The sequence below is a fragment of the Cupressus sempervirens genome, chromosome 4, assembly GCF_028749045.1.
Source record: "Cupressus sempervirens isolate cs-2001-9-10 chromosome 4, ASM2874904v1, whole genome shotgun sequence".
In the NCBI taxonomy this organism is placed as follows: Eukaryota; Viridiplantae; Streptophyta; class Pinopsida; order Cupressales; family Cupressaceae; genus Cupressus; species Cupressus sempervirens.
This window is the reverse complement of record NC_143121.1, coordinates 800,946,209-801,090,387: the sequence shown is the minus strand read 5'-3', so window position 1 is coordinate 801,090,387 and position 144,179 is coordinate 800,946,209.

The following is a 144,179-nucleotide window of genomic DNA, read 5'->3' as shown; positions in this document are numbered from 1 at the left end:
CACATTTCTCATATTCCCTCACATACCTGTAACAATCATGGAACAGAGATGGCCAATAATATCCAGCCCTCATGATTTTCACAGCGGTTGTTCTTGCAGAGAAGTGGCTGCCATCAGGGCCATCATGGAGTTCTCTAATCATCCTTTCAGCCTGATTCACTTCAACACACCTCAATAGGGTCCCACTAAAATCCCTCCTGAATAGGATATTGTCAATCACAACATAGGGGATGTATTGTAGTCTATATTGTCTTCTTTTAGTTCTGTCCAATCCCTAAGGGTATCCATTCCCTAACAAGAAATTCTTCATGTCATTTATCCAGCTCCTTGGACCATCAGCATACCTTTCCTCCTGCTGCTCTGCTATCACCATGGCAATTTCTTCATCTGAATTTTGATCTGATAACATTTCTTTACATAATCCTCTTCCTCTTACCAATTTGGTAATCTGAATGTCAACATCATATTCCATTACCCTAGTGATCCATCCAGCTCTCTTCTCACTGACATCTTTGTTTAACAGGAAGTCTTTTACACTTGAATGGGGCACCAACAAATGGATCCTATTATGGGATAAGAGGTGTCTGAACTTCTTCAAGGCTCTAATGACTGCAAGGGCCTGCTTCTCAACAAAGCTATACTTATCTTCATATTCCTTAAGCCCTTCACTAAAGAAGGCTATGGGCTGCTCCTCATTCCTGTCATTTGTTTGGGTCAAAACGGCAGAGATACTTGACTCACCACCTAAAGTGTAGAGGATGAAATCTTTCTCAAATTTTGGATTCATGAGGGTAGGGGCCGATGCTATGGCTGCCTTGATCTTTTCAAAACTCTCCTTCCCCTCCTTGGTCCATGAGAAGACCATATCTTTCTTGAGCATGGTTGTAAGGGGTTTCACCATGGTGGCAAGATTAGGAATAAACCTGCTTACAAAATTTATCCTACCAAGGAAACTTTGTAGCCCTTTCTTGTGTTTAGGTAGAGGAAGGGCAAGTATTTCTTTTGTCCTTTCTGGATCAACGGTCAATCCATCCTTAGATACAATGTGTCCCAATAGTTTTCCTTGGTCTGTAGCAAAGACACATTTGGCTGGGTTGAGAGATACCCCAAAATTTCTACATCTTAGAAATACCTGTCTCAAATGATCAAGATGATCTTCCACATTCTTGGAATACACAGTTATATCATCAAGGTATACCAAGACAAACTTGTCAATTAATCTTCTGAAAGCTACCTCCATTGCCTTTTGAAATGTGGCACCTGCATTTGTTAACCCAAATGGCATTTTGCAATAAGCATAGGTGCCCCATTTAGTAGTAAATGTTGTCTTGTATCTATCAGACTCTTTAACCAGCACTTGGTTATAACCAGAAAACCCATCAAGAAAAGAGAATCTCCTTGACCCACTAACCTTGGACAGAATTTGCTCCATAGAAGGGAGAGGATGGTGATCTTTAAGGGAAGCCTGATTGAGATCCCTAAAGTCCACACATAATCTGATTTCTCCATTTTTCTTCCTCACAGGGACAAGGTTAGCTACCCATGATGAGTGTTTGATAGGAAAAATTATGTTAGCCTCAATCAGTTTGGATAGTTCTTTCCTCATTAAAGGTTCAATCTTGGGATTCACTGGCCTCTGCTTTTGCCTTACTGGTTTCACCCTATCAACTAAATCTATGGTATGCTGAAACAAACTAGGGTCAAACCCTTTTAAATCATCATATGTCCAAGCAAATACATCACTAAATTCTTGACATAGATGAATGAAATCTTCTTGCTCAGCTTTAGAACATACCTTCCCCATGTTAAGAGATTTTCCATTAGCAATAGTAACTGGGGCATGGTCATCCTTTTCTGCAACTAGATTCATCCCTTTGCCCCTTGTTTGATCATTAGGATTAAAGACGCCCTCCAAGGTAATGAGACCCTTGGGTAGCTTGTTGGAACTGAGATGAATGATCTGATCACCGTATTGATCTTGTAGTCTTAGTTGACTTCTCTTTGAAAATTCTGCTTCATTCTGCAAGAAGCTCACAATTTTCTCATCAGACTCGAACACTTTCCAATGAGTATTATTATCAGGAACAGCAGGCCTCACCACTACCCTTATTTGTTGTTTCTTTTCTTCCTCAAGATTCCCTGGCACATCATAAGATGCACCCACTGCTGCAAGTCTGTCAGCATGTTTATTTTCTTTCCTAGGAATGCTCTGAATGTTAAATGCATTGAAACCTTCGAGAAAATCCCAGACTCTATGTTTATAAGACTTGAGCAGGCCATTTTTGGTGATATTCTGATTTCTCACTTGGTTCACTACCAACTCACTGTCCCCATATACTTTCAAGGCTTGAATTCCCCTTTTTTGGGCAAATAGGAGACCTTGGATCAAGGATTCATACTCGGCCACATTATTGGTACAACTAAATTGGAACCTAAAGGAGAAGTAGTATCTTATTTGTGTAGGAGAGATCAACATAACACCAGCCCCTGATCCATTTTTATTCCTTGAGCCATCAAAGTACATTCTCCATACTCCATTTAAGTCGTCATTAGTCCTAACAAGGTCAGGAACTTGAACCTCCTTCTCTATTATGCAATATGTACTAAGGCCTGTCTCAAGGGTTTCCGACATAGATTCAAACTGACATGCATTTTCCCACTCATCCAAGAAGAAATCAAGAATCTCTGCTATGGAAGTAACAGGCTCGTTTACTATGTTATTTTCGTTCACTTCCAGGATAGGGCAATTCATATTGATGAAGTTGGGAGTGTAGGGTTCAGTGTGGTGAAGGGCTTGAGGTTCTGCTCTTATTGAAGTATTGGCCCCATATCTAGTCTTAAACGACATGTAAGACCAATCAGCAGATATGAATCCACCAATTTGAGCAGTGAAGTCTCTCGAAAGACAGATGGCAAAATAGGGCTTAACCTCAGCCACAGATATGTCTTGAATCATAGTACAACCAGGGCATGCATGTAGGGCCATTTCCACACTTCTAAGGATGCCTACGATTTTGACAGTACTCCCATCTAGTTGTAACACATCCCTAACAATGGGCTCATATTTCATCCCTAAAGCATCAGCAACACACCTAGGCATTACTGAGCTGCTAGCCCCTGAATCTATCATGCAATTATGGACTAATTTGCCCCCTATAATCAGAAAAACATAAAATGGAGGAGGTCTAACCTTTTTATTTGCCTCCACATCTTCTGCTGGTTGTACTAAACTAGTGGCACTCTCCACGGTAGATGACTGATCCTTGGGCTCAATCCTTTCCAATTCTTGCTGCAGCATCTTCTTCTGTATTGGTATGGTAGCAACAGCATCCCACATGGAAATGTTTACATTGGTCTTCTTCATTTGCTCTACCACACTCAATGGTGCACTAGGGATTTTGGTAGAAACTTTGGGGGCTGCACATATAAGAGGTTGAGGTGGGACAACAAAAGGATCACTTGCATCCTCATTTCTTGGACCTTGCTTTTGCTGTTGTGAGGTGTCTGTCTGCTCATTTTCTGTCTGTGTGTTAGGTATAACACTTGAAGTTGAGGCCTGTTTAGGAGAAGGAGGAGCAACATGTTCCATAGCTCTCTTCTTGCTTCTTGTGTTATGAGCAACGGAGTCCTGGTTTACATTACAATGTTCCTCCATTCGGTGATTCATAAAAGAGCAATCACCCTGCCTCTGAACATATGAGGCTTCCTTGGGATGATCTTCTTTGTGTGATTGCTTTACTGTGGACTCCTGGACAGTTAGGGCCAAATAAGATTATACTTTCTGACACAAGCATTAGGTATAAGAATAGTTACATGAGGGACAAAAATCTTGGTCTTGGGCCAAGTTATTTTGAGGGACTATAGCTCTATTCTAATTTGAGCTTGAAGCAGAAGCATGACTACTTTGCCTATTCTGATCAAAAGCTCTATTCCACTGATTAGGAGGCCTACCACCACTTGGAGCCTGATATTGCAATTGGGGAGGCTTGCCACCCTGGGCCTGCTGTCTTTCTAAGGCCACCACCTTGTTGCTCATCTTTTGTATTAGAGAAAAAATATCCTCTAGTCTCTTCCCTTGGTCCTTCAACTCCCTCCCCTGCTCTTGTAATTTTTTATCCAGGGTCTTTTCTCTTTTATCTACGTTCAATACTAGACCTTGGAGCATTTCCTTGAGTTCATCTATTCCGTTTGAGGATGTGGAAGCTTGGGGAACTGGAGTAAGGGCTTGCGATGCAGAGATTGTAGGGAGAGGGGCTATTGCTGGTTGGTGGTTGGGAACATCAGGAAAGAAAGGCATAGGAGGCCTTGGGGCCAACTTTCCTCCTTGTATTAGAATGTTCTCAGCTTTTATGGCTGTCTCATAAGCATTAGGTAATGTATCTCTTCCCATAGTTTGGATTGTAGTGGCAATATCACTATTAAAAGCTCTAAGGTAATGCAAGAAAGCATTACCAGGGGTAGGTTTCACTATAGTAGGTATTCTATCCCATGTCTTTTGGAATCTGTAATTAAAATCAGTCATACATTCATGGGGGGCTCTTTTTATTGTAGTCAGTTGCTCTAATAGTGAGAAATGGTCACTTTTATCCTCAAAATGTTTGCATAATCCTGCTCCTAGTCCATCCCAATCAGTTATGGAACCATGAGCTAAGCCTCTATACCACTGTAATGCTTTTCCTTTTAGAGATGAGGCTATAAGTCTGACAGCAACATCATCTTCCGTAATACCATGAATATTGCAGACATTCGCTACCTCTTGGATATGCTCTAAGGGGGAAATAGAAGTTTCACCAGTAAAATCAGGTATGCTTTTTAGTGCAGCTACTGGTATATCATGTCTTTGGGCTAACAACAGAGGACTTCCACCATTAAAGGTGGCAAAAGGATGAACTCTTGGTTGTGCCATATAAAAAAGTGTTCTATTGATGAGTGCTGATGGCAATCTAGGCTGAGTTCGGACAAAAGGAGGAGTAGAGATAGATCTCATAGGTATGTTGATTGTTACTCCACCTCTAACTGGTGATAATGAAGCTCTAGCCCTCCTTCTTCTAGGACGTGAAAGTGAGAGTTCTTGATATTGAAAATTACCTCTAGAAGATGCCCTTGTTTCAGCTCTAGGCATGAATTTTTGCAACTTTAGCCTGAAACCAGATTTGTTGATGCTCAGAGTCACCAAGTACTTGATGAATCAGCCTCTTGAAGGCTTGAATACTGAAGCCAGCACTACTTCTTCAGCATTAATCTCAGAAACTCTTTCTTCTTTTGACACGAGTAGACATGAAATCTTTTGATATAGGTCCCACTGGGCGTGCCAAAAACTGTTGTCACTTAGGTTTGCACCCTTGTCCAAGGCCTATGCGCGAGGACAACCTAGTGAAACATGGAAACAACCTCCAAGTTGTGGGACTTGGACTACGAGGTTGAGTCTCCAGAGAAGGCCGGCTTCCTCTTACTGTCAGGGCGCACCTATCTATTCTCAGAAGGAAAAGGGAGAAAGAGAGCATCAAAGCAAATCTACCTAGTCTAATCTAAGGTGGTGATGCACCAAAACAGAGTGTTCAGACTCATTCCTGCCCATGTATATGCTACAAAACCAGAATAACATACAAAAGTCATACACATCCAGACTTATATCGATCAGTAATCACATACAGATCAGGAGAAACCAACCGAATGACACTAGGAAAAGGAGATTTCACTTATGTATTATTCGATAGGCCAAAGATAGATACAGTATGCAAATTGTTGATCTCAACAATACACCAATGGGAGGCAAAGTGATGCACATTCACACTGATGGCTGAAAGAGATGATACAGGTTATTACATGGCTCAGAGATAAAGGGGTCTTACACTACAAGTCTGCAAGCAGTAGCAGAGGAATCAGGAAGAATCGACCCTCAGAACAGATCACGAAACTGCCTTTATATATCAGGCACAACTGAAGATTTCCGCATTACATTCACTTCTTACCTACTGGCATTAACTTCCTGTCATGAGAATCCAATCAGGGATCTGGATTGAAATCCTGGCCTGCGTACCGAGAAATCTCATTTCTTCTAAGAAGAGCCTGGAGAAGATAGAAACGGTGCCACAACATTCCTTGACATGGTAGATGGATCGACCAGATGGGTGGAGTGTCCTTATGTCCTGCATTCATTCCTGGTAGGTCAGAAATGATCACAAAGATCAGATCGCAAGATACGTGTCTTCTGAGCGCTAACTCGCTATTGCAAAATTTGCGCAATTCCTCCATGGCGAGATAGCGTCGACCCTAGATTCTCGTAGATCTGATGTTGGAGAATCGACCCCTCAATGCGCTGATCACATTAAGAAACTCGTCCCCTCGACGCATCTATGTTCTGACTTGGCACACTTGGTTGTTTCTGATTTGTTGCAGAATCTCTTTCCTGTGACTGGGCCCCATCCAAATCAGCGCCACCTCAATGATGCATCCGGTGAGACCTGACCCCACCGATACGTGTTAGTCGGGCACGATGTTGCCATGGTAAAAATCTTGTAGCTTCACTAAGGCGACATGGCGCCTACCATTGATCTCTTCAAATCTGACGGTGGAGAACTTGACCTTCCGTAACCCTCCGTTCCTATTGATTCGTTGGGCCCACCAACACGTGGCATCCCCCTATTGGTTCGTCAGTCACCCCACCCTATTTGCTTCTGACGGCATGAAATACAGCCCCGCCAGGACACATGGTGCACGAGCACCATGTCGCTGATGCTAAAGTCTGAGCAGCTCCTGATGGCGAGATAGCGCCAGCCGTAGATCTCCTCAAATTTGACGGTCAGAGTGACGTACTTCACTCACCATCCCTCCTGAACTACTGGGCCTGTTGGTTGCCGTGTCCTGACATATACACACGGCATCATCCAGTTGGTGAACCCGAGACTTGATCCGTAGGATGGCCATGTGGCAGATGGGCGCTATGTCGCCAAGATAATATCTGCGCATCTCCGCCATAGCGAGATAGCGCCATCCATTGATGTAACCAAAACTGACGGTGGAGATCGAAAACCTTGACTGTGCCAACCGTACTGATAGAGACTCCAGCTTGGTTACACACGGCAGTTCCTCACTAGCCCATTGGGACACCACTACGCAATCTTGCGACTTGGCCTCACAGGGTGACCACGTGTCGATCGGGCGCCATGTTGCTATGGGAAAATTGAGGTTAAATTTCCATAGCGCCATAGTGCCCAACTGATGACGTGTCCCTATTTGTGCATGCTTCTTTTGATTCGCTGTTGTGACACGGGCTCCGCCAACTGGGAAGATAAGGTATGCAATGGGGGCCAATATTGTTCTGAAGTTCTCGCCGTTTATTTTCTCTGGCCCGCCAAACTTTATCCTATCGTCGCAACATTTTCAGCCACGTGTCCCACCCACCGTCGTGAGTATCTCTGCCGGGCGCTATGTTGCCATGGAGATTTTTCGGTTGGTGTGTGATAGCACCATAGCGCCTAAGGCGCCGGAAAACTTTCCCGACCCGCCCTCCGTTGTAGCCTCCCGCCGGGCCCACCAAACACATGTCATTCGAGCGCGATGTCGCCAACACTACCTCCCATGCAACTTTTGATGACGAGATCATGCCGACCGTTGATCTATCTAAAATTTGACGGTCACAAAACCTTGGCGAGTCGGGGCATTAAAATAAAAACTTTTTGGCTAACTGTTGAATAGGCCGCAGATTTGAATTTGAACCTTTTGGTGGCAAAACTAGAGGTAACAGTCACCAAGCCTCGATGATTTATCATCATTGGATATAAAAAAAAGCTCGTATGTTACACAACTTCCATTGACATTGCAATCATAAAAATATTAATGTAACATACGTTATTGAAATGTCGGGATTAAATGTAAGCATTCGAGGCACAAGAAGCCAGAATGACTAGAACATTTGTCCCTTTTAATGTAACAAGTTAACATAAGCATCAAAGCATGAATGCTAGGATGACCTAAATGTTGCTTATATGACAGGCACACCAAACACACGGGAGATTCCTCTTATGCAAAGTATTCAATATTCATGCTGTCCGCAATGACCCTTGCGTTCGTCACCTTAGACAAAAGTGTGTTAAATATACTGGCAGTGACCCGTACGTTCACTTAATAGGACGAGTATCAGTATGTACTATAGCATGAAGAGTTCACTCCAACAAACAAGAAGAAGAACCAATATCATTGACATATCTGTATAAAAGGAGTCGAGGTACACACGGCCATCCAATATGGAATGGAGGTTCTTATAGTGGACACCCCTCTTATAGGAATGTATCAACGTATTGGAACTAAACTGCAAATAGAAAACATATGAAAAGATCATGCCCCCAGTCATTACTTCTCTAGTCGAAGATGACATCATCGATGTTGCTCGAGGAGATATGATAAAGAAAAATAAAGAAATAAGAGAAAATGCTCAGAAGATCCAAACAAGTATATCATTGAGATTAATGTTTTCAAGATGATGTCAAGTGTCAATGTCCAAAATATGTAAGAAATAAATCTCTTCAGTAGGGTGACAATAGTAGGTAGACGCAGTCAGAACAATTGGTGACTGTCACGAAGGAGATTCTATGAGGAAAATCTCGAAAAGAGTGACACTAGTGACAGTAGGCAGACACAGTCAGAACAACTGGTGACTGTCACGAAGGAGATTCTATGAGGAAAATCTTGAAAAGAGTGACACTGGTGACAGTAGGCAGACGCAGTCAGAACAAATGGTGACTGTCACGAAGGAGATTCTATGAGGAAAATCTCAAAAAGAGTGAAACTGGTGACAGTAGGCAGACACAGTCAGAACAACTGGTGACTGTCATGAAGGAGATTCTATGAGGAAAATCTCGAAAAGAGTGACACTGGTGACAGTAGGCAGACGCAGTCAGAACAACTGGTGACTGTCACGAAGGAGATTCTATGAGGAAAATCTCGAAAAGAGTGACACTAGAGGGGAATGCCCTCGACCTATGACAAAACTTAGTCCATGGATACATGAGTAGGACAAGCAAGAAAGAAAAAGCATGAAAGTGCCTAACAAGAGGCGCCTGTTTACCAGGTTCTCACCTTCTTGGTTTTTTTTTTTCTTTTTTAGGACTTTTTTTTTATTTTTAGGATTTTTTTTAGGACATTTAGATATGTACAGAGAGCTTGCTGAGATTGAATCAACTGAAAAACCGCTTCAGGTGGAGAGTGTTCATAGGCTCTTTAAGCACTTCTCCTTCAGTTGTAGAAAGTTGATAGGTGCCAGATCCATATACTGCAGTAATGATGTAAAGACCTAGCCAGTTTGGTTCAAACTTTCCCTTTTGCATTCGTTGTTGTTGATTCTTAGGATTCTCTCTTAGGACGAGATCACCCAACTGGAAGTCACGTGGCCTAATCCTCCTATTGTAGCTTCGTGCCATTCTTTGTTGATATGCTTGTAGATGATCACAGGCCACTTTTTGTCGTTCATCCAGCAACACAAGTTCTTGAAGCTAGGCTATCCTACAGTCATCATCTGTGATAAGGCCTTTCATAGAGATTCTCAAGGTAGGAATATCAATCTCTATTGGGAGCACAACATCTGCCCCATATACCAACGCAAAAGGAGTCGTGCCCATTGGAGTTCTAATGCTTGTTCTATATGCCCACAGGGCTGGATTGATCTGGAGATGCCAATCTTGCCCTGACTTACTGACTGTGCGATGAAGAATTTTGAGAATTGCCTTATTTGATGCCTCAGCTTGCCCATTACCCTGGGGGTAATAAATGGAAGACCAATGTTGTGTAATTTTAAATTTCTTGCACAGTTCCTTAAGGTCTTTATTTTTGAATTGTCCTCCATTATCAGTAATGATTGAGGACGGTATACCATATCTACAGATGATGTAGTTTGTGATAAAAAGCACTATAGTTTTTCCATCAACAATTGTGAGAGGGACTGCCTCTACCCATTTCGTGAAATAATCTATAGCGGTGATAATGAACTTATGTCCATTAGAAGAGGTTGGGTGAATCTGTCCTACCAAGTCAAAGGCCCATTGTTGAAATGGCCATGTTGAAGTAGAGGGAATCAACTCTCTAGCTGGAGCGTGAATGAGATTCTCGTGTAGTTGACACTGTTTGCAGGACCTAGCATATTTAATAGCTTCTTGCTCCATTTTAGGCCAGTAGTAACCAGCACGAAGGAGTTTGCGAGCTAGTGTTAGGCCATTGGAATGAGATCCACAAATGCCTTCATGAATGTCAATTAGTGCACGTTTGGACTCATTGGGTTCTAAACACCTAAGGAGTGTTCCGTTGAGACCTCTCCTATATAGATCGTCAGCAATAATGACATAATGTGAAGCGTTACGGATTAGGTAACATTTCTCATTCCGGGTCAGACCTTCTGGAATGGTTTGATTATGAAGGTAGGAATAGATGTGATGGTAGCGAGATGATTATTGTCCTATAATATAACAGATCATCTTGGAATTAGGTGTGTCATAGGCTGGGTAGTGTAACGCTTCCACCAAGAACTCATGTCGGAGATCATTTTCTGGCATTTGTAGAAGGGAAGCCAGAGTGGCCATGGCATCAGCTGCTTTATTATCTGCATGTGGAACCTATTGGAAGGTGATGTGTGCAAAATATTTCATCAAGTCATCAACCATGTGCTTATAAGGAATTATTTTTTCATCCTTTGTTTGATACACATCATTTACTTGGTTGATGACAAGCTGGGAGTCACCGAAGATATCCAATTAATCTACTCTCCATTCAGCTGCAATTTTCACACCATTGATCAAAGCTTCATATTCAGCAATGTTATTTGTACAAGGAAACTGAATCTTGTATGCTTTGGGAAATGAGTATTTCTGTGGTGTGATGAAAAGCAATCCAGCACCTGATCCTTGTTGTGTGAAGGATCCATCGAAGAACATAACCCATGTATGGTGAGTGAGTGTTAGAATTGACTCATCTAGAAAATCAATGTTTATTGGTAGGAGACTTGGTATGGGTGCCTCAGCTAGTTGGTCTGCAATTGTCTATCCCTTTATAGCTTTGCATTCAACATATTGGATGTCAAACTCACTTAGTATCATGACCCATTTAGCCAATCTTCCTATGAGAGCTGCCTTACTGAGAAAATACTTTAAGGGATCTATTTTAGCCACAAGCCATGTAGTGTGGGCAAGCATGTAGTGTCTCAACTTTTGGGAAGCAAAGACAACTGCCAAGCAATCTTTCTCAATAATACTGTAGTTTTTCTCATAAGAGACCAATGTTCGGCTCAAGTAATAAATAGCTCTTTCTTTCTTATCATTGTCTTCCTGAGCCAACAGGATTCCCAAAGATGTTTCAGTAGCTGAAATGTATAAAAGAAAAGGTTTCCCATGCATAGGAGCCATCAAGATTGGTGGATTGATAAGATATTGTTTAATCTGTGTTAAGATTTGCTCACAATCCTGGCTCCAATTGAATTTCACACCCTTATGTAAAGTCTTTGTGAAGGGTTGTGATTTATCCGCCAATTGTGAAATAAATATGCGAATAGATTGAAGCCTTCCTTGTAGTCCTCTCATCTGACTGATGTTTCGAGGTGGTGGCATGTCCATTATTTCTTGTACTTTTTTTGGATCTACTTCAATTCCCTTTGCAGAAACAATATATCCTAACAGTTTTCTTGATGTGACACCAAATGCACACTTCTTAGGATTGATCCGAAGAATAAACTTTTCCATACGATCTAGGATTGGTCCCAAATCGTGCAAATGGGTATTGCATTTAGCGCTTTCGACCAAACTATCATCAACATAGTCCTCCATAGTTCTATGCATCATGTCATGGAAGATTGTAGTAACAACCTGCTGATATGTAGCTCTAGCATTCTTTAAACCAAATGGCATTACATTCCAACAAAAGGTTCCCCATGCACATGTGAAGGCTATTTTCTCTTGATCTTATGGTGCAATTTTTATCTAATTGTATCCAAAAAAACCATCCATAAGTGAGTACATCTCATAGCTAGCTGTCATGTCCACAATAATATCAATATTAGGGAGTGGGAAGTCATCTTTAGGACATGCCAAGTAAAGATCACGAAAATCTATACAAACTCTGATAGACTTATCATGCTTAGACACAGGGACAATATTGGATATCCATTCAGCATAATCAATTGCATGAATGAAACCAGCCTTCAGAAGTTTCTCCAATTCGGCTTTGACTAGAAATGCAACATGAGGATGCATTTTGCGGAGCTTCTGTTTAACTGGTTTTATGCCTGGCATTATGGACAAGTGGTGCATAATAAGATCGGGATCCAATCCTGGCATGTCAGAATATGTCTAGGAAAAATTTATTTTCTTTCCCTTGAAAAAGGAAATGAATTGTTCCTTTTCTTCAGTTGACAATGACTGAGCCAAATGTATCACATGAGGATGTTCTTCTGTGCCTAGGTTAATCGGCTGTGTTGGCTCTATTAACACTGATGATCTCTCCTGAAAGTGACTGGGAAGGACATCAAATATCTCATCTGCGGGCGCCTCAGAGAGGTTTTCACCCTTGGATACGTCTTTTGTTTTTACTATTTTTGGATCTGACACTGCCACAATGTGGTTTTCACCATCGGACCTCTTGCAATTTTTCTTTTTAATTATGTGACTAAGATATTTGACGTCGGCCTCAGTCATGTTGACGCTCTGCTCATTGGTGGAAGACGTTACAGGTTTGATAGCGTTTAGGTAATAGGCAAGAGTATAGTCATTCGGGAACATGGGGACTTCGTTAGATGCATTGGGGTTCCAGTCTATAAGCTCGGGATGTGCGAGTGAGAGAGTAGTGGCTGGTTCAATTGCATTCACAGTATAGTTATTAAATGCGTGGACCAACAATTCGAGACCTACGGTGACCTCACCCACAGGTGTATTCAAACGTATCAGAGTACGAACATTAGTAATTGATGAATCTAAGACACTAGTTGGACCAGACCCCTATGACCTATCCCTAGACATTTCACTCACTTCGATTTGATTTTCATAGATATGCACTTGGTCAATGTCTTTATCAGTAGTCTCTTCTGAAAGATTGTCAAATTCATATTCATGAGAATCGGTGCTACATGGTGAGAGACTATAGAACTCCCCAATAGTGATAGGGACATACTCTCCTTCAGCCTCTGGATTCTTACACAAATACTCAACATGACATGACTGACTAGATTCTCCATTTTCTGAATGATATTTGAGTTGCTTAGTATTGTCCTCAGAAGAATCACTAGTATCATCCAGAGTGCTAACACATGGCACAAAGTCATCTAGCTCAGCAAAGAATTTAGCAAGATCATAAGGAATAGGATGAGGGTAAGAATCCTCATCATTAGATTCTTCCTTTTGAGTACCTGATTCAAATTGTGACTCATTTTCAGATGAACTCTCAGGTACAGGTATGAATTTATTGGATCCCAAATGGAAAGGGACCTTCTTGAACCCTAGGCCATTTGTGTCACTGTTGCTTCGAGCTTTTGCTTTGACAGCTATTAAACCATTGTTATTGCACCCAATAGGGCCAGTTCCCTTGTAGCCAAAACACTTCATAAGCTTAAGACCAGGTCCATACTTCTTAGGAGTGATTTCTCGAACTTGTTCTGTTAGGTCTACTAGAGACTCTTCTTTGTAAAGCCATGCAGCAATGGCTCTATTTTCACTTTCATCTTCTAAGGGAACTATAGCTTTGACAAAAGAACCATTAAACTTGGTATGAGGTGTCAATATGAATGGCTTCTTTGCTAGTGAGGGTCTCCCAAAATGTCGAGGGGATTCTGGAATTGATGTTAATGATAACACTGGTTCCATGTGGTACTCTCCCATACCAGTTTCTTTCAATTTAAATGACTGCTCAATTTGTTTCAGCTTATTGTTGTGACAATCAGTAGACTCACAGTTAGCAAGGACGAAAGATTCAACAGCTTTGAGCATATTGCAAGTGTAGCTAGTAGTTGCTGGAATAGTAACTTCAGAGCGATGAAATGGGAATTTAATGCATTGGTGGTATGTGGATGGCACAGCGCGCATCTCATGTATCCATGGCCGTCCTAACAGAATGTTGTAGGCTAAGGGAATGTCGAGCACTTGACAAGTGACATCCCTTTCGACAGGACCGACACGAATTGGTAAAGTCACAAGACCTAGTGACTTTCGTTCTACTTCATCGTATGCTTTAATAGTGATCTTTCATCGAGGATCGATAGAGTCCTCAAAATAACTCAATTGTCTAAGCAGAGCTGAAAAAACAATATTTAGGCCAGTGCCATTGTCAATGAGTACCCGACGAACACATGTCTGGTGGATCATAACCTCAATGTGTAGAGGTTGATTGTGTGGGTGATTCAGTGAGTTGTCATCCTCCTCGGAGAAGGTCATAAGATGAGGTGAGGTCAGGTGACCTACCATGGATTGAAATCGTTCAAGATCAAGATCCTGAGGAACGTTTGTCTTAGTGAGGGCTCTGTCTAGAATTTTCTTATGAGCGGGTGAAATTTTAAGCAGCTCAAATATAGAAATGTGAGCATTGGTTCATTTCAATTGATCTAGAACACTATAACTGGTTACAGTCAAGTTCGTTGTGTGTTTTGCACCTTTACCAGATGGACCAGCAAGGGCTTTGTCCTTGTGTTGTTCGAGATTTGAAGTAGGAGATGTAGGACCTTTGAGCATCAATTTCGCATGAGAGCGAGTAACAACATTAGCACAGTGTTGCGAAGACATATTATCCATGTTATTGAAAGTAGGGCCTCTCAAGACAAATGGTGTCTTGGGTTTATCATTATCTTGTTTCCCCTTTATGGTAATAACGCTGCAGTATTCAAAATCTACAGGTTCAACCATGTGAATGACATTGTCATCATTGGAATACATATAGTTGACCTTACTGTAGGGTTTTGGTTTCGAAGTCTCTCCTTTTTCATAAGGTGGTAAAGGCTCTTTGAACGCCTTGTGGTCCGAGTTTTTGTTATGTCCATCTACCACAAGTTCACCAGCATCAATCATGTCTTGGACTTTGTGACGTAAGTTTATACAATTGATGGTTTTATGACCCTTGTTTTGGTGATACTCACAAAATGAGGTCTCATTCCACCATGGTGGATGTGGTTGTGGATCATAGGGACAAGGGTTATCCATTGGTGAGATAAGCTTGTGTTGTAGCAATGTTTTGTAAACCATATCCAAAGGTTCTCCTAAAGGCGTATACTCTCGCTTGGGTCATGCTGCCCATGAGTTTCTCAGTTTATTCCCAGACATTTTATTGTCAGGAGGAGGCTTCTTAGCACTTTTGGCCACTTTGAAGAAGTCTGTGAGATTAAATGCCGCTTTAGCAGGTTTTGGTGTGACATTATCAACAACCCCATCATGCACAATTTCTCGATTCTTGTTGACATGCTTGATTTTATCCTTGTTGGAAGTGGAACCTTGTTTTGAGTCTCTCTGAAGAGTGAGCTCACCCTTCTTGACCATAAATTCTTCGATACAAATAGCTTTTGTAATCATGTCTTCAAAGGTACGCGGACCTTGTAGTTGGACTCTATACCCAAAATCAGGTAAGAGGTTATCAGTGAAAATGTCGAGCTTCTCCATTTCTAGGATTTTACAGGAGTAGTTGGTATAAAGCTATCTCCACCATTGGAGGAAAGTGAGAAAAGGCTCACCCACCTTTTGTTTAAGGTTGCATAGATCTCGAATATTTACAGGGTGTTGAATGTTATGAGAATATTGCTAAACAAATGAATTAGCAATTTCATCAAACGTCTTGATGCCAGGAGGTAAATGTGAAAACCACTCCAAAGCTTGACCACCTAGGCTTCTAGGGAATAAATGCATGAGGTACATTTGATTGTGTATAAACTCCATAGATAAAGCACCAAATTCCCGCAAGTGATCTTGGGGATCAGTAGTACCAAAGTACTTGTCATATTTGGGTAGTTCTACACCTCTTGGGAAAGGCGGCATGTTTATACTTTTGTCAAATGGAAATGAACAAAGAGTGTCCAATGTGTATGTCTTTTTAGGTTTCTCTTTCTCATGCATCATCTGAGCCAATTGGTCTTGCATAAGTTTTAGTTGTTTTTGGAGTTTAGTGGTCTCGATTTCTTCTTCACATGTGATAATGGTCTCCACATCGAAATGTGTGGGCAGTTTAGCTCCCTCTTGGGCGAGTTTGAGAAAGTACTTTTCTTTCTCTTTGTTGATTAGGATTCCCATGACCTTCTAAAAGTTTTTGTCTCGTCGACATCTTGCTATGTGTTTAGGAAGGATTTCCACCTCTTCTTGTTCTTCATTAGTGTCATTTTCTTTCTCTTTCTCCTTGTCATCCCTAGGTTGTTCTTGATATCGACTATGGCTACCCCGTTCAGGTTCACGATTAGGCATTATAGGAACTTGTTCAGTTTTCGTATGTTGTGTTTGAAAAGGGTCTGTAGAGAAAGGGTCATACATTGTGTTTGAGAATGCAGGACTCCTACCTGTCTCAGTATCCTTTCGGTAAAAAAGATTCCCAATTTGTTGCAAATTGGGAAATGTTCCTTGATCTTGGGATGACCTTGCAGGTGAGGAAGACCGTGAAGATGCCTCACTAGCCAAACTAGATATGGATTGCATAGAGAAAGGTAAGCTACCTCTGCTGCGATTACAACCCCTAGCATGACCATGTCTAATGTTATCAGGATAAAACACGTTGCCACTTCTAGTTGTGATAGTCATAGGCAAGGACACGAAGCTAGAACCTAGACAAGGACTGTACTAAGACTGAGTCTCAAAAAGGATAAGATAGTAACAAGAATGTTGTTCACTAAGGCACAAACGGTCTGATTTAAAGGCTAAACAGCTAGAGATTATGACCACTGCAGCACAAAGTATGGCAAGCATTAAGACGAGGATGTATGAGACGAGACTAGTCAAGGTATAAGACACAAGTTTTCAATTAAGCAAAGTGTCACTGTTCCAGGACTGTTTGCAAACAGAGAGCGATAAATGGAAGCAAAAAAAGGACAGCGTGCAGGCTGCAGATAGCTAAAATAGACCCAGATTGTAAATGCTAATTAAAAAGTTCGCGCAAAAAATCTTTACGGGTCGCATAAAGAAGTTTTACGGCCCGTGCGAAGATGTTTATGTCTCACGCAAAGATCAGTAACAATTTTTAATTTCGTGCGAGAATGCTTCTGTATCGCGCGAAGATGGGCAACAGAACTTTAATTTCGCGCGAGGGAAAAATGGCTTCGTGCGAGATCCAAATGATTTCGCACGAGAGAAAAATGATTTTGCGCGAAACAAAAATGATTTCGCGTGAACGGACAGAATAGTTTCACAACAGTGACTAATTTTGACAAAATTTTTGATTGATCCAATAACCAGGCAGATAAACAGGCATGTAGAACAGCAAGCAAGTGATTTCAAGCACGTCCGAAAACAATGAGCAAGGGAAAAAGCAACCTTGCGCATGAACAATCAAGTGACTTAGTTTGTGTTTAATCCATAAGAGAGCTATTTGTGTACATTTTCAAACAATTTTGCAATCATCGCACATGTTCCTTAGAAAAATAAAAGTTGGCTAATCTAAGGCATTTAATAATGGTTTGACTCTGCAACTTTTATGGCTCATAGGGGTGACCCCCAATCTCGGCACACCGAGGTTTTGACATAGTCTGAGAACTTAATCTTCAAGAGCTGCTAGGGAGATCTGACAACCCACAGTGAACCACACCCATGGAGATTTCTTCCACAAGGACATTTATATAGCGGTTGTCACTACCATGGCGAAAATGGCTATTACCGCTTGAGGTTTCGTCATCACAGTTTCCCCTGTAGAGGGATTGTTTGCTACGGTTAACCCTCTCTAAAGGTGACCGACTCACAATAGTATACCACAAGGGGACTTAGCTTCCAGATTCAAGGTTCTGACACCTTTTCACCTTTAGCTCAATCAAAGCAAACAGATTAATCTGACACGCTAGTCTAAGATTATCCCTTAAAGATCTATGATATCATCTTCCTGTGATCTATCAACCTCTCCAGAGAAAGGATGCCTTAATCAACAAGTCAAAGATTCATCTATCTACGATATGCTCAAAGTATCCTCCCCACCCATAAGGAATCTGTCTTAGAGAGGAGTTTCACTAGGAACCCACTCCCTCAAGATCCACGAATAGTGTTCATGGGGGCTTAATTACTATGTGTGTACAGATGTTAATTCCTGAAAGCAAATCTATCTAAAAGTAATCAAAAAGCACAAGGTGGTACACTTAACGCTTTAACTAATGTGAGGTGAGCCCAAAGATGTGGAACATTTAACCCCTCACACAAGCCAAAACGAGTCCACAACTCAGAAATTAGTGAGTTCTAAAAAGCACAAAAGGGTTGCCTTTTGGAGCCTTCAACGCTTATGTCCTGTAGACCCCTCCCCTATTTAACGTGGCGCTGAGCTTGCAACCATAGGGTGGAACGAGGGGCCGGTGGATTAGCGAGTCCAATAACCCAAGATAGTGAATCAGATCTATCACTAAAGACTAAGCCTGCTAAATGAATACTAACAGAGATTACACCCTAGTATGAGTTTATGCATGTGTTGTAAAATGGAAGTACAGAAGGAAACACACAAGCTCGACACAAAAGATGTTTGTTTTAGATCCAAATGAAATGTTATCAGCTGATGAAGATTACCTGGTGATCCTCGCAATGCGCTTAGTAGATTCTTACCTATTCCTGACAACTTTAGCATGCTTTTCCCATTATTCCTGAAACCGCTACTATGCTGTTCAAAAAAAATCAAGACAAAACACAGAAACACTAGAAACTGCTAACAGTCAATAGAAAAATCAAAAAAACACGCAAATCAATGCAAAAAATTTGCCTCTGTCAGCAGAGTTTCGCGCAAAATTCCTGATCGTCCGCGCGAAGAAGTTTTACGACCCGTGTGAAATCAAATCCAGCTCGCACGAGATTAAATTTAGCTCGTGCGAAAAAATAAAGTCTCACGCGAAGATTCGCGCGCCGAAGAACTTTCTCGCACGATGCAGAAAGAATCTTCACGCAAAGATTCTAGATCCTTGCGCAAAAATGAACAGTTTCGCATGAAGATTCGAATCTGTACGGAATAGTATAGATAGAGAACAAAAAAATGATTTAAAAAATACAAAAAGAGGCCAGAAAAATTGATTTTCCCTGCCCCACGGTGGGCGCCAAAAATGTATGCGTGAAAATGCGGCCTATGCTAACACACACACTTCAACACGGTCCTTATTTGCGAATTCATCACGGAATGAACATTGAATTGTACATCCAAAATTTTCCTTGCAAAGCGACCTGTTGCCTTCTATCTAAAGGGATTTTGCCTGTTAATATCCTCAGAATCGAGGTGTAGGCAACCAGACCCTCTAAGAATAAGGATTTGACAATGGAATTAAGCTAAGAATGAGTATACGGATTAATCTAAGAAAATGAAAGATGCAATGTAATCTAAGAACAAATGAAGCAAACTAGATTAAGCATATGCATGATTAAACTAAAATGAGATTAAACTAAAAATGAGAATGTGTGCAAGAAATGTAAGTAAATATGAGCATGAATTTCAACAGCAATTCGATAGCAAATCAATTCATCCTCCCCCAAATGAAGAGATGAGGGTCTCTTAAATAGAGTTTCTTGGAATCCATCAATGGTTGAGATCGATTCAGATCAACGGTCAGGATTGAAGATGAGTTTCAGTCATAAAGGGAGATTCCCAAGTTAAAGGGAGTTAACAAACTTAATTTGAGATAAATAAGGAGTTAACTATTTTAATTTGAGTAGAAAAAGGAGTTAACTGTGTTAACTCATTTTTGATCAATAGTGAACTGGAAATTCCCCTTTTTTGAACTAAAGAGAGATTTTGTTGAGATATTTAATTTAATAAAATGAAATATGCTCTCATAATTACTTTTTCTATTTAATTAAATAATCTTTAATTAATTAGAGACACTTTTGTTTAATTAAATAACTTTATTTAATTAATTAGGAATGTCTTCCCATTTAATTAAATAACTTTGTTTAATTATTTAGAAGTAAGTACTCTATTTAATTAAATAATTTCTTTTAATTAATTAGAAATACCTTTCCCATTTAATTAAATAATTACATTTAATTAATTAAGATAGGCGTATTTATTAAATTAAATAAATTTAATTCCATAGTATATTAGCCTTAGGATATAATTTAATTTAATTAAAGTATAAATACTTAATAATTAAATTAAATATTAATCAAGTAGGTTTAATGCAACTAATATGAGTACGTACTATAGGAATTAAATAAGAAATATGATGAATGCAGATTAGGGTTTTTCTGCATCTGACAATTAAGTCAAGTGGCGAATAGCAGAATGAGAATTGTCTATTAGAATAGGACTTTGGAATTATCAGAAATAGACTAGAATTGGTATAATGGCAGTGAGCCAATTTTGGGGTATTACAGATGTTTATTCTTGAGATGTATATATTTATGTGTACATGTGTTTCTTTTAATATTATATAGCTATAGAATGTTCATGTTCTTGAGACATGTACATGTGTACATATACATGTGTTATTTTTTTGTATTATAGTAGACTGGATGTATAATATTTAGATTATAGCTTTTAAATTTTAGATTTTATAGTTATCATTATATTTAAAATAATCAAATTAACTTCTCTAAATACCTACTTCAATAGTTAAATAGTCAAAGAAGTTCAAAATTGATCTCTATCAAACCTAATTAATTTTTTTCAAAAATAATAATAATTTATAGGATGATTGAATTGAATTAATATAGGTGCTTAAAACTACTAAATTAACCCGAATGATTTAGATTAAATAAATTTAAAACATTATATTAATTTGTAATCATTATATGAAATAAACAATTAGTAGGACTAAAGATACGTTTAAATTTGGTAAATCAATTAATAGGAATAAAGATACAAATTTGTTAAATATATTGGTAGGAAGTTGGAAAGATACATGTATTTCTTAAATTATCAATTACTAACCTGCTAAGGATAAATATTAGTTTTATGTGGATAAAATATGTGAATTAGGTAAGCCAATACATTATTTTAGAAAACTTTTACAAAATATAATATTTAAAAACATATTAATTTAAACTAATTTAAACTAAGAGTATGATTGTATCTATATAATAAATTAACATTAAAATATATAGTTTTTTAATAAACTAATGATCTAACTAGATGAACTTATTAATCTTACAATTTTAAAAGCACATTTAATTCACTTATGAAATTAATTTACTATTAAATTACATAGTTTTTTAATAAACTAATGATAATTAACAACTTATGATGGTACAATTAAAAACACATTTAATTCAAGATGAAATTCAATAGTTTGAAAAGAAGTTGATATTTAAGAATTCTAACATATTAAATTATCTTTGATACATGTATCTATAGATAATGATTGTGTAAGTGCGAACTAACTTAGCCTATTTATATATCAAGTTGTTAAATTATTAAATTCATCCATGGTACAATTAATATTATTAATTTATATAGTTGTTTAATAAACTAATGATAACTAAGAGAATGATCGTACAATTAAAAACACATTTAATTCAAGATGAAATTCAATAGTTTGAAAAGAAGTTGATATTCAAATTATTATAAAATAAATCTCAAATGTCAGTTCAACCATGATGTACACTTATAACATGTAATATCTTCTCATGATCCTCACTGTCTAGTCTCCACTTGTGATGTGTACACTAAACTTTGACTAGATGTAGACAAAGCATGGTAGCAACGACCAGGTGGCTGTATTGTAAAACCTTGTTGTTAGGTTGATAATCAACAAAGTGTATTCCATTTTAGACTATTTTGTCTTGCTTCAAATATGTTCCCTCTATCACAATAGAACCTGCACCACAAATTTAACTATTTTAAAATTTAATAAATATAAAGTTACCTAGACACACACACACACACACACACACACACACACACACACAGACACACACACATATATAAAGTTACCTATGGGGAACAATATTCCATCACTTTCTTCAAGGTCATATAACTTTGTCCTCTCTATAGTACATCGCAATAAATAATAACTGACACCTTCATAATTTCTAGGCTCAGCAATCACTACAAAGATATATGTTGCATAATAAGTATACATGTGTATGTGTGCAGTACATATATAAGATAGTTCAAATTGATAATTAAATAACAAGTTTGTTCAAATTAATTTTTATGATACTTACCTAGTTTTACCAATCCAGATATATGATTATAATCATTAGAAATCAATGGAATATCATCAAAATTTTCATCATCTTTATCAAATGTATCACTAACATCACGTGGTACCAAAATCCATGCACCTATATATCCACATGCTTGATTGATGCATTCTTCATAATCTTCATCAATGCAACTGTCACAAAAACATGAATATTCTCTTGTCTTCAGTGTCCAATTGCAATTATCTGTACTCATGATTGAATGTAACAAACGTGTGTTCTCTATCCTCTTGCAACCATGAATATTTTTTCTATTAACACCTAAAATTTCATTAAATTGAAAATATGGACAAATTAAATTTAAACTTCAACTTTGAATTGAAAAATAAAAATTAATAATAAATTTTTATAACTTAATAGCATAAAAATTAAATAGAGGTACACATCCATACCTATTATCTCCCACAAGACTTTGTATGGTACTATCGACTCATTGTTGATGATGTCCCAACCTCATCTAATGCAAAATGTGTCTTACACCATTCAACATCATCATGTGCATCATTTATACGAATTCCCTGATAATTCATTTGATACTTTCATAGAGCATGTTTGATGCAAGCTCTAACACCATCATGTTCACCTTTTCCATGACTACTCTTGAAGAAATTCCATATGTGTTTTATATTCTGATTGTGATGATATCTACATAATGCATAAAATGGTCTAGATGATTTGAACTGTGTGGTACATCCATCAGACCAAACATAATGCTTATCAGCATTTATGTTTCTTTCTTTCAAATAAGAAAAGAAGATATTGAAGCAATGTTTGACATAGTGAATGTTATGTTCTTTATCATCACTTATATAGAAATGATATTCATTTTTAATTACTCATGCTTGAATTGTACTCTAAACTCCATCCAAATCTAACTATGCATGTCTAGAACAAACATGTACCATAATAGTGACCTTCTTAAAAAGTAATAATCTAATTGAATTGCTTTCTAATGAACAAAGGAATAGTTCTTTGCAAAATCAACAACTAATACAATCGTTCCAAGTGGGAAATTATCTTTCAAATTTTGAAACTGTTGTGCTTGCCACTTTCTAAAAAATGCATGATGAATATAAGGTTGAACCAAATTCTTAAATCTGTCCATAAATGTTAGAACAAGTAACTCCTCTTCAACATATTCTAACCTTTTTGTCTCTTTTCCCAACTTTGTTTCATTCTTGACATACTTGTAACTTTTGCAATTCAATTTTTTTGTTGCATCAATATTTTCAATTTTCAAAAGAAATAGAGCTAATTCACCGCATGTTTCACATAATCCTTTGATGCAATTTATTTGAGCAGCTAGATCATCTATTTTGTCACATAGAATGGATGATATAAACTCTATCCTACTAGGATGAGCAACATGAAAACCATATGTGTCTTCTTCAAAGTTTCAAAATACTTGATAGTAGAGATCAAACTTAATATGATGATGACAACATGATGTTTCAAACACTTTGTTTGACCTCACAAAGTATGCCTTCAATTTTTCAAACAATGTTTGCCCAACTTTTGCATTAGGATGTTCATTGCAAAATGACACATATAATTCCTGCTATGTTGTGTCCAACCAATGTTTTGTATGATGTTCATATTGACCAAATGCAATCCTATGCCTGATAAGATCTCTACTATTTGATGAAGGATGAGTCTTATCAATCCAAAATGATATGAATAAATTTTTTAATGACTCTTCAATCCTATTAGAATGAGGTGCTCTACACATGATTTCCCAATTGCCCTCCATAGTACTGTCATCCATAATTAATCTTCTCTTAACATATTTTCTCATTTTTTTCTACTATAACCCATTTCAGAAAAAATTGAAGATATTTGTCTATTTTGGGTCATATTCTTATTTACAATAGACATCAACATCACTTTTCTTGCCACATACTTATCTTTAGTTTGAGAGTATTTTCCTATGTTTCTCAAACCTTGTTTAAATTTTCAATTAGATCAATTTGCATGTTAGAAAATATTCTCTTCTTTGATGTTGTGCCTACACCTAACAATTTCAATGCCTTTTGCAACTTCTTTTGTGTAAGCAAAAGTGAAAGTAACTGAGCTTGTTCAAGTGTTTTAGTGTTATCAAATTGAGTCATAATTTCTCTTATCTTCTTCTTCATTGACCTTTTCTTAGACAAACTTAATGGTTGAACACTAGCTGCAAGTCTTCTCAATTCATCCACATGCATTTTAAGTAAATGATCTAAATTTTTTTGCAGAAATAACATTCTTTACAAATTGGGCAATATTTAGGAGTTCATCCATACTAGTTCTTGCACCTAATCCCAACCCTTTTATGACTTCTATTACTGGAATTTCTACAGGGAGTGATCTTGAACCTTCTTGAACATTCATTGTTTGAGATTCTATAGGGAAAGATTCTGACCCTTCTCCAACTCCTATTATTTGAACCTCTGTAGGGAGCAATCTTGAACCTTCTTCAACATTCATTATTTGAGTTTCTATAGGGAGTGCTCCTAACCTCTCTCCCATCTCCACTTCTTCTAGTTCTGTTGAGCCTTCTTCAACATTTCCTTCACCTTGTTGATTGGTTGCAACAAATTTATAAATAAATCAAATTAGATACAAAATAAGATTGAAACATAATTAAATTCAAAATCATAAAAATAACTAATATATATAATTACATACCTTGTTTAATTCAATGATAATGTGCCACAATCTTCTAAAGATTTCTTTGTTCTACTTCATCATATCTCTTTCTTGCATATTTGTTTTGCCTTCCTTTCTTTTTTCCCTTTATAAAATCATAAAAAATAAAAATTTACTCCTTGTCTCAACATAAATTGTACGCAATAACTATATAAAAATATCATTGTATGAATTGGAAATACGACTTCACTATTTTAAGTTGACTTATTTGAAGCTGATGTTAGCATTTCTACTTTTTTATGTTTGTGTGAATACAATTAAATTTACATGTTTGCACAAACATGTCCACTTGAATTTATAACTATTAGAAAATTTTATATTGGATGTTCAAACATACGAAATATGTTTGCAGCAAGCATACAAAATAACATTTTTTTGGCCCTTTTTTCTTTTGAAATTTTTTTGGTCTTTTGACACTCATAATTGCAGATAAATGATCTCCTACTATAAGATAAAAAATGCCAAAATGTGCTACTCAGAGAAATTTTTCCAATGACTATAATTGTAATACATATTTTAATCATTAAGACTTTCAAATATGAGTTTATCTCATCATAGGTTCATTGCCGATTGAACATCAACTAACTTCAACACTTAGGAAAAATTAGTAAATTAGTCCAATTTTTTTTTGAAAAATATCTAAGAAATAGCTTATTGAGTTAGCTTTCTATTGAAAAAAAAAAGATTTAAGATAAATTGACTTCAAGTTATTTGTGTCAATGAACATATGTCTAAATTACAATTGGTGTCACTTGAAAACTTCATAAATTATACAATATTCAACCAAATCAAATCAAACCAAATGCATCCTCTAGATATTGATGTTACAAATCCAATGTTGAAAGAATTGCCTGATTATCTTTTCTGGAAAAAATGTTATGTGTGTCAAATAGTTTGTCACTCTTTAAAAATATTGAATTTTTATTATGTACCACTTTTCGGAGGAGAAGAAAAAATTGAGATAAATAAAAAAAAATTAGATTAAAAAATATGGTTACAAAGTAGGAACAGAGTACTAAAAATCACTAGTTTATGTCATCTCAAAATTATTTATGGTTTTAGAGATATAGTCACTCAAACATGAGGTTTATTTAAAAAATATTGCTTTCAGTGTGAAAATTGGTCAAAAAGTGGAACACATTATTGTGGGATCACCCTAGTAAGACTTGATCTGATAACAACTTACAACTCTATTTGCAGATTATAGATCTCCTTTTCAATCCTCCTGCTTGGCCTTCACACATTTAAGCTCTGATAGCTTGTTCACCCTTCAAGCATTAGTATCCTTAAGCCTTCTTGCTTAACATGCTAATGCAGACTTTTCTCTTAGGTCACATGATGAAGAAAAACCCTTGATTCCTTGTCTTCCTTAGGTTCTTGCATATGATAACCTTTTCTTTTGATCAACCATTCTTACTAATAGGAAATTAAGATCTTTTTCCACTCATTCTCTATCATCCAATTTAAGGTTAGGATATATTAGGTAGGATACAATGAATCTACCCCAGATTTCATATCTCTTCTAGAAATTTCTCTTTGAATCCTCTTTGAATTTTCCTAAAAATGGTTTACCTTGAATTCTATGCCACCAACCCAACAATCTTATCTTCCACCTAGTTCACATAATCCAAGAAAATAATCTTTTCAGCTCAAATCTATCAAATTCATGATCTTTTAAATAATGCAGCCACTCAGCATTATCAGGTTTCTGATGCTCGACACATACTGCATTGCTCAACATCCTTTGTGAAATTACTTGGAAAAAACTAAAGTTTACTGATGCTCAGCATCAACTAAACTTTACTTAGCATGCAATGTTTTGCTCAACATATACTAGAATAAACTTTTATTCAGCTCCAACTAATTTTCTACTTGACTTGCACTAACAGTTTCTTGGCAAACAAACTTTGTTTCACTTTCTTTTCTAAACTTTCTTAGTGTAACTAGCCTTTCTAACTTAATTAGATTATCAATACATCATGTTATCACTGTCTTAACTAATTCTTGTACTTCTTTACATAATCATAAATCAACCTTTCCTCTAGGTGTTATTGTTACATCTTTTGATCAAATTCTCTTCATCAGTCAAACAAGTGATAGTACTTAAATCATATAAGTAGTTGTCTTACTAGAAAATAGTAGGTTCGATATCAATGACAAAATAATGATGAAAACATATTGATCATACTTCTTCAACAATCTTCTTCAATCTATTCTCAATAATCTCCCTCTTTTACTATTTTCAATATATTCTCAACACTCATGCATCAATGAATAAGCTAACTTAATATATATTATAAATGTCATGATCTTTTCTAGGATGTGAAAATAAACATATTAACTATAAATTTTCACTAATAATGTCTTGTGACATGTAAAAATGATAATGATTTAACACTCTACATGCAAGAACCTATTGTTCTAGTTGTCCCATCTTAATATATTCAGTGAAAAACTTAATAGGATTCCCAAGTGTGTCCTACATGACCCAATGCCAAAAGTAAAATAAAAATTACTATTACCATTAATACATTACTCAAGGAACAACTAGAGGAAAATGCATGACACAAGAGAAGAAATTGGAGGAAATTTTAACATTTAATTACTTGGTATAGACACTTGAATATATTGAATGTAAATTATAACACAACTATTGTAGGAATGAAGGAAAAAATTTATAATTAATTCAAAAATTGAAGATTTAAGCCTAACCCTTAACTCCTAAATGCTAAATTGTAACCTTAATTCTAAATAGAAAATTTTAATAAAAAATGTTAAATCCTAAATCTTAACCAACATATATTAATGTTCAATCTAGTACAACCTAATTTTGTAAATGTTTAGTTCCATGATTTTAAATCCTAACCCTAAAAGTATATGCCAAGCCCTAATTATAATTTCCTAATTTTTAAAAAATAATCTTATATGTTAATCCTTAATCTTAATCGTAACCTTAAATGTACTAACCATAATTATCATTTAATGATCTAGGATTACAGTTTAGCATTTAACATTTAGGATTAGGGTTTAACATTTAATAGATCATGGATTGTATCCAATTTTAGATTATAATTACCTAGGCTTAGGATTTTTAAAATTTGAGATTAGAGTTTAACATTTAGGATTAAAGGGTTAGGATTTAGCATTTAGGATTATAAGGGTTTAGCATTTATGATTAAGGTTACAATTATGATTTAGCATTTACAATTAGGGTTCATGTTTAGGATTTATAATAAGGGTTCTTTATATTTAGGATTATTTATATTTAGATTTAGATATAGTATAAATAGGACTATTGGTTAGTGAATTGGGATTCAACATAATTTAGGATTGAGACTCTAAATAAAATCCTAATCCTTATATCAAGTATAACCATAACCCAAAATGTAATATAAACCCTAGCACTTTAAAACCTAAAGTTTATGCACAATCATAATGCTAACTATTTTGCTAACTCAAATCATAAACATAATATAAACACATAAATCATATGAATATGTATTTTAAGATGTGTAAATAGTTTTAAAGACATATAATTAGATTTATATGATTTAGATTTTTTAAATTAAATAGTAATTTTGTGAATTTTTATGTTGTATACATATACATAGATTATATTTCATGGATGACATATTTGGTGAGGACCTAGCCCCACCTCCACCCCTACCCCCTCCATCTCCATCTCCACCTCCACCCCACCTCTACAACCACCTAGTCCTCCCCCACCACCTACCCTAAAGGAGTTGTGTGAGAGGATGAGATGAAAACTCTATGACCTCATGCAAGACATACAAACTATTAGGTGTGAGACCCATCCCCCTCCAACTACTTTGTCTTGCAGATAGCATGCAATTCATTGTACAATCTATAGAGCACTTAGACTATGACATAGATAGGTTTATAGCATGGAGGAAAAATATGTCTGCCTTCTATTCTGGTGGCCTATCTTTTAGAGAGGTCCATGAACTGAAAATAAATAAAGGACATTTAAAAAGATATTTTAAGAACTTGAAGATTCCTAACAAGATAAGTGGCAAGAAGCCTCATATATCTATTAGATGGTGCACACACCCCCACATATTAGAGAATTTTTGGAATAGTGGTGGATGGTATTTGACTATCCACCGCACTACAATCATGGGGTGCCCATGTACTTTCAAAGAAATTAGTGGAAGAGTTTGAATTCATGGTTTGAAAGCCAATTATTTTGATAGAAAACCATTTTAGGGGGTCAGTGGAGGGATGCCTTAGGATAGGCCTAGGGAAAAACTTAGTGATAATACAAGAAATCACTGACATCCTTAGCCTCTTGTTCCTCTTAATACACCAATTTTTCTAGTGCTTCTCTATCATTGAGTAGTACCATTTGATCTTAGTTCATTGAGTTCCCTTTCAAGAAATTTAGTGGATCAATGGATGCAGGAAAGGGATATTCGTCCCCTTAGAATCATTTGTACTAGTTGAGGGTTTATATACAGAGGCCCTTTAGAGCGATGCAAATACAATACAAGATTCCCATGATGCCAAGGGTGGGCATTTAATGATGAGGTGTATGCTACTCATGGTGGTGTTAGTGATGATATTGGTGTGTTATCATTTTTTGAGCTTCTTTGTAGGGAGGGAGGTAGTCAGGAGCAATAGGTAAAAAATTAATTAAAATTTCTAAAGTACATTGTTATTTACTTTATATATATATATATATATATATATGCATAATTGTATTAACTATATTAAGGGTGAGTGCACCAAGATGGTGTACAAAAAGGGGGTATAAGTGGACACCTTTTTTCTAAAATTAGGTAAATATGAACTTGGAGGAGACAGTTGAGATTCATCCGCTCAAAATGATAATATGTGTAAAATATATAAATTTTAGTTCTTTGAATATACTTTCTAAACTACTAGAGTTTGTACAAAATGGATAAGATTAGGTGGGTCAAAACTTGCACACACAAAAAATAGTTCCTAATTTTTTTAGAAAACATAATATAGCTATTTTTGTGTGCAACACAAAAAACATATTTTAAATTTAATATTTTTTATAACTCTTTAGTAGGATCATATTTAAGATTCATATATAGAATTTGTATTTTTTTTAAAAATTTCTAAAGAATATTTTATTTTTTATGAATTATTGAATTGACTACATCCTCAAATTTTGGTACCTGTTTGTGTGCTAACCATACCTTGCACCAAAACAATTGAAAATGCAATTTAAAAAAAAAAAAAAAACTATATAGAATAAAGTGTAGAACAATAATATATATTTTATTTCAAATTTGGTTAAATATATCAAAATTTATTAAAAAATGGTACACACATGTCTGTGAGGAATGTCAAGGCATTGGTAAAAGTAATTAAAGTTTGCATTGTTAATATTTTGCAAAAATAGAAAAAATTATATGGTTAGAAAGCTAAGAAGACATGTCATATTATGGTAGTTATTTTAGAGATACCTACATCACCATTAGCAAACCTAATGAAGGAAAAGATGATAATTCATCTTAGATTATGAAAAAATGTCTAAAGGGAAAAAATTGGAGGGAAAATAGTCTCCAAGTCTTTGGGTCATTTTGCTATGCTATCACCAAGCCATAACTTGATTGGGTTTCTAGGATTCAAATAACTTGATTAGGTTATGATAATGAAAAGGTTCATTCAAAACTTGATTGAGTAATTGAAAACCTAATATCAATCCTATGTCAACAAAATTCTATTTGCCATCAATTTGAATGAAGTATAATCTAAAATAGGTAGTCATTATTTTCTATTGGTGTTTTAAATGTTATGTTTAAAATATCCCAGTGAGAATAGAATACATCTAGGGGCAGCTACTTCTCATCTACAACATACCCTTTCAGACACTAGGCCAACTATAAGGCTAGACCATTCTTCTACTTCAAGCTTTGCAAAACCTAGGTGGGTGGACCTATAGATTCGTCATATGGTACTAGTGTTTAAAACATATAGTTAAATCTAAACAAAGTAGATAACACCCTTAATTCTCCTATACTTATGTAATAACAAAGATGTGTAGTAGAAAATTGCAATTCTATGAAATCCACATGCTAAATGAGGGCATCCTTTCAGCTCTTAAACAAATAAGGAAATGGATGATTATAAATTTGATTTTAGCAGATCTCAAATATGCAACAACAAGAAATATGTTGATCTTGTGGTTGATCAATGTCTTTTTCATTGAGCAGTTCCATAAATCATGCACATACATCTATTATACCAGTGATATATTCCATCTATCCTAAACATGTGCTTTTGGCCTATTTTTATGTGATTTTTACTTCAAACATGTAGTTAAAGACTTTTTTCCACCCAAATTTGATGAAATGAAAAGGATTTCTTAAGAATGTTCTTATCTTTCCATAAATGTAAGTTTTGTCAAATTATGATTTTATTAAGTAATTATTACTTAGTTTCTAATGGAGTTACGTATAAAGTGCTGACTGACACACTACTTGAAAAATAACTATAACTTTCAAATGGTACAATATTTTGTAAATCCAAAAGATGCATCACATTCTATGTTTCTTCTACTATAAGGAAAAAAATGAAAAATTGAATTTTTTAGAGTTTTGAATTAGTTAAGGTGGTCAGACATGAGAGTTTTTTTAATTCCAAAAATACTAAATTCAAAAATTAATTAATTATTATTTATTGAGAATAAAAATACCCAAAAATATGTGTCACATCCAGGCATGAGTGTACTACTTATATCTAGAATATTATTAAAAAATATTATCATTTGATTTTGATTAAGGTGGTCAGACATACGTCTACTTCTTATTTTTGTTCTAAAATTTTTGTAATATTGTATTAAAATTCAAAATTTTGACCAATCAATTTTTATTTTTTTGAGATAAGTCCTAGTAGTTTAGAAAATAGATTCAATTTGCTAAAGATTATTTTCTCTCACCTTTTTGATATAAAGTTAATAATAAGTAGAAAATTGCATGTCAAGTTGACATAACCCATATTTTCTAATTTTTTATTGCCACTTAAGAGCATAGTTTGGTTTACCATGATCCTGCACATATCCAAGAAAATCTCTTTGATGTCAATCAAAGCTTGCTTCTACCTATGCTCCCTTTTGAGAAGTTCTTGATTTTTCTTCCTTGTTAGGGCCTCTTATAATATGCCCATATGCTCAATTGTGATTACTGCCAAATAAAATTTAGGCAATACAATCTCTTCATCTAGGCTAACATCTCCATAGGTAATTATCTCTTCTACCTTAGATCAACAGGGCTCAGCCTTGAGAATTGTAATGGTGTAGCATTTGTGCTTGGCCTCTAAAAAGTTTGACTAGGAGGAGTACTAGATTTTGGTAATGTTGTCAGTGCTTGAATAGCTAGTAGCTTCTTTGGCTTGGGTATCAAACTTGACCCTTCAGTATTGTCCTTTTCTTCTTCTATAGTTCCAGTTGCACCTTGATCTTGTGTTGGAGGTGTAGGTGTATATACTTGACCTATTTGGCCTTAAGAAAAATCATTTTCTAGTGTTTCTATCTTGTCTTCTCCAACTGTCTCATCCTTTTCTATTTTAGTTTTTGGTATATTCAATGAGACTATAGTGTCTTGTATATGTGTATAGATAGTGGAATTTATTGTCTCCTTCCTTTGATATACCACTATAGGTTGTGAAGGTTGTATACTTGTGACTTTAGGAGTGATTATAGGTGTTTCTTGTGTTTTCACTTCCCTACAATTATTGTTTTTGTTTTATGAATTTCACCTACACTCACTTGTATAGGGTTGTCACATAGTTTGTCCTAGAGAGTAGATTGGACAAGTATCCTTTTCAAATGATCCATTGTAAGTGGATTGATGTTCTAAGAAATAGTCTCTAAAACATCTTTTACTTTGATAATTTCAATATTTACACTTGTCTCCTATGGAGAGCTATCACTCAACATTTGTGTATCTTGTACACTCTATTCTATTTGTTGCTCTTCCTCAGTCGGTGCTTGGTTGTGAATATTCATATATGTGCCTCCCTTAGCTATGCTTTGTTCAATATCATCTCCTTCATCCTCTCCTACCTCAATAGGTGTTTGGTTAGCTTCTCTAGATGTTGATAGTCCATATGTTATCTTCCACATTTATTTGGACTTTTGTACAACATCCTCTCTATTGTTTTGCAATATACTGAATGACCTATATTTTGGCACAAATATTACAACATAATTCTTAATGGCTTTAAACATTTAAGCTCAACTCTATCATATTAAATTTTAGGTATGTAGTTGGCCAGTTGTAGAGGAGTCTTTTTAAATATAGCCACCTTGGCATATACTACCTCTTCAACTTGGTTCTTCTCAATCTTCCCAAGATTGTCAAACTCAAGATGAGAGAATCTTGATAAATCAAAAATTTTCTTAATGTTCTCACATAAATTGTCTAAATCTAAAGAGGGACTATGACTTACCACTTTAAATTGGTCAATTTCATCTAATTTAGTCTTCTCTTCATCAAATTCAGCTTGACCAACATCCTTCCTCCTCGATCTCTTATTTTCTTTAGCTTTCTTTTCTTTAGGGTTGGCTACTTCTTTAGCCTTTTGTGTAGTGACTCTAGTGTTAGCCCTTGTGGTAGGTGTTGTAGGTTTGGGCTGATTAGGTTTAGCAACCTTCTTTGGTTTTTTCACTACTTGAGTCTTTGATTTTCTCTTTGTCTTCTTAGTAGTTGTAGGTGTTTCACTGACTTCTTCTTCCTCAACACTTCTGCAATTTCTGGTCTTCTCCTTAACCTTGTTTCAATGCTAGGTTCTTAAGATTGTGTTTCCTCTTCTTCATCATCATCTTCCTCTTCTTTTTTTTCTTGATCACTAAAGTAGTCTTCAATTCCATAGTGACATATGATTTGGCCAAGTCATAATTTTCAAATGCTTTGGCTTCCTTATTGTCTTCTTCTGCAAGTAATGTTGTGATTACTGCAAAGACCTCATCAACATTGATTTCATATCCTAATGGCCTTAGCCATCTCACCCTGAGAATTGATGCTTGTACATATCTAAAATTAGTTTCAACTAGGAAGCAAACATCATCAAAATTTATCTTCACTAGTGAGACTAGTATCGTTGATCTTTTCTTCATAGATTGTTTGAACCTTCAAATTAACTTGACATGATAGATTCAAAGTTATCACCTGGCTGCTCAATAAATTCACCTATTTGAACTACAATAGGTCTGTTCTCCTTCCATGCAACCTTACCAATAGTAGGAAAGGTATTCTACACATAAAATAAAATACATACAAGAATATATTTGAATTTACACTATGTAGTTTTGGTCTTTCGTGTAGCTCCTCCCAAATTCTCAATCAATTATTGCAACCATAACTTAGCAAGATCATAGGTATGATACTTTTGCACAATTTTGTAACCCATATCAACTACAATGTAGGGTACACTATTTAATCTACTAGATTGATAAAACTTGTATGTTGTGACTGTTAATGCAAAAGCTATTAGGGGATCTATGATAGTATTAATTGTCATTCCCCTTTTATTCCACACAACCCCTATATTCATTTCAATTATTTCCTTTTCTTCACTTCTCATGGTCTTTGGATGATATAGGGTTGGATACCCTATTACTGTGTAAACAATCTTCTTAGTGATTTTTACTAGCCCATTCTCTAACCATACAAAACTATCATGAATTCTACTCAAAACAATTATTATCCACTCTGTCTTGAATATGTTGGGGAAATCTAGGGCACAAGTTAAACCTTTCTTCTCTACAATCTTAAACTCTTCCTTTAACGTTCCATTTTCACATTATTTCCCATATATTTCCCTAATTTCCATATCTCCTATGCTTCCAATTTTACATGCAATTTCTAACAGCTTGAATCATCAAGACTTGCAGTGGTATCATGGATAACACACTAGATGAATCCTGTTTATAAACTATATTTGAAATAGCCTTAAAAGTAGGTTGTTTGATTTCATTGCTTAGCAATTGAACATTTAAAACCTCTTTTCCCACTACACCTTTGACTACTGCAGAACTAGATGCCATTACATGAAACTAGGGTTTGTCAAATTTAAAACTACATAGCTTGGCACATGATAAATACTTTGTGAATCCTACTGGAATGATGTCAAAAAACCTTTTTAAATATCCTACAAATGCTCAGATCAAATTCTCTAGATTGTCATTACCTCTTCATGCTCTTCTTCAAAGTGGAATGATGTCAAATGAACAAAAAATTGATCAAATAGCCCTTAAAACATTGCATTTAATGCTAAGTGCTTACACATTTGTAAGCTCAACTTCAATTGAATTTTTGGCTCACTCAGCTTCTGTGTGTTTTCCATATGCTCAAAAAACACTACAAGCTCATCCTTAACTAACAATTTATTTTTTAATCTTACCAACTGCTAACATTTCACTTAGCAACTATATGAAACTTTTCAAGCTCGGTAGTAACATAAAAATTGACAAAACTTAAAGATTTATTCTTGATTCCTAACAAAGCTTTGCATCTTCATTCTTGTGTAGGTAATAATTTCAAAACTAAATCCTTAAAATTGATATATGGTATATCTTTTAAATATTAGTCCCACATACCTCTTGATTGCTTAATTTGATGAGGTGTGATCACCTAACCCATTGGGTGAAGTGGTCTCATCTACACTTGATGTGCTGCAATCTTCCTTTATCTTCCATGTCTTATTCATCTCATCTCTAGAATTTTCAATTTTTTCATTTCCTTTGCCTTTGTTGAACTCACAACTTAGTGCTTTTGCCCTTGTTGGACAATATCTACTTATGTGACTAATCTTCAAACAACTAAAACATGTGGTTTGACTCAACCACCTTTTGTAATCACTTCTAAAATGTGTTCTAATATAATTTTTAGGAATATGTCCATAATCTTGATAGTAGTGACAACTATACCTTGTATTATAATCCCAATTATAAAACTTTCCATTGTTCTTTACCTTTGTCTACTTGTTTGATGACCACTTGGGTTTGGATCTACATTAAAAATCTCTATGTCCATACTTCTGACAATGATAACAATATCATTCAAATTGTTGAGTGTGCATGGTCTAGTTCTACATTCATGTGCCTCGTGACCTTGTTTTTTTGCACTTATGGTAATGACCCATGTTCTTCTACTTAACATTCTGATTTACAATCTTGCTCCTACAAACATTAGTAGTACGACCTATCTTACCACAATTATGAAAATTAGGTTGGGAGTTCTTACCTTTGTTACTTCTTTCTTCAACACTTTTGGATGATTCTCTTTCTTCAATACTAGTGTATCGCAGTCCAGATATATCATTGTTAGATCAAGGGGATCTCATCAATTGTTCAAAGTACTTGATGGCTTCACTAAGTTTGTTGAAACTTTTAGTAAACTCATTTTCCTTTTTCAAATCATTGCTCAATTGTTCATTCTACAACTTTAGTGTTGTGATCTCAATGTCTTTACTATTTGTTTCATGATTAGCAATCATAACTTGACTCATTGTTTCCAATTGTATGTGAGAAATCCTACGTATTTTTTATGATTCCTCTTCTAGGCTGCTGGTCAAAACTCTTTTTTCATCTTCAATGATGACCTTTTCTTCCATAGCTTTCTTTTTCTATTTGGTCACCTCACATAGTAATATGGCTTGTGATTCTTGCTCTATCTTAAGATTTTTGATCTCTTTAGCTAGAGTTCTATTCTTTTCCTTTAGATCTATAACTATTGCATCAAATTCATTGGAGTTTACATTTGCAAGTAGTTAGTAGTTTCCATCTCTTGGCATTGTGTGTCACTCTCCTCAATAGAAATTTCCTTCCTTCTTCTTAATGATTTCTTTAGATCTTCTCTTGGTTTATTAAATTGATGTAGAATGAGTTGTATTTCAATCTCATGGTTCTCAATAATATTTTCCAACTTGGAGACTTCCATTTCCAAGATCTTTCCTCAAAGCTGCAAAGCTTTACTTTCAAAGAACTAGCTCTGATACCAATTGTTGGAATTACAATAGGAAAGATAAACTAAGAGGGGGGGAGGCGGGGGGGGTGAATCAGTGCTTCAAAGTTTTACCCATAAAACATTCACCATACATCCATCTCACAATTCAATAAGTAAAATGAAATACCATGATGTAAAAAAGTATGTAACCAAGTAAGCATTTACAAATGTATGACAGATGATATGATTACCTAGAAACCCTCCAATGAGAAGGTAAAATTGGGGTGGGGATGACACCCAAAAATCTTCACTATTGTAGTAATAAAGTGTATCCAATGAAGGTTACAATGTTTGATTATGCAACATGATCTACCCTATGAAAAGCTTAAAAGGACTATTAGGTCTTACATTGTTAAAGGATTTCAACACATTGTTAGAAGTGTGCCTAATTAAAGGACTTCAACTCATAATTAAGTAAGCACCTTGTTAGAGGATTTCAATACAACCTATTAAACCTACTATATTAAGAGATTTAACTCATTCACCTATTAGAATGTCTCACCAATGATCCTACAATTAGCACTTTGTTACCTGATGTTAGATTATCTCTATACTAATATGTACTTGATCCTTTTTTATCACATGTCTCTCTGTTGTTCACTATTTCCTTCCTCTATTTTCCTTCAATTGATTCTGCAATGCAACTCAAATCATAATACCTTTGTCACCATGAATGTCCTATTTGCACATGTAAAACTCTCCTTCTCCTCTTCTATCTCTTCATATCTCTTGTAGAACATTTAGGTTTTTTTCTCCTTAGGAAGACCTAGGTGAGTTAGAATTAGGTATGAATCAATGACTATGCTTCATCCATATTTCCGTTTAAACCTTCCTTTTTTTCTACTTGGATGCATGTAATAAATATGGATTCACACTTAAGATTCATCCTTATCAACAAAATATCATAAATTAATCAATAAGTTGGCTCAAAAAAGGTTTACATAGTAGTTTGTGCCAATACAAACAACTATGTCAAAATCATGTCACTCGACATCTGAAGTCCTTGGTGCTCACCACTAACTATGAATTTAATGTGATCACTCAACATACACTACTTGCTTGACACCTGAATCACTTGGCATATACTATTTTCTTGGCACTTGAATGACTTGGCACATGAGTGACTTGACACTCACTATTTACTCGACATGCTCTAACTTACATGTTGTGCTAGACATATGTTACATGTTTGACATGAACTAAGTAAATAACTTAAGTGTATAGACACTTGTCAAAACTAATCTAAAATTAACAAACCTCATACTCATGAAATATCCTTCTAAAATAACCAGCAACCCTATCAAATATATCAAGTATTTACTTGGCTCTTTGTTCCAACAACAAAACATAAAAGACATACAACATTGAGGGGATGCAAAAGGGTTTAAGTTCTTTGTCCCTAAACCACAAAAGATTCCAAATTATATAAATAGGAGATGATAATTAGAATTAAAATAAGAAGTTTCTTACTCATTGTATTCATTTCTTTGAAACTATACATTCAAGATGCATGTAAATGACCCATAAAACTATAGAATAAATCAGAACTATCTATATTATCTTCATTACTACTATTCATACAAGAGAGAAAGCTAAAGAAAAAGGTGGAATCATAGCTTTGAGTCCAACCTTGTGGTATCACAAACAAACTAGAACCAACCTTGGTATCATAGCAATGAGAAAATTTCTCCGCGACTGGAACCCTTACAATTAAAGAGAAAGAGAAAGATATAGGAAGGAAGAAGAAAATGAATCTGATATGGAAATGACATGTTTCCACTTGAAACTTCATTCCCTACTATTGTAAAGCTTCTCTCTTCTCTCTACAACCAAAATCTAAAAAGAATCTCAATATTGTATCTCAACAAACTTAAAATATCTCTTCCTAATGATGAAAAACACTTGGTCTGATAAAAACATCAAATATGCATCTAAAATGTGTAATAAATTATCTACTAAACTGATGTGTGGGTGAGAAAATCTATCCCTAATTACATCTCTACTACCTCTGGCATTCACCCAATATCAACACTTTACCAAAAATTAGATCTGAACTGCCTTAACTGAATGAGGTTAAAAACATACACCTAGTACAAAACCTTGAATAAATTGAATACATAGCTTTCTATGAAAAAGAAAATGTCAAATATGGAAATTTCATTCTCTCCTAAATCAAATGGTATATGATAGTCCCATATCTTCTTCTTAGAGAAGCCCAAAATATTCATTTGAAAATCAGGTCCTTAGTATAACTTGCAAGTTTACATTTCTTTTTTGAAAATTTAAATCTTCCCTAAAGTCAAATCTTTACAAACATAACCTCAAAATATTTTGTAAAAATTTTCCTTAGGGAAAAATTGACTCAAGATCAAGGAACTCAAGCACAAGCATATAATAGACTAGAGTATGATCAGAATAACAATATGATATTCAATTGATGTACAAGTACACTAGGAGTGCCTATATATAAAGGCCTTTGGAATTCTTCTAGAATTTCTATGAGTGAGCATATTGATAAGTCTTACAACCAAGCACATGTCCACCAAGAGTGGATTATCCTTCATTAAGCATAGGAGTAAGTGTGATGATGAGAGGATAAGCCTACAAAGGTGTAGCATGAAAAATAATGTTGTGGACACTATGTGCTTAATTAAGAGTGCAAATAATTGTGTTGTCTACATACAATTTAGTTAATTATGCAAAATCTAGTGTTGTAGACACGATGTGCTAAATTAGAGTTACTTACTTCTGTGTTTTCAACATGACAACTCATAAAAGTATGCAAACTCCTAAGTGTCGACCTAATAACTAATAAAATAATGCATTGACCTAAGTAAACTTAAGTAAAGTGTAAATAATGAATACTTATTTTCACCAACACCCCCCCTTAAGTGCAACATAGGGGAATGCACTTAAGCTCACAAATGCATGATGAGTCCCAGCTATGAGGCCATGTTAGGTACCTATGTACAAAATCAATGCTCTACATACAATGTGATGCAATGTAATCTCTCATAAAACATAGAAAGAGGGAAAACTTCATAGGAAAAATGCATCCTCCAAAAAGAGAGATAAGTACAATAAAGAAGATGAGAGAGAAGAAGACCTTAGATGAGGAAAAGATACCTCCTAGAAGAAAGAAGAGAGAAGTCAAGGGACTCCTCTTTCTGCAACATCCTACACCCTCAAGAGATCTTGCAAATGAATATACTTGACCTCAGTGAAGGGTTTGGTGAAGATATCTACCACCTACTTTGCTATAGGACAATACTATAATGCAATAATTTGCTCATGTGCCAACTCTTTGATGTAGTGCATATGAACCTTAATGTGTTTGGTCTACGTACTGATGCTGAACTAAATGTTTAGAGATCTCAATAGCACTTTGATTGTCACAATGTATGACTGTAGGTTTAAGTAGATCAAATCCAAACTCCTTCAAGATGTGCTATAACTAAAGAGACTCTATAGCTGCATTGATAACTCCTTGATACTCAGCCTTAGTTGAAGAAAGAGCAATGTTATTTTGCTTCTTACTCTACCAACAATTAGGGCCAAAACTAAGGTGAAACATGTAACCTAAAGTAGACTTGTGAGAATCTAGGTCCCCTACATATTCTTAGTCTGTATATCTAACTAGCTAAAGTCATGTACCTATTACATAATGTATCCCATGTGTATGTGTACCCTATATGTAGTGCAAGATGCACTTGGCTGCCTTCTAATGAAGCTCATGTGGCTCTTGCATGAAGTGAGAAACCATGCCAACTACAAAAGCTATATTCGGGTGTGTATGTGTCAAATAGATGAGACTCCCAACTAACTATTTGTACAATGTAGCATCAACAAGTAGAGTGGTACATTTGGCCTCTAACTTGACACTTGAAAGAAAGGGAGTAGGAGCAAGCTTGCAATCACTCACGTGAAATTGAGAAAGCAGGTCAATAACATAATTGGGTTGAGAAAGTGTAATCCTTTCTGAAGATTGTATAATCTCAATACCAAGGAAATAATGTAGTAAACCCAAGTTTTTCATAGAAAATCTATCCTACAAAGAGGTCTTGACATTGACAATGATGGATGAAGTACTTCTTGTAATGATCAAGTCATCTATATAAAGTATGAGTATCAAGTGTGAGTCATCCCTATGAAGAATGTAGACATTCAAATCATAATGACACTTGGTCAATCCTACTGAGAGTATGAAGGAATCCATCTTGGCATACCAAGCTCGAGGAGCCTACTTAAGACCATAGATAGACTTCTTTAATTTGCAAACCATAGTAGTGTCCTATATGAACCCCTATGGCTATTCCATATAAATTTTCTCGTGAAGATGACCATTCAAAAAGACACTCTTTACATTCATCTAATGTACAACCCAACCATGAGCTACAATAATAGCTAGTGTCAAGCAAATGGAGTTCATCTTAGTGATTGGTGCAAATGTCTAGGTATAGTCAATACCAAGAACTTGTAAGAAACCTTTGGCAACTAGTTTGGCCTTATGCTTATCCACACTTCCATCCACTAAAAATTTGGTTTGATAGATCCACTTATATTGAACCAACTTTCTTCCCTTAGGAAAGGGAACTAAGTCTCAAGTGTTGTTTTTCATCAAAGAGTTATATTCTTCTTCCATGGCTTTGTACCATTTAGGAATCTCTGATGCATCCTTAAATGATTGTGGATCTAAAGAAATGACAATATAAGCATGTGGAAATGATTTGTGTTGTGACCTTATACTCCAAGTATCTGAAGGATTCCCCACCAATGAACCTGTTGAATCAAGGGTTTTTTGTGCCCAACAAGGTTTAGTGGAAGAAGAAGGAATGTACTCAACTATTTTTAGACCCTGTGAAGGTGATGTCTTGCAATTCAAAGTTGAAGGAATCTCATATTCTAAGTCACTATCATCACTATTATCACTTTCCATGAAGGAGGAAGAAGGAGGAGTTGAAGAAGCCAAACTTGGAAAAGTTTCTTCAAAGTGAACACTCCTCTCAAAAAATATTTCATGTGTCTCTAGATCCATGAGTTTATATGCCTTAAGATGGTCAGGATATCCAACAAATATACAAGGTTTTCTTTGAGGTTTTAATGCCTTTCACTTTTGTGGAGGTATCCTTACCCATGTTGGACAACCAAAAAATTTAAAGTACTTTACACTTGGTTTTATGCCACACCAAGCCTCAAAAGATGTAATTCCATCTAAGGCCTTATGGGGACTTCTATTTTGGATGTAACTAGCACAACACATGGCTTCTACCCAAAAAACTTGATCTAGAGACTTATGTTGAAGCATACTAGTGGTCACCTCCTTAAGGGTTTTATACTTCCTTTCAACAACATTGTTCTATTGTGGCATGTATGCAATTGAATGTTGAAGATCAATACCCTCATGAGTGCAAAAGTCTATAATCCTGGAGTTGACGTATTCCTTGCCATTATCTATTCATAGAATCTTGATAACTTTCCCTAATTTTTTCTCAATTTGAAATTTGAACGTGATAAACTTATCAAATACTTCACTCTTATGAGCAAGAAAGAAGACTCAAGTGTAGTGTGAAAAGTCATTAATAAAGGTGAGAACATAGCGATCCTTACCAAAAGATGGTACTAGAAATGGGCCAGCTACATCACTATGAACCAATTCAAGTACAATAGTATCCTTCCAAGACTTCCCCTTGTCATATCTCTCTTTGGGATGCTTTCCTACTTCACAACCTAGACATACACTCTTTGAATACTTGACTTGAGGTAGACCAATGATCATATCCTTGCTACTAAGTTGTTGAAGGTAGCGATAATTGAGATGTCCAAATCTCTCATGCCATAGTTTACTTTCTGAATTATAATGAGTCAACAAGGAAAAGGAAGTGGACTTAGGCACAAAATGAGAAAAAGAATAAAGTCTTGTCTCATGACTAGCCTTTCCAATTGTCACCATAGTATCATCCTTGATATTTTTCACGAAAACTATATTAGGAAGGAACTATACTTTGTTGCCACATCCATAGTGAGTTATTTGGTAGATGGAAAGAAGGTTGGTGCTAAGGCTAGGAACATGAAGAAAATATTTGAAGATGCCATTTTCCAACTCAACATTCCCTTTGCCTTTAACTTCTAGTTGAGTTTCATTTCCTACATAGATGTAACATAAATATGATGGTTTCAAAAGGAAAAAAGCTCCATTGAAGCACCGATATGATGTGTAGCTCCTAAATCAAGAACCCATTCCTCTGCATTGTTTGTACTTGCTACCAAAGCTTGTCCATTTCCATTTGAATTGGTTGAAGATCTCTTATCCTTATAGGCATTTGGTACATCAATTTTTTGTTTCCTCATTAGGTTTACTAATTCATCAATCTACTTATCCTTACATGTATGTTCATCATGACCATTCTTCTTACAATAGGCACAAGTTTTCCTCTCCCTTTTGTTGGAGTTTTTCCCCTTCTAATTGTTTTTGGAAAAAGATTTGCCTTGTTGTGAGGAAGATCGTCAAGTGGAAGAAGATTGATGTGAGGAAGATTGTTGTTTGGAGGAGGATTTTTGTGTGTCATCTTGTGGCTTAGCCTTCCACTACTTTGGCTTCTTGTTGGAATTTTTACCACTTGAATTCCCTTCATTAGCTACCATGGCTTTGGTCTTGGAAGACTAGAGAATTCCCATACTCACTAAATTTTCATGTTCCAAGACCAAAATTTCTAAAAATTTCTCAAATGAAGGGTTAGTGTAGGCACTAATCATCATTAATTTTTGAGTATTATAACTAGAAACAAAAGGAGCATATTCAAGTGTAAGATGAGTCATAGTATGTTTGATCATCTTTCCATCCTTGATGGGTTCACCATAATTCTTAAGTTGTGCCCTATACATGTCTACTTGGGTTAGATAATTGTTGATGGTGTTGAAATTCCTAGGATCCAATTTGAGAAGTTTTTCCTCAATGGTGCAGGCCATGTCTTCATCAATAGTCTCATACAATGCTTCAAGTTTAGCCCAAACTTCCATTGGATTGGGAAGTTTCCTAACATGATATTTGGCAGGATCTGAGATATTCTTTAGCAAGGTTCCTAGGGCCATTTCTTGCTTGGATTTCCAATCTTCTTTTCAAGCCTCATCAACATTAGTAGAAGGTTTCTTTGTTGAACTAGTTACATAATGCAATAAATCTTTTTCAACCAATGGTTCCTTTATGTTTTCTTCCCAAGTAGCATAGTTATGTGGAGTTAACTTTGAAAAAGAACCAATAATGCAAGAGCACAATATCAAGGAGACACAAAACACAACACACACCCCATTTCTAACTCAATGAAAAAAACCCCCCAAATGAATGATTTGGGCACTTTATATGTAGTGTGTTTACAATAGGCCACTTGTCAAAATGGACAAAGTGGGTTCTAATTTTTCTATTTACAACCTCCTCTTGGAGTACTAATCTGGAACTTTATGATTTAGTTCAGAAATACAACAATTTTGAAGCAACATAATGCAAAATAGGACCTATTTTTGGAAGTTGTATTTTTGTCCACACAAACCTATAATCTAATTGCAGATCTAGAAATTAGACAAAAACATATGCACTTTCAAAAAAATGAAACCTATTTTAGAGTCTAGATGAGCTCGTATGAAGCATTTGAAGTTGCAAAATGCAAGATTAGATAGTTACAGTTTCCAAAAATGCTATTTCTAACAAATCCATGCACCAAAACTAGAAAAAAATAACACTGCTAAAAAGTTTTAAAAATTCTACAAAAAATAAAAAAAAATTGCACCTGATTTAGAGTCCAAATGATAGAGTTATGGCCTCTCAAAGTTAGACTATCAAATCAAAACTAAATCTAGAGAGGGGAATGGAGAGGAAAATGTGAGGTTAAATTTGATAGTCAAATGGCCATCACAATAGTTCAAGTTTTCCTACAAATTATGGTCAAATGAATGTCAATTTTAACACTGTGAAATGATGATGTCAGCAAAAAATAATCCCCCTAGCTGATGTGGTAGTATGGAATTGACAAGTGACATACAAATTGCCTATGTGTTAGTGTACAAAAATCGACATGTATGGCTAATGTGGCTACCGACATGTCACCTATGTGAGGTGAGTTAGATCTAACATGTCAAGGATGATTTGCACCTACGCTTGAGGTGGCAGATGAGTCAATAGACAGGTGAATTAGCACTTACTGACTAGGCTTACTCTGATGTCATGTGTGCCACATGTCATTGCATTGGTGAGGATGCCAAATAGTGGGGTTTTCATGGCACGGTGGCTAGATTTAACTTCAATGTCAAGAATTATAGTCGTTGTTGGAGAAGCAATGAATGATGACCAAGAAATGTGTTCAGTGATAGACAGAGAATCTCCAATGCAGGTGGAGAATATGCAATCAAGGCCATGTTGGATTAAAAAAATGTCACTAGAAAAGAGCATTTTTTTCCCACATGGATTGTGGGTAGAGATGAATAGGAGTTTAAAAGAAATGTCACCAACGAGTTAATCAAACGAAGCCTACTGTGAGTATTGTGTGAGCTAGACTTGTATTGGTCGATGCTCACCAAAATGTTGATACCATTCATAGTTATAAGGAATTCACAAGATTTATGAATAATATTTTGAGAATATTCTCTGTGGGGCTAAGGTTTCACCATGTAGTTCTTGAAAAAATAATTTCTCTATAGGCCAAACAGGCCAAAAAAAATTATTAAAAAAATTCTAGAAGTGGTAGATTAATGTAGAGGAAATTAAAATGATAGATCTAAAAATCAAATGAATATATTGATAATGACCATACCAAATTTGTAAATTAGACCTTCGGGTGCTAGTTTGCAAAAAATATTTGCCTCAAATTTGGCTATAGCCTAGGGTAGGCATATTTATAATCAAATTTCACCGAATCAACACTTCGGACGCATTGGCGAGGTATTCTTTGGCTCTAGACACTCCCAATGACTACAAATTCTTTAGCTATGAATTAAGTCCCTTCAAGAGATGAAGCAATGAGGTCTCCAATGGCTATGTGAAGAGAATCTCACTCAACTTTGGTACCATGTAAGAATTTTTCTTAGGGAAAAATTCACTCAAGATCAAGGAACTCAAGCACAAAAAAAGAATAGGCTAGAGCATGATCAAAATAAAAATATGATATTCAATTGTTGTACAAGTACACTGGGAGTGCCTATATATAAAGGCCTTTAGAATGCTTTTAGAATGTTTAGGAGTCAACACACTGATAAGTCTTACAACCAAGCACATGTCCACCAAGAGTGGATTATCCTCCATTAAGCATAGGAGTAAGTGTGATGATGAGAGGATAAGCCTACAAAGGTATAGGATGAAAAATAATGTTGTAGACACCATGTGCTTAATGAAGAGTGCAAATAACTATGTTTTCTAGATGACAACTAAGTTAATTATGCAACATCTAGTGTTGTAGACACTATGTGTTGAATTAGAGTTGCTTACTTCTATGTTGTCAACATAACAACTCATAAAAGTACACAATCTTCTAAGTGTCAACCTAATAAATAATAAAATAATGCATTGACCTAAGTAAACTTAAGTGAAGTGTAAATAGTGAATACTTATTTACACCAAAAAATTTAAATGACCTATACATGCATTTTTTAAGGATAATAATAAAAACTATTTTTTTCAATTTTGAATTTTCCCTCTTATCATGCCTCTGGGTCAAACTACTTTCACTTTTGTGTGTCACATTTCACCACACCATTGGTTAGGTTTTGCATTGTCACTACCACCTAGGTGCCATGTGGCACCCTCTAATTGGATCCTCCAATTTCCACCATCATCTAACACACTACCACATGTTTCCATTTCCTTGGCTCTTCTATGCATGATCACTACACCATGTCATCACCTACTAGGTGCCCCACCGCATCACTGCCATGTATCACCACCTAATTCATCATATTTTTCACACCTCTGAAGTGGGCCCACCACCATGTGTTAGCATGTTGCTATGTCACTATGGCTAACTTCCTTGCAACTTTCCTTCACAACATATTAATAGATGTCAATTTTGTGCCACATTCAAAATCTTGTGTCTGATTAAAATTGCCACCTCACTATCCCTACCAATTGGTGGCATGTCACTATGTTACTATGAGATCTCAACATTACCATGTTGCTAGAGACATAATGATGTCATGACACTTGTCAGATCTCACTATGTCACTTCCTAAGAATTTGTGACATCTATTGTGTGTCACTGTATGGATCACTATAATGCTACCACTTGGTAGATTCTGGTTGGTCCAAAATATCTACATCATTGTGGCATGTTGTCAAAATTTCTTAGCCATCACTTCTAACTAGCCATGGGCCCCACATGAGCTACTTGTGCCTTACAAAAGATGATATCTCTTAAATATAAAAACATATGAGATGCCTTCCACCACAAAAGGCACATCCAAGCTCTTCTTTGACTTTCTCAACTCTCAACACTACTAACAATTACATTGTAGAGGCCACTTTATCCTAAATCCATCATACCAAACTCCCAATATCAATTTATAAGCAAGCAAGAATATGTTGACTTAATACAAAACCAATCAAATGAGTGTTGCTAGTGAAATGTGTATAGTGTCCCTACAAATACATAGCTTGGAGACAGTCATAGAGAAAATGTAGAAAAGCACAAAAATGCCCATGTATTCAAAATGTAACCCATCACCCCTTATGTTGATCAATCTCAACAACAAAATCTTCAAACTAAAACATACTTCTGGCTAATCCAACATTTGTGTCTCTTTTACCATGCTCTCATCACCCTTTGTAATTTGCACTATTTCATGTGCTATGCTGAGATTTGGTAGGCTACATATCAATGTAGTGGAGAAGGTAATTTCAATTGTTTTAGTGTGCAGAATTACAAAGAAAGTCACCATTTGGGATTTTATTTAAACATATTTATCCATCAATCTCCCTTTTCATTTATTCATTCCAAAAAATTTAGTTCATAAAGACCTCTATTCATAGGTGACAGATAATAATAACAATTCCTCACAACATAGCTCAAATGGAGAAGGTAGGAGGCTGGGAGAGTCTAGAGTTACACAACTCATTGTAAAAATGATGAGTGCTCAAGCATTTACAGCCTAGAAATACCCCACCAACCCTTTACTCTTAAAATACATTTTAGAGCTATTCTATTTGGTCTACCATGCTCTGTAACAACCTCCACAAACATGTTGTACTCCTTAAAATAACCTACATTCTATCTCTAGATCACACTCCATTTCATTGATCACTCTCCTCCATGAAACACAAAGATTTAAATTATGGTGCAATGGAGAGGACTACCAACCATGAATTGCTCAAAACCTCCATCATTTGCTTGAGATTCAATCATTCACATTGGCTACACTCATACTCACTTTTAAAGAAAGGTGGCCATTACACACTTAAAATTTTGTGTGCAGATGAGATGCATTGTGTGGATGTGAGGCAAGATCGAAGGCTTCACTCATCTCCTCTAATTACAAATCATCTAGTAGTTCCATTTACTCTAAGTTCTTAAAAGTTATATTAGAATATCAAAATTGTTGGGAATATGAAAGAAGTAACTCAGAGGGGGGGTGAATCAGTTACCATTAAAATAAATCCTAGAACCCTTAGATGTCCACAATAAAATTTTGACTAAGAAAATTGATTGCTATTGTTACTTGGTAAACACACAAAAAATGTTGTCACTTAATAAATATAGAGTGTGAATTATTTTGGAAAAATCTTAAAACACTAACAATAATTAAGTTGCAAGAACAAGAGAAATAACATGAACACATGAGACACTAGGATTTAATGTGGAAACCCAATTTGGGAAAAACTACCAATGTAACTAGTTATTATTTTTCACTCTTCTAAAGTGAGCCTTGTTAGGAGCAAACCTTGTTAAAGGTTACAAAAAACATGTTAGGTGTAATCATGTTAGAGGATTTAATCACCTTGCTAGGAGTGGCCTTGCAAGAGGCCTTAAAAAAATTCAATGGAATTGCCACCTTGTTAGAGGTCTTACAACTGGCTATTAAACCAACTCTGTCAATAGATTCTAGATCACTGCTACAATGGTTAGAGAGAAATAATAAAATGACCTAATTGTGATGCAATTGAATTACTAAATCAACATCTCTTTTCTACTTAAACTTGATCCTTCCTGATCGAATATTACTTTCTACTCCACAAGGATACCTGCTTATCACTAAAATTCACTCCCTCTCTTTTCTTTTCAATTCAATAAAAATCAACATACTTGCACACACACTAGAAATCTCAACTTGACCTTTTATTTATACCATCCAAATTGTCAAGTTAGTCCACATAATAATAAATATTTATCATCATAGTTAGCTAGAATCAATACATAAAGTAATTAAGCTTGATAAGCCAAAATTTAAAAAATCCTTCTTAAGTTAACCCTACTCGGTAGAAACTAACTTCGGAAGAATTTATTCTATTAACCAATAGAAGCTTAGTTGACACTGTGACCTTGTAGAAATCCTTTGACAACCATGTGAGCTCAGTGAATACTAACTTTGTCCAACTTTCCCTTCATTAACTCAGTGACCTCAGTTAACACACTTTTCTACCTCAATTCCTTTGATGCTCGAGTGGGCTCGGTAGACACTATCATTTATTAAGAGTAAACCTGTAAATGCTCGGTAGACAAGGAAAACTATCTTCACTAACCAAGTGAGCTCGATAAGTATTGTTTGTCAATTGATATGACATTTGTGTAACAAAAAAGACAATACACAATTAATTAATTGTATCCAACAATCTCCCTCTTTGACATTGATGGCAACACAACATGTCATAACACAATGAAATTATCCCTCTTTGATTTTACACAACAACTTCTTCTTTATGTTGTATTATCCCTTTGCATAACTTCTTTTCAAACTTCTCCCTCTACAAAATTTTAGAAAGATAAAGATATGATAGCAAACTTCTCCCTGTTTGAAAACACATGACAAATTTGTATCAATGTACCTTGAGTACTGATTCATATGCAATATTCTCTTGATTATGTTGCATCAACTAATTGATCTTTAGCTTGGTTTTGGTTGATGCATCACTAAACTTTATTTAGTGAGCTTCAAATAGGTGAATGACCCCCAACTTACCTCTTAGATACAAGAATGCATCCTTAGGTAATGGCTTGGTGAATATGTCTGCAATTTTTTCTTTTGTATGGACTTATTCCAATCTAATTTCTTCATCCTATACCAATTCTCTGACAAAGTGATATTTTATAACAATGTTCTTTATTTTGGAATACATCACTAGGTTTTTTGATATGTTATGCACTGGTGTTATCATAATACATGACTACTGGCTCTTTTATTTCAACATTCATTCCTTCTAAAAATTGTTTAAACCAAACAATTTTAGAAAAATTCACTATTGGTGCTACATACTATGCTTCTACTGTGGATTGGGATGTGCAATTTTTTTTCTTGCTTGTCCAAGATACCAAACTTTTACCAAGAAAGAAAGCTCCACCACTTATGCTTTTTCTATCATTAAGATTTCCTATGTAATCAACATTAGTAAATTACCTTTAGGTTTAGGTTTCCTCCAAGTTTGTACCATAAACCATAGTCTTTAGTACCTTTTAGATATCTCAAGATTCTTTTGATTGCCATCATGTGATTTTCTCTGGGCTTAGCTGAGAATCTTGCCACTATCCCAACTATTAAGGCAATATCAGGCCTTCTGTGAACTACATACTATAATTTTCCAATCATTGATTTGTATAAGGTTTGATCTACATTTTTGGAGTCATCATCTTTGGTAAGCTTGAGTCTAGTACACGTGGGGGTACCAACTAGTTTTGAATCTTCCATACCAAACTTCTTGAGTATCTCTTTTATATACTTGGATTGAGTGTTATAGATACCATTTATGTTATGTTGTATCTATAATCCAAAAGAGAATTTTATTTCACCAAACATGGACATCCCAAACTCTTTGTTCATTTGTTCTAGAAATGCTTTGCATAGGTCATCATTTCCTATAAATAGAGTATCATCCACAAATATCTCTACCAACACAATTTTGATATATGGTCCTTCCTTGATGTACACACTACTATTATCATTTGTTCTCTAAAAACCACTCTGTATCAAGTAGTTATGTAGTCTTTCATACCAAGCTCTAGGAGCTTTTTTGAGACCATTAGAGCTTTGTGTAATTTACAGAACATATTCCTTTTGTTAGGATCAACAAAACCTTCTGGCTATTCAATGTAGACTTCTTCATGAAGAATTCCATTTAGGAATGCAGATTTAACATCCATCTAATATACTTTGAATTATTTGTGAGCTGCATATGCAAGCAGGGCCCTAACACCTCCTAATATTACAAAAGGGGCAAAAGTCTCACCATAATCAATTCCTTCTTCTTGATAATAGCCTTTACACACTAATCTAGCTTTATTTCTTGATACTTGTCCATCTTTATTTAGCTTATTTCTAAATACCCATTTTGTTCCAATCACATTTTTATCTTTAGGCCTATGAACAAGAGTCCAAGTTTTCTTCTTTTCTATCTATTCTATTTCTTCATTCATTGCCTTAATCCAACTTTCATTTTCTATAGCATCCTTAACACTTCTAGGTTCAAAATCAACAAGTAAACATGTACCTTCCAATTTTCTTCTTGTTATAGTACCTTCTAATTTATCTCCAATAATCTAATTAGGTGCATTATGCCTTTTGACATATTTGGCCAATACAGGTTCTTTACCCTTTGAATGAATTGCACTGTCTTCATTTTGAATTTCAACTTTATACTCGATAGGCATTGGCTTGGTAGCTTCAAAATGTGAGTTTGGTCTCTGTGACTCAGTTTGTACTTCTTGCAACTCAGTAGCTATGGAAGACTCAAGAGGTGAAGTCTCCTTATTTTTAGATATGCCTGGAAATGTATTAGGTTCAAAGTTAACAAATCTTTTTTTATCTTCTGGTTCTCTTTTTCTTTCGTCTTCAATCTTTTTTACAAACTCATCAATTCTCACATGTGCACTTTCTATGATTTTATTGTTGGAGTTGAGGAAAGCCAACTCCGAAGATGCCCAAGATCACCTGCATGCATGAACCTATCAAAGAGAAGCCAAGGAGAGGAAGAGCATGGAGCAAGGGAAAAAATCTAAACGGACATGAGAGACAATATGTGCAAACACAAGAAAAAAAAGCATTTACAATATGCACAATGCCTTATGATATGAAAATACAATGAGAGAGAGGTCACTTATAAAGACCTCATGGAAGCTTGTAGAACAAGCTGGAAGGTGGTAGAAGATAAGGATGACAACTCAACACATATCCACAAAAGGTGGAACATGCTAGAAGGGAACAAACTCCCGTGATAACCACTACATGAATTAAATACAAAATATTAAATAAATGCATTTACCTAAGTAAGCTTAAGTAATAGAATAAATAATGAATAATTAATTAATTATTTACTCTAACACCCCCCCTAAGTACAACTTAGAGAAATGCCTTAAGCTCACATTGTAGAACCAGAATCAGTGTGCAAAGAACATTAACAAATAAAGTAAACATTCACAAACCAAAAACTAAATTCACATATATGCTTAGACTAAGAAAGAAAATAAGAAGTGCAAACCTCACAAGAGAAAACACTCCATGCTTTCTTGATTCTGTAGATGTGTCCTTTTGCTGTGGATGTATGCTCAAGATGCTCAAAAGCTACTTCAATGGAGATGGGTAATGGCAAATTGGTAGCTTTGTGAGCTCTCAATTTGGCATTATAAGGGTATGGTTGATGGCTTTGGTTCTCAAAATAGCATGGTAACCTTAGCTCAAAGATTGTTGATGAAATGGCTTGGGATGGGATTCAATTTATAGGCTAAGGGGTAGAGAGATGGAGGGCTTAGATGCAAGGATGGATGAAGGCTTAAGGAGGGCTAAGATGCACTCAAAGGGGAGCACATGGATTGTGCTTGTTTAGCACCAATGGGAAGGTGACACTTGTCACAAGGAGGATGAGTGTGAGAGGGTAGGGTTAAGGGTTGGTTAAATTCATGACGAGTGGGGTTGAGTATGTAAGAGGGATGTAAGAGGAATGAGTGTGGAAGAGGGAAGAGTGTGGAAGATGGGTGTAAGAGTCATGAGTGGGTTTGTAAGAGTCTTTATGTTTTGTAAGAGCACTCATGACTTAGTGGTTGGGTTTTTTGAGGGAAGACTTTGGTTTGGTTTAGGAAAGTCTTAAACTTGTTTAAGGAATGTGACAACATTAGGGGGTGGATTAGGCTTGGGTTTAGGATTAGATTAGGGATGTTAGAGATGTGCAAGTGGATGGCATTAATGAGGGTGGGTAAGTTAGTGGCTAAGCTTGGTTAGCATGGGTGGATGGGGTGGATTAGGCTAAATGGAGGATTAGAGATAGGTTAGGGGTTTTTGAATTTGAGGATTTCATTTATCAAATAGATTTATTTAATAAATGGGGATTTTTGGAATTAGATAGAAGAATAGGATTTAATTGATAAATAATAGATTATTTGATTTATCAATTAGGACTATAGATGATTAATTAAATTAATCAACTAGGGGATGACAAAGGATTAATCAAATAGAAATTTAATTAATAATGCCTTTTTAGATAACTAAATAGGATTACTAAAATAGTGTAATCAAATTTAGGTGTCTACACACATAACTAAGATGAATGCAGAATGGGTCCCGACAACGAGGCCATGTTAGGTACCCATGTACAATGCAATAAAATGCAACCTCTGTAAAATGAGGAAAGAGAGAAAACCATGTGGGAAAAACCCTCCCCCAAAAAGAGGTAACCTAGTGAAGAATTGAAGAAGTCTCCAACTAGGGAAATGTTTCTTACAATAGGAACAAGGAGTGATCATGTAGAAGCAACATCACTGAAGCATGAAGAAGCCACAAATCTGCCAGACTGCTGATCTAAAGAACCTCCATGGAAGAAGAAGGCATGAACCAAGAATTTCTATATGGTAGATGATCCATCTCACTGAAATGCATAGGTAGCAAGCCATTGCAATCACCTTGTATATAGGATCAACCACTGAATACATAGTTCACACTATTGAACCATCAAACCATGGATGCATTAGAACAACATCATAACCCCCCCTTAATGCAAATGGGGTGTGATGATAGGAAATTGAGAACGTGGGCCAAAGTCTCCTACAAATGAACCAAGAATGAGGAGAGAGGGAAAGAGGTATAGACACTTGTAAAGACATGGTCAAACTGACTCTACATGGGGCTAATTTCGTGGAAATGACACTCACTTGACAAAGGGAGAAGGCCTAAAACAACAAACAACTATCCCCCCCATGGTGCTTTATGAAAATAGTGCATGTACAACTGACTCAAAACAACGTTCATGACCCCTAGAATGCAAAAATGGCACTTTATCTCATTGTGATACATAAAAGTGCTTCAAAATGATAGCTACAATGATCACAACTAAAAAAAAGCTGCAACAAAAGAAAGTATAGCCAAAAATAAGAGAATCCATGCTAGGAAACCGATCCTCAGGCCTAAAACACTCAAGATATCCACCATATAGCTAAAATGCCAAAACTATGATAGAAAGAGCATGGGCCAAAAACAAAGAAAAAGGACTACATTTCTGAAAAGGTGACAACCAGCTTTCCAAAAAATAAAGTTTTCAAAAGACGGGCATGGGACGCAAAAGATATACTTGCCGGAGTCAAAAAAAGAACTTCAAACTTTGACTAAAAAACAAACAATAAAAAAGCATCAAAACCTGAAAATACCTACACCAAAGTCTCCATCTTGGAACCAGCTTTTCGGTACTTCTTTCAGATCAGAAAAATACCTCTGTATGCAAAAGTTATGGCCAAAAAACCACAAGTAGGTGCAAAACAAAATTAGGAGAGGTGCATGCAAGGTCTGATGATGCAAGGATGACATCATGCTGACATAATCATTCCACAAGCTTAAAATTGATGGCTAAACGGCTGTCGTCACAAAAAGTGCCATGTGACAAGTCCATGCGGCATATTGCTAATGTGGCGGGTGACGTGGCAGGGTCCACGTGGCAAAGTGCCACATGGAACCAAGCCACATGTCACCTGCATAGTTGCTGACATGGCAAAAAAATTTGCTAAAGAAGCTATGACTGTATCGGTGGCTAATCAGAGGTGGAGGCAGAGCTCTGGGCTTTGAAACCAAGTGGAGGTGGGGAGAAGTCAAAGCACCGCCGACGGAGGTGCTGGAGGAGCTGCGCTAGGGTGGCCCACAGGCGACGATCGGGCCGCAGCTTCTCTGCAGAGGCACTGCCAGTGGCAGTGGTCGGCGATGATTTGGTGGCCGCTCGGTGGCGCTGTGGCTGCGCATTTTTAAAAATGTTTTTAAATTTTTTTTTGACCCTGCGTCCGTACGCTTTGTACAGAGAAGTCCTCAAACAAAAAATTTTTCCCTCTCGAAGCTCTGTCTCCAAATTTGACAAGTTTTATATAAATCCTGACTGCAGACAGAATTTCGGATCCAATGGTGATGTTTGTTTGGTCTCAATATGTTTCAAAAAATTGCTAATCCCCTGATTTGAAGAAAAAATGCACAAACAAACTAGGGTTTGTGACTTCAAATCACGGCTTCAAAATCCTTCAACGAAGCATTAGCAGGAAGGCTCTGATACCATGTTGGAGTTGAGGAAAGCCAACTCCAAAGATGCCCATGATCACCTACATGTGTGAGCCTATCAAAGAGAAGCCAAGGAGAGGAAGAGCATGGAGCAAGGGAAAAACTCTAAACGGACATGAGAGACAATATGTGCAAACACAAGAAAAAAATGTATTTACAATATGCACAATGCCTTATGATATGAATATACAATGAGAGAGAGGTCGCTTATAAAGACCTCATGGAAGCTTGTAGAACAAGTTGGAAGGTGGTAGAAGATAGGGATGACAACTTAGCACATATCCACAAAAGGTGGAACATGCTAGAAGGGAACAAACTCCCGTGATAACCACTACATGCATTAAATACAAAATATTAAATAAATGCATTTACCTAAGTAAGCTTAAGTAATAGAATAAATAATAAATAAATAATTAATTATTTACTCTAACATTTATGAGTAGAAAAATTCAAACATTTATATACCTTACTTCTACAAGAATATCCTAAGAATATACCTTCATCACCTTTCACATCAAACTTGCCTTTTCTAGACTCTTTCTTTCAAGATATAACATTTACTACCAAATACTTTTAGGTAACTTACATTGGGTTTGTAGCCATACCATAATTCATAGGGAGTTTTATGTGAGTCCTTCTTCAACTATACTTGGTTCAAAGTATGAGCTATAGTGCTAATGGCTTCCTTCTAGTATTTGATAGCAACATTCTTTTCAATCATTAGAGTCCTTGCACAATCCATAATGGATATGTTTCTTCTCTCAGCTATTCCATTTTGCTCAAGAGTGCTAGGGGCTGATACTTACCTTGTGATTCCTCTTTTAATGCAAAAATTATTGAGTTCATTGGAGATGAATTCACCACCTTTGTCCAATATTAATCATTTCAATCTTATTCTTGTTTCTTTTTCTACTCTTGCTAGATACCATTTGAATTTCTCAAATGCTTCTGATTGTTCTCTAATATACATAACAGTCATCATTCTAGAATAGTCACCAACAAAAGAATAAAGAATTTTTCTCCACTATAAATGTCTACTCCAACAAATCCACATAAGTCGGTATGCAAAATTTCCAAGACATCCTCAAATTGATAATTTTTCCTCTTAAAACTTGTCTTTCCCATTTTGCCAATTTGACAATTTTTGTATAAACCAACTTTTGGTTTCTTCAAACTAGGGATACCTCTAGCTTTTCTATATTTTCTTATCTTGACCATATTATCAAACTTTACATGACATATTCTTCTATGCCATAACCAACTTTCTTCCATTTGAGCAATAAAACATTAGCAATCACCAAGGTCAAGATAAAATAGGTTACCTCTTGTTTGTTTGCCTGATCCAATCAGATTCCCTTTGTCATCCAATAGTCTTTCCTTGCCATGCATAAATTATGCGTTGAATCCAATGTTGATTACTATGCTACACTTAGTAGACTATGTTTCAGTCATTCAACCCAATAGGCACTATCACATACAATTTAATTGGTTAATAATATGCAGCCTTTCCCTTCTATGAAAAAAGGTTCATTATGTCCAAACCTTACACTACCTCCATCATAGTGTTCCAAGTGTTCAATTTTTTTTTTTGTCTCCAATCATGTGATGTGAACATCCACTATCTATGATCCATGTTTCATTTTTACTAACATGATAGATAAGTGTGATCTTTTCTTCTTCTTCATTAGATTCATCTTTTACAAAATGGTACACTATTTCATCTTCACTATTATCAAAATCTTTAGCCATAAAACAAGTCTTCTTACCTCTGTCTTTGAAGGATTTGTGACTTTTGGATTCCTTCTTGCCTTTATACTTGTGGCTCTTCCTCTCATCATTTCTTTCTCTATTTGAGCACCTGGCAGCAATATGACCAATTTCTTCACATGAAAAGTAGATTAAAGAAACTTTACCTTTGTACTTTGTAGAACTTTCCTCTATTTCCTCTTCACTTTCTCACTAAATGTCCTTTGTTTTCTTGCCTTTTTCTTTGAGTGAAAGTTTAGCTTCAAATGCATCAACATTTTTAGAAGCTAGAACATAATCGTCAAAGTTGTCTAGCTTAAAAGCTATCAATCTTCCTACTAAGGCATCCAAACTTAACTTGTGATTTGGATCACACCTCTTTTATTGAATAGAAGATAATATAATTGCATAGATATGAAGCAATGTTCTAAGAATTTTACTTATAACAGTTTCTTCCTTGATTTCTTCTCCAGAAGCTTTGATTGCACTAATACTAGGTTTGATTCTTTCCACATATTTGGTAACATTTTAATCTTCTCTCATTCTCATCTAATCAAACTATCCTCTAAAGCTTTCTACTTTTGCTCTCCTTACATTTTCATCACCACCATAGATATCCTTTAGCTTGTTCCACATATCAAAAGTAGTTTTGCAGTCTTTGATCTCCTCAAATTCATCATAACTGAGAGCAGATGCAATATCATTTTTTTCTCAGCAAGATCTCTAACAGATAACATACTAGTAAGAGTTTTGTATTCTTTATCAATGTATTTGCAACCTAAATCACTAATGGTGGCTAGATGAAGTCTCATGATTCTTTGCCATGTTGAAAAGTTGTCTTTATTTAGTTTTGGAATCTCTTTCTTCTAAGACATCCTAATCTTTTTGCTGAGGTCCTCGAAACCTTTCCTGCAAGCACTAAAAGCTCTAATACCAATTGTTGGAAGCATGGAAAGAGTAACTGAGAGGTGGGGTGATTCAGTTACCACTAAAATAAATCCCAGATCCCTTAGATGTCAACAATAAATTTAGACTAAGAAAACTAATTACTGTTGTTACTCAATAAACACACAAAAAATTGTATCACTTGGTAGATACAGAGTGTGAATTTCTTTTGGCAGATCTTAAAACATTTATAGTAATTAACTCTCAAGCATAAGAGAGATACCATGAACAAATGAGAAACCAAGAATTTAACATGGAAACCCAATTTGGGAAACATTGCCAATGTAACTATTTACTATTTTCACTCTTTTGAAGTGAGCCCTATTAGGAGCCAACTCTATTAAAGGTTACAAAACACACTGTTAGGTGTGACCCTATTAGAGGATTTAATCACCCTACTAGGAGTGGCCTTGCAACAGGTCTTAAAACAATTCAATGGAATTGCCACCTTGTTAGAGGTTTTACTACTAGTTGTTAAACTAGTTCTATCAAGAGATTTTAGATCACTGCTACAATGGTTAGAGAGAAAAAATGAAACAACCTAACTGTGATGCAACTAAATTGCTGAATCCAAATATCTTTTCTTCTTAAACTTGATCCTTCATGATCAAATATTACTTTTCTGCTCCACAAGGATACCTATTTATCCTTCAAGTTTGCTCCCTCTCTTTTCTTTTCAATTCAATTAACACACTTGCACACATACTAGAAATCTCAACTTGACCTTTTATTTATACCTTCCAAATTGTCAAGTTGGCCCAAATAATAACCAATATTCATCATCATAGTTAGCTAGAATCAATACATAAAGTAATTAAGCTTCATAAGACAAAATAAGAAAAATCCTTCATAAGCTGACTCTACTCAGTAGAAAGTAACTTTGGAATGATTTCCCGTGTTAACTAATAGAAGCTCGGTTAACACTACAAACTTGCAAAAAATTTTTGGAAATTGAGCGAACTTGGTGAATACTAACTCTATCTAACTTTCCCATCATTAATGGAGTGAGCTTGATTAACACTCTTTTCTGCCTCAATTCCTTCCACACCTGAGTGAGCTCGATAGACACTATCATCTATTGGGAGTAAACATATGAACACTTGGTTGACGAGGAAAACTATCTTCACTGACCAAGAGAGCTTGATAAGAATTGTCTATCAATTGATATGACATTTGTGTAACATCAAAGACAACACATAATTAATCAATTGCATCCAACAAGAATATCCCAATTTTAACTCTGCTTGGACCATGATAAGTAGAGTTCCAATTGCCATTCTTGTAGAGGGAAAAGATAATGATGAGGAAAAATATTTATTAGAAACTCCTTAATGCAATCCCATCTCTTCAAGAATGCATAAAAAAAATACAGTCATCAGTTCAAATGAAAATAAGCTTCACAATCTATAGACCATGCAATCTCGAAGGAAGTTCAATGGGAATTTCCACTTATCCCACACTTCTACTCATAAGTCAATCATTTCTTTCTACTTAAGTCTTTTTTGAAAATAATCAAGGATAAAAATCATTCAGCATCCTTAAGAAAAATTCAATTTCCATAGTACCACCAAACTGACAAAAATAGTCACCCCCCCTGAAGTGGGTCTCGCTAATTATTTTCATTTTGAAACAGCTAGTATATGAAATCGATCCACCGAGATCACCTCACAGATTGAAAATGTTTTGAAAAATTGATTCAACTCTCAAAACTCACTTTTAATATTTCATGCAAACTAGAAAATTCATGTTGAGATTCCTTTGAAAATATTCAAGGATGGAAATCATTCTACATCCTTAAGAAAAATTCAATTTCCATAGTACAACCAAACTGATGAAAATAGTTGGTCCCCTAAAGTGGGTCTAGCCAATTGTTTTTTATTTCATTTTGAAAAAAATAATATATCAAATTGATCCACCAAGGTCACCTTATAGATTGAAAACATTTTGAAACATTGATTCAACTGTCAAAACTCACTTCAAACATTTCATGCAAACTGGCAAATTCATCTTGAGATGTCCTTTTGTTGGCCTTAAACATTGACCAAAACACTTGACTGAGCCCTAAAATTAGAATGCTGATTATTTTTTGAATAATCTCTTACCCTATCATATCTCACCTCATGGCAACTTTACATTCAAAAGATATTGATTATCAAAGTTGCCTTCTCAAAACTACCTACAAGCAAACATTTCAAAAAACCATAAATCACATTTGGTTTTGGCTTTGAAAATAGGTCAAATAGACACTTGGAAGCACAAGAACTAGAGCATTATTTAATTTTCATGAGGAGAGTATAAATATATGGTTTGAGCTCATGAAAAATAAATGGGTGCATTTGCAGAGTAGTCAAAGTGGGATACTTGAATTTGTAGAACTGGGAACATTGGCAAAAAAGTGATTTTCTCAAATTGAAAGGACCTAGGAAAGTGTGTAAATAGATTCATCAAGACTTAGAAACTAGCACACCTAAAGTACTTTTAGACTAGAACACAATGGTATAATCCATTTGGTTTAGGATATCAAATATTTTGAGTTGTGACATCCTGAACAGGGGTATTAATCAATCTGCACTTTATGACACTAGGAAAACTTTACAAATCTCATTTGGTATCACATTTGATAACCAATCAAATGGATTCATCATAAGTTTAAAACTGAAACATAATAAGTCTATAGCCTCAAAATTCAACACAAAATGAATTTTTTCATTTCAGTTAACTGGGTCAAAGTTACGACTAGTCAAACAGAGCCTCCCAAAATTCTAAACAATTTACATCAGCATGACAATAGTAAACAACCGACTTTGAGGGATTCAAAACCTAGTCAAAACATATCAAAATGACTTGAAAATTTAAAAATAGGCTCTTTGATATGTTTAATAAACACTCTCAAAGTGGTGAGTGATGAAACATGATCAGGTGTGAGATATTCAACTACAAACTAGGCTACCTATCACTTTTTGACATTTTGGCAAAAATGCAGATTTGAGCATTGCTCAAAATGAAACTTCACAGAATGACTCAAAATGGAAATTTATCTTTATGGGATGCATAGATATGATAAATTAAAGTTTTAGAAACATAAAACATGTCTTAGGCCTCAAAAGAACATCCAAGTACTCATGCATTAAATGCTCTTATAGGGGCTCAAAATGACTCAAAAGCTTGGAAAGGTACTAAAATCTGGGATGCAATTTTGAATCCCATCAGTGGATTTTTTTGAGTATGCATGTCCCTTATGGGCATAGAAAGGATTCAAAATCACTAGAAGAAGTAGACCACACACTTGACAACAAAAACTTCTCTTGACCAACTTATTCAAAGAAAAAAAATACTCCTAAGCTGTACAAATGATGACCTCGAGCCACCAAAACTTATCAAAACTTCTTACCTCTATCATAGACCTGATTTTCATGTCCATTTTCATGAGGTAAGCTAGAATCATTACTTCCATCAGTTTCAACAACATAATCAACATTCTTTGTTAACTCATTTGGCAATACAAAATGACTTTCTACATTCTCATAGTACATATACAAATCAGTATTGACTTCTACATCATGCTTACTATGAGGAAATGAATCAGGAGTGCTCATGTAAACTAGAATCAATCTAAAAATTGTCATCTACATATGACTATTTCATGTTATCAACCAAAAACATGAAGGATTCATATTCTACTTTTTTCAAAAAGTTGCATGTGGTTTCCAACTCACCTTGTGTTTCTAGGTGTGAAGAACATAAAAAATCTGATTCCTAAATATTTGTTGTCATGATATTCATCTAATTAGATTTTTCATACACTAAAAATCCTTCACACTCAAGAATTTGGTTAGTCATCAAATCTGAAAACTTATCTTGAAAGTGTTGATCTAAAATATTTTGATCACAATCATTATCTTTATCTAACATACTATCAAAATGAACCTTGAACTTATCAATACAAGACTTATCAGCATATAAAGAAAATCCATAGTTAGATTGACAACTTTCACTATTTTTCTCTTCATCACATGAAACATCAAAACTTATTGTAGCATAACCAACATGAAAAGAAACTAAATTAGTGTAAAATTTCCCTTCAATCACATCCCCTACATCTAACAAGTCAACATCTACAAAGACATTTGAGGTACCATCATGTACACATCCAAAATTTGTCAAATATTGTTCAGATTCTATATCTCTTTCCACATCAAAGATTGGGGAAGTGACTTGACTAAATGAAGAAACATCATAAGGGTAAATATGGGCATCCTTAGAAGTACTTACATATTTTTCAAAATCATGGGCCAAAAAAGTTGAAATTTCATCAGGGCTTAAGAAGACTACCTCATAAATCTTCTCCTCTTTGTTTTGATTACTATCTGGATGACATGAAGAACTTACAACAAAAAAAAATTTGAATAATAGTCTGAAACATTAGAATCATTACACCACTCATTATCATCATGGTAAGAACTACCTCCACTGCTGTTATACAATTCTTCAACTTCATACTCCCTATAACAAGGTTCATTTTCACTTTCATATCCATCTTCCTCATGTTGACTACAATCAACTAATTCATTAGAATTTGAATCCATCTCTTCACACTTGGAAGACAAATTATCACTATATATGGATTCATTATACGCATTACTACCTTGACTTTTAGCACACCCCTTATCATCACTAGAAGATATAGCATGAACTCTATTATTATCACTTTCCATCTCCTTAATGAATCTTTCTGCTTGCAAAAGCTCTTGTAATCTTGTATGTGTTGGCCAATTAACTAAATCAGGCACCAAAATGTTAAGGAAAACACTAGGCAAGGAAGATTCCTTAATTCTAGAATGAAAAGGCATTTTGTTGATTATTGATTTAATATTTAGATAACATTGTTCAACATTTAGACCCTAGGTACTTCCTATTTCAGTTCTTGTGATACTAACAATCATAATGTGGATTTGGTTGTTCAACATAGCAATGTTTTTAACCATAGTTTCCAAACTTTTAGAACTTGACAAACTAATCTCAAATCTAAGATCTAACTCCATCGACTTAAAATAAAATTTCTACCTCTTTCTTCTAGTGCTAATATTCACAAAATTGAGGCAACTAGTTTTTGACATTTCGCATTACATGAAAAGAAAATCATGAAAAGAAAAATACCTTTAAGTGCTGATGTAAAAATTTTCCTCTAATGATCTAACATGGGTGTGAACAAGAAACTCTCTCATGCCATTGATGAAAATTTGTAGAGTTGCTCGATGAGGCTAATTATTGTCTCTATTTTATGATAGTTTTAAACATTTTTTTGAACACTTTGTTTTATTTTCATTAGGACATTTGTGAACTTATGTTTACCTAAACCAATGATTAACCTATGGTTAGATAGTATGTCATCTTTTGCCAATCTTATACATATGATGCAGTATTTCATATAATTATCAGAATGTGTGTTTTTATATTTGAATTTAATTTGATAATGCTTATTTACAAATATTTTTGCATTATAACTAACCTATTAGAAATGAAGTTGAAGATGATTGGAAGAATTCAAAGATGAATGTTAAAGACAACCAATAGCATTCAAGCAGATAAGAATGTTGAGGTTTAGCCATGGTGGAGAAAAATCATAACGGTACCAAAGGACATGGCTGCGAGTATGGAGGAGCTATGAAGACTTACTGCATTCTCTATATTTATTATTATGTCAAGCAGTTGTTTAGACTTTATTATTCCTACCTTGAGCCATTATCTTTTCTTCCCACCTTGAGCTGTTACCTTTCCTTCTTTTTTGCTTATAGATTTGTAGCTAGTTTTTTTGCTCTTCTATTTCATAATAAGCATCGATCTTCTATATATAGGAATCAAACCAATTGTGTTAGAGGTTAGAAGAAGAAAGTTTATGAAAACAAACTGTTAACTTTTGCAGTAAGTTATTTTTATAGTTATATGTATTGTTCCCATGTAATGAATTTCTAAAATGTAATGAAATAGTTTTTGGGTTCTATCTTGTGTTAGTAGATTAGTAGAAGCCAAGCAAGGGATATCACTTAGGAGATGGATTATATTAGAGTAGTATTGATTTATTTTTAAGCATTTCTAGTATTGTAAGTAGAAGTTGTAAGTTCCTTCTTGTAGCATCATACTTTGTAAATCTTCCTGTGGCATCTATGAGAGGAGTTATAGTAGATGAATTGAGTCAGAATATATGTTAGCATTTCATTTCATTTCTACTATTTGTAAAGATTTAATCATGTTAGTTTCTTGTAGCGATAGTGTAGGTTTTTTTCCTTGTATTTTACTCTCCTATAGCATAAGTATAATGACGCATTAAGAGACCTAGTGCACATACTGTGCCGACCATTTAAAGTATACATCCCTAGGTTGACAAGATTAAATGCACCTCATAGTGGGAAAAAAAGTCCTTACATTCAATACATTATTCCTAAGAATGGCATAAATTATAATTATTATACACCTATTGCGAGGCAGACCATTTTTAGCATCGTTGCTAGGGATGGTGTCAAGCTAGGAGCATTCTTGAATTATAGTTCTTAGATAAAGTTTTTTATAAATTTCTAGTTTTAAAGATTCCTTCACCAGTGTGAAGAGTTCAATTGCATGCATTGAAGAGGAAGACGACGAGATGAATATGGAAAATTTCTTCCACAAGAGTCTATTAATTTGAATGAAGAAATTGAAGAAGAATAAGTTGAGTTGCCTTTTGAAGACACAAGCCCTATTTTTCCTATAAAATCATCTTCAAGAGCAAAACCTATAGATACAAGTGGTCTTCAACCTTTTTCTGAAATTTTGGCCAGTTTCCTTGATAATATTACTTTAAATCCACTAGTTGTTAATAATCTAGCACCCAGTGTTCCTTTTTAGCAGCAACCTCACTATCTAATACCTCTAGTAATGGAACAACCTGTGTTTCCATTTCCTCTCCCAAGTCTAATAAATACTGATAATCTCAAGAATATATCTATAGCTACTCTTCCAAAGTTCTATGGCCTTGCAACTGAAGACCCTGATACTTTCTTATTTGAATTTGACATACTTTGTCATAGTTTTGACTACAACACTGATGCCCATAAGCGCAAATTATTTCCAACAAAATTGAAAGATTTAGCTCCACAATGATTCATGGGCTTAGGAGCCAATGCAGCAGGATCTTGGGATGAAATGCAAACTCTATTTATGGATAAGCATAAAGAGTATTGCAAAGCATCTAGTTCAAGAGGAGATGATGTCTTTAGGATATCACAAAAGGAGGAAGAAACATTGGAAGACTATGTTTCATGTTTCTTGTATACACTGCAGAAGAACCCTAAGCATGTGTTGTCTGAGGATTCACAAAAGCTAGTCTTTCTAAGAGGTGTGAATGATAACTATCTAGAAGCACTAGACCTGATGGTTGGTGGTGATGTATATCAAGCTTCTTTAGATGAACTCAAGAAGATCTATCAAAAATATTCAGGGTCAACCATGAAGAAAGGCTAAGGACCTTGTTCCATAGTCACTAAAGGAATTAGCCAAGGGATTTCTAAGCTTGAGATATCTAACCTATTGTAAAATTTCAAGTAGGACATCATCAATAATGTCACTACACATCTCAACATAATAAATACAAAGAAGAAGTATGTAGAAGCTCAGTTACAACTAGCTAAATATTGCCCTCATTGTCAGAAGCAAAAGAAGGATTGCCAATGGAAATTGGTTGCAAGCATGGAGAACCAACATCTTCCAACTGAGTACCTCAAGATAGATGGAGACGATGAGCAAGTTTTTTTGTTGCTCAACATTGGCCATGGGCCCAACATGAAGGTGTGCCTCAGGACCCTTTGTAAAATTCAAATTCATATAATAATCAATGGAAAAATCTTAATTTCCAAGGTCCTCCATAATATCAACCTAATTGGAATAATGTTGGGAAAAACAATCTGCAACAACCCCAATGGCCTCAGAATTCTCAACCATCCTGGTGCAACCAATAGAATAACCAATGTTAGAACCAATAGAACTACTAGAAAAACTAGTAGAAACAATGGAAACTACCAAAAAAGAATTGGTAGTCTATGAACCAATAGAGGGGATCTCAACAGTGGCCTAACCAAAATACTAGTACTCCACAATTACCACCTCTAGTTCAACAGCCTGCTCTAATGCCGCCACTTACAAATCTTGGACCTCAAAAGTAGAAACAGTTACTTGCACAACCTTAGCCAAATCCAAATAGCCAATAACCATAGTAACCTATGTATAGTGTTGATACTTATCAATATCCTGCTTACGCTTTGAGTGTTGCAAATATACATCTGAGATTTGGTACAACTTTACTAGTGCCTAAATTGCCTCTTATAACTGAAATACTAGATACTCCTATAGCATCAGAACCCTAAGTGACTAAAGAGGTTGACCCAACCAATGTCACCATTTCAACCCATTCTCAACTAGTGGTGGAACCTCCTTTTGAAAAAAAGCTTATACGAAATAATCCTATATAAAAGGACAAACAACCTTTTGGCATTATTGTTTAGTTGAAGAACGTGAATATCCAAATACCCTTTTTCTAAGCCATTAAAGATGTTCCAATCTATGGAAAAGCCATTAGAGATGCCTACCTCAAGAAGCTTGGAAGGAAGAAAAAGAACTTCACCATAGTCCATGTTGTGGGACAATTAGCTGACACTATGTTAGGAAAAATGATCACACCAAAATATTCTAATCTAGGTAGTCCAATAGTGGATGTGAGCATAAATGGGAAGTCTATTAAAAATGCTTTAATAGATCTTGGTGCTACTATAAATTTCATGAGCAAGGACACTATGAAGAAGTTGAAAATAAAAGGATTAAGGGCTACTCCAATAATTCTACAACTTGCAGATAGTTCTACTATCACCCCTAATGAGATGATAGAAAACATAGTTGCAACCTTAGATTCTTTAGAGTATCCTGTAGACTTCATCATTCTATCCCCCAAAGTTAATCTATCTAGTTACCTTGTTATCCTAGGTCGGCCATGGTTAGCTAAAACTAATGCAAATATAAGTAGATTAGGGAATATGACCATATCCAATCGCCAACCAACAAAGAAATTTGATTTATATCCTCCAGCACAACCATTACCAGATTTGAGCACATCTGTTTGGCTAGATTTAGGGGATGAAGAAGAAGATTTGAATTCTATAGTACAACTCATGACTTTACATAGAAAATCCTTTCTAAAGCTGCAAGAGGAAGATTTAGTACTTCAAATTATCCTTACTAATAATTGTGTGGTAGAAAAAGATGTATCTGAAAGTTCTGTGTTGGAATTAATCACATATGAAGAATGTGATGAGAATTGTACTCTGCTCAAAGAACCTAACATTCTTTTTCCACTCTTACCATTTGAATTATAAGTAAGTCCAATCTCTAAAGCTACTATGATAGAGGCTACCACTATTGTTGAACTGTCTAAAGGTCATAGTCTTCATGTTAATCCCAAATTAACACCCACATAGATGGAACAATTAACAAAGTTGCTTCAAAGGCATGAAAAGGCCTTCACATGGGACTATAGTGATATGAAAGGGTTGAGTCCTACATTGTGCACCCATAGGATATACGTCAATGAAGGGTGTGTACCACTCTATCAACCCTAGAGAAGGATAAATCCAAGCCTTAGAGAAATAGTTAAAATTGAATTGCAAAAATTGCTTGATGCTAGTTTTATTTATCCTATATCTAATAGTAAATGGGTGTCACCCCTGGTTATAGTGCCCAAAAAGGGAGGAAAATGGAGAATTTGTGTAGATTACAGAGAATTGAACAAGGCCACCAAAAATGATCACTTTCCTTTACCATTTATAGACCAAGTTCTAGACACTCTAGTTGGAAAGAAGTATTTCTCTTTTCTAGATGGGTATAGTGGTTATAATCAAATCAGTATTGCTCTTGAAGATCAAGAAAAAACCACATTTCCATGCCCATGGGGTGCTTTTGCATACTTTTTTTTACTATTTGGTTTATGTAATGCTCCTACAATGTTGCAATGAGCTATTATTAGCATCTTTGCTGATATATCACATGATTATATGGAAATATATATGGATGATTTCACAAAATTTAGAGTCACCTTTGAGGAAGCAATGATAAATCTTGAAAAAGTTTTGGTAAGATGTCAAGAACATAATTTGACACTTAATAGTGAAAAATGTTTCATGCTCATGCAGGAAGGTGTGGTACTTGGTCATTTCATATTAGTTGCAGGAATACAAGTGGATCTAGCTAAGATAGAGGTAATTCAAACATTGACCATACCTACAAAATCAAAAGATGTAAGATCTTTTCTAGGTCATGCTAGATATTATAGATGTTTCATAAGAGATTTCAGAAAAATAGCTAGTCCCTTGTATAAATTACTCACAAAGAAAGTTGAATTTAGTTAGACATCTGAATGTAATGAAGCCTTCCTGCAACTTAAGAAACTTCTCACTAAGAAACTTCTCACTACAACCCTAGTTTTATAAGGCCCTGATTGGCATTTACCTTTTCATATATATATACAAATTCTTCTGACTATGCCATAGGTGTTGTTCTAGGACACCAATCTCAAAATCTTGAAAATGTAATATATTATATTAGCAAGAGCCTTCATGGACCAAAATTAAACTACATAGTGACTAAAAAAGAACTGATAGCAGTAGTTTATGCCTTGAACAAATTTTGGCTTTACATAACTGGCTATCCCATATTTGTTCATACTAATCATGCAACAATTAAATATCTCATGAAAAAACCTACTATAATAGGTAGGTTAGAAAGATGGTTACTATTGTTGCAAGCATTTTATTTAACTATCATTGATAAGCCTAGAAGAGCCAATGTTGTAGCTGATTATCTATCAAGAATCCATCATGATGATAATGACTATACTTTGGTAGATGATGCATTTCTAGATGAGTATTTATTTCATAGTGCTGTTCAAACTCCATGGTATGTAGACATTGCTAACTACATTGTAGCTAGTAAAATACCATAACATTTTTCTTACAAGGAAAAGAAGTTTCTTGTAGAGAAAAGTTTCCATTTCTTTTGGATAGATAATCCATTGTTTTACATTAGACTTGATCAAGTTATGAGAAGATATGTGAGAGAGGATGAGACATATGACATTCTAAATGCATGTCATAATGAACCATGTGGAGGACACTTTATAGCAAAAGGAAAAACCTTGAAAATCTTGACAACTGGCTATTATTAGACTACAGTACACAAAGATGCAACCAACTATACATGAAAGTGTGATAAGTGTCAAAGGATGGGCTGACCAACAAGAACAGATGAAATGCCTCTTAACCCACAAATTGCATTAACACCATTTTAAAAATAGGGCATGGACTTCATTGGTCCAATCCATCCTCCATCCAATGGGAAATCCTATATCATTGTGTGCACTGATTACCTGACAAAATGGGTTGAAGTCAAAGCCATGAAGCTTTCTCATGATGAAACAGCTATAAAAATTTTGTATGAAGAAATTTTTACTCACTATGATGTACCCAAAGAGTTAGTCACTGACCAAGGTGCATAATTTACCTCTAATCTAATCTCAGAACTGATGAAACAATCTAACATTAGGCACAAAAAATCAAGTCCTTATCACCCTCTAGCTAATTGGCAAGTAGAGGTCACAAATTGTGACCTAGAGAACATCCTAACAAAAATAGTTCATTTACACTGTAAGGATTGGACTAGTAGATTAGAAAGAAGTTGTTTGGGCCTACAGAAAAACATGGAAGACTACTATAGAATTCACACCATTTGAGCTCCTATATAGAAAATTAGCAATGCTCGCCATTGAATTTCAACATAAAACTTTAAGAACTACACTAGAGTTAGACACTGAACTTTCTATAGCACAAAGAGAATGTCTTCTACATCTTAACTCTTTGGATGAAATGTGCAAAGCTGCTTTGGAATGTACTAAAATTATATAGCAACAAAGAAAACAATGGCATGACTCCCACATTATCAATAAATAATTTCAAGTTGGTGACTGGCCACTACTATATGATTCCAGATTTAAACATATGCCATGCAATCTGTAGACAAGATGGCTAGGTCCATATGAAATTAATCATATCTTTAAGAATGGAGCTATCCAATTAACTACCATTGATCCAGTGCCTTTTAAATTATTAGTCAATGGTCACAGACTCAAGTTATATAGATGACCCCAAAAAAGAGAGGACATATTGTAGTAGTTTTGACGGCTAAATCCAAATACACACCAGGTAACTCTTCTTATAGCTGAAGGTGTTAACCTTTCGTCTGCCACTCTTCAACACTAATTTCTTTGTGCATGCTCATAATAAAAACTTCATGCCCACATAAAGTTCCAAACTTCTCCATTCACTTTCTTATTTCTTCTTTATCCACCTCATCCCATTTCTTTACCTTCCACCCACCCACCTTCCACGTTATCATTTTCTAATGCTTTCAATAAACACTGCAAGTTTGTTGATGGATGCTATAATTTCTGATGTAACTTTTGCCACCTTTTGGTATGTGCAACAATCAATTAATAGATATAAGATTTTCAAATTATTATTCATTTATAGTACATAGATTTTGTTGATTATATCTAATACTACATTTTTTATATTATGGTGGTGTTATGCCAGTTCCATACCCCATACTAAGTTTGACAAGTGTGGACACTTGTCCATATTTCATAGGGGGTAGGGAAGGTTACTAAAACCCAATGATATTCCTATTTATTCATAAAGTTTTTTCCAAATCTCCATATTTCCTTTATTAATGGAATTCAATTGTCATAACTACACAAGTGTCTAGGTGTCATACCCCTTATTTTTGAATGATTTTTTTGTCAAGTTGTGATTTGACTTGTATTTAAATTTTAAGTGATCTAAATCCCATTTTCAGACAATTTTCACACACATCCATGATTTACTCTCATTAAATCCATATTATTGCTCATAATGAATTGTTATCACATTAATTACTTCTCAAATGAAATGTCAAAATGGGTTTGTAAAACAATAGAAGAAGCTTGAATTCATAAGGGGGAAATAGTTCAAGTAGTGTAGACAGTGAAAGTGTTAAGTGGAAATGGGTGGACAATTGTAGTGATGACAACCAGTGGAGCATACCATTTTGCTCTTAGATGTAGAGGAAGTAAGGAGATTTAATGTGTGTGGCTAGTTTTGGTATTTCTTAAGTTTGACTGCATTTGATGAAGAAGCTGCCACAGAATTTACAAAGATGTTTAACGAAGGAGAATCTTCTGTATGGGGTTTAACGATGGTTGTTGTCAAAGAGAAAATAGCAGAAGTAACTAGGTTACCAAAAATAGGAGAACATTATCCTAATATGCATGATGCAAGATCATCCAGAGCTTAGTTTGTCATACCAACTAATCCTTAGATGGATATTACCAAGCAAGGTTACAAAAGAACATCTCTTCTGCGGCCATACAATGAGTTGGCCATGCACATTATCAAGTACCTCACATGTGAATGGAGATTTTCATTTTTACATGCACATCATTTTAAATTTCTTAGTTGTATAAGGCATAATCATCTTATAAATGTTCCCAATTTCTTGTACAATATGCTATGTATTAGTGCTGAAGAAACCCAAAAAGAAAAGGACAATTCTATCACCCATCATGCCCTAATTAAATTACTTATAGAGAGATCATTTAGGGATATTTCTCCAATGTCATGGGTAGAATTTGTCCAAGCTAAAACCTTACAACCCCAGGCTGCCCTTAATGAACAACCTAGTGAGGAGAATGAAGTTCCCATTAACAAACCTACTGAGCAAAGCACTCAAGAGGATGAAGCTGAAAATGTGCAAGGAAATGTACAAGAAAATGTCCAAGAGAATGTGGAAGAAATTATGCCTTTTCTTGTTCAAGAAACCCTAAAACCTATCTCTAACTGAGCAAAGAGAAAACAAAAATTACAAGAAGAGATCTCTACTTTGGTAAAAGAAAATAAAAACCCTACAGTAGTGAGGCAAAAGAGAACTAAGATTGGTCTTGCGGTAGTTACTCCTATAGTAGAGACACCAAAAGGAAGAGGTAGGCAGAAGGCTATGATACTAGAAGAAACTCCTCTAAGAAGTCCTACAATGAGAGGACAAATTTCTAAAGAATCCACTTCATCCAAGCCATCTACTAAAGAATTCCCATTATAAATTGTTCCTAATCACTCTCCTCCTCATCCTAAAACTATAAACATTCCTAAAAACCCTAATGAGGAATGTAGGGTTGAAGTCAATAAAAATCAAAATGATACCTCAATAGGGCAACTAGGTACTTCAAGCTATAGAGATGAAATAGTTCCTGAGCAAGTTCATCGAATCACTGCCCTAGTTCCTTATAAATCAACATGGCTTATTGATTTTGTAGCACATTTATGGAGGGAATAGAGGAAGAGGAAAAGAAACCATGAAGAGAATAGCGGTTCCATTACCCTGTAGAAACTCTTTTCTAGTTGTTTGGACAACATATGTTTGCTGCAACCCTATGGGAAGACGAGAGGAAAAGACTAAAGAAAGAAATAGTGTCTCTAAGTGAAAAAATTATAGATTTGAAAGAGCAATTGGCAAATCAAAAACAAAGGATGGATCATGCCCCCAATTTGCTTGTAGTCTGCTGCCATGGATTTATGCTCTCTATTTAAAATAACAATTTATTTTATTCCAACTTTTTCTAACCCTTAAGGATATAAATATAGAATTCAAATCAGCCCAAAAATTTTATGGTTTATACCAGACACTACCATCTTGGCAATATAATTTTCTCTGTGAATTATATGTGCATAATTTTACTATTCAATCAGAAACCCAATAGAACCCTTTACTCTATATATGGGATATACATCTGAGGGCTTTGATGTCCTCGATGTCTAATGAAGAAAACTATGATCTAGACAACTGAATAATTACAGAGATGAGGAAAGAACATAGCCCCTACCATTAAGAGTTGAGAGCAGTAAACCAAAAGAAGTTCTTAAGGATTGGTTCAAATTAACTTATGGGGATAAGAACAAGGGAGTAAGGGATAGACTCTTCCTAGAACACGAGGTTTTATTATACCTTCAAGACTAGCAAGAAAGGATGGATAGAAGTAGGGGAATTCAAGTCACTAATGAGGAAATGCAATGCTTGAGGACAAGAATCAGTTTACCAGGGGGTAGATGATGAGGCTAATTATTGCCTCTATTTTATGATAGTTTTAAACACCTTGTTGAACACTCTATTTTATTATCATAAGGAAATTTGTGAAGTTATGTTTACCTAAACCAATGATTAACCTATGGGTAGATAATATGTCATATTTTGCCAATATTGTATATATGACGTAGTATTACATATAATTATCAAAATGTGTGTTCTTATATTTGAATTTAATTTGATAATGCTTATTTGCAAATATCTTTGCATTATAACTAACTTGTTAGCAATGAAGCTAAAGATGATTGGAAGAATTCAAAGATGAATGTTGAAGACAATCAATATCATTCAAGGAGATAAGAACATAGAGGTTTAGCCATAGTGGAGAAAAATCATAATGGTACCGAAGGACATGGTTACAAGTATGGAGGAGCTATGAAGACTTACTACATTCTCTGCATTTATTATTATATCAAGTGGTTTTTTAGACTTTATTATTCCCACCTTGAGCCATTATCTTTTCTTACCACCTTGAGCTATTATCTTTTCTTCTTTTACGCCTACAGATTTATAGCTAGTCTATTTTCTCTTCTGTTTCAGAATAAGCATTGATCTTCTATATATAGGGATCAAACCAATTATGTTAGGGGTTAGAAGAAGAAAGTTTATGAAAACAAAATATTAACTTTTGGAGTGAGTTGTTTTTACATTTCTATGTATTGTTCCCATGTAATGAATTTTTGAAATGTAATGAAATAGTTTTTGGCTTCTATCCTATGTTAGTAGATTAGTAGAAGCCAACCATGGGGACCCACCTGGGAGGTGGATTAGATTAGAGTAGTATAGATTTATTTCCAATCATTTCTAGTATTGCAAGTAGAATTTGTAAGTTCCTTCCTATAGCATCATACTTTGTGAATGTTCTTGTAGCATTCACAAGAATAGTTATAGTAGATGAACTGAGTTGGAATATAGGTTAGCATTTCATTGCATTTCTAGTATTTGTAAATGTTAGGAATAAGGTGTCTCAACCTTGGATAATTCCTATTCTTATTATTTGTTTTGTAATATGTATTTCTTGCAAATAACGTTGACGTGTTGACATCTTGAATTGTGTATATGGAGATCATAGCTAAAACGGTTATGACAGATTCCTATGACATGTAAGAGCTATGTTAGGAAGATTCAATGATAGGTGAACACACGTGGCTACTGATAAATTTGAGAAATGTACACTCTACCCCAATAGTGGGGTTTAATTTTTTGGGGTTCCTATTTTCTCAGAGAATGGTAAAACTCTAATACGGTTACCTATGGGAGTAGCCCTAAAAGTGAAGCCCATGTTATAAGCATTTTTAGGGTTGCGAAGAGGTGTATGCGAGAAAGTGTATTGTAACCTTATGTTGAAGATAATACATTGTGTAGGTTCTGGAGGGGTGGGGTTGTTTTACCAAAAGGTTTTTCCCCACTGGTAAATCTTTGTGTTATGTGTTTCTTTCTCTGTCTATTTTCTTTATGCTTGCTTGGCTGAAATATTGTTGTTTACATGATATTGAATCTATAAGTGTAAAAGATTTTAATAAGATTTGCACCATACTTATCTTAAGAGATTAGTGTAGGAAGTTGTTTTCGCACCTGAGTTTCCTTACAGTAAAGAGTTAAGCATGTTAGTTTCCTGCAGCAATAGTGTAGGTTCTTTTCTTTGCATTTTACTTTCTTGTAGCATGAGCATAATGACTCATTAAGAGACCTAGTGCACATATTGTGCCAACCATTTCAAGTATATGTCCTTGGGTTGACAAAATTAAATGCAACTCATAGTGGAAAAAATAGTCCTTAGATTGAATACATTATTCCTAAGCATGGGCTAAAGTATGATTATTATACACCTATTGTGAGACGAACAACTGGCACCTCCTTGAAGAGGATAAATGAATGACTTCTTACAATAGTAGATGTAATACAACACTAAACACTATCAAGAAACACTTCTTTCCAAAGAAACTATCAAATGCTTCAGATTTGACCATACAACTTGAAAGGCCTTCAAAATATTACAATGAAATTAATTAGGAACAACTGGTATAGAGATTTAGAGTTGCCACTCACACTTGTGTGAAATAAAACATAATTTGTTAGTTGAAAATTTTGAATCGGACCTTCAGTTGTAGGAGAAATTAAAATAATCAAACAACTCTTATGGATTTACAAACTTGAAAAAGTGAACAAAAACTTTTGTTCATTCTTGACTTTAATTTTAGAACACCACTTTGAAAAACAAAATTACACTGAATTGATAGATGATGAACACTAGTAAAAATACAATTTGCACTCAACCCTCAAAGCTACTGCTGCAAATGGATAAAATATAACTAAGAGACATGAATCTTCAACAAAGAAATGGAAAATACTTCATGACTTTGCTGCTATAGAAAATTCTTCTTTCTATATTGAATTCTTTTAAATTCTTAAGGTTTGTCTATCATACATATTATGAAAATGCAATTTATACCAAAGATTCCAACACTTTTGATAATGAATTTCTTCATAGACTCCCTAGAAGGGTCTATAATGCCCTGCCAAGGGATCCAAAAGAAATAACCAAAAGTTCTACTAAGTCTGCCAAACATTTTTTTTTTAAAACAAGAAAGATAATCATACACATCAAACACATAGTAGTGGAAGCAATAGCATACTAACAACTATAAGCATACATAACAGGTTACATTCCTTAAGGATTCCAAGACATTGAGTCACATTTAAATTTAAATTAATACTAACTCTAATAACTACCACATCCACATAAAAGAATAATCAAAAAGTCCAAGTCCATAATATACATTTGTTCTGAATGCCTCTTGGAAAATTAATTCGGAATGCTCAATCATCCACTATACATGTCACAGGGTATGAAAGGCTAAAAAAATATACATATAATGATACATCATCATCCTTGAATCCATTATACAAGTACAATAAAGTAAATGAAACTAATAACATACATGATACATCCATTCATCATAAAACATAACTAACTAAGTGTGTGGTTCCTCCCAATCATCAATAGCATCATTAGACCATCGTGGGCCCTAGCCATGCCCCACACATAAAATTCCAAGCCACCAAAGAGATCATCGATACTATCGTAATAGGGATGTCACACCTAAAACATGCTACAAAATATGCATAAAGAAATCTAACATACTAGAATAAAGCATAAGTAACCAACATCATCTAAATATGATAAACAAGCATACCAAGAAGCTCCAGCCAGAGTGACTATGGATGGATCTCAATGGTAAGAGTGAAAAAGCACTACCACCCGACCACGTGAAACCTAAATGGCCCACTCCCACCGTGTTGAGGAGATAGTCTCAAGTTTCAAACAGTATATCAAATCACATAACACAAGAACTCTCTAAGTCCAAAAAATCCTAAAAGTATACTAACTCAAAGGTTCCAACACATAGATTGACATCTAGACCCAGAGGCACCATAAAGACATGTAGGAAACTCTCTATGTAAGCAGGCAAGTGTCATAGCAAAAATCACGTTGGAAGTTACCCAAGCAATCCCCTAGGAACCTTGGGTCCCTTGTGATCCTGTGGCCACTAGTATCCTCTTGTACTGACAAGGCATGCTATGGAATGCAAGGTCACAACCAAGCATTCTCTCTACCCCATCCTAGTCTGTACTAGCACTCAAGGCATGCGAGAGAACATAAAATTATCTTATTAGGTTCATTTAATCACCATTTAGTGTAAATGTTATCACTTATTAAAAACAACTTACAATGGGTTTCTCCAGGCAGCCTCTTAGGGCCTCGACCCCATTGCAAGCCACTTCCTGACACTACACATAGATAACCTACCCTAAGCTCATGAAATCACAAATCAAGAATCATAATAAAATCACCTCAGTCCTATACAAGCGACTGAAAAACATCATAACTATAATCCATAATAATCACATCAGTTCTCCATGAGCAACTGAATAACATCAAATAATAATCATAATGATCACAATAGATCTCTATCAACATCTGAAGGCATCAATGATAAATCACAATATCAAATGGTTCTCCAACAAGCAACTAGAAAGAATCCCAATAATAGATCACAATACTGATCGAAGACTCCAAAATGGTCAAGTTGAAACATGTCACAACATGACATCATCAAGAAAAAATCACTCAAAATATCTCAGTCCTCTCAAAGTGACTGAAAGGAAATCAAATATAATTGATCAATGACTCAAAAATGGTTAAGTCAGGAAACTCAAATACATACACCTTAGCTTCACACAAGAAAACTGAAAAGCAATAACAACTAGTGAATACATCCATCATAGAGCATATCAACACATCACCATAGTTGGGTTTAGAAAGATCAAGGACAAATCATCATAATATCACAATCACATAACTCCTGAGCCTCTAGTAACAACCTAGGACTGGTCAATGCTAAAACAACCCCAAAACACCCAAAGCATAAATAGTACATAGAAAACATCATAGTCTCACAGTTGAGTTTGAATGATAAAATATTGTTGAGTTAAAGTAAAGTTTCTATTTCCATTTCATATATGATTTCAAGTAATAAGTTTTTGCAATTAACCCATTTCTATTTTTAAATGATTGTACAATTACCCTATAAAAAAAATCCAAGGATAATCATTCATTTATCTAAGTTATAAAAGTAACACTTTACTAATTTTTAATTGAATCATTACAATTTTTATCAATATTAATGATTCAATTAACAACAATAAATAAGTTTACAACTTCGTTAAATAACTCTCGTTATTAATAATTCTTAATTAAATCAAATTTAATTAAGTCAATTAATAATTTTATTTAACCATATTTCATTCATTAATAATTTATTTAATTATTAACAACAATGATTAAATTTATGACCTCATGAATAACTTTTATTGTTAATAAATCTTAATTAAAACTAAGCTATATTTAATTAAAAATAAACTATATTTAAATGCTTTACAACAATAAAACTTTATTAACAAATATTATTTAAATATTAATAAAGAATTATTCAAATCTTATTAATAATATTATTAATAATAATTAACAATAATATTAAACTTTTTTTAAATAAACATATTTTAATCAATTATTAAAATATTTAATAAATAATATTTTAAATTTAACACATATATCTTTTAAAATCAAAAATCAAAATCGTTGGATGAAGTGAATCATGCAAGTATATTAATTAAAAAAACAAGGGGGTGCTTTTAAAGCTACCGACCCCTTGTTAGCCGTGTAGCCTCTTGACAAGGTGTTGTGAGCTTTATATTACAGGTCATGCGGTCCCTTATGTCAACAGGTCCACCGGCAATGAAGGTAGGTTGGGGGGAGGGGGGGGGAAGGGGGTGGGTAAAACCCCCTCCCCACCATTTGTAATTTTATTTTATTTTTAAATTAAAACTATTTACAATGTTACTAGTTTCTTTTAACATTAATTTTATGAGTATATTTTAATACAATTTATTAGTATTTTTATAATAAAATTATATGTATATAAAACAAGACCTCCCCAATATATATATATAATAACATTTATAACTTTAGTCTTATAGGAAAAATATATTTAACCAATCAAAAATTTTAATTTAAAGATATTCTTTTTATTTTCAAATCCTTCTCGAGCCAACTCTAATTTCACAATTCTATTTCTCTTTTTTAAAATTCAAACCCAAAACCCAATTTTCAACATTCGATTATGAAGGAGGTTCTTAGATTTATTTGACTTCTTAATCAGCCTTATTCGAATAAAATATAATTCCCCATAATATATTCAACAAGGTTTTCTAAAAGATCTTTAAACCCCTATATACAAATGAAATTGAACAACAAAAGATTCAGAATGAAGAATTGACACATTCGTACAATGAAATTTGAGAAGACAAGTTCTTACAATCATGAAGTAGATAGGAATATCAAATTGCATAATTCAATCAGAGATCAAAACACAAGACCCTACCTGAACCTGATGCTAACACGCAACCACTTGAGAATTGTGAGAAGATTCACTTCCAAAATTTGCTTCCATATTCTCCAAAAATTTGTGTGTTTCGAAAATGAACCTTCTCATTGTGATAAAGGGTTCTCTCTTCTTAAATTGAGGAACTAATTATGTGTTTACCCAAGAGGACTCCTTGCTCACCAGAGTTTAACTTTTTTTAGTCTTTCCTTTATCTCGCATTGATTTTTTTCATGCACGTTTATGATTTACTAAATAACTTTATTTAATTTTCACTTGACTTCTTTTTAATTATTTTATTACTTTAATCTCATGCACTCATCATGCGATCTTAAAACTTTTTAATAATTTAATATCTTTTTCACTTTTAATTTATTATAGAAACTTAATTGATAGAATATTTATTAACTTAAATAAGAATAATATTTAGTGTTTATTTAAAAATAAACTCTAAATATGTAATTATTAAATTAAATAAATATTATCACATTCTAAATTTACAATTTAACTTTTATCTTCAAATTTAATTCTTTTATTTAATTAATTTCTCAACTAATTAAATATTCAAATGTCATAATAATTTTCTATTAAATTAAATTATTAATTTAATCTTTTAATTATACTTAATTAATAGTAAATACACGAAAGACTCATAAAGCAACATACGAAAACCCATCAAAGCAAAACACATACTAAATCAAACTAAAGGGTCATAATCATGAATTAACATCACCTGACGCATTCAGAGGGTACTTGACTCAAGTACTTGTCCTAATTATCAATTAGGACAAATGACTTAAAGGTTTAGGATTTGGACTTAAGAATTTATCTCCCCTCTCTTACCATTGAGATAATGCAATAGGGTATATTCATCTTGCAATTCAAGGAAGTCAATACCTGGTACCTACAACCTGCATAAAACCCATGCATGTATAGACACAATAATCTAAGCTAAACAAGCAATGGCAGAAAGTGGTGCATCATGTAGATCCTAACTAGTAGGTGACTACGATTCCCTTCCTTAACCACATCACAAATGCCATACATAAAGAAAACAACCACGCACACCATACACATGCAGTATGGGGTAAGTATCCATAAGAAAACACATAAGATAATCCATCTAACTAATCATCATCAATAACTAAAAACATTGAATAATCATCATACACACATGAAATATAGAGTACCAAATAATCTCATATAAAAATTAGTTGAATTTGAAACAAAAACTGATAAACTCAAAGTAATGCTACTAATCATAAGCATAAAACTGGCCTAAAAGAGTTCAACAATGATAACAGGAATGTGAACTAGAGGTAGGCACTATAGGGTCACCCTTTTGTTGGTGTTTTAAAATGTCATGTTTCAAATATCCCATTGAGAATAGAATACATCTAGGGGCAAATACTTCCCATCTACAACATACCCTTTTAGACACCAGGCCAACTATAATGCTAGACCATTCTTCTACTTTAGGCTCTCCAAAACCTAGGTGGGTGGACCTATAGATTCTTCATATGGTACTAGTGTTAAAACAATACAACTCAATCTAAAAAAACTAGATAACACCCTTATTTCTCCTACACTTATGCGATAACAAAAATGTGTAGTAGAAAATTGCAATTCTATGAAATTGAAAAGCTGAGTGAGGGCATCCTTGCAACTTTTAAATGGAAAAGGAAATGGATGATAATAAATTTGATTTTAGAAAAACCCAAATATGCAATACTAAGAAATATGTTGATGTCTTTTCCATTGGGCAATTCCATAAATAACACACATACATCTATGATACCAGTGACATATTCCACATACCAATATATCATATGTATCTTATAACTTTGTAAATCAGACATTAGTGTTCATAAAGACCTCATACTCATGCAATATCCTTTCAAATAACTAGCAACTATGACAAATATATTAAGCATTTACTTGGCTCTTTATTCCAACCAAAAAATATACAAGACATATAACCTTAAAGGGGATGCAAAAAGGTTTAAGTTCATTGTCCCTAAATTACAAAAGCGTTCATCAAGTCACCCCAAGAGTCGACTTTGGTGAGAGTACTTGGTGGGGTGACTTGATGAACGGACCTAAAGAGTCAACTTTGTGAGAGTACTTCATGGGGTGACTTGATGAACAAACTTAAAGAGTCGACTTGGTGAGAGTACTTGGTGGGGTGACTTGATGAATGCACTTAAAGAATTGACTTGGTGAGAGTACTTGGTGGGCCGACCTGGTGGGGTTACTTGATGAACGGACTTAAAGAGTCGACTTGGTGAGAGTACTTGGTGGGTTGACTTGATGAATGAACTTAAAGAGTCAACTTGGTGAGAGTACTTGGTGGGGTGACTTGATGAATGGACTTAAAGAGCCGACTTGGTGAGAGTACTTGGTGGGGTGACTTGATGAATGCACTTAAAGAATCAACTTGGTGAGAGTACTTGGTGGGCCAACCTAGTGCAGTTATTTGATGAACGAACTTAAAGAGTCAACTTGGTGAGAGTACTTGGTGGGCCAACCTGGTGCGATTACTTGATGAACGAACTTAAAGAGTTGACTTGGTGAGAGTACTTGGTGGGGTGACTTGATGAACAGACTTAAAGATTCGACTTGGTGAGAGTACTTTGTGGGGTGGCTTGATGAACGGACTTAAAGAGTTGACTTGGTGAGAGTACTTGGTGGGCCAACCTTGTGGGGTGACTTGATGAATGGACTTAAAGAGTCAACTTGGTGGGCTGACTTGGTGGGGTGACTTGATGAACAAACTTAAAGGGTGGACTCGATGAGAGTACTTGGTGAGCTGACCTAGTGGGGTGGCTTGATGAACAGACTTAAAGAATCAACTTGGTGAGAGTACTTAGTGGGCTATCTTGGTGGGGTGACTTGATGAACGAACTTAAAGAGTCAACTTGGTGAGAGGACTTGGTGGGCTGAGCTGGTGGGGTGACTTCATGAACGAACTTAAAGAGTTGACTTCGTGGGCTAACCTGGTGGGGTGACATGATGAACAAACTTAAAGAGTCGACTTGGTGAGAGTACTTTGTGGGTTGACCTAGTAAGGTGACTTGATGAAAGAACTTAAAGAGTCGACTTGGTGAGAGTACTTGGTGTGCTAACCTGGTGGGGTGATTTGATGAACACACTTAAAGAGTCAACTTGATGAGAGTACTTGCAAATTATAGAGATAGGAGATGGGAATCAGAATAAAACTAAGAATTTTCATGCTCATTGTATTCATTTCTTTGAAACTATACATTAAAGATGCATGTAAATGACCCATAAAACTACTGAATAAATTAGAACTATCTACGTTAGCTTCATTTCTATTGTTTGAATACAAGAGAGAAAGTTGAAGAAAATGGTGGAATCACAACTTTCGATCCAACCTTGTGGTATCATAAACAAACTGGAATTAACCCTCGTATCTGTTAGGAATAAGGTGTCTCAACCTTGTATAATCCCTATTCTTATTATTTGTTTTGTAAAATGTATTTCTTGCAAATAATGTTGATGTGTCAACATCTTGAATTGTGTGTAAGGAGATCATGACTAAAATGGTTATGACAGATTCCTATGACACGTAAGAGCTATGTTAGGAAGATTCAATGACATGTGAAGACATGTGGCAACTAAGATATTTGAGTACTATACACTCTACCCCAATAGTGGGGTTTGGGGCATCACCTCAAAATTTTTTTTGGGGTTCCTATTTTCTCGGAGAATGGTAAAACCCTAATGTGGTTTACCTTTTGTGAGTAGCCCTAAAGTGAAGTGCATGTTATAAGCATTTTTAGGGTTGCGAAGAGATGCGATGCGAGAGAGTGTATTGTTGGTACTATGAGTAGCTACTGGAGTCTTCTGTTGTTGCTATTGAGCTTGCACTGCAAGTGTATTGTAAACTTGTGTTGAAGATAATACATTGTGCAGGTTTTGAAGGGGTGGGGTTGTTTTACCAAAAGGTTTTCCCCACCGAAAAATCCTTGTGTTATGTGTTCTTTTCTTTGTCTAATTTTTGTATGCATGGTTGGCTACAATATTGTTGTTTACATGATATTGAATTTGTAAGTGTAGAATATTTTAATAGGATTTTCATCTTACTTTCCTTATGAGATTAGTGTAGGAAGTTGTTTCCGCACCTGAGTTTCCTTACAGTATCATGGCAATGAGGAACCCTTACAATTAGAGAGAAAGAGAAAGATATAGGAAGGAAGAAGAAACTGAAACTAATCTAAAAATGACATGTCTCTACTTGAATCTTTATTCCCTATTACTCTAAAGATTCTCTCTTCTCTCTACAACTAAAAGCTAAAAGGAATCTAACCATTCTATCTCAACAAACTTAAAATATCTCTTCCTAATGATGAAAAACCCTTGGTCTAATAAAATAATCAAATATGCATTTGAAATACTGATAAATAATTTACTAAATTGATGTAGAGGTGAGAAAATCCATCCCTAACTACATGTCTACTACCTTTGGCATTCACCCAATATCACCACTTTGTAAAAAATCAGATTTAAACTACCTTAATTGAATGAGGTTAAAAACATGCACCGAGTACAAAACCTTGAATAACTTGAATACAATTATTTCTATGTAAAAAAAAACCTCAAATATGAAAAGTTCATTTTCTCCCAGTTCTAATGGTATATGTGTTGCAAATATTTAGGACTAGCTAGGTTACTGAGAGGGGAGGGGTGAATCAGTAACCTCAAAACTTTTAACACTTTTAGCACTTAATAACACAATCCAATTATTATTAATAGATCTAATCCACTACATGCATGAGAAACTGAAAACATATAACATCTTAACACAATATTTGGTGACCCAAAAACCTTCCAAATAGAAAGTAAAACTGGGGCGGGGATGATACCCACAAAAACTTCAATACCAGTATAAAGTTGGCCCATTAATGCTTACAATGATCACTTCTAATGATCTACCCTATTAGGAGCAATTAGGATTGCTAGGTCCACCTTGTTAGAGGTTTTACAAACATACAATGAAGTATGTGCCAGGGTAAAAGCATAGATCTGTGTCACCGTTTGTGATACAAAAACCTGTTTTGGTCAAATCTCATTTCTCTATCAAAACTCAATTTTTAAAAAAAACTAAAAATACCCTTTTATAGATTTCAGATTCAATATCATCATTATATAAATTTTTGAGTGTTTTGATTAGTTATAATATGCTATAATCTAAAAATATTATAAGTCGATATTTCAACATTTCAGAAGATGCTCTCTCAAAAAATGAAAAAAAATAGTAAATCATATCAAAAAAATTAAAAATATATATTTATCACTAGAGGAGAGAATCCTCTTCATGAATATGTAATTTTTTTTCAAGAAGGTATAGATTTGATAGGGAAGTTTTGATGGGAGGAAAAAACTGTTGGATTCTGACAAGGTCAAACTTGAGTACTTATAACAAAGAAAATATACATCAAAAATAATTATTTCTTTTTTTGTGCACTAGCTATACATGTCATCTATAAAATATTTTCAAATCATAACAAAAAAAGATGATTTGCACATACTTGTTTGACGGGAACTACATCCTATATTTTTTACAGTTAAAAAAGGGACTTCAAAATAAAATAAAATGAATAAATTCTTAGTCAAAAAAATAATAAAAATTATAGGCATTAAATTCATACAATTCTACACATTTCATCAGTTTACATCATCTTCATATTTTAAACGCAAATACCATTTTTTTTGGCATTAATGTTGAACTGTCACATTCTTATATCACTTTTCTTTATAAAAGGTGACACAGGTTTGTGCTTTTACCCTACACTTGGTAAAGAGATTTAAAGAAAAAACTGTTAAGTCTACCCTATTAAAGGATTTGAAGTTGATTCACCTGTTAGGATGCAATAGTAGATCTGACTTACAATTGAATTGGTGATTAAGATCCTTGAAGTATTGACCACCTCTATGCATAGATGTAACTTGATTACTCCTAATATGACCTTAGAATACACTTTAATCTATTTTTTATTCACATTCACATGCTTTATACTTCATTTGCATTCTCAAATATCAAAATCACTACTATTGGGTATGATACAATACATTACATATATACCAACCTAATTCTCATAATTACAAGGTCAACCAATACACAAGTTAACACCAATATTACTGAGTCAACCCAAATGTAGATACTTGGGTTCTAAAAATTGACTTGTTGAATTTTTGATACATAGTGTCCACTATCATTACTCAGCATCATCATGCACTCGGTAGAAGTAGAGGCTCGGTCCATACTGATCACTTCAACATAGTTTCAAACTCAGTATACACTGGTGACTCGGTAGATATTGTGTCACTCCTGGTAGAAACTAAAATCCACATTTACCATGCCTAAACTCAGTAAATACTAATTATCCCATCACTCAGTTAACACTAACTTCGCTTCACAAGAACTGATGACTTGGTAGACACTACAAAGCTTGGTAACCACTGAACTACTCGGTAAGAACTGTGAAGCTTGGTAACCACTAAATTACATGGCAAACACTGGAGACTAATAAAAGAGATTGGTAACCATATAGAATCTGAATAAGTGTTGTCACTAATAACAAACTTGACTTAATGCCAACAGTCTCCCCTTTTGGCATTAGTGACAAAAATAGTTATCAGCCAAAACTTATGTACAACATAGTGTGATACTGACTTGATATGGCACACTAATTTTTGAGATTTTTCAAAAAAATTCTTTGTAACTTTGTTGTATATATATTTTTCATATATCTCCCCCATAAAATATACATATTGTGTCATACTAAGTGTATCTCCTAGTATGGTATCTTTCTCTCATGATATATACAAATATCTTTCCTCCTTAAGGATATACATGTCTCTCCCCCTTTTTGACAATAATGCCAAAGATTTATACACAACACACTTATATAGAGACACTAAAATGTGAGAGAAATTTAGAATGTACCTTAAGAATAAGAGTTAAGGTCATGTCCTAGTTTTCTTACAAAATTTTGTAGGTTTGAAGTGCAACTTGTACTTCTATAGAGAGCTCAATTATATGATCTACAATTAAAAATTTATTGTCATGGATTAATGTTTGGGAATAAGCAATATGCTTTTACATTGTATCCATGATAGTAAGGATAATATTCTAGATGTCTATGAGTGTAGACCAGATTCTTGCTTCCTCTCTCAATAATTCTACTGATATATCTTATAAGAATTTGATCTTCATGTGATATATAGAGCTTGAACTGGGATCAAGCTGCAACTTCTTTGCACTTGCCATCAGATCTTCATCAATATTATTCAATTTTCTCTTTATTTCTTTAGAATTCTTAGTAACACCACATAACTTTGCAAAAAGAGATGTTACATTTGTGTAGGAGGATTCAAGATGTGCCAAAATTGAAGAAAGTTCTACCTGTTGAATAGCTATTTGTTGAGCAATGTGCTCAAGCACTTTGTTATCAAACTTCTTCTCTACTTTCTCCATCAACTTATCTTGGACATTAAAATCTTCATTGAATTTTCTAACTACCTCTTCTAATTGCAACAACATGTGTTGAGAAGAATCAACATCAACACCTATAGCTTCTGTCAAAATATTTTTCGCACTTTCAATAATCTTGAATTCTTTGTCTCTCTCTTCTCTTAATTGCTTTTGCTTGGCTTTCTTTTGAAGGAGTTAATTGACTAATCTCATCTGATCTATAGTAGCATTGTCAAAATAAAATTTGGGAGTCTCAATAGCCTTATCAAGATCTATATCTTCCTCTATTTCCTTTTTGCTAATTAGTAGTCTTGGTTGAGTCTTTGGTTCAACCTCTAAAATTAATGCTTTAGATTTTGGAATAGAAACAATAATGAAAACTTTTATAGTGCCTACTGGTGGAATACTTACTAGAATACTTATAGAATCCAAAACTAATGTGTTTTCCAAACTTCCCAAAATTGATGTATTTACAAGTGGAGCATTGACAAAAGTATTTGCAACTGAAGCACTTACTGAAGTAGCCAAAACTAAATAATTCAAAATTGTACTTACTGCTAAAGAACTCAAAATTGTGGAACAATCTATATTCATTTCTAAAACTAGCTTGGTATCTGAAGGATTCTACAGCTCAATGGATGAAGTGGTAGACACTTCTATCTATGATGTGCTGAGCTAAGAGGTAGTAGGGAGCGATTGGACATTTAATGTATCAATGGTTGTCATAATCAAAGTTGGTGAAGCTGTCTCCATGCTTGATGATGTTGTTTTTTTTGCTAGAGAGTGAGGAAGAGATGTTATGATAGCCATAGCTATCTTAACTAGATCACTCTCTTCTTCTTCTTCTTTCCTGGCTTCCTCTTCAACTTCCTCCTCTTTTTCTTCTTCATTATCCTTTATCAATTCCTGATATTTTTTAGCATCAATAGTGACAAAATCACTATTGTCTTCATCCTTTTCTTCATCCTTGTCACTATCGTCATCATCATCTTTGACCTCAATATGATTTTCACTAGGTTTATGTAGGTGATAAATATTCTTCCATATAGCAGTTGCATCCTTGACTACATGCTCTATGTCTTTTACCAAAATTAAACAAGTATGAAATCTAATAATCATCTTGTCTTCATTTTTCTTCATAGCATCTTTTACCTTAGCATTGGTAATGCTTGGTAACAACTATCTCAGGGTTTGTTCGTATATGTCTTTTGTTGTTTGCATGGTCGAGTCCCATCTTGGCTTTAATCTTTCTAATAGCTCATTAGAAATTTGAGGTGCTATCTGATCAGGGTAATACTTCAGTTTTCCCATCTTGGTTAGTACTAACTCCTCAATCTACATCTTCTCAGCCTTTGTTCTAGTCTCATAATTTAATGCTTTGAAATTGGTTATACTAGCACCTTCTTCCATTTTCTTCAGTCTTTCCTAGAAGGTGAGAAGAGTCTTACTAAACACAAATTAGCTGCCACCTTTTCCTACTTTCTTCTTGCATCTTCATGTGAATTCTATAGTGGAAGGCTTGGGTGCCTTAGTGATAATCACCTTTCCATTCTTCCTTGCTGGTTCTTCTTCCTTTTCTAATTCCTCTTCATTTTTAGATTCCTCCACAGTTTCACTTTTTCCCTTGGTAATCATAAGAGGGGCACTTTCTATTTTCAACTTTGATATCCTCCTCTTTCCTTTGTTCACCACCTATGGAAGCTTGATCTCAAGTTCAATTCTTGCTTTAGCTTCATCATAGGTTCCAAAGAGAGGTGCCTTTAGATCTATAGGCTCATTTACTAGGGCTTCAATTATTTCTTTTGCGTCATCAATGTTAACCTCATATGGAAGAGGTTTTACCCACACAATTCTGGGCCTTACTGCTTGAATGTATTCTCTATCACTATCAACCGTAAAATGAACATCATCCTTATAATCTTCAACCAACTTCTTTGGTATCCTAAAATTTTTATTCATCTTTTCTTTGAAATTTTGAAAATAATTATCCATGATACTATCAAAAATTTCACCCATTTCAGCTATAAACTCATTGATTTGATACAAGACTAGTGTGTCTTTTCTCCATGCAACTATGCCTTTAGAGGAGAAAAACTTTTGAACATAGAAAAAAAAAACATGTCAATAGTGAACAAAACTTGCATGGCTTATTCTTTGATGTTCTGATGCTTTCCATATTTTTATTTCATTGCTTCAACATCAAATCTACTAGGTCATATGACAAATTCTTCTTAACAACTTTATAAGCTAAGTCAACTGCTTCACACAACACACTATTGAGTCGAATTGAGCTATAAATCTTATGAGCTATCACATCAATGCCAAATTTTAGTTCTATGTTTGATACACTACTAATTTTCATTTTTCTGCCATCCCACTTGGCTAGGGTTTTCTTTTGTAGCTCATCCTAACCTAGGGTTTTAGTGACTTTAGCTTTGGTAACCATAGGGAGACCAGTAATGCAATGAATCATTTTCTTTGTAATTAAAACTAGCTACTCTAACCATAATTGACCATATGAACTTGGCTTAAGATATATGTAATCCATTTGATTTGAAAGTTTCATGGCAAGTGAGGAATATGGGTTAAACCTTTCTCTTCCAAGTGTTTATGCTCAGGTTTAAGAATTCCATCCACACAAAGTTCACTTAGGGCATTATCCATTTCAAGGGTTCTTATCTCCTGAACTACACATGTAAAATGAGTTTTAATGTCATTTATGAGAAGTACCGTAGGTGGTATCTAAGATTGAGCTCCACTCAGGTCAAGGGTTTTTGTGATCCTTGGCACTAGTTTAAAGTTAGGAGCTTTCCACTCAACACCTTGCACCAACATTTCAAATCATTTCTTTGCCTTGTTGTTGATGCTATTGGATGCCATGATAACTTGGTAAACTAAAAATATTCTTTGAAAAACTTATGTTGGGAATTCTTCTTAAGATCACTAGAATGCTCTATAAATTGCTATATTCTCAATATACTAAATTCATGGTGGAAATGAAGTTGATTTCCTACCTTTTGATAAAAAATTCCCATTAATGCTTGGTATGATGATAGCCATAATGACATATTGCATTATAGCCTGTCATCCACTATCTGTATAGATCACTCAGTGAAAGCTTGTAACTCAACAGCCAAACATAAGCTTGTTATTCATAACTTCACTTAGTAGAGTCCATGACCCTAACCTTGCTGATAATTCTTCTATATCTTCAATACCAATATGAATCTTTACTTCCTTTCAATTGGACCTATTTAAGATGTGACGTTGAAAACACAGTTCTAGTTCTTCCTTAAGAACTTAATTGGAAATGGTGGAGTCACCCACTTCTTGAGTGACATGACTATCATCATTTGAACTAGCTTGCTTGGTAGATTTAGGAGTCCATTTTTGTCTCATCTACTTCCTAATATTATCATCTTTTGCTTTCTTTTCATCTTCAACTCTACCTATATTCATGCAATTCTTAGCTATATGACCACATCTGTAACATCTTATGGTAGTATCCTTTCTTCTCAAGTGATGTCTAACACAATTTATGCCAATGTATCCATATTCTCCTCAGTAATGACATCTAAACCAAGTATTGTAGTCCCAACCAAATATTTCCTTTACAAATTGTTTAGCTAGATTGAATGGTTTAGATCTACATTTAGATTCCTTGTGACCTTGCTTCTTGCATTTGTGACACTTGCCTTCAAACTTTGGTTTTTCTTTGCATTCATTAGGTTTATGACCATGCTGACTGCAATTGTAGCATTTTCCATTAAATTTTGCCTTTCCATTACTCCAGCATTTGTTTGATGTATGACCTATCTTACCATAGTTATTACAAGTAGGTTTTTGATTCTTTTGAGCACCTTGTTTGGAGGATTCACGTTCTTCTTTGCATCCAAGTCCTGCCCTACCCTTTTTCCTATAAAGATTCTACTCATTTTTCTTATTCAATTGCTCCATGTCTACTTGGGATTTCATTATTCTTTCATTGAGTTGTTTTTAAGAATTTAGATCAACTTTCTTCCTTTCATTGATTTTCTTTTCAATTTTTAAGTCATTCCTTAACCTTTCATTTTTAGATCTCAGACTAATGAATTCTTCATTTGCATTTGAGAGTTGACCAATGATATTTTCTTGCTAAAGGGATTGATTTTGAATTTCATTGTTCCTTGCCTCCCAGTCTTCTTTTGCCTTATTTCTTTGTTCTAAAATTTCACACAATCTTATTGACAAAATTTCTTATTCTCTTTTCAATTTTTTTACCTCTTCTTGCAGGGAGGCATTCTTTTTTAAGAGTTCTTTGATTGCATCATTTGCTTCATCTAAACTACTTGAGGTGAAAAAGTCTTCAATCTTCTCTTTAACATACTAGTGGCCATTCATATGATTTGCAAGTTCCTTCCTTCTTTTTAGGGATTGAGAAAGATTCTCTTTTTCTTTCTTGAATTGAGCTATGGCCATCTCTATATCTAGCTTTTCATTGTCAATAGCTTTGTCAAGTTTGAATATCTCCACTATCCTTGATCTTTTCTCAAGCTGTCAAACTTTATCCTGAGAACCTAAATTCTTTGATACCAATTGTTAGAAATATTCAAGACTAGCTAGGTTACTAAGAGGGGAGGGGTGAATGAGTAACCTCAAAAATTTTAACACTTTCAACACTTAATAACATAATCCAATTACCATTAACAGATCTAATCTATTGCATGTATGAGAAACTGAAAGAATATAACATCTTAAACACAATATTTGGTGACCCAGAAACCTTCCAAATAGAAAGTAAAACTAGGGTGGGGATGATACCCACAAAATTTTAATACTGTGGGATAAATTTGGCCTGTTAAAGCTTACAATGGTCACTTTTGATTATCTACTCTTTTAGGAGGAATTAGGACTTCTAGGTCCACCTTGTTAGAGGTTTTACAAACATACAATAAAGTATTCACTCGATAAAGAGATTTAAACAAAAGACTGTTAAGTCTACCTTGTTAAAGGATTTGAAGCTAATTCACCTATTAGGATGAAACAATAGATCTGACTTACAACTAAATTGCTGATTAAGATCCTTGAAGTACTGATCACCTCTTTGTGATAGATGTAACTTGACTACTCCTAATATGACCTTGCAATTTACACTTTAATTTTTTGTTGATTCACATGCTCTATATTTCATTCACATTCTCACATATCAAATCACTACTATTGGGTATGATATAATACATTATAGATATACCAACCCAATTCTCATAATTACAAGGTCGACCAATACACAAGTTAACACCAATATTACTAAGTTGGCCCAAATGTAGATACTCAGGTTTTGAAAATTGACTTGGTGAATTTTTGATACATGGCATCCACTGTCATTACTCGACATCATCATGCACTTGGTAGAAGTAGAGGCTTAATCCATATTGATTACTTCAATATAGTTTCAAACTTGGTATACACTGGTGACTTGGTAGATATTGTATCACTCAGTAGAAATTGAAATCCACATTTACCATGCCTGCACTTGCTTAACTTTAACCTTTCTTCACAAGAACTGATGACTCAGTAGACACCGCGAAGCTTGGTAACCATTGAACTACTTGATAAGAATTGTGAAACTTGGTAACCACTGAATTACATGGCAAACACTGGAGACTGATCAAGGAGCTTGGTAACCATATAGAATCTGAATAAGTGTTGTCACTAATAACAAAATTGACTTAATTCCAATAATATGATAGTCACATATCTTCTTATCAGGGATGCCCTGAATATTCATTTGAAAATCGAGTGCCTAATATAAATCATAGGTCTACATTTATTTTCCAAAAATTTTAATCTTCCCTAAAGTCAAAAATTTACAAACATAACCTCAATAGATTTAAATAACGTTGTACGTGCCTTTTTGAAGGATAATAATAAAAACTATTTTTTCTCAATTTTGAATTTTCCCTCTTATTATGCCTCTAGGTCAAACTACTTTGACTTTCTCTAACATGTGTCACCATGCCATTTGTCAAGTTTTCCATCGTCATTGTCACCTAGGTACCATTTAGCACCCTCTAATTTGATCCTCCAATTTCTACCTATCATCTAACACACTACCACATGTCACCATTTCATTGGCTCTTCTATGAATGGTTATTGCACCACATCATCACCTACTAGGCACCATGCCACATTACTACCATGTGTCACCACCTAATTCTTCAGATTTGTCACACCTTTGAAGTGTGTCTACTACTACATGTCAACATGTCACTATATCACTATGGCTAACTTCCTTGCAAATTTCCTTGGTGACATAGTGACAACCATCTATTTTGCACCACATGGAAAAATCCTATGCATCCAATTGAAACTGCCACCTTACTGCCCCTCCCATGTTGCGGCTTGTCGCTATGTCACTATGAGATCTCAGTCCCACCACATCACTAGTGACATAGCGACATCATGACACCTATCAATCCTTGCCACATCTCTACCTTAAAATCTATGCTAGGCTCTAATCTCATCTACCATGTGTGACTCTGTAGATCATTGCCACTTGGCACATTCTAGTTGGTCCAAAATATCTACATCATCTTACCACATTGTCAAAATTTCTTAGCCTTCGCTTATGACTAGTTATGGGTCCCACATGAGTAGCTTGTGGCTTACAAAATTTGATGTCTCTTTAGACACCTAATAAGTTAGCTCTTGGACATATAAAAGCATATGAGATGCCTCCCACTACCAATGTCGGACTAAAACTATGAAACCATCGTTGCTACAAAAAGGTGCATCTAAGCTCTTCTTTAACTTTCTCATCTCTCAATATTGCTAATAGTTATGTTACAAAGGCCACTATATTCCTAAATCCATCACACCAAACTCCCAATGTCAAGTTATAAGAAAACAAGAATATGTCGACCTAGCACAAAATTGATTGAATGACTACTGCTAGTGAAATATGTATATGGCCCCTACAAATGCATAGCTTGGAAATGATGGTAGAGAAGATGTAGAAAAGCATAAAAATGCCCAAGTGTTCAGGATGTAAGCCATCACCCATTATGTTGATCAATTTGAGCAACAAAATCTTCAAACTATGGCTTCCTTCTATCTGATTCATCATTTTCCTCTCTTTTTTCATGCTGTCGCTACCCTCTATAATTTGTAATGTTTCATGTGTTATGCTTAGATTTGGTAGGCTATGTATCAATGTAGCGGAGAAGGGAATTTCAATTTTTTTAGTGATCTATTATATTAAAATACCCACCACTACTTTACTCTTAAAATACCTTTTAGAGCTATTCTATTTGGTCTCCCATGCTCTGTAATAGCCTCCACAAATGTGCTCTAGTCCTCAAAATACCCTACCTTCTATCTCTTGATTGCACTCCATTTCATTGATCACACACCTCCATTATATGTAAAGATCCAAACTATGGTGCAATGGAAAGGACTACTACCATGAATTGTGCAAAACCTCTATCATTTGCTTGAGATTTCATCATTCAGGTTGGCTACACCAATCTTCACTTTTAAAGAAAGGTAGCCATTACTCACTCAAAATTTTATGTTCAGATGAAATACATTGTGTGGATGTGAGGTAAGACCATAGGCTTCTCCCATCTCCTCTACTTACAAATGATCTAGTAGTTCCATACACTAAGTTCTTAAAAGGTATATTAGAATATCCCAATATCCCTATTTGATCTCTCCATGGGCCATGATTAGTAGAGTTCCAATTGCCATTCATGTAGAGTGCAAAGGAAATGATGAGGAAAAGCAATTATTGTAAAATCCTTAATGCAATCCTAGCTCTTCAAGCATGCATCAAAAAAATATAGTGCTTCACAATCCATCCACTCATCCCATCCTTCTACTCATAATTATTTCAATCATTACTTTCTACTTAAGTCTCCTTCAAAAATATTCTAGCATGGAAATTGTTCTGCACCCTTAAGAAAACTTCAATTTCCTTAGTACCACCAAACTGACGAAAATGGTTGGTCCCCAAAAAGTGGGTTTGACAAAAAAAAACATTTTGAAACAACCAATAAATAAAATTGATCCACTAAGCTCACCTCAAAAATTGAAATCATTTTGAAATATTGATTCAACTCTCAAAACTTACTTTTAACATTTCATCCAAACTAGAAAATTCATGTTGAGAGGTCTTCTGACTAGCCTTAAAAATTGACCAAAACATTTGACTAAGCCCTAAAATCAGAAATGCTAATTCTTTGTGGAAAAATATCTTACTTTTTTAGATCTTGCCTCATGATGACTTCAGATTCAAAATATATTGACTATCAAAGTTGCCTTCTCAAAAATACTTGCAAGCAAACATGTCAAAAAACCATAAATCACATTTGATTTTGGCTTTGAAAATATGTCAAATGGACACTTGGAAGCGTAGGAACTGGGGAATTAGTTAATTGTAACAAGAAGAGTATAAATATGTGATTTTTTTTCATGATGAATAATTGGGTGCATTTGCAGAGAAGTCAAATTGGGCTACTTGAATTTGAAGAACTGGGAACATTAGTAGAAAAGTGATTTTCTCAAATGAAAAGGACCTTGGAAAGTGTGAAAAGGGATTCCTTAAGACTTGGAAACTAACACACTTAAAGAATTTTTAGAGTAGAACACATTGGTGCATTCCATCTATTTCAAGAAATCATGGATTCAAAGCTATGACATACTGAATAGGAGTACAAATCAATCTGCACTTTATGACACTAATAAAACTTTACAAATCTCATTTAGAATTGCATTTGGAAATTGATCAAATGGATTCATCATAAGATTAAAACTAAAACATAGCAAGTCTTTAACCTCTAAAATGCAATGCAAAAGGAATTTTCTCATTTTAGTCAACTGGGTCAAAGTTACAACTAGGCAAACAAGGCCTCCTAGAATTTTGAATAATTTACATTAGTGTGACAACAGTAAACAACTAACTTTGAGGGATACAAAACCTAGTCAAAACATATCAAAATGACTTGAAAATTGAAATATAGGTTTTCTAATGTGTACTAAGCACTCCCAAAGTGGTTAGTCATGAATCATTATTGGGTGTGAGATATTCAAGTGTAAACTAGGCTACCTATTGTTGTTTGACATAGGCAAAAATGTAGATTTGAGCATTGCTCAAAATGAAACTTTACAGAATGAATTGGAATGACAATTTATCTTCATGGGACACATGGATATGCTGAATTCAAGGTTTTAGAAACTTAAAAAATCTCTTAGGCCTCAAAAGGATAGCCAAGTACTAATGCATTAAATGTGCTTATAGGGACTCAAAATGATTCAAAAGCTTGGAAAGGTACTCTAATCAGGGATGCAATTTTGAGTCCCATCATTTTCCAAATGTGTAATCAATAGGTAAACATGAATTCTAACATATCATTAAAATTATCCCTCTCAAACACACATAACTATAGTCACAAACTAACTAAATAAATCCTAAGATATCTCTCTTACTAAGTCCTAACCTCTCTCTCTCTCTCTCTCTCTCTCTCTCTCTCTCTCTCTCTCTCTCTCTCCCTCTCTCTCTCTCTCTCTCTCTCTCTCTCTCTCTCTCTCTCTCTCTCTCTCTCTCTCTCTCTCTCTAAATTACAACCCTTAAGCATTATCTCTCTTTGAGTAATCCCTAATGCCCACCCTCTCTCTCTCATTACCCCCCTCTCTCTCCCCATGCAATCCTTAATCTCTCTCTTCTACATCCCTTTCTCTCCATCACTTGATCTCTTTGTCCCTCTCTCCATCTATCTCCCACTCTCTATTATCATATCCCCCCCCCCTCTCTCTCTCTCTCCATATCACTCTCTCTCTCTCTTATCCTATCCCCTCTCCCTCTTCCTATCCTCTACTCTCTCTCTCCCTCTTCCTATCCCCCCCATCTCTCTCTCTCTCTCTCCATCTCTATCACTCTCTCTTATCCTATCCCCTCTCCCTCTTCCTATATCATACTCTCTCTCTCTCTCTCTCTCTCTCTCTCTCTCTCTCTCTCTCTCCCTCTCTCTTTCTCTCTCTCTCTCTCTCTCTCAAGCTTCCATTTAAAGGATTAGAGGTTAGGGAGAGAGAGAGTAAGGGATAGGAAGAGAGAGATGAGATAGGATAAGAGAGAGTGAGAGAGATGAAGAGAGAAATATAGGGGGATATGATGGAGAGAGTGAGAGGGGATTGGACATGGACATAGAGAGTGAGAGATATGGAGAGAGAGGGGGAGTTAGGAATTGGTGTGAGAATGAGAGAGGTTAAGAGTTAGAGAGAGAGAGAGAGAGAGAGAGAGAGAGAGAGAGAGAGAGAGAGAGAGAGAGAGAGAGAGAGAGAGAGAGAGAGAGATTATGAGTTAGTGATTGAGTCAATCAGAGTTTGGATGTTAAAGTTATGGTTTTCAAAGTGGAGCCTATTTTTATTTCTTCAAAACCTGACCAGGTTTTGAATAGATTGTTCATCTTATAAACCCAACCAAGTTTTGGTTTTTTATGTATTTTTTCTAGGCTTGGTTTCTTTTTGAAATTTCATATACCCCAGTCGAGTTATTCATGTTTTTAGTTTTTCTTTGTGGTGTGCACTAAATTGTACACCATCTTGGTGCACCCACCTCGAATGTATGTTGATTTTCAATTAATGGAGGATGGATGATATTTTTCCTCCTAGGAGACAATATGATCTTTTTTCTAGACCTTTAGACATTGACATCTCTTATATGGCATGGAATTTGAATTACCCTTAAAATAATGTACATTGGAACTCAAATTTAATAACATGTACTCATATATTATTTTCAAATACCAGTGAAGCACAACCTCAAATACTTGTGATATGAACTTTTCAAGAAAAATACTTTTTACTAGTTTTATGTACACATTGTTATTAACTTATCTTCATTTTGAAGATTCATGCATACTAACGTATGTTGGTTTTATGAATAGGGGATGGATCATACTTTTCCATCTAAGCTCCAATAAAGTTTATTTTTGAGTCCTTCATCTTTTGACCATTTTAGACATATTGATGCTTCTAGCAGTGAGGTTTAGCCTCAAATACGTATTGTATGTAATTTTCCAAGATTATTTTGTTGCATATGTATGCTTACTAACTCTTATCTACAACTCTAATCCATCATTGTGTTTTGTAACTATAGGCCATTGGAGTATGTGATCATCATGGTAGCATATCTCTAGACACATCTATGACACTGGCTAGTACTCAAGTATGATATATATGCTTTTATTTCAAAAAATTGTAGTGTAAATTATGTATTTTTAAATTTATGTAATTTGTAATTCATGTATGTATAATTTTGACTCAAGGTTTATGTATCCATGATTTTAGAATGATGTCACCATCAGTGTTGGTGGGACTATAGAACTAAGCTAGATGGAGGTACATACATCATCCTTTGAGGTCAGTATTGTTATTTATACATAGCTCATTATGGTCTATCAACATTTTAAAATTTATATATTCTATTACAAGACCTCACCATTGCCACATTTGGTAGCTATGACAATGCACCTCCTCATGTTACAAAGGGGCACCTATCTCACATGGTATTATTTTAAATAAGTACTAAATATTTTATTTTATTTGCAAGCTAGATTTTTATACCCATTTCAATTAAGCATGTACATATCGTCTTCTTAGGATGTCACACAAGATGTGACACATGATGCCCCACATGATGAGACACATCATATTACAAATGATAACCCATCCAAGTGCTCTTTGCATGAAGTAAAGAGGACTATAGATCAGATAGATTAGGTCTTTTGGCACCTTTACATTGTGTTTTTATGACACATTTTGTTTATTATGATACACTTTGTATTAGGATAGTTATTTGTATTATATATATTTTTTGACTTCATAGATCATGTTATCACATATTAGGCCCCATGTTATACATTTTTATGACTTGTTATCATACTAGTGTATGGTATCTTCTTATGTTATCATGTTCTAAGTATGACCTGTTTTGTTTATTGTGACATGTTTTATTCATGTCATGACACATTTTGTTAGTATATGGTACATGAAAAATAATTTTAAATTTTTTAATTAAATATAGGAACATTAATTTAAACATGCTTGAATGTAAAATTAATAGAAAAAATAGGTCATTACTTGAATTCACAAAGAATTTAATATCAAGTGCACACCATTAACTTTCAAATAGAAGTGAACTCCTATATTTGACAGAATTGAAGTCATATATTTTCTAAAAAGTGAAGTCATATATATGTAACACAACGTGAAGGACATAAATAGAAGTGAGCTTCTATTTTTAAACGTTTACAACATGTTTCAATTGAAATAAAAAATTGGTTGAACACATTTCATCAAATGAGGTCTTGCAAAAAAAATAAAAAATACAGAAATTGAAATGTTAGTAAAAGCATAAATTTTTAAGACCTATATGTATGATGTAAATATGTTTAGTGTATGTACTCACTATGTGTTATTGCAGAAGATGTTAATGTTGGATCCACCTAAAACATTTAAATTTTCATAAGTTGTACTTGAGACTTCAATATGAGGTATATATAAGCTCTCTAATTTACTCTTGACAACACATACATATATTTAAATTATATAAGTACATATATAAAAAATTAAAGAAAAAAACTTACATGTGCATATTTTGTAGTCATCTTATTTTACCATCTGCATCCTTTCTCTCTTACAATGCATCTATGATTTCCTCATGGTCTTCCATTGAAATTGTCCATAATACCTAATTGGTGAGTCTCCCTTTGTATCTTTCTAATTTGATATTTGTTTCCACAACCAAATGAGAATAGTGCAAAATCTTCTTTTCTACTTAGTAGTCTTCAAATGATGGTAAGTTATTTCTTCTTATTAGGTATGTACATAGCTAGGTGCCAACTACAAAAAAATACCCAATTGGATACTCAAAATCATCATCATCTACTTGATGACATATCAATTTTTTCTTAGATTCCACACATACAACTAGCCAATACTTAGTTTGTTCATCGTTATAATTAGGTGCAATAACAACATAAACATGTCCTACAAGATAAGATAAAGTACATAAATAATGACACATGTATACATAAATAAATAATATATTAATGACATCTACTTGAATTATATTAATCACATGTACATAAATAAATAATATAAATTGAAGCACGATCAAAATAAAATTTAATTAAATTGTGCATATTAGGTTGTATGAGGTGTGAAATACAACCATAGTCTTCTGATGTGATTTTAACATTTGGGCCTTCATTTACTATATCGTCTTCAATATGTGTGTCAGTAGGTGCTAATGGTTTTTGTTGCAAATATTCAATCTATTTTGTATTCTCACATTTTTCCCATTCACCTACAAGACAAAAATGACAAAACCAAGCAAGCTCCCTAGTCCATATAGTCCAAGTGTTAGAATCTAAACTCCTAAACAAATGCAGTTTAGTTAACTTACTAATTGTCTCATAGTCATATCTTGAAATGATATTCTTCTCTTCAACTAGGTAGAAGAAATGTCTTATTATAGAGTTCTAACTTGATCCTATGTATAAATATTTGTTACACCATTTCATAATGTCATGTACATTTTTTAACTTGGCTTTTTCCTCAAATTTTATTGCTCTGTGCAAAGGGCTCTCTGCATGCATGCACCAAAACCATCACATTCTCTTTTACCATGTCTAGTCTAAAGAAAACTCAAGATATGTTGTACAATTATCTGACCATATCCAATGTTGTCTCATTTGAATTTTTCCCTGTCTTAAATTATCATAAAAGACCTTAAAAACATATTGGACAAACTCAGATGAATGAAGTTTATTATCACTCATATAGAAATGGTACTCTCTCAATATTTTTTGATCCTCTTCTATACTATTAGCTGCATGTCTATAAAATATATGAACAAAAATTTCTACTTGCATTGAATTATAATATTGTGCTTGTACCTCATTTTGGGGTGCAAGTGTGTATTTCTCTACAAAGTCAACAATTAAAAGTATAGTACTGATTGAAAACTTATTCTTACATATGCAAAATTTTCCATCAAGCCATCTATCATATTGAGTGTGTTTAATATATTATGGTATGATCACACTCTTAAAATCATCCATAAATGCATGACAACTACCTTTATTTGTAACTAGATCACACCTTATTCCAATCTTCCCATTCTTCAATGGATATTCAAGAGTTTTGAATCTTTTTACATCAACTAATTGTTATCCAAAAGTAATCAAATATTCTTCATGCAAACATTCATCTAAGAAAGTAAAATTGCCACACATATCACATGTACCTAAAAGACATGCATTGAAAAATAAATATTGGTCGTTAGGTGGCTTACAAAATAAACTTGATATGTAATTCTTTATAGTTTGGGGTGGTATTTTGTCATGCCCAAAATATAAGGGGGGCAGAACACACACACAACAATTTTTTTGAAATTTTAATTAATGAAATAGAACTATGATGCAAAGATAATATGGTCGACAAAGGTTTAGATGCTAACTTCAAAGGAGTTAGTAGTCTGAAGGGTTTAAGATACAGAAAGCCATGGTTACTATAGAGTTAGATGCAAGATCACCAAAGATAAATAACAGGGTTACGACTCAGCTTGATCATTTCGCAAACAAATCTTTAGGGTGGACTGATAGTCTCTTAGTAAATCCCTTACTTAAATTAAACTATATCCTAAAACTAAATCATTTAAAGTTTAAGAATCTTTCTAGAGTGATACTAACATTAGTTCATAACTAAAATTGAATGAGAGAAATCTAAACTAAAACATACTATGACAATTAATATTTAAACGTACCCATTAACCTTTCTTACCAATGAGCACTAGTGTTACGCTAATTAAACCTTTACTAACCACTTAATTTTAAACCTAACTTTATTAGAAATAAAACATTTCTAAAGGTAATACAATATGCTTAATGTAACTACGATTAGATCATAAGATTGCACATGCTTTCGTAACTTACCAATCTTAACATTTCAATAGACAATTAACTTCAACATACCTATACAATCTAATCATTTAATTTAATGTTCACTATTAAAGTTGGTGACCATAGCACAAATTCAATGAATCTATATTTTAATCTAAACTTTATCTGAACTATCATAACTTTAAGTCCAAATTAAAATCGGACTATAAGGCTCACTATAGTATAAAACTAATTAAGGAAACGTTAAAATTGTTCTAATCGAAGTATTCAAATTTCCCATTTAAAACTTTTTGAGTTAGAACTAATTTAATATTTTTACATCGAAATCACTATTTAGCATTACCATCATTACTTAACCTAAAATCATACATTACCTCCTAATACCATCAAAATTACTAATCTAGTTTATAGATTAATGCCATACTTAAATTTTAAAATATAAACAATCTATAACTTAACATCTTTACTTACCTAGATTTCATACTCAGATGCTACACTATTGCAACATAAAATGCCAAATTAAATATTCAAAGAACCTGTTAAAATCCTCTTACAAATCTAATTACGATTAAATGCGGAAACATACAAAATGCCTAATACACTAACATGGAATACTAGGTACTTTCTAATAAAATAAGATAAGTACTACTGAACAATAATAATAACGAATTAATCCTAATTTTAAATTAACATACATCTCAAACTAACTAAACATAAATATTAACTAGAACGAACCTTGACTACTAAAACAAATTAGCTTAAATTAAATTTTAAACTAACATGATTTAGTACTAAAGATATATCAAAGTTAAATCAAATAATAATTATAATAATACTAATCTAACTGAACTAAATTTAAAAACAAATTCAAACTATCTTAAAGATAAACATTAACTAAAATAGGATTTAACTAAATTAAATACTAATTACAACACTAACTTCTAACATAACTAAACCCAATGCTAACATTTTAATATAAATCTACTAAACTAAACTACTACTAATTTAAATCATAACTAAATCTAAACTTAATATAATAACTTTCAAACAATACAAAAAATAACCTCTAACATCATTACTACCCATCACATTACCCCATACCCACTATCCTACCCTATACCTACCCCTACTCACCCCCACCCTATGCCTAGTGGACCTGCCCATGCGCTGCCCAAGGCCTGCGCATGGCAGGTCCGTCCCTTGTCCTTGCATGGGGGGACTGCTCACGTAGGACCTGCGAATGGAAAGGGGAGTAAAGTATTTGCCCCATGTTTGGTTGATTGTTTTTTTTTTTATAAAACAAACTTTATGGCCACCCCCCCCCAATACAAGTCAACGCATGTGGTTGGGGAGAATAGTATGCGAAGTTCTTATTAATATTTTAATAATTTTCTTGCCCTCCTTAATATGTGATTTGACCCCTGTACTGTTGGCAGGTGGTGGGGAATTTTGATTTATGTATTTTTTAATTTAAAATGTGATTGGACCCGTAAATTGTCCATGTGTCTAAGCAACATAGAGTTTAATGCCAAAAGTTTTATAGTTGAGATGTGAAATTTTAAAAGCATTAACATATATACTGATATTTTATATTCGAATTTATTTAAGTTATATTGTTTATTGAATTAGCAATTTCTTTTTTTTTTGCAATTCAAGAAGAATAACTTAGAGAATATTCTCTGTGACAAGGGAAAATTGAAAACTTCTCCATACATTTTCCAGAGAGGTCTTTTAGGCCTGGAGGTGCACATTTTGTTAGAAAACCAATTTTGACTATGTATTGACATAATATTTTCTTTGCTATAAATTTATTTTTATCTTAAGAGTGTAAAGGGATATAACTTGTCTTACATCTAATAAATTATGTCTTATTTGTTCATTACATCACAATGTGAATCTTCCTTCTATTTGAATTTGAGGAATACATGATCTTTAGATCAATCGTCTATATTCAACATGAAACTTGGCAATGAAGGAGTTAACCTTGTGAATCTTATCAAGAATTCATGACACTAAATTCAGAAATAAACAAAAAGGTGATGAATAATTCTTATCGAATTCAATTGTATCACTATTGCACTTAACAATGAGATGCTAGCTTGGTGATCACAATCTAGGATTGATATTATAACATGGTAATGTTCAATATTGAATTGAAACTTCAACCCATCCATTTGCCTTTTACTATTATAATTGAAACTCAAAATTTCCAATTCTAGACATTTGCTATCATTCTAATTTTCTCACAACATATGCAAAAATTGAAATCACATGAGATCAATGCAAGGGAATTTTCATAATCTTTTTTTTTTTCTTCTCTATTATGCATCTTGGTTCAAGGCTCCATCGGGAAAGAACCAGTAAGAAAACCCGATGTCATTGCCAATCCTTCACAATATAATTTTACATATGATTACATAAAATTTACAATTCAATGATAATCTCATCAAGCTTCTTCACAAGACTTTCTTCTTTTAACTTCAAATCTTCATGGAAACACAAGGAGAACAAGGCTGACCCAAGGTAATTCAACACAACACAAAGACACATTTCAACACACACCCATCCCGGTTTAACAAAATAGATCCATCCATAGGACCTTATTAGGGGGGAGGTGGATTTTCCCAATGGGAGATGTCAATCACCATACCTTAACATAACCCTTTCGGGGTTAAAACTCAGGAACTTTCTTTGTTCCTCAAATGCCCTTTCGAGGCTAACTCAACAAGGATTTTCTTTCCTTTCCATGCTCAAGATTTCACAATATCAACAAGGTATGTGATGACCGGTAGGGGCCCATACACCCTACCCTTTTTTCCCTCCTCTCACCATGAAAGGAGACTCTGCACCATTGAGGTCCAACTAAAGCTCTACCCCCACATGGCCACTTCTTCCCTATCCAAGGGTGAGTAATGCCAAATACAACCCCAAGAAAACCCCTCAATACAATACATCAAGATGAACAAGAACACATCAAGAACAACACAAAAGAAACCCTCCAAATCAACCCAACATACAAGCAAGCAACAATTAACAACACAACACAATGTGCAAGCATGATCAAAACATGGAGAAAACAAAATACAAAGCCAAGAATCCTACCTTCACCAAGGAGTGATGGTAGCAATGGAGTTTTGAGAAGAGCTTCATTTTCCTCCTTCCATCTCTAACTATCTTCCAAGCTTTTTTTAAAATAGAGATTGGGTGCCCCCCCAAAACTCCTCCAAAAATCCACTAAATAGGTTCCCTTGACTCAACTAGGCTTCATGAGACCCTAGGATGGAGTTTGGGTTCCACTCGAGTGGGTGACAAGCCATTTTCGCAATCAACCATAAATGGGATTTTTAAGTGACCCTAAAAGTCAACTAGGGTGGCTAAAGTGGGTGGAAAGTACCCCAACCCATACCCTTACCCATGGGTGCTTAAATTTAACATTTTTAAGCCTTAGAGACTTGGTAGGAACACATAAAAGTTAGGAAATACTAAAATCAAATAACAACCTTTAAAGGTGGACAATACAAAGATGACACAATCAAACAAGGGGTTCAACTTGTCTCTCCATTGGATTTTCTGACTAGCTTTCCTGCACACTCGTTGCACATGTCAGTAGTCCAAGAAACATATAGGTCCAAAATATGCATTAAAATTTTCATGAAATTAAAGACATCCATTTTCCACAATTCAATTATTTGTCTTTTCCTATTCATTAAAATTGGAAAATTCAAAGTATTAGTTGCATTCATTTACTTCATCAGCATATATGTTATAAGGCATTAAATGACATAAATCAAATATCTAAAGTAAAGCATCATACATCGTAGATAGCATGATAGTGTTCAGTACATCAATAATGTTCTGACATAACGAGTCAAAAGTATCAAAATAACAGAGTATCATCAATGCTAGGATGGGTCGGGGTGAGGCCTCACATATTTTTATACCATAGTCCTCCAACATTTCTTTACTATGCATGGTACAATCTATAGATCAAAATACATCATAATGGTAACAAAATTGAACATGAGTTTTACAACATGTGATTCTTTCATTGTTAATCCTTACATACCATGGTTTACACTTTTCAAAAGATCTTTGACTAATGGTAATAGTTAACACCTTATCATCTAAATTTTTTTTGAACAATTCATTTTGTGTCATGTCCACAACATGTTTAGGATGTGGATAACACATTTTTGATCCAACTCTTAATTTAATAACATCTCATGAATTAGTTGATACTCTTGTATTATCATGCACAAAAAAATCAACCAAACTTTTGACTTCACTAGTATGTTTCATAACAAATCTCAAGAGTCTACCACTAGAAGTCCACAAACTATTTGTTGGATCACATTCAAAGTTAACCATCCTCTTTAAAACTCTTTCTAAATTTTTGTGAATCAAATTAAGATATCCACTTATGTTACTAAACAATATTTTTTTAGTAGTTGATTTATTAACTAAAGTTGTTGTTATTTCTTGTCATGTTGCATTCTTATCTTTAGAGTGACTTCTCTTTTTGATAATATTAAAGGCACTAGCAACAATGAATAATAATTGTTTTAAAGACTCATTTTTATTCTTTTGTTTTACATACATTTCTAACCTTTTCATTACTTTTCGTATTTAACACATTTTAATTAGTTGCAACATCAACTAACATTGAAACCCAAATTTCTTATTATAATTTTTTTATATATAATCTATTAGCATGTGTTCTAATCTATCTCCATGAAACCAATCCATGAACATTATCTCTAGCACATAATTAGAAAAATGAAAATTATGCTCACAAACTTCAATATCATTCAAACATGTTTATTTAGTACTTGGTGTTTCCATGTCTACATTCATATAATTGTTGTTTTCAATTGGCATTTCATTTTAAATATTATTTGGAATTTGAATTTTATTTTAATTTTTTATTGGTATTTCTTTTGGGAATTACATATCCATTGGAGTTTGTTGTACATGATCATTTGACAATCTATTCTCATGAAGAAAACCTAAATCATTTAAATCATAAATTGCTTCTACAAAATCACCAATTTCATCATGAGAATAAACTTGAGGGTTTGGAGACACACCTATATTAAATTTTTGATTAAAAAATGCACCTAAATCTCCTTGTATTGGGTTCTCTTCTTCAACCTCTTCATCCATTGTGATATCCTCAATATCTTTCTCTTCTAAAAAATATTTTAAATTGAAAACCCAAAATTGCTCAACTCTCTAATTCTTTGTCTTCTCTTTGTTTGTTGCAATATCCTCATTTCTCAAAACTTTAATTTTCTTCTTTATTTGTTGTTTTGATCCCATGTTTGCACCAACTTTGAATTCAAACAATCATAGCTTGCAAAATGTAGAAGATGAGAAGAAAGTAGAATAATATGACAGACATTCATTCTTGTAGCTTGAAACTATCAAACAATTATTGCAATGATTATTAAGTACTTTTTGGGTCAGCTTTTGGGGCCCAATGGGTATTTAAGAATCAAGAATCCAATTTTTAAAATAATATGGTATGTAATTTTTAGAATCAAGTGTCTGATTCTTAAATCAACTAAATTAGAATCAGGTACTCTAATTTAAAATTAAGAATTAGGTGCCTAATTCTAAAGCCATAGGTAGGAAATTCCCTTTGGAATTAGGTTTTCCTTGGGGAAAGACATGGTACAGGCTTGGTGGGACCAAGCTTGTTCCTTTATTTATCAAATCTTGACTAAGACTATTATTCGACAATTTCATGCATTGTCATAATTTTTATAGGGTCTTCCTCATTGAATTTTTTGACAAAATGAAAACCCATTATAGGTCTTACTATTCTTGTTTTTAAAATGTAAATTTAATAGTGTTATGAGTTCATTTTTTCTTTTTACATTATTTATTAATCAAAAGTTCCACTTAAACGTAAAATAGTAAGATTCACTAAAACTTTAATTATTGTTTTCATTTTTCAAATTTATTAAATTAATCTACATGTCATCAATTTGCACACAATTCTTTTGATGTTAAAAAAATTCAAAAAAGTTAAATTTTGATTGAATTATGGTGTCTATACATGAGAAGTTTTATATTATCTTAATCCTCAATTAAAAATTAATAAAAAAATCATTAAAAAATTAAAGAAAATAATTTGCATCGACCTTTGGTGTCTCTAGTAACTTCTTTTAAAAGGATTCACTTAAAATCATTTAGTTGTGTCAAATTATAGTGTCCGTACATGAGTGTGGTATGGTCATGAAATAAGCATTTTGAAAAGGTGGTTTTTAAAGATCCATATAAAAAAAATCTATAATATGGGTATACAAATAAATTACATATTCAAAAACGAGATTCCAGGCACTAAAATTTTTATTTCTGAACTTTTTAAAAATATTTAATCTCTAAATGCCTCAAATTTTTGGATCAATTGACAAGATATTTCAAAAATAGGAAAAGCACTTCCACTTTATGGCAAAAAAGTGAGACCAAACTTCTTGCACTAACCCATCTATGAATTGCCTAATTCACCTTGGTAGTATCATCTTCTTTTGATAGTTTACACCTTGTGATCATTGTTGTACCAACTAGTCTTGAGTCTTCCATGCCAAATGTCTTCAAGATCTCCTTGATATACTTGGATTGAGTTATGTATATACCATCCTTCACTTGTTGAACTTGTAGTCCAATAAATCATTTAATCTCTCCAAATATTGTTATCTCAAACCCTTTCCTTGTTTCATCAACAAATATTATACACATCAGTTCATGTCCTCCAAATAGAATGTCATCATCAAATATTTTAGAATTCAATATCTTATCATCAGATTTACTTTCCAAGTATCGATTGTTATTTTAACTTGTTCTAACAAAACCAATATTCATTAGATAAGAGTTTAATCTATCACACCATGCTCAAGGTGCCTTCTTCAATCCATAGAGTTCCTTTTGTACCTTACATACCATGTTCTTATGATTAGGATCAAAAAGACCTCCGAGTTGCTCAATATAGACTTCATCTTATAGTATTCCATTCAAAAATGTAGATTTGACATCCATATGATAATCTTTGAATCCCTTGAAAGCACCATATGAAAGAATATCCTAACACCTTCTAGTCTAGCAATAGAGGAAAATGTTTCTCCATAAGCAATACCTTCTTCTTGTGTATATCTTTGACAAATTAGTTTAGCCTTGCTCCTTGTCACTTCTCCATTTTTATTCAAATTATTTATGAGTATCCACTAAGTACCAATCATTTTCTTGTCCTTGGATCTTGGTACCAATGTCCATGTAATGTTTTTCTCTATTTTCTCAATCTCATCATTCATAAAATTGATCCAATCTTTATTCTCCACTGCATCCTTAACTATTCTAGGGTCAAACTCAAAAATCAAGCATGTATTGTCTCTTAACTTACATTTTGTCATCACTTCAACATCTTTATTTGCAAGTATTTGGTTTAGTGAATGGTTCCTTCTGACATATTTTCTACTATAGCCTCAATTCTATTTTTTTCTTCATTTTTTCCAGTTGGTGCATGCTTAACTAGTTACTCAATAGCAAGTTATTGGTTAATGACTTCTAGTTGTTGCTTAGGAAGTGTGCTCAGTAAAGTATTAGGAAAACCTTCTCGTACATTTTCATTTTCAACCATTTTGTTAGTAGCGTTGTTTAATCATTTATATGCCTTGCTCCTAGTGAAATAACCTAGGAGTATACCTTCATCACCTTTTGAAACCAAATTTGTATTTCTCTCATCTTTTAGAATATAAGACCTACTTCAAAATATTTTGAAATAACTCACATTTGGTGTATGCCCATACTAGAGTTCATAAGGTGTCTTGTTTGTACCTTTCTTCAATTGTACTTGGTTCAGTGTATATATTGCAGTGATAATAGCCTCTCCAGTAGATTTTTGCAACCTCCTTGTCAATCAACAATATTTTAGCATAATCAACAATGAATCTATTTCTTATCTTAACAATTCCATTTTTTCATGGCCTCCTCGACTGTGATAATTATCTCTTTATATCATTCTCATTGCAAAACATAGTAAACTCATTGGACATGAATTAACCTCCTCCATTAGATTCAAACATTTAAATTTCTTACCTATGGGTAAGTGCACCAAGTTGTGGTACCAAAAAGATGACACCTTTTTTTTCTTCTCTAGTTTTGAAAAGCATGTATGCGCTATAGTGTGCAAGCGCTTTTCAAAAAAAACTATAAAGCACATACATGCTATTAAGAATTAAATTTAAAAAGCTTTAAATAGTGGCATACACACTTCTCAAAAAAAAAATTATAAAGCACGTACGTGCTATAGCACGCATGCACTATAGGGCACACACACTTTTTAAAACTTTGTATTCTACCAAGCCTAAGGTTTGGAGATTGTAAATTGGTTTGAGATGTGTTTTATAGTAAACATAGAAAAAAAGATTGATTTTTCTTTTGTGCTCTCCTTCAAGTTTCCTCATTGTTGAACATCGATAAAATTAAGTTACACGACATTGTAGGTCTCTGTATTAGCTATATAACCATATAATTTATTTTTTATTTGAACTATTTAAAGCCTTTCATCTATAATTTTTTTGAATGTATGTCCATTTTTTGTCAAAAACCAACATGTACTAATTGGGCTATAGATTTTAGCTCATTCATCAAATTTTGCAACAACTTAGTTTTTTAGAAACTAGACTCCATTCTACACACTTTGAAAAAAAGAAGTTTTGATTATAGATTAGTTTTCAATAATTTCTAGGGGGATTACATAGATATTTCATGTTTTTGGGATTTTTCTAATTAAAAAATTCATTAAAAAAATACACATTATAAAATTACCCAAAAACTCTAGGACAAACTGGATAGTGTTAGGTAACTTTTGACCAAAGCAATTAAAGAACTTCAAAAAAAAGTTAAAATTTCAGGGGGGCCACACTTTGTACTATGTTATGTTTTTTTGGAATGAACAGTACCACTTCCTGTGGCCCCCTTTTTTGAGGACCTAATACTAAACCATTTTGAAAAAAAAATTAGTAGTTTAGAAACTAGATTCAAAGGACTGCTAGTTTTGTTTTTGTCATATCTTAAAATTTTGAGTGTAATTATCTTCAAATTCTTGTTGAAGTTCAGAAATTGCTGATTTTAGAAAAAAGGTGTCTACTTATACCCCCCTTTTGGCACCACAACTTGGTGCACTTAACCCTATATTTTTCTCAACTCTTTCCTTATTCCATTTGAACATTTTAAGAGCATCAAAATTTTCTTTCAAAAACATAAGTGACACCATTCTTGAGAAATCAACAACGAATTAGATGAAATATTGATCACCATAGTAGCTTTAAGCTTTCATAGGACCACATAGATTAGTATTTGATAATTCTAATACATCATTGGATGAGTAAGACTTACTTTTGAAACTTCACTTAGTCATTTTCCCCATTTGACATTTCTTACACATCATTTTGTCAAGTTTTGATAAGCCCAATAATCCTCTCACTCTTCTCTTTCTACTAACATTGATTATGTTATACAAATTAACATGACATAACCTCTTGTGCCATATCCAAATATCTTAAACTCTTGTAATCAAACACATGTTCTCAATATAATCCAAGTAGAATAAGTTACCTCTTGATTCTTCACTAGTGCTGATCCAGATTTCCAACATCATCATATATCTTCACATTTTAGTTTTGAAACTCTAGTTAGTGGATTGTGTTGTTCAACTATGCCACTCTCAATAGATTATACTTTAGTCCTTGTACCCAGTATGTATTATCACATTTAATCTTCTCATTCATCATAATAAAACCTTTTCCTTTTACAAGACATGGTGCATCATTACCAAGTTTAACAAATTCACTAGCATAATACTCAATATTCTCAAATTTACCACTATTACCAGTCATATGGTGAGTACAACTACTACTAATAATCCATGTATCATTTTTAATTTAAGAAATGATAACCTTTTCAAGTTCATAACTTTCTTCTCCTTCATAATCTTCCTTCATTGAATCATATACAACTTCCTCACATTCCTCTTGATCAATAGTTCCATACTCGATGTCTTCCGCCTCAACTAGGTAACATGCTTTCTTTCCTTTGTCTTTATAGTCTCCATTTCCTTCGAATCTATTCTTTCTTTATCATTCCTTTCATTCATGTCTCTATAGAGACATCTAGATGAAATGTTACCAAACTTGTTACATTTAAAATAGATCAAAGGTAGTCTTTCTTTACTTCTCAGTAGCCTCTTTGCAATTAATAGTTCAAGCTCTTCTAGGTCATCACCATCATATAGTGATGTGTGCTATCCTCTTTCCTTGAACTTCCAATAGTTAGTGATGACTTGAAAGTAGATTCAATCTTAGGTAATACACAATTATCAAAGTTATTCATCTCAAAAGAAGTCAATCTACTGAATAAAGCCTCAAGATTAATATCATTTGAAGGAAGAGATATTTATTCCTAAATAGAAGAAACTCTAATAGCATACATAGGTAAAAGTGTTCTAAGAACTTTGATCACCAAAACTTCATCACTTATGACTCCTCTGACTCCTCTAATAAAATTAACACCTTCCTTGATTTGGTTACTATATTGAAAAATGTTTTCTTGGGCTCTTTTATCTTCATGTTATCAAACTTTCCTGTTAAACTTTCAGTATTTTCTCTCAACACATTTTGATCTCCTCCACGCACTACTATCAATTTGTCCCACATCTCCTTAGCAATATCACAATATTTAGTATTATCAAGATCAACATATGTGAGGGAAGAAGAAATCTCTATCATCAAATAGTTGTGTTATTTCTTTTCTCTTATTTACACAATAGTAATAGGACCTTGGGCTGGAATTGTGTATTTATTGTCCATGTAATATAATGCATATTCTCCAATACCATATAATACACCCTCATTCTTCTTTTCTAAAATGCAAATTTTACCTTATCGAGCTTTGATACCTCTCTCTTATACATCTTTGGATCTTTAGCTTAAGTCTTTTAAACTTGATTCTCCAAGCACCAATTCTTTAATACCAATTGTTAGATAACCAGGGGTGGGGGGTTCGATCAATTATCCTTAGTCCCTTTCAAACAATTCACCAAACTTATAACAACTTTAACTTACCAGTAAACCAACTCGATAATTACAAAAAAAAAATATTTCTTATGCTCAATATCAACCACATTAACCTACTTATAGAAATGATAACAATTTCAACATGTAAAATAAAATAACTTGAAAAATATTAATGCACATATGAACACCATGATTAGGGTAAAAACCACCTGGGACTAGCCACCCAAAATATTTTCACTCTTCTAGAGTGACCTTGGTCAAGAGTCTATCCTTTTAAAGGTTTAAATTGCAGTTTTTAGGTGTGAGCTTGTTAGGGGATTTTTTTACCAAAGATCATCTAGACCTTATTACCCTTCTAAGAGTGATCTATCTAAAGGATTCACAAATATTCTATTGAAGTTGATGAAATCTCAACCCAGTAACTCCCAAAAATCACTTGCATGCAAACGCCTGTCATAGAAAGAGAAAAGAAAAAGATATGGAGGATGGAATTCCTAAATCCATAGATGAGACATTCTTGATGAGAAAAAAATCTATAACCAAAAGTGAACCAATGTGATAATTACAAAGAGAGACCATCCTTATAAAGGAGATCAAAACCCTAATAGGTAACTAACCTAGGTTGCATGATAATAATTAATAAAAGAATTAATTATTATATGCCCAAAGTTTAGCCTAAGTAAACTAGAGATAATAAGTGACTTAATAGTTAAATCAATATGATTTAATTAATAAGAAAAAAATTATTACTCTAACACCCCCCAACCCCTTGCTTAAGATAAACTTAGGGAGTAACTAAAAATCTAGAAATTACTATTACTAAAAGGAAATTTGGGTCCGAAAAAGAAAGGCTTGATGAGGTACCCAAGCACAACCAAATCTATGCAAAGAGAAGAAATAGAGAAAACCAAATGGAAAAAACCCTACTCCAAAAAGAGATGAAAATAATGCTAAAAAGAAAAAGTGAAGGAATGACAAAGACTCCAAACTAGGGAATTTCCTAGAAGATAGAAACAAAAGGTGATCATGAAGGACACCACTAAAGTATGTAGAAGCTACAAAGCTCTGTCAGAAGTAACTGTTGATATGAAGAATCTCCACTAATATAGAACCTAACCAGGTAAAGAAGACTATAATTTGCATCAAATAAGGAGAAACACAAAGGCAAACAACTAAATTCAAAGATACAAATGGCATGAAACACCAAATCGTAAATAGATGATCAATCAAACATGGAAGTTTGTAAGGAAAGTGGGAATGAAAAGAAGAGTGTGTATATGGTAAATGATCCATCTCAATGGAATGCACTAGTACCCAACCATTGCATCTGCCTAGTACATAGGAACAAAAACTAAATATATAGCTCACTCCATCAAATCCATCAAACCAAGGAGGAATGAGAAAACATAGAAGAACCCCCCATAATGAAGAAAAGGGTGAGGTGACATGCTACTGAAAAACTAGGCCAAAAGAGCTACATGTCAAGGAACCACAATCAAGATACACAAAGAGTACATATGTGTGTATTGAGGTGATCAATCTTAGACAAGTCATGAGGCTAATGTCACATAAGGGAAACTCAATGGAAAAAGGAAGATGGAAAATAATAAAAAATCATTGACCCTCCATGATGCTTTAATCAGAGTAGTGCATGTACTATAAGGCACAAGATATGGTGAATCCTAAGAATACAATAATGTGCATGAGTGTCCTCAAATGACACTACTAGAATCGAAAGGAAAAATAAGACAAAACTATTAAATTAAAAACATAGATGCAATATGAAACTTTATCTTAGTGTGTTTGCAAGAATGCATACAAATGATGTCTAAATAGACTAGAAGAGACATAATGTTGATACAATAGGAAGTACAACCCATGGTGAATTATGTAAAGAAATAAAATTGATCCTTAGACTTGAAACAACCAAGATATTTTCCAGAATTCAAAAATACAAAAACTTGAATAGAATGTGTTTGGAGAAGAATCTAGAAAAATAACTAGCATCATTGAAAAGAGCTCTAAAAAAATTTCTAATGATATAAAGAATTCTCAAATCAAAGATTAGATGCTCAAGATATATCTCTTAGAGTGCAAAAAAGAACCCCTAACTTTGGAAACATAAAAGACCATAAAAAAGAATTATAACTAGAAAATCCATATACCACTATGACAGGCTCAGAACTAGCTTTCTGGTGACATCTCATTTGTAGAAAATAGAGTTTGTATTCTTGAGATATGACCAAAAACCTAAAGGTAGGTCCAAACAAGGCCTAAAGGAGTGACACGAGTGTTGATGTAATACACACCAACTACAAAAAGATCATAAACATGAAGGGTTGGATGAGAAATAATAAAAATACCAAGTATAACAAGATCACTCAACCAACCTATATCTAGGAGTATGGATTCTACACAAATACCAATGATGCAACAAAACCATACATCATGAACTCACTCAACTAGCCTAAATCTGGGAGTATGGATTCTACATTAATCCTATTGTCCATAAAACAACAACATAACATGGAAGGAAACATGGAATACAATCCATTTTCACCATCCAAGGAGACAATGCCCAAATCTCAACCAAATAAGGGTGACACACAAAATGAAGCAAGTATAAAAATCCCAAAAATCAAAGTTCCAACTCAAGAATAGAGTTAGAAGACCAAGGGTCCAATAAAATTCACCAAACAAGTTCAGATTCCCAATTCAAAAAATTTGGCAAAAGACACAAGTCGACAAAATCTACTGTGGAAACTCAAGTTCAGATTGAGAGATAAAATACTTCAGAATGTCCTATAATCATTCTAATTCCATGGTTGTCATCATTAAGGTGAGGGATATAAGATCCAATCTCTAAGTAAGCCAAACAAAGAAATGGGTGAAAACCATGATGACACACAAAATGAGAAAATGCAAAAAACACAAGTCCACAAAATCCACTATGGAAACACAAGTTTGGATCAAGAGATAAAATAATTTAGAATTTCTTATAACCATTTTGACTCCACAATCATCATCATTAAGGTGAGGGATATAAGATCCAATCCCTAAGTAAGCCAAACAAAAAAAGGGTGAAAACCCCGATGACACACAAAATGAGACAATACCAAAACACCCAAAACTAAAACATCTTGGAATTTGACAACATAAAAAACCCACTGATTAGTAAGTCCTAAACTAAGGAATATCAAATAAAATTTGACTTCGAAGAAAACACATAAAAACTTGCAGCATAAAAGCACCAAAATTTTCATTTCTAATTTCGTATGAAAAAGAAATGTTCACCCTCATCTAAATGGCTGAGGAACTCTAGTTCTCCACTCCCTTAGATTTAGCAACACAAAACATAAGTTATAACAAAGTAAAACTAATAAAACCCAAAAGCCCTACCTGATAGCCAAGAGGGAAAAATGAGAAATACCACCTTAAAATAATGGGGGTGCTGAATTAGATGAAATCATCAGCATAGCAGAGAAATCCTAGTACGAATCAAACAAGAGTGACTTCGCAAGGATCCACCAAGTTGAACTCCCACAACAAGCAAAATATTGATTTCTCACAAAAGGGTTTGGAGGAATTTTCTCCAGAACCATAAAATAGCAAAATGAGAAGTGAGAATAAACTCACTTTTAGCCAATATATGCACTTTTACAAGGTGACATATAAATTAGATTATTTCAATTAAATAATATAATTGGATTGCTTAACCCAAATTATATCAGGTGATTCCAATTGAATTGGAATCCAACTATGACAAATTAGCCTACAATAAAATAAAGATTAAATCAAATAATTCAACCCTTCAACCCATTAAACAACATTTAATTTAATCTTTTTATGCGACTATTGTAGAACCCTTAATATAAAAACATGCTCATAGCTCTAATCACATAATGCATTATGAATTCAAATTTACCAATTACCAAAGGCTTAAAATAACAATAAAGATCCATCACCCTTATAGAAATGATATTGGTTCAACATGAAAGGTCTAATCAATAAATCCATGTGCCACTGTCAAGGATATAAGTCATGCACAACAAACAAACACAATCAAGTGTAGATGAACAATAATAATAGTTGAAGTGACAATTATGCAAAATCACATAATTAAAGCATCTAATTAATTTCATTTACATAATAATTTAAATAGCCCATTTGCATAAATTACTAAAATGCACAAGGTACATATCTGTAGCACTATAACTAATGAATCCAACACGGACAATTCATTTCTAATTATTTAAGCATTTAATAATAGGATTAATAACAATTATTAAATAGCATAAAAAGGCAATTAAAAAATGTAAGTGAACATGGTCAAATACATGACTAACCACTACTATAGGAACCTAGTCAAGTGTAGTAGAATAATAATACATAGTGCAACCACTATTCACATCTTAGGGTAATCACGGAACAACATCATGATACCAAATTAATCTAGGTAACCACTGACACAAACATCAATGAACCCATCTAGTACATCATAATCTCATAGACCAAACATAAGAATAAAGAATCCAACTAGTACAATTTAATATAAATCCAATCACCCCAATGGTGTTGATAACTCATGGGTCCTAACATGATCATTCACAAAGGAAGAGTGTCAAGATTGCATCCATCAGGATGACTTACATGAATTGAATAAGAGAGGCACTACAAAAAGTGCCTACACATTGAGGTGGTCATGTGGATGAGGGTGGGCCATCATGGAGCTCTAAAGGTGGGCCAAATAAGGGGAAAAAAAATGCCCAAGGTAAAAGGCAATTTCAAAACATCAAGATACCTCCTATGCCCACAAAAACCATCAATGTAGGGAAACAACTGCTATAGATCTCATAAATCTACCATAAAAAGTGAAAAAAAAAACATTGTAATTTTAAAAAATTACAAACTGTCATGCATACCAAACCACCAACCAATAATGTCCATACTACTTGCGTTGACAAACTTGGGGGCCTGTGAATCACCAAGTGGAGGTTTGTGTGTGTAGAGTAGAATAAGCCAATTATTTTGGAGAGCCATGTTGAGAGAGAAGTGATCACTAGTCATTGCAAACAATCACAATTGGTGGATTGAATAATGTCAAGCCTATTAGAAAGGCTAGGGTTGTCGTCAGGGTAAACTTTAAGAAAGCCACCTCCAAATAAAGAAATAAAATATTGGCGAATATCTCATTATCTTAAAAAAACAAAATTATTTCTATTGGAAAATCTCTCAATTTTTTATTCTAAATATGATTAATATTACTGATTATTTTTTAATCATAATTTTTTTTTGTATAAAATATTGATGAATCTCAATAATAATAGGAAGTTGATTAATCACCATAGAATATTACAAATCAAAATTGAACACTTTTTTACTTTGTAGAATATTATGAGAATCATTACATATAATTTAAATTAATAGTGAAAAATAAATATTGGTGATATATACCTAAAGTAACTAATAATTATGATAATTATTGGTTAATTCAATTTAATTTCTCCAATAGTATATTATATATAGGTAACTCAAATCTATTCATGTAACAAATATTGTGGTGAATATTTGAGTTTAAATTTTTGAATAAAATAAATTATTGAGCGATTTTAAATATTCTATAATTGAATTTTATAAAACTATGGCAATTTAGGTTGTATCAAATCTTAAATTATTAGCCAAATTACTAGCCAAAAAATTCTAAAATTAGCCAATTTATGAATATTAGCCGCTAAATTATACCCTAGTTGTTGTTGCACCAAAAGATCAACTTGTTAATGCTTGATACAACCAATAATCTTATAGAACCACAGGAGGTAGTTAAGCCATGTCGTAAACCTTGTGAAGGACACTGGCATACTTCCAAAAATACCCCTTCTAACATCACTTGTTATGGATTGGAGGAATCAAACCTATGACAAAGCTCTGATACCAATTGTTAGAAAGGCCAGGGTTTTCATTGCACCAAAAGACTGACCTGTTAATGCCTGATACAACCAATAGTCTTATAGAACCATAAGAGGTAGTTAAGCCATGTTTCGATCCATGTGAGGGATGCTAGCCCATGGCCAAAAAAGCCCTAGACAAAACATTTGCCTAAAATCCATTAGTACAAATTCCACCAATTTAAGAAGAACATCAACCACTGGAGGGAAAGTGTGGCGTAGAGCCCAAAATACATGGACAAAGCCACTGCTTCCAAAGTGGGACCACTTTCAAAATAAGAGGCACTTAGATCCAAGTCATAGGCTAATGTAGGAGCCAAAGAGGAGCCACCCAAGAGGAGATAAGATATTGCACATCCTGACATGTAAGGCCCAAGAAAAAGTGCACTCCCTTACAAAAGCCCATAAACCCATTTCATATAAACTTGGAAACTATCAATTAGTGATCAATACCATTGAGAAAATAATAGTAACTAGTTAATACAAACAAGAAGAAAAAATATCAAAATCATGCCCATAAAAGTGCTCCATCTTCACACAAAAATTTGCAATACCCGAGTTGAAAAGGAACTGTATGGGAGTTTGATTTCCACATGGTAGTGTGTCATAAGGGCACTTAAAAAACTTGGGTGGGGATGATAATGTAGCTAGTGACATCATCGAGAAAAGATGTAAGCAATTGCAGAGCCTAGTTGGCACAAAAATAAAGGTGTCAACCTCCAAAAAAATGCCATCTAATCGAACCCAAGAAAAATTAATGTAGGACCTAGATAAGAAATGGAGTGCTGACTTTGGAGCAAACCAAGCACTAATATGGAGGCCAAGTAGTAGTCTAAGCCCATAAAAGTGGAGTATAATGGCTAGTACCACATTCAGAGGTGTAGGGAGCCCATTCTCAATTCTTCATAAAAATGCCAATAGAGACACCAACATCTATAATAAATTGTAGACACATGGCATTGATGGAACTAGGCTTAAGGTGTTAGATAATGGTGATTGATCAAGAAAGTACTGTACATACTTTATAAATTCTTTGGGGCTCAGGGCATCACCCTGAAATTTTTTTTTGGGCCCAATTTTATTGGGATTTTGGGCTAACATGTAGTTATTAATTAGAACCCTAAAGCGGAAAAAATACTTGTATACAAGAGCTTAGGATTAGGGATCATCTCATTGTTGTAATGCAAAAATTGGTTCTTATGGCGTAGTGAGTTGTAAGGGATTATAGATTGTAATTAGGTTGTAATCATTAGATCTAATAATATCAAACTTTTTGTTTGGTGGGTGAACCATGTTAAATCTTGGTATCTTGTGTTCTTTTCTATGTGATCTATTATTTTATGATATTGGTTATATTTATATCTAATTGTTATTTATGACCATTGTTTAATCCTAACAAGTGGTATTAGAGTGAGTTTGTTTTTTAGTTATCCTCTGTAGGAAAGTCTCACGATTGAGTGGGAATGATGGTAGACAAGGGTTAGCTAAGGGTTGATAGGTTTAATGGGTAGAACTTTCAGTTATGGAAGATGCAAATGGAAGACTATCTTTATTAGAAGGATTTATGGAAGCCGTTGGAAGGAAAAACCAAGAATCAAGGATCTAAGTCAAATGATGAATGGGATCTTTTAGATAGAAAGGCACTTGGAAGAATTCAATTATGCTTAGCACCATCAATGACATTTAATATTACAAAAGCAAAGATAACAAAAGAATTGATACAAAACCTAACAATACTACATAAAAAGCCTTCTACTTCAAACAAGGTATTTCTCATGAAGCGTTTAATTAATATGAAAATGGTAGAAGGTGAATCTATTGCAAATCATTTAAATGAGTTTAATACTATTACTAGTTAGTTATCTTATGTGGATCGTATCAATTTTTATGAACAAATTAGGGATCTCTTGATTTTGTGTTCTTTGCTTGAAAGTTGTAATGGCTTGGTAATGGCTATGAGTAATTATGTTCCTAGATCTAGTACCCTAAAATATGATGATGTGATTGATGTTGTTTTGAGTGATGAAACTTGTAGGAAAATCTTAGGTGGATCTACATCAGGAAGTACTTTTAATGTACAAAGTAGAGGTAGAATGAATAAGAGAGGAAGTAATTCTATAAATCATGGGAAATCAAGAGGAAAGTCAAAGGGGAGGAGGTTTCAATCAAGAGGACTGAATGACTATTGGTACTATGGAAAACCAGGGCATAAAAAGAAAGATTGTTGTAATCAAAAGAAAAATGAAGGAGATAAACTAGATGGAGACAAGGAGGAAAATGTGGTAAGTAACAAATCCGAAGAGGATGCTTTGTTTGTCTTTAGAAAGTGTTGATTATTCATGGGTTTTAGATTCTAGTACTTCATTTCATGCCACACCTCATAGAGGTTATTTCATTGATTATGTCCAAGGGGATTTTGGACTTGTTTATTTAGGGGATAATGAACCCTATCAGATTGTTGGAAAGGGAAAAATTAAGATTAAGTTATAGAATGAGAATCATTGACTACTAAATGATGTAAGACATGTTCCAAGGCTGAGTAGGAATTTAATTTCAGTAGGGCAACTTAGTGATGAGGGTTGTGTAGTTACTTTTAATGATAAAAATTGGAAGGTTTCAAAAGGTATGAAAGTAGGTACCTTATATCTTTGTACAAGTCATATTGTTCCTTCTACTTTAATTGTTTCAGAGAAAAATGAATGTTCAAGAACAGTTACTATAGTTGACTAGGGAGAACAAATAGCTGCTATAAATTCTAATATAGTGTTGTGGCACAACAAACTCGAGAACATGAGTGAGAAAGGTATGAAAGTACTTCATTCAAATAAATTTTTACTAGGTCTAAAATTTGTTAATATGGATTTCTATGAGAGTTGTGTGTATGGAAAATAAAAGAGAGTGAGTTTTGTGAAGACTGGGAAGGAAAACAAAAAGGAGAAATTAGAACTTGTGCATATCAATGTATGGGGATTGTCTCAGTTATCTTTCCTTGGTGGCTCTCATTATTATGTTACATTCATTAATGATGCAACTAGAAGAGTATGGACATTTATTTCCTTAGACAGAAATTTGTTGTATTTCAAACTTTTAAGAAATGGAAATGCTTGGTTAAAAATGAGACTGGTAAGAAAATAAAATGTCTTGAATCTAATAATGGTGGTGAGTATTGTAGTCATGAATTTGAATATTATTGATCCACTAATGGCATTCATAGATAGAAAACTATTCCAAGGACTCCATAAGAAAATGGAGTGGTTGAACATGTGAATCAAACTATAATGGAGCGTGGAAGGAGCATGAGGTTGCATGCTAGGTTGCCCTCACACATGTGGGTGAAGGCTATTAATACTACTATATATTTGATTAATAGAGGTCCCTCTACTCCTTTGGGCTATGGTATTCCAAAGGAAGCACAGACTAGTAAGAAGGTGAGTTATTCTTTTCTCGAAACCTTTGGTTGTGAAGCATTTGCTCACATAGATTCTAAAAATGGAACCAAGCTAGAAGCCAAGTCAAAGAAATGTGTATTTTTTGGATATGGCATTAATGAATTTGGTTATAGGCTTTGAGATTTTGGAAATCATAAAATTGTAAGAAGCAGGGATGTCATATTCAATGAGAAAGTGTTGTACAAAGATCTATTGCAACAACATGAGAAAAAAGAAGATGATTATGTAGTTCTAGACAATACTCCAAAAGATGATGTTCCAACCATTCCTCATGATATGAAACAACTAAACCAATAAATACCACACACACCAATGAATGTTAGATGGTCAAAAATGAAATTAGACCTCCAAAAATATTTTCTCCCTCTTTGTATTGTATTTTACTTACTAATGCTGGTGAACTTGAATGTTATGATGAAGCTATGCAGGTGGATACTAAGATTCAGTGGGAGTCTGCAATGAAAGACATAATGGACTCTTTGTTGAAGAATAAGACATGAGATTTATGCAAGTTTCTTGCAGGTAAAAGAGCTTTATAGAATAAGTGGGTTTATAGGTTAAAAGAAGAGGATGGAGGTAAGAAATCAATTAAAGCTAGGTTAGTGGTAAAATGATTTGCATAGAAAAAGGGCATTGATTTTGATGAGATATTTTCCCCTATTTCTAAGATGACTTCTATCCATACTATTTTAAGTATTGTGGCTACTGAAGATTTGCATTTAGAGAAACTTGATGTTAAAATATCCTTCCTTCATGGTGATTTGGATGAAGAGATATATATGGCTTAGCCATGGGGATTTGAGGTCAAAGGTAAAGAGAACATAGTGTGCAAATTGACGAAAAGTTTATATGGCTTGAAGCAAGCATCTTAGCAATGGTATTTGAAATTTGACAATCTTATGCATGAGCATGGATACAATAGGTGTGATTCAGATCATTGTGTTTATTTTAAGAGGTTGGATGATGATAGCTATATTATTTTATGTTTATATGTTGATGATGTGCTTGTAGCTAGGTCTAACATGGATCACATTAAGGGGCTAAAATGTCAGTTAGCACATACATTTGCTATGAAGGATTTGGGGGTAGCAAAACAAATCCTTGGTATGAAGATTTGCAGAGATAGAAAGAATAGGAAATTGATGTTATCTTAGGTTGATTATGTTGAGAAGGTGTTGCAACAATTCTCTATTGAGAATGCTAAAGTTTTTAGCACATGTTTACCTAGTCATTTGAAGTTGACTAAGGAGATGTGTCCCAAGACACAAGAAGAGGAGGATAAGACATCCAAGATACCCTATACTTCATCTATAGGAAGCTTGATGTGTGTTATGGTATGTACAAGGCCAAACATTGCACATGTACTAAGAGTCATTAACAGGTATATGAGTCATCTAGGAACTAAGCATTGGAATGCAGTCAAATGGATTGTCAAAAATTTGAGAGGAACATCCAATAAGTGTTTACACTTTAGGGGCTCTACTATTGATTTGCAGGGTTATGTTGACTCAGATTTGGCAAGGTATATTGATACCTAGTGGAGTACTACAAGTTATGTGTTTATTGTTGGTGGAGCAATCGTGAGCTAGGTTTATCGGTTATAGAAGGTTAATGCTTTATCCACTACTGAGGTAGAGTATGTAGCTACTATAGAGGTAGAAAAGGAGATAATATGGCTTTAGTTCTTCTTGGAAGAATTGGGACACCCTTAGAAGGATAATTATTTGTTACAAATAGTCAGAGTACCATTCATCTTGCAAAGAATTCAACTCTACATTCAAAGACTAAACACATACAGTTGTAGTACCATTTCATTTGGTTAGTCTTGGAGGATGGATAGTTAAAGCTGAACAAGATACATATAGATGACAATCTAGCAGATATTTTTACAAAGGTAGTAACAAGGGAGAAGTTGACCTCCTCTTTAGCTTTGGTTGGTCTGCTAGACTAAACATGAATAAAAGAATAGTAGAGTCTAGGGTGGTTTGATCTAGTGGGAGCCTCATGGAGTAGCAACATAGCTACAGGATTAGTCTCCAAGTGGGAGATTGTGGTGACTGATTAGGAAATTATTGTACATACTTCATAAATTATTTGGGGACAACATGTAATTATTAATTATAACCCTAAAGCGGTAAAAATACTTGTATAAAAGAGCTTACGATTAGGGATTGCTTCATTGTGGTGATGCAAAAATTGGTTCTTGCAATGGTATTGAGCTGTAAGGGGTTATAGATTGTAATTAAGTTGTAGTCGTTGGATTTTAATAATATTGGACTTGGTGTTTGGTGGACGTAGCCTAGGGATTGGGTGAACCATGTTAAATCTTGGTGTCTTGTGTTCTTTTCTGTGTGATCTATTATTTTTTGATATTTGTTATATTTGCATGTAACTATTATTTCTATCCATGTTTCAATCCTAACACGAGGTCTGTGGCTTGTACTATGCCCATAGGAGGTCCCATAAAAAAACACCATTGTTTGTAAATAAATGTGCGCTTTTACATGACTTGATAAGAAAGGCATGCGAAAAAAATTGTATTTTGTTTTTTTGAAAAAAAAAAAAACACCCCTTCAATTCTTTTTTTAAAAATAATTAAAAAATAATTGGAATTTCAATTTGTGTGCCTAAGTAAAAAATGACCTGGGTGAAAAATGTTTTTTGCCTTGAATTTCAAGAACATCCAAACCTCACATGTTATATATGGAAGTGGGGGTTTTCAAGCACTCTAAGCTGAACAATCATGTTTATTTGGGCTGAAAGTGCTCTAAAAAATAGCTCCCCCTAGATTCAATACAAATAACCTTTGAAAGCTCAAATCTGAAAAGTGATGCCAAATGTCTCACAAATAGAATAGGGGCATGAAGATCTGAAGCTCTCATACCATGTTGAATTTGATGAAATTTTAACCCCACAACTCCCAAGAATCACTGCATGCAAACACCTATCACATAAAGAGAGAAGAAAAAGCTATGGAGGCTAAAATTCACAAATCCTTAGATGAGACATTCATGATGACAAAAAAATAAAATTCTATTATCAAAATTGAATCAATATGATATTTACAAAGAGAGATCATACTTATAAAGGATATTAAAAGCCTAATAGGTAACTAATCTAGGTAGCATGATAATAATTAATTATTATATGCCCAAAGTTTAGCTTAAGTAAACTAGAGATAATAAGTGACTTAATAGTTAAATCAATATGACTTAATTAATAAGAATTTTTTTTATTACTCTAACACATTTAATGGAATATCATGTTACAATAAGGATTTATAAATAAAAAATATAGTCAAGTCCACTCAATTGAGAGATTTTATGCTAGAATGGTTAGAGAGTAAGAGTCAAATGATTTGATAAATATGCAATTCACTTTGCTTATTCAGATCTCCATTCTACTCAATATCTCTGCTCACTAGTGAGCCATCACATACACACTTCACTTTACTTTAACTTTGCACTTTGATCTGTTCGTGATCTCTTTAAACAACTTTGCATACTCTTTTCTATTAATTGGACCATTGACATTTAGCTTCTTGTCTATTCCTTAAATAGATTGATTTTTGTTACTTCATCTCATGAATTGTGGTTTTTAAGAAATTCTCAAATCTGCACAATCTTAGGTTCATTGAATACAACACTAGGTAAAACAATTTTCAAATCTTTCCAGTTGTAACTTCTCCTTGGAACTTGTACCTTTTTTTAAAATCTCAAAACACTTCTCAAATTTTCACCATCAAATCTTATCTTAACTATTCAAGCCATTGATCTTGTTTAAAAAAATCATCCTTATCTTAGAATCTTCTAGAATAGTATCGATCTTCACTTTATGTCTTCCCTTAATCAATATTTCACAAATGGTTTTTCAATTACTGAATGGTGTTCTTCTTTCACTAGACCTCTCTATACTTAGTTAATACTACACTCAGTTAACACTAGACTTTCTTGGTTAACACTTGTCTTTCTCAACCAATACCATCCTTACTCATTTGACCTTTCATCCTCTTCATTTATCGACCATTATCTCTACCTCAGTGTACCATATCTTTTCACTTACCAAAATTATTTGTTCTTTTACCAAACCAACTAACTTTCTTGTACACCATTACTTAATAGAATTACATAAAATAATCATACCAACATTATACTATCATAGGTTATTTCATCAATTTCCCAATGAGGTTCACATACTTAACATCACTTCTTTATCCAACATCACATCCTTAAGATGATTGTGCAACTTACATGAATTAGTATAGTCAAATAGATTGACATCAATGATAATATAACAACTTATTTAGCTCTTCCACATATGCTTTGCAACTTAGTTTTGACTTATTCTTCATCAAATTCAATTATGTTCATCAACATTAGTTGTGTACAACAACTAATACCCTAATATAAGACCTAAGAAATTATTTGGGTCTCAAATTCCTATGATAAGCCACCAATGGTTGCATATAGACCTAGGAAAATGAACACACAATTTATCTATGGACCCCCAACTTGTCTTTAGGTGCCATAATTGAGTATAATTCAATTAGAGGCCAAGAGAGCATGAAAAGGCCACAAATAATACTATAGCTCCTAAGAGATGAAAATGAATTATTTGATTTGAGGAAAAATAGATAAGAAGTCTTATAAATAAGAGGTCACCTTGAGTTTTGAAGAAATTGATCCAATATGAGTGAAATATTAATTTGAAGGCCCATTAAGTGTTAGAAGATCATGAAATTGACTTGGGAACATATACATACTAAAATGGGGCTAAAATGATAATCCAATTAAGGGTGTTTTATTTTTAGGATGATACAAAACTATAAGGTTTTTCAAGGAAATAAGACTTTTCAAGGCTTGATAATTTGCATGCTCATTAGTGCCCAATTATCTAGCTCTAGGTCAAATTAGATATTTAGTGTCAATATTCATAAAATAGAAAGTTCTATGAGCATGGATATGATGGACATAGACATAACCATATTATAAGTTCACGTGTTTGATAGAATCTGAATAATGATCATAATGTCTTTGGATATCCCTTAAGCATGGCAAAGAGACTAAGGTGGGTGTATATATATGAAGGTGATGAAGAATAAGCATTTGAATTTCATAGAAATCAATGGCAAACTAGAAGACACAAACATTAGGCATCATGTTTTTGTTCTCTTTTCACCATAGAATAATTTATGATGATAATCATGAATTTTGGAAGTTCCCACATGTTGAGGAGTCTAATTTATTAGAGTTCTCCTAAGTGTGTTAGTTTCTTTCATGCTCACTTTTATTTTTCTTTTGTAGTTTCACACTATTATAGGCTATTATCTAGGTTTGTGTTCATCATACAACTTTCTATCAAAGGAAAATTTTCATGGAATTTATGATATTTTCTTGGTGTATATTCATCACACAACTTTAAATTATAGAATTTGATGAAGAAACACTGAGATTTTAATGGGTTTTCAAAACTTAACAAGACCATAGGCTCTTGGTGGGTGTATAGAATACTACTACAATATTTTGTACACAATAAAACTAGTATTCAAATCTTCTTTGTAGTGAAATACTTTTTGTTTTGTTTTGTATTTCTCAATCTAATCTTGCAAAACACAACACTTGTACTCTAGTTGAGACATGCTTAGGGTTTCATCATGGTAGGGCTAGTTGATCCCTTTTTTGGATCTCATTTGGTGATCTTATCTTTTCTTGAGATGAATAGATGTAGAAAATTAAGAAAGTTGGAGATCATTTATGGCTCTCTCAAAAAGTGATTGATGCTCGGTAAAAATTACTTTTTAATGATCCTCATGATGATGTTTAGTTGTAGCCCCCAGAATGATAACGCATGTAACACCACATTTGGATTTGAACCCTTTGACTATCTAGGAGATCTAGGAATCAAAATCCTCACCAACCCTAGATAAAACTTGTTTTCTTAAAATTTGTTACAATTTTGAAAGTACATTGTGACTTTTGTCATTTTTTAATCTTTTCTTGGTAAAAATATTCTCACTTTTTAAACGTTTGTTTATTAGATGTGTTTTTTGGGTATGGTGGAGAGAATAAATATTCCCTCATTAGCATGTTTATCTTAGATAAATTGAAATTGGTATTTAAAGTATAGTCTATTGTGCTTCATAAATAACTTTAAGACTGCGATATGTTTATCATAGACAAAGTTCAATGGGTTAGTGAAGTATAATTTTCTCTGTTTATCTTTTAGATATATTTGTAAAGTATAGTATGCTTATTTCAAACAAATTTTAATAAATATATAAAATATGCTAATATTAGATAAATTTTAATTAATCAATAAATAATAGAAAGTTACGTGTGTTAGAAAAAATTGTGGGTGTTTTAATTTTTTTAGAGAGCATGATCTAAAATATTGATATAAATAATGATCACACAACACAATAAATAAAATGCAATGAAACTATAGATTGTGAAAAAACTAATGCCATGCAAATTTTAGTTGTTGTGTATAACATAGTATGTTGTGCTTAAGATAGATTTAAATGTGTATGCGAAACATAACATGCCATATTTATTTTAGACAAATCTCAATGGTTTTGTTAAGTATAGTTGTGCATGGAAATCACTAAAAGGAGTTCTTGAACGGAATACAAACAATTGAGATGAAGACCATGATGGGCCATGATGGATGTGATTAGAAAATGAAAAAAATCTTTGGAGCCTATGTTAGGCAATCACCAAAAACATCATTGTTAGAATAGGAGGTGCTTCCCTTATACTAAAATTGTAGGATTTGCAATTTTGAAGTCTTTGGAGATTTTTTCTTTCATTGTTCAAAATCCGTAAAACCGCAATATTTTTTTTGCATTAAAACTAAATTCTTGTTTTTCATTGACCAAAAAACCTTAAAACTATAGTCCTTTTATATTTTCTTCCAATACTTATAGCTTTGTGTATTTTCTCTTGGTTTTGTTAGGTGTACAAAAAGTAGATATAAATAAAAAGATGTAGAAGGCCACTTGTATTAGAGACATTGAATAATTGACTAAGTTGTTGAAGAAAATGAAAGCCACAAAGAAAAAGGAAATGATTGGCCATGCATTCCCTAAACTCTAAAGCACAACTTCTTGTGAATGCAAAAACATATGTCAAGAAAGTACTAGTTGGTTATGTGAGGAAAGAGTCTTTCAATGCCAGATCCAACCCAAATTGCTTAGATGAATATTATGTATCCATGTTTAGTGAAGAAAATCCAAATGCATGCACCATTATGAGATTTCATTTCAGAAGAAAACTATGGGTTCATTTTATAAATATTGTCTTTACCATGCAAATGGTGGTATATTGCCATATAGGGTTACAATGTGTGATCTTATATTTCATAAAAATCAAATGAAAGGGGAATTATTTAACTTTACAATAAAGTACATCATAAATGTCCCAAGCCAAGAAAGATTGCACACACAAGGCAATGTCAAGGGACATTGAAGAAACAAAGAGAGCAATGGCAATCTATGAGTTCATAGACAAATGTATTATACATGATCAATGTATTGAACTAATGATTACATACTCATAATTGTAAGATTCAAAATAATTGTCCTTTTACACTAGATTAAAATTACTCAAAAATATTTCCATATCTTCGAATATATTGCCTTAGTATATCTTTCTATCCACATACCCATTACACATTATACTTATAATATTCATATTTACTTTATATATATGTATATATATACTGTCAAAGATAAATGAAAAAGTTACATTCACTGTACTACCAAATATGTATGATGTAGTATAATTCTTAATAATAGAAATATGATATAATTTCAAATATAAAATTAATTTATTCTATTCATTTTTACTTTTCAGTAGACCTAGCATAGCTCTCAATGGTGTAGGTATTAGATGCGTGGAGTTGATTTACATTCCCCGAACATAATTTATTTGGATTTTGTGCTCTGTACAATGGATCCCAGTCATATAAAATTCGCGCAGTCAATTTATTATTCTCGGATAAGTTTGAATGCGAGCTGACCAAGCCTGGATAACAAAGCGATAAGTTTGAATTTATTAATGGCATCAAAGCTGTGATATGGGTAGTATTATTTTACCGAAATTATTGATTTGGAAAATGAATATACAAGCTATTGATTCGTATGGGTTAGATATGATATAAACTTGGGATATTTTCTTTGCTGCCGAAGTATTCTATTAATTGAGTCACTGTCTCCTCTTTGATAAGTTTATCTTTAGTTTTGAGGTTTCCAGTTAATAATTTGTCAAGTGAAGGAGAAAAGGAATTTGTTAAGCTACAAGATCATGTCAATCAGATGAGTTCTTAACATGGTTCATATGGATCATCAATAGTGAAATTTTCATAGTATGACTGGATGAGACAGATAATGGGAAAGGAGGTAGATTTCTTATCAGCAAACGAGGGTAAGAATAATAAGAGATCAGGGCTGCAAGGGCTAAGGCTAGCTTCATCCTATTAGTGATTTGATTTAGAACCATGTCATCTTTATGATTCTTTATATGTATTTCTTAAATATGTCACTTTTCACCTGCGATTGAAAGATTAAGGAGACTTGGTTTCAGTCATTAGATTTTAACTTTGAAGGTACATGATCAGATCTACATTCACTGCTGTAAGCAAATAGATTAGCTTTGTAGTTGCACAGCTGAACCATATAAGGACAATCATTTTCTCGTCAGGTCAATGTTCATTGAAAGTGAAATATCACCAGCATTTTGAGCTTCATTTTCTTTTCTTCACACATTACTCTATGTACTTTAATTTTAAAGTAATTTCAATTTCAGGATTACTGTGAATCATATTTAATTATCTTTTACATTTAACTAAGTTAGAATACTTATGTAAGGCATAATTCAATCTCCTCGAAGTAAGAATTACAAGTAGTTGACAATTATGACTTGATAATTTTTTTTTTTTAAATATCTGTATAGATAATTTTATTAAATAAATAAAACTACTAAAAAGTTGGTTGTTAAAGTCTTTTTTTTTAAAATCAAAGTTCAAAAATATTATGAAGAGGTCTGAGACATTTTTTACATCAAATTGCCAACAACATAATGCTATGAAATTGGCAGTCTACCAACAACAAGAAAGAGGAACAAAAAATATAAAATCAAATTAGAGACAAAAAAACAAAAGATGGTTCTAATTTAATTTATTTAGAGCTACTTGGAAGGATTTTGAAGCCATCTTTTTGAGATCTTGCAAATCTTGAGTGAAGTGTACCAAAACCCTCTTCAAGTTTTTATACACTTATGTTCATGACCCTTGCTATCATCAAAAAACCTTGTATACATTTTCCCTCTACCTCCACATCAACAATCTGGATCTGGATAAATGATACATTTTATCACAAGGCTCCTTATGTTCTCATCTTTATCCCTAATCACCTTTTGGCTTAGTCAAACTAGTATATAAAAATGTCATTGATATGTTTCTTGTTTAGTTTCAAGGACAACATTTTTTCTTGCATGGTTCTTTTTCATGGTGTCTACATCTTCTGCAACACTTTGAAAAGAATTATTGCATTCGTTAATTTTGATCAAACACAAGCTCCTTATCTACTTTTTTTAAAACTTGCATTAAATGACTCTTAATTTGGTGCTCATCTTCTTGAATTCATGGATGATCCATTTTTTTAATTCTAAAGGAATCCATCATCTCATTTTTAACAATACCCAAACAATCCAGAGCGCTCATCTGATTAGAATTAAGAAGTGGTGAGTCTTTGGATAATTTATGAGGGAAAGGATGTATCTCCTCCCACTCCAAGTTTTGTAGAATTTCCTCATAGTCCAACATCATATCTATCATTTTCACATGTTAGAAAGAATCTTCCAAGGGATCCACAATGTATCTCAAAGAAGATCAAGTTCATCTAGATTTAGAGATTTTCTTCTTGTTAACCTTAGGAATTACCCATTCCCTCTCTAGGGTAACTACCTGTAAATCCACATCAGTATTCCAATCTCTTCCCTCTAAGACTACATAAAACTTAAATTTCTTCTATTTTAGTTCCCTTATCCATAAAGGAAATAGGGAAATTCCTAGATTTAGATTTATTCTTCTCTCTAAAATCTTGAACACTCTATAATCAAAATAACAAGTGAAATTTGATATATACCTGAAAAATTCAATATTTGGGCCTCATCAATGCTCTACACAAATAGTGGGTGAGATACAGTTGTCTTGACCAACATGGGATAACTTAGTTATCACTTTTTTCTCATTCCATCAACTTGGTAAGAACCTCAATTCAATCATAACTAACATTTCAACTTAGCTACATTTCATTTTCAAAACCTCAATATTGACACTCAATTAATTTGAAAATACATTACACAATTAAAACTTCAATTTTGTCCTCGTGCATCCATTATCATGCATATTTGGACTTTAGTGCATTTAATCTAGGAACTGATTTAAGATCTGACACTTTGAGATATTGTTCCATGCATACTTCTTTATTTAGTCAGACGTGGGGGAATCACAGGTAATTCATTGGATTGGGTTATCACAATTTCATCATTTGAACTATTGCCTTCTTCAGTTTTCTTTTGCTAAGTTTGATAAATTTGGTTTCTCACTTCTTTACTATTGGCCTTTGCCTTTCAATTATTCTCATCAACAATAGGTGTTGATGCTTGGTTCATACAATCTTTGCTTGGGTGACAAGCCTTCTATCAATTAAAACATACTAGTCCAAAAAAAAATCCAATTTCCTGATCTTCCTTTGAGATGTATCCTAGCATAATTTGTTGGAACGTAGTCATACTTTCCACAAATTTGACAATTCACCCAAGAAATCTAATCCCAATTTATGGTATCAACTTGCTTAGGTTCTTTTCCTTGGCCTTTAGCTATCCAACTGTTCTTTACTTTAGATTTTCAATATTGTACCTTATGACCATACTTCTCACATGTATAATACTAACCTTTAAATCTAGAAGTAATTGGTATCTTATTGGCCTTTGATTTTGATGAAGAGTGCTCCCCTTTAATACCATAAACTCATTAAAAAAATAAATAAAAAAAAACAGCAAATGCGAGAACAAAATATGGACTTCTTGTTTGTGTCACAAATGCAATATTACAAAATTCACAAGTGCAATATGCTAACCCACATGGGTGCCTTAATTATAGTAATTTGTAAGAAAACCTACAAACTATCACCCAACATTATCCTAGAAAATAGTTGAGCCTTTCTTTAATAGGCAATTTTATGCCGCCCAGGAAGGTTCTAGATGCCCAAACTTAATACCTAAGGTTGAAAGACCCTAAAAATACATATAGAGTCGACTAAATACATTTCTGATAAATTATCTTAGAAATTTCTTCAGCCCAACTTTGCAAGGCCATAACTCTTAAATTGTTGCTATGATTGGCTATTATAACCACTTCTTAGAAATGTCAGCTCTTGATCTACAAGCTTGGAATGGCACTAGCACCCTTCCATCAAGTTTTTGGACCTCATCCAAGCACTCTAAGGCCTCCAACGGTGAAGCTAAAGATTTTTCTATAAATTTTTGTACCAAAAATCTGCAATAACTTCTCTGATACTTAAGTTGGAGCAATGAGATTTTTATGGTAAGCTTATAACTCTAAAATGAATCTTCCTATAGAACATGAGAACATTTCAAGCTCATATGGCAAACTAAAAATGGCAAGTTCCTATAAATAGTAACTGCACTGTCTACTAATCCTTATTAAAATAGAAAAAACTGAAAATAAAATATTTTTGCATGATGCAAGATTGCTCTCACACCCAAGATGATCTTGCATTAGACACCTGGGCTAATTTGAGAAGGGACTCTATCACATCTCAGGTGTTTAGAGGAAAACCAATATGGTTAACCTCATCCCTTATTAGCCATGATAAATCCTCTATTGGCCTCTCTTTCCATTTGACTAGGTATTCCTCATGAGTTTTGTTCCTTGTGTTTTTGCAAACATGACTATCCAATATCTCCTCAATCTCCTTTGCAATAGAATTAGTTGTTAGAATACTCCACTACACTTCTGCAACTTCATCTCCATCACCTCCTTCATAATACTCTATCAAATCTGAAATGTTAAATAGTAGTGAAATATTCAATTCAGAAGGCAACTCCACTTCCTAAGAATTTCCAGAATCATGCCTTTTCACTATCTTGCACTATCCAAACTTCTTCATCTTTAGCTTATTATATGTACCCAATAGAAAATGCTCCTTTCTCAAATGAACAATGACTTTATCTCCAATTTGTAATTCCTTATACCTCCTTTTCACATCTTCCTTAGCCTTATACTATATATTCACCTTTATGATGTGCTTCCTCACCTCCTCATGGATGTACTCCAAATGTTCATTAAATTATTTTGCTTCAGCACTAGTTATTTCTCCTTTATCCAACTATTGTAATTCAAAAGCATTTTTGGGACTACTCTCATATACAATCTAGAATGGTGATTTACCAGTACTCCTATTGACATAATTATTATATGCAAATTCTGAATATGATAAAATTATATCAAATCCTTTTGGCTTGTCTCCAACCAAACATCTTAGCAATTTTCCCAAACTGTGATTCACAGCTTCTATCTATCCATCAATCTGTAGATGATGTGATGAACTAAACTTCAAATTTTTCTTGAACTTCTTCCATAATGTGCACCAAAAAATCCAAAAAGTTTGGTATCTTGATCTCAAACTATACTCTTTGGCAAACCATTTAGTCTCACCACTTCTTTGAAAAACAACTCTGCCACATAAACATCATCACTAGTCTTCTTGCAAGGAATAAAATGTGGCATTTTTTAAAACCTATCAACCACCACAAAAATAGAATCATGCCCATGCTGTGTCCTTGGTAATCCAAAAACAAAATCAATGCTAACATGCTCCCATGACTTCTCTAATATAGGTAATGGCTAATACAACATTTTTTTTTGCTTTACTCTTTTTGCCATCTGACATACTCTACAACTCTACACAAACTTTTTCACATCTTTCTACAACTATGGCCAGTAATAATTCTTAGCAGCCAAAGCAATAGTCTTATCTTTGGAAAAATGTCCAACCAATCCTCCACTATGCTTCTCCTTGATGAGATTCTCCCTCATTGAACTTCTGGGAATGCACAACTAGCTTCCTTTAAATAACATACTATCCTGGATCATGAAATCCAACAACTTTGTCCTGTCAAGTGTAACAGGTTCTATACAAGCCTTCCATGCTTCACTAAAATTAGGATCATCTGGATACAAAATACTAAGTTCCTTGAATCCAACCACCTCTATTTGCATTTCTATCAGCAAAAGTTGTATTCTACTAAGAGCATCTACAACTCTATTAGACTTCCCACTCTTGTGTTTCAAAACAAATGTATAACTCTGCAAAAACTCAACCCACTTCAAATGCCTTTGGTTCAATTTTTCTTGACTATTAAAATATTGCAAAGCTTGATGATTAGTATACAAAACAAACTCCTTAGGAAGAAGATAGTGTCTTTAATTCTTTAATGCCTTAACTATAGCATAAAATTCTTGATCATAAACATAATATTTTCTTTTTGCATCATTCAATTTCACACTAAAATAAGCAATAGGTCTACCTTCTTTTCTCAAAATAGATCCTATTGTAGTAGCACTAGCATCATAGTCTACTTGAAACACCTTGTTAAAATTAGGAAGTGCTAAAATAGGCTACTTAGCAACTTTCTATTTCAACGAATTAAAACTCATATCCGGTCCTACAATCCACTTAAATTCTTTCCTATCCCCTCTCATTTTTTCAATTAGGGGTTCATAGATATTGCTAAAATATCTCATGAACTTTCTATCAGAACTAGATAGCCCATGAAAAGATCTTATCTCAGTCTCACTCCTTGGAGTAGGCCATTCAAGGATAGCCTTCACTTTCTTGGGGTCCATTTTTAGACCTTCTACTGAGAATGCAAGTCCCAGGTACACCAACTCCTTCTTTACAAAACTACACTTCTTCAGGTTTATTTGCAAGTCTTATTCCCTCATCTTATCAAACACCTTGCAAATATAGATCAAGTGCTCCTCCAATTTCTTACTAAAGATCAAAATATCATCTAGGTAAACAATGAAAAACTTATCAAAAAACTCCTTCAGTAGCTCATGAAAGTGCTCGATACATTGGTTAGCCCAAAAGGCATAACTAACCACTCATATAGTCCTTCCCTTGTCTTGAAAGAAGTCTTCCATTCATCACCTTCTCTGATACAAATTGGATGGTACCCACTCTTTAGATCTATCATTGTGAAATACTCATTGCTACTCAAAAAATCCATAATATCATCCATTCTTGGCAATGAAAATCTATACTTGATTGTGATCTTGATGATAGCGCAAGAATCTATGCACATCCTCCATTATCCATTCTTCTTTGTTGCTAATACTATTGGTACAACACATGGACTTAGACTTGTTAGGTTGTGGTGACTGATCAGGAAAGTACTTTACACACTTTATAAATTCTTTGGGCTACTATTAACCATTCACTAATGCCACAAAAATTTGGGCTACTATTTGCCAATTGGCTATTGCTTATATTCACCAATTTATGGCTGACATGTTGTAACTAGTTTTAGAATTAAAGTGACACAAATAATTGTATAAAATGGCTTAGAGTTAGGGATTGTTTGATAAGGTGTGATGCAAAAATTGGTTCTTGCAGTGGTATTGAGCTATAAGGTATTATTGATTGTAATCAGGTTGTAATCACTAGATCGTAATAATATTGGACTTGCTATTTGGTGGACATAGCCCAGGGATTGGGTGAACCACATTAACTTTTGGTGTCTTGTGTTCTTTTCTATGTGATCTGTTATTTTTTGATATTGTTTATATTTGATGTAATTATTATTTTTGTCTATAGTTAAATCCTGGCAATATTCTCTCGAATCAACCCCTTCTACAACAACTCATGAACTTGCCTATTCAACTCTTCACTTTCTATTGGTGTCATTCTATGTGCTACCTTATTTGGAAATTTGGTTCTTTGATTTAAATCCATTTGTGACATATCTTCCTCATTGGGGGAAATCCATCAAGTACATTATCAGATACAATATCATAAAAATCTCCCAACATATTTGCAAATTATGTAGGTACCTTATCTACTTCTTCTTTACTATCTTTAGGAATCATAGCAAGACACATAGGCTCATGCTCCATACCTTTGAGAAACTCTTTTCCATCAACAAAACATGTTTTAGCAGCACTACATACCTTTTCTTCTTTATCCTTCAATAGTTTTAGTTTATGTTTCACTCCATCCTTGGTCAAAGTGTAGATATTTTCTCGCCCATCATGTACAACATGCTTGTCAAATTGCCACAGCCTACCCAACAACATATGACATATGTCCAAAGGTATGATATCACATAGTACCTCATCCTAGTAGCTTCCAATCTTGAACTTCATGGAGCACTACTCATTGACCATGACCTTGTGGTCATCTTGCACCCAAGCAATATGGTATGGATGCAGGTATTTTTGTATCTTCAGCTTCAAGTTGGTGACCATTTTTTCTAACACCAGATTGTTAGTACATCCACCATCAATGATCATATCACAACACTTATATTCACATTTACATTTTGTACAAAATAAGGTCCTTCTTTGGTCAGGTTCATTCTCACCACTCAGTAGGACTCTTATATTAACTAGGACTTACCCTCTTTCAGCATCTTCAAAATGTGATGATCTGGCATCTTCATGAACATGTGCAACTTTAGCCTTGCCTTCTATTCTTCAATCTATCCTTTTGTGGCATTGGGTACATTCAAATGCTCTATGCCCTTCTTCTCTATAGTGAAAAAATTTCCCATGGAAGCTTCCTCTTCTAGATCCTTGTCCTCTACCTCTTCCTCTTTGATCTCTATTGTTTTGATCATGGAAACAATTGGAATTATTTCCCCTTTGGTTCTAACTTCTACTTCTAGCCTTATCCTTGTTCTTCTAATCATCATTATAGCCACCATACGATCATCTACCAAGTCTTCCACCATAAGCTCTTCCACTATTCTTGTTGTCAAACTTATTGCTCAATTTTTCTTCAACTCTTAGGAAAAATTATTATGCCTCCTCAATACTATACATTTGAACCAGAATCATCTCATCTTGAACCCTTGGCCTTAACCCTTTAAGTTAACAAGCCACTTTCTCCTTATCAACTTCTACATGGTCGCTTCTAATTAGGACTTGGTAGAACTCTTGGGTATATTCTTGAACAGATTTTTCCACTTACTTCAACCCTTGCATTTTGTCAATAGATTAAGGTCATAATCTACAACAATGATTTATCAAATCAATTTAACTATCATTTGATCCCATCTAGTGATTTTTTCCTTTCCCTTTCTATTTCGCATCAACTAAACCTCTTGCCACTAGATCTTTGCATGTTCCTTTAGTTTTGCCTTTGCAAAATTGACACTATCTAGATCCTCAATATCTTCATACTCAAAGTACTCCTCTAGTTCATTGATCCAATCGATTAGCTCCTCTAGGTTAAGATGTCCAAAAATGTGGGAACCTCAAACTTAGGTCTTTTTCCAATCTTAGAGATGGCCCTAAAAGGCCTCTCTTCCTTTGGGTTTAGAATTGCCTCTGCTTCAGCATTTTCTTCTAGCTCATCCTAATCCTCACATTCATCTCTTATCAGAAGACTCATTCCTCTATGCATTTGTACTTCCAATGATTGCATTTGTCTTTGGAGGGCTCAAAAAGCCTCTGGTGTAACACCTACAACTCTTCCACCATGCTCTCTTTATGGAGGCATTTTTGTGCTTCTACTGAAAGTCTAGTGCAAATTGCCTCACAATCAACAATCTATCTACATGCTTAGACCAAACCATGTTCTTGGTGTGAACTACCTCACAATCAGAATTTTTTTTACACACTCAAGATCTCTAGCTATGTTACTACTTGATGAAGGGTGCTCTCCTTTAATACCATAAACTCACCACAAAAACAAAGAAACAACAACAAATGCAACAACAAAATATGGACTTCTTATTTGTGTTGCAAATGCGATATTACAAAATACAAAAGTACAATATGCTAACCTACATGGGTTCCTTCATTATAGTAATTTGGAAGAGAAGCTACCAACTATCACCCAGAGCTATCCTAGATAATGTTTGTGACTTTCTTAAATAGGAAATTTTATGTCATCTTGGAAGGTTCTAGATGCTAAAACTTAATACCTAGGGCCAGCAGACCCCAACAATACAAATAGAGTTGGCTAAATACATTTTTGATAAATTATTTTAGAAATTTTTGCAACCCAACTTTGGAAGGGCATAACTCTCGAATCGTTGCTCTAATCGGCTATTATAACCACTTTTCATAAATGCTAGCTCTTGATCTACAAGCTTGGAATAGTGCTAGCACCCTTGTGTTGAGTTTTTGGACCTCATCCAGGCACTCTAAGGCCTCCAATGGTGAGCCTGAAGACTTTTCTACAAATTTTTCCACCAAAAATCTACAATAACCTCTTTGATGCTTAAGTTGGAGCAATGAGATTTTTATGGTAAGCCTATCACTCTAAAATGAACCTTCCTATAGAAAATGAGAACATTCTGAGCTCATATGAAAAACTTATTAAAAATAGCAAGTTTCTATAAATAGTAACCACCTTATCTACTAGTCCTTATTAAAATAGAAAAGGCTGAAAATAAAATATTTTTGGATGATGCAAGATTGCTCTTACACTTAGGATGCTCTTCAATCAAATTTACACTTGTGTGATTCATGACCTTGTTTCTTGCAATTGAAACAATTTCTATATGTCCTAGTTTTCCATAGTGATAGCATGTAGGCTTCTTGTTCTTTGGTTTAGTAGTCACATTCTTCTATTACCCTTCCTTTGATCACTCTCCTTTTTCAACATGTAATAGGAACTTGGCATAGCCCAATCTAGAAGTGTCATGAAGTCTTCTTGGTGCATTCATCTATTCATTAAGTAATCTCATAGCCTCTTCAAGTTTTCTTATCCTTTCAATGAATTCATTTTTAGCTTTTAACTCATTCTTCAATTTTTTATACTCGGATTTTAGACTCACAATTTTTAATTCCTTTCAATTATTCTCTTGATTAGCACCCAATAACTGATTGACCATGTAAATTGATTACATACCAGATTTTATACCTCAATGATCTTTTCATGCAATCTTCCACTCATCTACCTCTTGTCTTCATCTACCATTCCTTTTTCATCCTCAACTTTCTTCTTTTCTTCCATGACTTCAAATAAACTTACTAAATGCATTTCATGTTCTCTTTTCAGTGCTCTGACTTCTCCATTCAGATTTTTGGTCTTCTCTAATAGATCTACTATGGCTGCATTAGATTCACTAGAATTGTCTTCATCAAATAATTTTTCAATAATTTCTTCTTTGTATTATGTGTCATTTGGTTGAATTGTCATTGCTTTCCTTTTTTTTAAGTATTTCCTCAACATCTCCTTTAGAATCTTAACTTGCTCAAATGAAAGTTGAACATCAAGCTCTTGGTTTTCAATGATCTTTTCCAGTTTGTAGGCTTCCATTTTCCAAGATGTTTGTCTCCCAAATGGTTAAAATTCTACCAAGAGGATGTTGGAAACTACAATTGGAACAATTGTTATGTTGTCATTGATGTTAAACCTTATTGGTGAGAAAGTTTATAACTGAGTAGAGTGCCATATCAAGATGATTAATGAAGAGGATTTGAGAACAAGAGATAACAAGAAGACATAGTGGAAATGTTGAGTTGTGTGGAATTATAATGAGTACTTCATCAGTTAGACCTTGACAAGATAATGTGTTGTTTAATAATAACATTCTATGTACAGAAGATAGTTGTATTGAAGGCTAGAAGAGATGATTGATGAAGGAAACAAATTTTAAGCTAAACCAAGCTACAAAAAAAGATTAAGGAACTTATAATTAAAGTTGTGGATAGTAGAAGTCGAGAAAATGTATTGTTGATTGAGCATTAGTAAAGACTAACTATCATAAAAGTTAGACCAAGTGAAGTCATTGTAAGATGATAAAGATAGTTGGTGAAGACTCAGTTATCCAGTGATGCCCATGACTAATATGTGCTAGCATTTTTCATTTTGTGAAGGAATTGAGATTCCCAGTTGGCATGGTTGAAATTTTGGATTGATCAAAGAACATGTGGCTAAGTATTGATGAGTTGGAGCATTTAATTTAAGAGAAAACATGTTTGATCATTTCTAGACATGGATTCAAAGACAAGCTTTGAGAAGTTTCTAGAATGAAGAGGAGAAAATGAAAAGCTGGAAGGATTTAATGAATCTAACCTAACCCTAAGATCAATGGTGGTGTTGAAGTAGAGAAAGATCAAAGTTACCTATTTAAGGAGGCATAAGGTTTAACCTATAGAGGTGAACAATTTCTAATTTTGTTGACTAGAGAACTAGAGAAAAAGTCTGAGAATGAGGAATAGAGAAAGGGTTCTCCTAAACATGCACCATGTGCATTCACATCTAAGATGGCTAGAGTTTTTCATGTTTAGACCAAGGTGAAATATAAACTTAAACACATGTTAAAATGTATTAATAGCTAATCCTTAAATTTTCACTTGAATGCTAATGACGAATCTCCTCTATTCAATAACACATCACCTCTCTCTGATAGATCTTCAATAACTCTACTCTGAATTGCTTACTACACTAATTGATCACTCTATCCAATTCACCTTCAACTTTATATGTATCCAATCTATCAATCACACACATAAATTAGGTATAAAGCCCTCCTTAAATATCTATTTGGTGAAGCTCCTAGATCTTAATCAACAATCTAGATTCATCATTTTTTGCTAGTTAATCCTTACAGTTTTATGATTGGCTAATCTCTTTTCATAGGGATTAATGATTTATAATTATAGGTGTAATTACATCTTTAAAAAAAAAATTCATCATACAAACACATCTCCAACTTGGTAAAAATGGTTTACATAAGATTAGTGTCATTCCAAACAAATATGTCAAATTATCTTAGTTGGAACTAATTGACTGATACTCAACCATGTCTAATCTGCATGCCATCACTCAACTTCAATTCTATTTGACATACACTATAATACCTAGCCTCTATTAAACTCAATATATGTATACTATCTCCTAACCATCTTGGCTAATACTCAATTACTCGACAACCTCTAACATAATCGGCAATAATTAATTCTCGGCACTAACTAAATTTGTATAATTCTACATTACATTACTTGGCCTATATAGGATGATTCAGTCATAATGATGACTAACCAATCCTTCCTTTTGAACAATTAAGTGTTTAACCATGGAGGAATCTTCATAGATAGGTGGGCTCAAGGTGGACTATTACTAGGATGGGTGAGTTCCCTAAATATCTTGGTGCTTTAATAACTTTGTGAGAATTACTTATATCCAATGCATGTTAATTTCTACATTCATTGTCATGAGAGATTCGTTCTATGAACCACTAATCATGAAATATGAGGCCAATGAGTTAAACTCAAAAAACTATACATTGTTCTATTGATATGTACTTAGCCAATTTTTCACTTCAAACTTATCCTTTTCTAAATAACTATACTTCAAACTTATTTTTTTGTTTTTCCTTCACAAAGCAAGCTATATATTTTTATAAATGGCAAAGATCTATTATAACAACATGAGAAGAAAGAAAATAATTATGTAGTACTAGATGATACTCCAAAAGATGATGTTCCCTTAGTTCCTTATGTTGCACAAAGATAAAAATACCACACATCCCAGTCAATGTTGGTTGGTCAACTAGGATAAGTAAACCTTTAGAAATGTTTTCTCTATCTTTGTATTCTATTTTATTAACATATGCACGAGAACCAAAATGTTATGATGAATCTATGCATGTGGATAAAAAGCTTTAGTGGGAGTTTGCAATGATAGAAGAAATGGAATCATTTTTAAAAATTAAATCATAGGATTTATGTATGTTGTCTATAGGTAAAAGGGTTTTATAGAATTAATGGATTAATAGGTTGGAAAAAAAGGATGGAGGTAAATATTTAAAGTCAAGTTGGTTGTAAAAAGACATGCACAAAAAAAAGGCGTTGATTTTGATGAGATATTTTCTCTATTTATTAAGATGACTTCTATTTTTACTATCTTAAGTATTGTGGATGCTGAATATTTCTAGTTGGAACACCTTAACATTAAAATAACTTTTCTTCATGGTGATATATGTATGTATGTATATGTGTATATATATATATACACATATACATACATACATATATGTGTGTGTGTGTGTGTATATGTATGTATGTATGTATGTGTGTGTGTGTGTGTGTGTGTGTGTATGTATATGTATATGTATGTGTATGTATCTGTATATGTATATGTATATATATATATGTATGTATGTATGTATGTATATGTATATGTATATGTATATATATACACACACATATATATGTATATATATATATATATATGTATATGTATGTATATATATATGTATGTATATGTATGTATGTACGTATATATGTATGTATATGTATATACATACATACATACATATATATGTGGGTATGTGCACCAAGTTGTGGTGCCAAAAAGGTGACAATATTTTTTTTTTTCAATTTTCAATAGCACGTACACACTTTAAAAAATGAAAAATGTT